Raw genomic sequence first — 144,179 nt, 5'->3', positions numbered from 1 at the left:
AGGCGTCCTTTTCGAATGAATCAAACGGATATTCACAACTACAACTTTTTATAATAAATTAATGCAATTACTGCAAATTCATTCTTAAAATATAGTTTAATATTAAAGATGAATATCTATTTGGTTATTATTATTAATTATAGCTCTTAATTAATTACAATTGAATTACTTAAAAAATAATATAATATTTTTATTACATAGTCCGTTATGACACATTACAGGTGGCGCTACAAGACGAATCCAAATTAAGTTTTACTTACATAATAAAATATAAACATTAAAATGATAATTGACAATATACTTATAATTATTATTTTATATTATTAATATTTTAAACCATTGCCGATAAATGGCGACTTGCGCCCATACGGCCATACTGACTCCAGCGCGTCCCCTGCGCTGTTACATGTTATGATATAATTTCATACAAGGCATCGACCATGCTGGGATCTAGCCAACACACAAGGCATCACCCATGCTGTGATCTAGCCAACACACAAGGCATCGACCATGCTGGGATCTAGCCAACACACAAGGCATCACCCATGCTGGGATCTAGCCAACACACAAGGCATCACCCATCCTGGGATCTAGCCAACACATAAGGCATCACCCATCCTGGGATCTAGCCAACACATAAGGCATCACCCATCCTGGGATCTAGCCAACACATAAGGCATCACCCATCCAGGGATCTAGCCAACAAGACCAGGTTTAAGGATACGCATGGTGGCCAACCAGCGTTTTAGGAAGGGATATAGGATAGGATAGGTTAGGAAAAATAAATTAACACATACACGCACATATTAATTATGTCATTAAATAAATCATATCAACAAAAAATGATGTTAATTACGCCATAAAATAAAACATATCAACAAAAAAAATATATATGTTAATTACAACATAAAATAAATCATATCAACAGAATGTATCATACAGTATCAACATTGACCGGAGCGGAAATAGAAGCACCGTCACGTTAATCAGTCTCATTTGATTCCTCCGCCCATACGGTAAATTCGTCCGAGTTGACAGAATCATTAAAAGGGTCTGATTGAGCTGTAGGGGCAGGCCGTAAGGCATTATGACTTACAATTTTTTCTGAACACCTACGAAGGTTAACATGTTTAAGTCTGTATCGATCTTTTGCCAATATATCTAAAATTTTCATCGGGCCTTCAAATTTAGGGCCTAATTTAGTGGTGTGTCGTTCATGGCGCTGCATCAAGACGAAATTACCGACTTTACTTCTACCAAAGCGCATTTTATCATTAAGGGACCGCTCGTCCATCCGTTTTTAAGCATTTGATCTAATGTCCTCTAAGTTGTCTGTCAATATGTCATCGTCAATTTGTAGCATTTTGATGGCAGGTGGGAAACATCTTTTACCTAATAATTATTCCATTGGATTTATTCCTGTACTTTTTATACTGTACAGTTAATAGCTAGTTGTAATTTTTGTAAAGCGGTGCGCCATGGCCTATTAGTCATATTATCTTTTAAGACTTTCATTAATCGTTCAACTCGCCCGTTAGCCCTACTAGCTCCCTTACCTATTACATAGTATTGAATCTCATATTGTTAGCAAAAATTTTTAAGCTCTGTAGATGTCATGCTTTTATCCTGATCGGCAATTAATAATAAATAAAAATTAAGTAATAAATTTTGAAAACATTTGATAGCAGTTTCGCTTGTACGATCATTGGTATAAAGCATATGGACATACTTAGTGAAACCATCAATAAATACAAAAGCATATTCAGGTTCGTTGCATTTCCCGTTCATTCATCCGGTTATATCAGCATGAACTGTATGGAAGGGCACAGCTATTTTATCAATTGGATGAAAAGTAACCTGTCTAGCGCCCGATATCTCCTTTCTTACTCTACACATAATACAGTTTTCTACAAACTTTCTAACTAATCTAGTCATATTAGGGAACTAATACTGCTCTCGCAATTTTTCAAGGATATTTTCTCAACTAAAGTGTTGAAGATTATCATGATAATAGGATATAAGATTTTCACCAGTAATTACGTGGAACTATAATTCATTTATGTGTTTTATTATTTATTTATCGACATAGCCCACCGGATTAGTAAGCTGAAGTGGCAGTGGGCTGGCCATATTTGTCGTAGAACCGATAACCGTTGGGGAAAACGTGTTCTAGAGTGGAGACCGCGTCTCGGCAAACGTAGTGTAGGACGTCCTCAGGCACGGTGGAGTGACGATTTGCGCAAGACGGCTGGCAGGAGCTGGATGCGAGTTGCCGAAGAAAGACCACAGTGGCGTGCATTTGGGGAGGCCTATGTCCAGCAGTGGACGAATGCGGGCTGATGTGTGTGTGTGTGTGTGTGTGTTTTATTATTTATCTGTACTTTACGTCTCAGTAATTTATCCTGAAGTATAACGTGAGTATCTGCTCTATTTTTGGGAATCGAATCACTATTCAATTGTTCTACAATATTAGCTAGGGTTGAATCGCGTTTTTGTTCGAGGAGTTACGTTCGTCACTTTTTCGCCGGAAACAATTTTTCTCTGAATGTCCCGTACGATGACAATAACTACACTCAATAATCTTAGCATTACTATAACTACCACTGGTACCGGGATTGTTATTTGATTGCAATAAAAGAGAGTTATGCTTAGAGAGATTTTTATCTCTACAATCTCCTGACAAATGACCAGGCTTATTGCAATTGAAACATATAATTTGATCCTTTGAAGGTCCTGTAAGACGTACTTTTTTAGAATCGTTATATTTACTCTCTCTATTTTCAATTTTACGTTTCCGAAATGTTTTTAAAATCGATACTAATTTGGGGAGCGATTCGGGTGTTTTTCTCAACAACTCCGACCGAATAAACTCAGGATAAATACCTGTGATCAGTGCATCTATCACCTCGGCCGCGGAAGCTTCTGGTCTAACTCTCTTGAAAAGCGTCCAGGCCGTCGTAGCATATTCAGCGTAGCTGCTCGCCTGGTCCGAAGTGTAGATGCGCCATTTTTGCACATCATCCGCGTACCGGAACTCTTCACCAAACGTATGGATCAGCTCCTGCTTCACTTGCTCCCACGTCGTTGAGTGCAACGACCAGGTGTCGGCCCATATCTTGGCTCGTCCTCTCAATTGCAGAATGGCCTTCATTCGAGCTTCGTGTGGCGAAATATTCAATTTTATAATGATTTGATCAACATTAGCGCACCAGTCCCTGATGTCATGTGATCTCTCATCAGGGTTGAACGGCGGAAGATAAAAGTCATGGTGTCGCCGCATAGTTACGATCTCCTCAGTTAATGTTGCTCTTGCAGCGCTTGTCGCAGCTGTCCTCGTAATAGATGTTAGAAGACCCATAACTTGTTCCATAGTGAATATTGACTCATCCGGAGGTCTTGAAGAGTCTCGGGGCTGTGATCCCACCGCTGCTGTCGGAGAAGTAGACGGGTTTACAGCTTCCATCGCAGTGAAACGCAAACAATATAAATAATCTTTATTAGTTCTGTTAACAATTTATTGTCTTTTTTAAAAATGTGTCAATGCAATATGGCGTTGCTATAACAATGCCCGTTTCTAAGGCGTCCTTTTCGAATGAATCAAACGGATATTCACAACTACAACTTTTTATAATAAATTAATGCAATTACTGCAAATTCATTCTTAAAATATAGTTTAATATTAAAGATGAATATCTATTTGGTTATTATTATTAATTATAGCTCTTAATTAATTACAATTGAATTACTTAAAAAATAATATAATATTTTTATTACATAGTCCGTTATGACACATTACAGGTGGCGCTACAAGACGAATCCAAATTAAGTTTTACTTACATAATAAAATATAAACATTAAAATGATAATTGACAATATACTTATAATTATTATTTTATATTATTAATATTTTAAACCATTGCCGATAAATGGCGACTTGCGCCCATATATACTACCTGAAAATCCTCAGCATGCATACGATCTCTTTATCGCTTGTTTGAATGATTCGGCTGATAAATTTATACCGATGTATAAAATTAATCAAAATCCTAATAATAAATTTACTCTTAAACGCTATTGGAGTGCGGATCTGTCAAAAGTAGTTGCTGAACGTCGTTTAGCTCTCTCGAAATTTCGAAAAAACCCCATTCCAGTTAATTTAGATTTATTACAGGACAAAATAAGGGAATCTCAGAGGTTAATGCGGAGGGCTGAATGTAGATCTTGGCATACTGACTGTGCATCGCTAAACGAAGTTTCAACCTCTAAAGAAATGTGGGATCGTATGCGTTGGTTCAAGGGCTATAAAAGTCAAAAATCACATGTAACTGTAGATTCTGCAAACAAATTTCTCAAAAGTTTTACCCCCGATTATGTTCCTATGCCGGCACCCATATTTGAAATAAATAACCCTCAATTGGAGTGTCCAATCTCAATACAAGAAATATTAAATGTGATGAAGTCTAAAAATACAGCTCCAGGGTGTGATGGCATATCTTATTCTATGATAAGAAATATGCCTAGGAAGGGTTTTCTAATTCTATTACAATTATATAATATGTTTTTATCGCTAAACGTTGTTCCTCATCAATGGCGCAACATAGCTATCGTCCCAATACCAAAACCAGGACGAAATTCGAATTTAAATTCATCCCTAAGACCGATTTCTTTAATATCATGTTTATGTAAAACATTTCACTCTATTTTAATAAAAGATTGGAATGGTATTTTGAACACAATAAATTAATTTCTGAGTCAACAATTGGATTTCGAAAGACTAGGTCATGCCACGATAATCTTTGTCAATTAGTTTCTAATGTACAAATTGCTTTTTCTAAAAACGAATCAACTATTGCCTGTTTTATAGACCTAACTAATGCGTATAATAATGTCGATATTTATAGTCTCTTAAAACTTCTTCATGATTTTGGTGTTGGAAGTAAAATTTGCAATTACTTGTGGAACTTTTTTAGTGAACGTCGGCTTAAAATTCAAACAAGTGATTGGGAGGTCTCTAGAACGACTTCTTTGGGTTTAGCACAGGGGGACCCTTTGTCACCCCTATTGTTTAATGTGGCAACAATCAATATTTGTCATCAAATTCAAAATGTGAGTATCTCTCAATTTGCTGATGATTTTGTCCTTTATTATTCAAATTCAAACTTAATTTTTGCTCAAAATTTATTACAAACAGCATTAGACTTATTTAAAGATATAGTTAATAGAATTGGTCTTGATATTTCCCCAACTAAAAGTAAAATTTGTTTATTTTCTAAAGGTAAAAGACATGATGTAATAGTTCTCAAAATAGATAATTATAATTTAGAAGTTGTCGAAAATATTAAATATCTCGGGATGTGGCTGAATCGCTCTTTACGATGGACTAAACATATAACGGAAACGACACAAAGGGTTTTACAGTTTCTTAATATATTTAAAGTATTAACAGGATCCAATTGGGGTGTTCATCCTAAACATCTGAGACGTCTGTATATAGCCTTGATTCGAAGCAGGTTAGACTATAGTAGCTTTTTGTATGATAATGCCGCAAAATGTCAACTTAAAAAACTTGATTTAATTCAAAATCGCTCAATGAGAATAATAGGGAACTTTATAAAAACTACTCCTATCCATGTTATGGAGAGTGAGTTATATCTACAACCATTATGCATACGTAGACGTTTCTTAGCAGGAAAATTTTGGCTTAAGTCGAAAGCTCTTAATAACAATTATAATATAAAATTATTAAATGAGTTGTCTCATCTTTGCGAAACTCAACGATATTGGGCAAATAAACGTAAACCGCTTTTAGTTTTGATTCATCAAGAATTAAATTCCTTTCCTATACATCGTAGTAATTTACTTGATATGTTCTCTCTGCAGACGTGGGTAAGTAATGTGAATGTTACCAAGTTTATTAAAAGCGGTATTTCGACAGTTCACGAGGCTAAAAAGAAATACAGCACACAGCAATTAAAATCTTTGGTCGAACATTTTATGAGAAACACCTATAATAATTGTTACGAAATTTTTACTGATGGCTCTAAGGAAAATAATGAGTCGGGAGCTGCATTTTATGATGCACAGAATAATTGTCATATGAAACTTAAAATAGATCAAAATATTTGCATAATGGTTGTAGAATTTGTGGCTATCTTAGAAGCTTTAGCATATATTGATTCTATCGACAGTAATGAATTTGTAGTATTCACCGATTCAAAAAGTGCCCTGCAACATTTGGCTCGTTGTACCTCGACTTATCGAGGCACACCGATAGCTTATAATATTTTAAACCAATTGTTAAAACTAAATTCAGGTGGAAAATCTGTGTATTTACAATGGATTCCATCACATGTTGGTGTTAGGGGCAATGAAACGGTTGATTACTTGGCTAAACAAGCTTGCTTCGAAGGTGAACACATATCTATAACGCCATTTTTTACGGATCTTATTTGGCATATAAAAGTTAAGTGTAATTCTAAGTGGACTGAGTATTTTGACAAGCGATCTAAGGAGAAGGGTATTTGGTACAAGACGATGCAGCCTCATCCACTAAAGATATGCTGGTTTGACAACCATAGACTTAGTCGCAGAGATGTAATAACGGCTCTAAGGCTTCGCGCCGGGCACATTCCAACTAATAAATTTGCCTTTCTTATAAAGAAATCGGAAACACAGAATTGCATCCCCTGCGGAGTAGTAGAGGATATTTACCACGTTTTGTTGGAATGTGTTCGGAACGAGGGTCTTAGGATGACTATAGCTACTCAATTTAATATTAATGATTTGAATATAATTGATTGCATGACTTTTTTGGCGTTTCCATTAAGTGCTGAAGCTAGAGCATTGTATAAGTTAGCTAACAAGTATTTTAGGTTAAGGAAATAAATATGTAATTTTAAATAACAGAGCGACATAGTCACACATGGTGACAAAGCTCTTTAAATAAAAAAAAAAAAAAAAAAAAAAAAAACTCTCTTGCTGAATTCACGAAATCAGTCCTTGTAACTTTTACCAAAAAATACCCAAGTACATATGTTTCACAATAAAATAGCCAATTTTGATATTATTTACATGTTTCACTTATGACTTACTTTAGCAAATAGACTTATAAATAAATATACCAAGTTAATATTTTCTTACTGAGCGCGCTTCCCATTTTTTATTTATAAATTGCACCCGTGAGAAGCCGGGACGGGTTGTTAGTGCTTTATAAAATCTAAATTGACAAAAGTTAGCTAGGTTATAAAATGGTTAGGTAAAGAATTGTGTAAGATTTTGAAGGGTAAAATAAAGCTGTATATACTCTTTTAGCAGCGACACGATTGTATATATATTTTTATGTATCATTAATAGTTGATTCTGATCAATTGAATTGAGATATGGTGTAAAATTCCAGTATATTCAATGATTTCGGTAATTAAGAGTTACTTATATCATTTTGTCAATATTATTATTATTTAAGGTATGATAGTTTACTAATAAAATTACAATAACATGGTTTAGGTGATGTATAGACTTCGTTCAAATAATAGCTTCTTAGTCTTTAGCGGTTTTACTTTTACTGATTAAGCAATACTAGCTGTAAACACTTTTGATCTCATACACAATTATTGCTTACTTCAAAGGGTTTTTACTATGATACTATTTTTTTTGGATTGGCAACACTTTGCATAATATGCTAATAGAACCATTTTTTAAATAAAAATAAAAACACGACTGGCTCGAATGAACGAATTAATTAATTTATAGCCAGTGTCACTCGGGATGACGTAAGGATTTTAACGATACCAAAAATCTGTTCTGGCATTTAAAAGTTATGGTCGAATAAAGAACTTCACATAAGTACATACATACATATGTACATGAACCCAAAAAAACATTATACTCCTTTTTTGGACAGTTGTGTAAAAGACTCGACTTAAGTATATTAGGTTCTGATGAATGTTAGTGGTGGTACTAATTATATATTTAACTTATAAATTATTTTTAATCGTGAATTTAATATTATTATTCGTGTTGAGATTAACTTAATGTTATAATTTTATATTTTACGTGTTTATTTATATATGAGTTATGATATATTTAAGTCCTGTTTGTACCGCAGTCATTCACACACTGATCGTTATGGTTAATTGTTTATATATTGCTACCAATTAATGAATCAACAGTAAAGAAGGATTATAAAAAATACTGATATTTACTTAATTACTACTGGTTACTGTTTCCGTACTTTTCGTATGTTATAAAATCTACTTTACTTTATGAATTCATCTTTGAATTTCAGAATAAAAACAAACAAGCATTTTTATTATCCAAGCCAGTGCAAAGGTTATCCGAACCGGTGGTAGCTTTACTTAATATAGTTTGTTAATTGACGATTCAAAAATGCTTCTTAAAATTGATATATGCATTATAATATTTAAAAACATAAAGAATTTTGAAATAAAACTAGTTTTTAACGGATTTAATCGCGTATATTAATTATTTTAACATCCCGACGTTTCGAGCACTTTGCAGTGTTCGTGGTCACGGGCAGACGTTAAAAACTAGCTTTATTTCAATGTGTAATAATCGCGAAAATCTAAGACAACGTTATATAAAGAATTTTCCTAAAATATTGTCAGCAGTCAGACCTTCTATAAATAAATTCAACCAATAAATTCTGCATATCTAATTTGATTTATAAATTCAAGCAAATCTTCAAATCTGATTGTTTTAAAATTCCATCACGAATTAAATAAAAAATCCGAATTCAATGTTTTCCGAATAAAGTATCCAAAAAATTTAAATAAAAAACAATCATTCCGAGTAATGCATGCTTACACGCGATGGCAATCACGAATCGCTGGAATGGTTTATCGAACGAAATGTCTCCGTTCGTTTAATTAAAATAATTGCGAATCTTTTAAATTAAGCGCAGTAACGTGAAAAAAACATATCGACGCTCCCGATAAAGTGCTCTTGGGTCTGACGAAGTATTTGCATTAATTGAATTAAAATTTGTTATACGTTATGGGGGAGCGTAAGATGTGATAGATTTTAATTTTGATTTGGATTTTGCGTGATTGCAAACTAACTCGCTGATAAAGTAATATCGTACTTTAAAAAAACATTTCTTTTTTCTTTCATTGCACTTGATAAATATAACGCTATTTCAAAATAATTCCTTTTAAGGTAATTAAGTACTGTAGAATTAAACAGGATTTACCTTTTGTTCTCTTTTTACTTTATTAATTTTTTAATTTATTAATTTTTGTTGAAGATTCTAAAGTGAGACCAAGGGTGATCTGTGTTGTGTGCTGTGATGTGCGATTTGCGAGTTTGCAATTATAGCTACAGCGTGGAATTGCTTGCTTGCTAGCTTGATGTTTGTATTAGTTTAATTAATGGTTTGAAAAATCTCTTAAAATCTTTTATTCTCTAGTTTACATTTCAGTATGACTGAGAATGATATCCTTTTTTAAAAATATTATTCTGTTCTACTCAAAAATTTACAAGCGCTTTAACAAAAATTCTTAAATATTTATACATCAAAACAATCTACAAGCTTAATACTCTCTACAAGTCATTCTATCAAAAATAAAAGATACAAATCAAAATAGTCGTAAATAAAAGTCAGTTTTACAAAAACCTTATGTCAGACGAACGAGTTCACAGTAAAAACGTTTCAGATCGCATCGCGTGCATTTTCTTCAACAAACTGAAATTCAATCATGCACCCGATGTTTGTAGCGCTAAAATTGTAACGGCGAATTTTGCCGTTTTCCATTTTTCGCGTTCGCACCACTCGCCTGATAATTGACACTGACACAATGCACCACTGAGGCGGCCGTGTTGTAATATCGGGCGCGACAATTGGTCGGCTTGCAATATTACTTGTTTTCGTCGCAACGTGAAATATTGGTCGTTTATTGCCACTTTCTTTTACTTCTTTTTATCACAAGTTTCATCCCACGACTATTAATCCTTTTTTTTTCATATTTCAAATGCGAAAAGTATGTATAAACTTAGTTTATAGTCAAGTTGATGAATGTTTCGTGGATTAATAATAATACTTCAGACTCGTCGTTTTTAACACGTTGTGTAAGAGAAGGTAGTAGAATTCAATAATAGGTGACAGTTCTTAAGAAATTTGATATAATATCAAACATAAGACGTTTTAATGACCTAGTACGATTTAAGTGCCTTACTAAACGCACCACAAACGCTATAAATCTCGTCTTAAGGAGCTCCGCACCTCACGTGCTTTATAAGCGCCGTAGTTCTCCGTTTATAAACCATTATTTTAGGTTCTCTTATTTAAGCATTCTTACACTTAATGTTACATGTTATTAACCGTCACAATAAGTGTAAGTATTCATACAATTCTAAATACAACAGTTATCAATTAAAGTATGATTTAGTGTAATTGAACCGCAAATAACTCTACAATTATACATAGCATAACAATGATGATTAAAGCATTTCTGTGTTCTTGAATCACAAATATAGATAGCCCACTAAAAGATAGTCCGCATGGTTATATCATCACCTGTGATATGACACATTGATCTTGATCAATATTATTAGGACAAATGCATTAAGATCAGGAAAAGAAGCAGATTCGTCTCTTAGTAGAAATTAGTCCATCAAATACTGACTTGATATGGTGTTGTTCTGGTTTGATTATGCCAGTGTAACTACAGGCACAATGGAAATAACATCTTAGTTCACAGGATTGGTGACGCATTGGCGATGTAAGGAATGGTTAATATTTGTTCTCACCTATATATATCAGAAATATTTATGAGAAATTTTTAATTTATATATAGGTACTACTTTTATTTTCATGCATTCTTATCCTGAGCAGTGCAGTACTTAGTTAAAAATTAATTTATCTCTTTCAGTCATCACTGATTTGACATTTGAAAGAAGGAAACACAGCATTTAACTAATTCGTAACAGTTTAGAAATGACACTACTGGCATAAAACGTCCTCAGCCTCGTCTTGAGGAGAAGGATTGGTTTTACTCAACCACGTTGATCCAAGGCACTGGATTTAAATAATGATATATTAATCAATAGGAAAATGTATATATGTCTAATGATAAAATAAAGTCATTCGAGTTATTCGACTTACTAGCAAGACATACCTGATTGGACTAAGATTTGGTTAAATTAGGTGGATTATTTTTTTTGTTTAATGCTAATTACTATTTTTTTTAAATTGAATTTATTAATAAATGATATTTTTTAAATAAAATTGAAAATTGCAATAAAGGAAATATTTAATTAAAAGCTTGAAAATTCTTAGCATGGAAAGCTCGTTATAGGTTTAACGGTTTGCTTGTCTGGCCGCAACCGCAAGCTCACTTAAGCAAAATGTTTAAACTCTTTTTGTAAAAGTCAGAATTTATAATTTTCTAAATATCTTTCAGAAATATTTATAACGATCTATAAATATCCGCGATATCTGAAATATATGATTATATCAGTATATATTCAGTTTCATTTGTTTTTATATCATCGCTGGCTCGGCGGTTAAGGAAGATATGCTTTAGAGCTGCATGAGCTCCAAACCTTTTCACGAGAAGAGAAGGCTTGTGCCCAGGAGTGGAAAATTAACTGAATGTTACTTACTTGTTTATTATATAACATTTTTATCACCATTACATTATTGACCCATTACATCGTTGGTACATTTATTTAATATTTATGGAGAAGGTTTTCATACCAGCCATCGTGCCACTAGATGGTGCAGCATTTTAACACGTATATATGAACAAGCAGGAAAACTACTAATCACAATTTATTGTTGTGTAATTTATTCATTGTTTCCTATTTGACTATTTGTATTTGATTACTTATATTTATTATAAAATTTTATTAATTGCTGGAATCTTAATCAAAAAATAAATAATCAGTAAAAAAGCTGATAATGTAGAAACACAAAATTTTGAATTAAAACTTTTTTTTTAATTAAGCAGACACGTAAATGGGCCATCTGATGATAAGTGGCTAGCACCGCTCATAAGCATTGACACTGTAAGATATATTAAATGTCCCTTATATCGTCAATACGCTACAGAACTTGAGTACTACGATACAAACTGGGAAATAACAATACTGAAGATTGTTGTTCGATGGTAGAATATGACGTGTTAGGTAAACACTAACACCATGTAAACAACTATTTTTTCACTCTAAAATTAATAAGAACTTTATATGAAATAATTTAGTTATTTTTATATATAAAATATTTCCGTTCGCTTTCTTGAATCCTGTGGAAATGATTTCGCGATAAAGGAAACAAGTGTAAGCAATGACAGGAAGCCGGAGACGCGCGCGATTTGATTGACCAATGAGCGCGCGCTGTTAGAGTTAGTCGTCAGATAGGACCAATCCGTGTTATGTTAATGTTGCTTGTTATCAAGGTGAAATATCAGATGATTCACATCATATGCGACTTTTTTTATTATATAGGTTGGCGGATGAGCAAATGGGCCAACTGATGATGTGTTCACCATCGCTCATAGACAATGGCCATCAACCTTGGGAACTGAGATGTTATATCCCTTGTGCCCGTAGTAACCTTTCAAACCGGAACATAACAATACTGAATACTGTTGTTTGGCGGTAGAATATTTGATGAGTGGATGGTACCTACCCAGACGGGCTTGCACAAAGCCCGACCATCGAGTAAAATTGTACTACTATAAGGCGCCGAACTTAAAAAATATTTTTGTCAGCATTTTGAACTAAATGGACACTGAACATTAAGAATACGAAAAAAGCATTATTATACCAGGCCGTGATTGTTTTATCATTTGAGTGAATCATTTAGTCTACCTTTCATCCGCCGCAATATACATGAGCACTAATTGGTTATGATTGTATGCCGATAATTAATCGCAACCAAATGAACATATTATACATTAGTATTTAATAAAAGAGGTAATACGATCTGTTGACACCTTCGTGCAAAGCTTGCAATGTATTCAACAACTCGAATTAAAGCAGCCTGATGGAACAGTCTCTAAGTCTTCTCAAGAGTAGTGGAGGAGTTTTAAGATCATGGTTATCATCAAAGTAATAAAATTAAGTGAATTAAAATATAAAAAAGTACTAATTAATAAACACTGCTCAATACAGTATATTTTAAAGGAGACTTAATTTATTTATTTATTTATCCTTTATTGCACCCAAACTTAAAACTAAAAATTACATTATTGCTACACAAAGTTGTATGAGGTGCAAAATTAATTTTTATTGATTCATACACACAAAAATGAAAACACTCGTTATTTTTTTATTAATAATATTTTTTATGCTATAGGTGGCCGACGAGCAGGAGGCCCACCTAATGGAAGACGACTACTTTCGTACTATGAAAAGCACGATTAGCATTGTGCACTAAATGCTAAATCTATCCCCAAACGCTTCAGTCAATTGTTATATTTCGCTAAAATACAAAACAAGTTTTGTTTATTCATTTGCGAATATAAAACAACTTGAATGTAACTAGTGACGTATGTACAGCGATTACAAAGGTTTAAGGTGTGGGATGGAACAGATTTATGTTACACCTGGGAGCGCTTAATGGGCCACTAAGTCAAGGTTGCTCACCGATTGACTTATTACTTCTACCATTTACGCGTTTCAATTTTCAGATCGTAATAGTACGCCGTTTGAATCTTCATTTTTTTATATTTATTACTAACTAGCTGAACCCTTACCCGCGCGAAATTTATAAAACTTTACCGTTAGCACACGAACCAATAACCCTCATTTTGCCCCTTCAAGGGGTGGATTAAAAAAAGTAGCCTACGTCCTTCCCCGGGACTCAAACTATCTCCACATCGAATTTCATCTGATTCGGTTTAGCGGTTTGAGCGTGAAAAGGTAACAGACAGAGTAAAATTACTTTTGCATTTATAATATTAGTTTAGATAAATGAAACAATAGAGGTTATACTTACGTCAAATGTCATGTCAAAAAGAAACAAATCGGTTTTTGAAAAGAAACAATTTCTAAAGAAACATTTTTTTTTTCCATTTTTTAAAGTCCCTGGTTACACTGGAGCTGCGCCACCAGGCAAATAGATCTAGTGATGATAGCAAAAGGGACGTTTTGTATCAGAAATATTTTTTTTTTTGATAAAAAATATTCCACTGATTTATACAAATTGATAAAGTGTCGCACAATTTACTATATTCGGATGAAAAATACTTTTATTTTACACGTCTTATATTAACATATAAACCGAGGCATACCGAATACGCAAAAAATCATTGTTACGCAGGCTTTCTATTACATTTGCTTACATAATGCGACATATATCATAAAGCATCGTTCGCGATACCCAAGGGATGTGAGTGAACGTTTTGTCAAAATTCAGATTTTTTATTCTAATTTACGATCTATTTTATTATAGGTATGAATAATAATTTATATTGAAAGTAAATAAATTTGTACTAGGAATTTAATATTTTTTATTATTTAACTGCACTTGCTTGTTTGGTAATGAACCATTGCTCATTGCCATTTTCATTGTATGAAATAATAGCTATTTTAAACACCTAAAAAAAAAAAACTCTGCCTACACGAAGATGGTAAGGTTAAATAAATTCTACTACAACATTATAAGATAAAATAAATCTTTCGTTTCAACATAAAATACAACAACGAAACAATTTTTAAAAATGTATCTTATTCATGAAAAAAACTTGCACAAGCTTGTCATAAAATAAATACTTATAGACAAAGTATTAGTATTTAATTTAGAATAATTATCTTCTGCTCAAAGGGATAGGAGGCCTAAGCCCAGCAGTGGGAAATTCACAGGCTGTTAATGTATGTAATGTATGTAAAAAATATTTGTTGCCATAGGCGATTTCAATATAAATTTATATATAGTTGGAATTAACCGTTTCAAATTTTAAATCAAAACACAGATACAAATAATGAAATTATTTAATCCCTCGGCGCTAATATTCATATTCAGTTTACATTAAAATATGATATAGGATGCAAATACATGTCAAACATATTTTTAATACAGGTACAATTTAAACCAGCAGTGAAAACTTTAAACCGACACACCGATGCATATTATGATATAAAAGCATAGTCATTCATTTATAAGCGTTAGCTTTAGCTACTGAATTATACAAAATAGTAATGACGACGACATCGTAAAGTTTTGTGTAACAAGTTCTTTATACGTTTTATCTAAGAAATAACTGTAAAAAGTTTATAAGTAAAAATTAATGTTGCAGGCTCAATAGCTGCCTGAAGTCAGTGCCCCCATTTTAGGTCATCATGAATTGTATAGTTATTATTATTTAATTTCATTCTGTTTAATATTAAAAATATTCACCAGATGGAAAGTGACTACCACTGCTCATGGCCATCTGCAACAACAGGAGGCTTGATGGTTGGTGGTTGTTGGTGCGTTGCTGGCCTTTAAGAAATGCTCTTTTCTTGAAGGTTCCCAATTCGTATCAGAATAGCCGAAATATACAGAGCGAAAACTATTTGCAGAGTCGTTTTGCGAGGCGAAAAATGCCTTAAAACTGCTACTGTTGTAGATTTTCGGACATCTAAAATTGATTTTAAAAGAAGATTTTGAATAATTCAATGTGTTTAGTAACAATTACAACAACTTTGTAACAATGGCGTGTTAAATACAAAGATAGATTGAAAATATTATCTTCCTCTCGGCACTTAACAAAAACAGATATTTAATTCAGATTCGTATATTATATATCCTGAGTCAATATGCAGTACTAAATGTATCCTCGCGGGTATTCAAAAAAATACTCTGTTACCGCATTCTAAAATCAATGGAAGCCATATCGCAGTCAAAAATCGGGCTTAAAAAATATGGAAAATATACAAGGTGTAGCGATAGTTTCGTTAAAAATTCAAAGCTTAACCCATTTTAATCCATCACGTTAAACATGTTAGCTAGATGGAAAGAGTTGTCTAATATTCATAGAACAAATTAAAATTCACGTAAAATTATTTGGATATATTTCAAATAAAATATACTGTCAATATCATAATTACAATGAGATAGTTTTATTTATTTTTCGAAATTTATAAAGGTATTACAATGTTCCGTACGTATTTTTGTGCGTAGTTTCGAAACAAAAAATTAAATAATTTAAAATATTAATGGATTATATACATATATATAAATATAAAGGAGAGTTCGTCTCTTGGCTAGCCAGGTTCGAAGAAGTTTTGTTTGGTTTATTTAAACTTTATATAGAAAATACACCAGACAGACTCAAGGCGCCTTGTGCACACAATGAAGGACTAAGATGATAGGATCACAGTATTAGCTTAGACGCTCCCTTAGTAGAGTTAAAACCAATACATACAAAATATACATATATCAATCAATAGTCAGCTTGAGACGTCTCGTTTACGGATGTGACGACCGCAGGCTCCACATAGAGGGCTTCTTCTTCTCCGACATCGTCCCAAGGCGAAGTGCGTTCTCTGAGGCTTAGGGTATTTGAGCCTAGTGTGATTTTCTCGGCTGATTCGTCCAACCGGTGAAGCTGTCAAGGAATCTTAGTAAAAATCATTTTTTATGGCAAATGAATCTCCTGACTGTAAGTTGTCACCACCGCCCATTAGACATTAACATAGACATTGACAGAGATTTTGGTTTTGTAAGAAATATTATCCATTCTTTAAATCGCCAATACAACACCAACCTTGGGAACTTAGATATTATGTCCCTTGTGCCTGTAGTTATACTGGCTGATTCGCCCTTCAAACCGGAACACAACAATACTGAGTACTGCTGTTTTGTGGTAGAATATCTGATGAGTGGGTGGAAACTATCCAGATGAGCTTGCACAAAGTCCTACCATCACCATTTTAATTTACTTATAGCTAGCTGGTAGCAGTATTTTATATAATCATGATTCTATGAAAATAACAATTAACTTAACCTGCTTAAGGTACATAGAGGAGTAACACGAAAATTGTCTTATTATTTGTATAGAATTAATATATGGATGATAAAAATTTGCAACTGAAGTTAATATGAAATAAATGTTTTATCCGCTATGATGAAAGTTACGATTGCGTTGTTAATTTAGTTCAGTTATTTGTTAGAGGTACATTCAAGCGTCGTTGATGGCTGATCGATCTTGGCGACTAAAGCCGCATGGTAATCAATAACAAGGATAGGTGTACTTTATGACATGTGATGTTCCAATCATTTTTCATTAGAGATCGTAGATAACATTTTGAATATTAGCCTTAATTGGAAGGCCGTACGCTTTGATAACTTTATTTATGTAAGGCTAAAGAATTCCTATTAAAATGAGACTTATGTAAAACTGTATAAAGTAACGTTAAAAGTAATATATTTTACTCAAAATGTTAGTAATTTTTGTGAGAAACTGTGTCAAATACGACATATATATTAAGATCAAAATGTTGTTATAGGTTACTCATATCGGGTAGATATAGTAACGACCTATTGGGCTTGGGTCTCCTTTAGCCTTCAGGAGAAGGTATAGAGTTTATTCAACTCACTGCACTAATGCGGACCATATCATGATTCGTTGGACCGTGTTTATAAACACAAATAAAGCACATTAAAATTCATTTTTGTTCGAGTTACAATCAGACTGACAGATAGATCGCAGACTTCACGTTAAAGCCATGAGTTTTAATTACTAGGCCATCTTCGAACAAATTGCATAAAACTAAATTAGTTTCCATTAAGTTTCGTTTGATTGTAAATGCTTCCTGCATTTACGTAATTAATTATTTAGGCGCAATGTCTTTCAAAACGATTTAAACAATTCTCAATCTCCATAACACACGTGTATTAGCGGTGGGAGTAAATCCGACATTCTACGTAAGTACGTAGTACAAGGCAAGGAAACACGCGTTGAGTTAATAAATCACTGGCAATTATTTTCATTTTTAAATTATATCTATACTGATATTATAAATGCGAAAGTAACTCTGTCTGTTAACCTTTCACGCTCTAACCCCTAAACCGATTTAGATAAAATTTGGTGTGGAAGTAGTTTTAATCCCGGGGAAGGACGACGAAGCACTTCTTAATTCACCTTCGAGGGGTTAAAATGGAGAGTAAATGTTTGTGCGACAAGTCAAGTTTTATAAATTTTGTGCTGGTAAAACCGCAGGTTCAGCAAGACATTAAAGTCCTAAAGTAAGTAAAAATTAAAAAACAAGTTCAAACGCTGCAAGAAAGGCGAATTATAGCAAAGAGAATTTTGGTTAGTTTCTTGTAAGCAGGAATATATGATATTTTTATATCCGGTGATAGGGTTTGCTTTGTTCAGATTTCAAGTATGATTGAGCTTGTATAAATATGAGGGAAATAACCTCTTAGATTCCTTGATTGGTGGCATATCGACTGTTTACTCTCTATGATAGTTTACAAGTGGCATTCTGCCTCTATGCTGTCACCTGCATGATGACATGATGCACGGATGATCGACTTCCCAAATAAGTTAACAGATAAAAACGCCATACATACCAGTTCGTCCGATAAATTATTTAGAGCATCAACTTGATTGTATTTTTCTTTGAATTACCAGTGTATTCAATGTCTGCTTTATAATAATAAAATATAATTATATATATACTATAAAATATAATATAATAATCTCTTTATGTGTTGGGTCTATCTATCTATTTCTACATTTTAACATTCCACCAATATATACACCAAAACGTATGCTAAAAATTTTTTGTTACCTTTAATTTTTATGTTTTTTTAAAGCAGAGAAATATATAGTTACTCATACTGATCCACGATATTTTTTATTTTAGGCTTTATTATTTAAACCCGTTCTATACAATTTTTTTGTAAACATTTAGCTAGTATACAAAAAGCGCCTGGTTCGAGAATATTCTCACGTATCTTATAAAATATACAAAGTCTTAAATATTTTACGTCAATCGGAGCGATACTTGCGGACATGTAAATACAGATGTTTTTCCTGAAGTACAAACATAGACTACAAAATAATATTAACAATGTGTACCTTGAAGTATTAAAGGTATTCTTCTATATATAAGGTAGTGTGCATTATGCTACTTTGCTTTTGTTTACTGTGAAACATCATTGTAAAACTACATAAATTAAGACAATATTTTATTGTAAATTACGTATTAAATACTCAACAATATACACATAAAAAAAATCAATAAAAACCTAAAATTTAAGCGAGTTTTGGAGTATAGTTAATATTATTAAATTTTTTTTTTTATAAATTCAAAAAAGTTTCCATAACATTGATAATTTTATTAAGTTCAATTTCGAATACCGTTTTTATGACATGAACAATTATGAGCTAATTTTTATTACAGCATTAATATAGAAAACAAAATGTAACGTATTGCAAATATAATATTCTGAAACAATATATCATACAAAATAAACACTAAATAAACAAATTTACAACTCGCTAACGCCTATTACTTGTTAACAATACCATAAGAAAATCGTACTAGTTTAGCGACGTGTCATTAAGATAATGATTAGTGGTGAATAAAGTATACGTGGAGTGTCTTAGTAAAAGTAAGTTACTTAACTAATCTCCGAGCAAATGTCGTTGACTTTATTTCTTATTAGGGATTCTTAATGCATATTTACGGGCCTCGAGAGACTCACCAGTTATACGGTATGATTACATTCTATACGTGTTCGTGTGATAGAATATTAAAAGAATCATTAACTAACTTGCCTACTTCGTTTTTGCTTTGATTAAGAGGAGCCTTTTGAATTTTGTCTTAACCAGCTGCCCGTTTATTGACCTGTCTTAAAATTTTATAGTTTTATTTTTTTATGCCTTTCAAATACCGTTTCTAATCATAAACATCAAATGGATGAAAAAGGGTTGACGTTCGCTGCTGGTTTATTAGACATCAAGTTGTTTTTTTAATTATAACTTGTAGGCGGACTGGCAAACGGGCCGCCCGGTGATATGTACATACATATATATTGGCGTTGTAAGGAGTATTAAAGTTTCCTATCATATAAATGCGCTACCAGTCTTGGAAAATAAGAGGACATGTACTTGTAAAATGGATTAATATTAAGTAATTCTGTTTAGTGGCTAAATAAGTGTTGAATTTGTGGTACCTACCCGGATGAGCTTGCACATAGCAGAGTGATTGAAATGTGAAGTTTACCTGTGTTTTATTTTTTGTTTTAAAAATATTTCCATCTTTTATTTGTGTTGGAATTTTACCATAATGACTTTTTTAATATCTACTGTACCAAACCAATAAGTGCGCTGGCGTTTCAACATTTATTTAAAATTAGTTATTTATTATAATAATTATTATTTTTATAAACGGATGCCATACTTTTTTATTTTGGATATATTTATTGGTAATAAAATTATAATTAATAGTGAAAATAATAAAATGAATTACAGTAATACCTAATTAATAAGAAATTGTATTTTCGCGACAAACTTAATCGGCCTCTGACTCCGCCTCAACTGTCACTTGTTCGACATTTTCGACGTTGAAACCCGGAAGTCGAAAGGCGAAATGTCGTCCAGCTCCACACAGTTTCCATAAAAACACAAGCCATGTGAAATTTCCATGATCTAAATATAAAATAATATAAATACAAAAAGAACAAGACAAGAAGTATTTATTTCATCCGTGCGCGTAGAACGCGCTTGAAGAAGATAATCTGATCGCGTAATTAAAAATACATACTTGGTAGAGCTTGATGACCATGCCAAGAACTTTAAGTTGATTACTAACCATGATGAAGTTAGAGTGGCCATCCATATCTCAGATGGTGAAACAAAAATAGGGGGTAAATAAATAACCTACATGACAATTGACATTGACAACTCGACCGAAAATGTTTTCATTCAAAAAATAATTTATCATAGTGAACTGTTATCATTAAAGAACTATATTCTGCTTCAAATAAAAAAAAAGTACTGCAATCGACATCAGGAGAGGCGAATTTTTTGGAGAATACATTTTAACTTAAAATTAAGATTTAAAAAAAAAACAATTATGCAAACAATTTAATTTTTTTTAGCATTAGCAGCCCGTAAATGTGTGGGACATGCTGGGATAAAGGCCTCCTCTCCCTTTGAGGAGAAGGTTTCGAGCATATTCCACCACGCTGCTCCAATGCGGGTTGGCGGAATACACATGTGGCAGAATTTCGTTGAAATTAGACACATGCAGGTTTTCTCACGATGTTTTCCTTCACCGCCTAGCACGAGATGAATTATAAACACAAATTAAGCACATGAAACTTCAGTGGTGCCTGCCTGGGTTTGAACCCGAAAAAATCGGTTGTTAACATTCACGAATCGCTCGATTATTCCAATCACATAGACATAGACGTTTTTTTTTTTTGTTAGATATATTTATGAAAGTTTTTTATATTATATGTGATTTAAACTTAATATCATATATTTCAATGTATGTGTGTTTGTGATGTTTGTGACTCTCACTGACTAATTAACCCCAAGACATACTCTCGGGGTTAATTAGTTAGGAACCGACAGACAAACAGTCTGATTAAGTTATTTATGCAATGATACGACGTGAGGCGAAAATTCAATATTACTTAATTTCATTGAATATTTAATATTCTTTTCTTTATAAAGAATTTATAAAGTGGAAATCAAGTGTTTAATATAAATTATGGAATTATCAACAACAAAAACAATAATTGTTTCTTCACACTTACACTAAAACCCCCTCTGGACCCATAGTCGTATTCTTGGCCTCCAAGAGGCCGAGGGCTGTCTCTAACTCCCGCTCCGTGATCAGTGGTGGAGTTACTATGTCTTCGATCACGTAGCGAGAGGCCATCTGCGGAAGGACATGTTTGCCTGAATGAGGTAAGAGTTTCCCAACCAGGCGTAGGAAGCATTCAGGCGGCAGCTTCTCCATCACGAGGGTGCCTTGGGTGCGGAACTTTCCACGCACACCACCGTAAGGGCGCCCACACTTGTCTCTGAGGTCCGCCAAAACTCCTCCCTAGCGTTCTCCTTGGCCTGTCTTGTCGCCAGCTGTAGATATTTTTTCAGCTGCTGATACGCAGTCAACAACTGTCCCTCCAGTTCCACGTCAAGACCGTTAATCTTTCGACAGCGGATGTTAGCTTTCCGCAACTGGTAGCACGTCGCCTGAATGTCGGCGATTTCGGGCAATCACCACTAGATCTGGGTCCGGAGCATGGCCGCATCATAGACCTCCTTTGGGGACCTGTGCATGTGACCCACCAGCTCTTTTGTGCTGACGCTCTCCCTCCCCCCGTGAAACTCCACCGCTGTACGATACCGGCCTCTTTGATCAGCTCCCGGTCCACCTGGCCAAGAAACAACCTCGAAAGTGTGGTCGAAACCCTCTGGAGTTCGGCCAGTTTGCAGGAGGTGGGCTCTATTCTCCAACCTGTGAATGGCTCTCGGAGCAGAATCCGTGACCACTGTCGGTTTCGACAACTGCCTGGCCATTGAATTCAGCCAACTTGCAGTTCGGGGAGAAGAACGTTGCGATGACCACGAATATTTATATAATTTTGACAGTTCATCTTTCCAATTTACATAAATGAGAACGTTATAACCATAAATACTATAGAGTAACACGATATTGACGACCTTATAACGACACTATGACAAGACTTAGGTTTTAATATCATTTTGACATGTACAGTTTTTCAGAGACAAAACGTTGTACTCGGAATATTTCTTAAAAAATATATCAAATGTGCATATATACTAAGCTATATCAATAAATAAGTATATTTTTAGTGGTCCATTGAATACATTGTGTGGTATACATATAGTAGTAGTAATAATTAGAAACAGGTAAAATTTTCTTGTTTTTATGTAGGGAAGAATCATGGGAAATAACGATCCAATCACTTTTTTTTTATAGTAGAAAGTTACATCTTTCCTGAATGCTATTGTGTATAAATAAAGAAAATTATATGTCATATAATTTTTTTAATAATAAGTTGCATTCGTACGATGCCGGCGTGAATCGCTAGTAGTAAATACATTTATTTGTTGTGTTTAAAATTCGGGTTTGTTCATGTATACTTGTTACATGTTTATTAATTTCACATTGATTACCTCTTGAACTAGTAGCTAGTTTATCTGATCCTAAAAGGTCAATAAAAAATATGTTTTATTTTTATTTTATATTTATTTTGGTAAAATCAGCGATAAATATTTTATAAACGCAGGAACTAATGTTAAGCTTATATTACACTGGCTAAGTCCCTCGATGTGTTGGGTACGTGACACGCAAAGATCAAAAGCTGAAAGCTATTTCCTGGGAATACTACAATCATGCTATAAGTAAACTGTCTTTGTACCTTGATGTTACGGTTATGTTGCTGTTATTATATTTGTTGTTTTAATAACGCTGCCACATATAAGTATTATATTCTTATTAACTATTATGAAAAATTTGAAACTGTGTTATAGAAATGATATTTTTTTTAATGTAATTTGTAGGTGGACTTACAAATGGACCATCTGTGTTAAGTGGTCACCACCGCCCCCAAGACATTGGCGCTGTGAGGAATATTAACCATTCTTAGTAACGCGCATTTGCGATATCCCACTAACCTTGGGAACTAAGATTTTATGTCCCTCGTGCCTGAATTACACTGGCTCATCCACCCTTCACGCGGGAACATAGCAATACTAGCTATTTTTATTTGATGGCAGAACAAATAATGAGTATGTGGCACCTAGCTTGCACAAAGCCCTTCCACTGAGTAACTTGTTATTTTGTCAATAGATATTTGCTTTGATATAGTTAATTATAAGCACATTTAATTCATTTATAGACGAAGATCAAACTTTTATGAGTTTTTCAATGTTAAATATTGTTATTTGTCAATAAATGAATACGGAAATATAAATAAAAAAATATGCAAAATGCAAATGAATTCTCGCAATAACACCAATCAATATCGATAACATACCTATTTGGGATTATAAAGTATTCATTAATATATTGACGTTGGCGAAATAATCTGTGCCCTATCGGTACAAATAAAAGCCAAATATATAATAATAATATATTAAAACAATAATTGTCTAATATGATATCTATATACACTATAAATAAGCAATATTTTCGTACTTTTGTAATATTATTTCTGCATTGAACTTTCGTGGTAAAATTTGATCTAAAAAATATTTTATTGCAAGCGTGTTCTAGGTTCTAATATCAACTTTTTCGTTATTTCTAGTTCGCTGTGGTTGTCCTACTTTTGTTTGTTTTTGTACATACATACGAAATATTCAGCTTAACGAGAATTTGAGAACCGAACAAAAGTACAGTTTAGAACAACAAAATGAAACGTGGCATTTGAATTATAATGTTTGGTTAAATTTTGAATGAAATTTTGTAAGCTTAAGGTTTAATTGGAGAATTAAATAAATAACATCGCCTTTTATCTTGCATTGTTACAAAATAAATGTTTATCTAATTTATGTTTTTCTAATTAAAGTATCTAAATTTCTAATTTGTTTTAAGCGTACGAGTTGATTTAGTATTCGTGTAAAATTTTCATTACAACAAATGAAGTTAAATTAAATAAAGTTTTAAAATATATACATAAAATAAACGAGTACTGTGACATCATGTAAAAATGGTCTTTTTTTATTTGTGCGTGTATTATATATTTTTAAACTAAATTCAAAACTACAAAATAATGCTGAAAACGTATACTTTTGCGTTTAATTCGCGTCAGAGTTGTTCTTACGGTTCTTTTAGAAGAACGCCAAGATAAGCATATATTAGGTCCATCTTATTATATGCGAGCACTTACAAGACATTTAATAGAAGGTACTATGTCTGTAATCTTCATCCAAACCCATCCTTCCTCCAACAAAAACTGTACAATGTTTACAAATGGAATGTACTTTTAGAATATGGAATGTGTTTATTATTTCAAAAGCACATTTATTTTGTAGATAAGATTTATTTATATCAATAGGAAGGGAATAGTTCGTAAGGTTTCCTCTGGTGCGTACCGACTGTGTCATACTACAAATGTACTACAAATGTAACAGTAGAAAAAAACTTGGCTTTTCTTAAAAGATATGTAACAAAAGTTGTTGCTTATGACATTAGTTATGTAGTCTGCGGAGTTATTAGTATTTTACGCATAACCCTTTATTATGATGTATGTATTCATTTATTTAAGCTTATTGGTATATTTTATTAAAATATCAAAACAGTCAGAATGTTTTATTATTATTAGTAGTTATATTTTTTTTATTCCAAAATTACTTATCAAGTTACGTATCTAAATTAAATAAAGCCATAGCAGTAACATGAGTTCACACCCATTTCTTGAAAGACAAGCAGAACTTGGATACCTGTCTGCAAACTTCCCACTAACAAGAAAACGAAGGCAATTATCAGACGTCAGCGTTTCAATCAATTTAAAACTCGGTAACTCTCCTCAAACACGATTATCAACTTTCCTATACATTTCTTTAAACTTTAGTAGAATTGGTCAAAAACTAATTTATGTGTCTTTGCGGAATTCTAAGTGATTATCAGTTAAGCGAATGAATTACAAACTATCGGCTGCGTAGAATTAGTTCGGATAAGTATCTAGGCTGCCTTAGGGAGTTAGAATTAGGAAGTACATTTTTCAAAATTTTTTCTCCATTTCTTGTCGTAAAAATCTGAAAAAAATACCTCACTCAGTTCTCACTATTATAATTATAATTCCACTTTTAACTTACTTATATCTCCCGTTTTTGTCTGTTTTTAAGCTATTTTTAAGTTTTTCGTTTATATCTTTTTTATTATTGTTTCGATCTTTTTTCCGTGTTCGGCGCGATTGTGGGGCCCTCTGCTCTGCATCCGTTGACATCTCAATCTCCCGGATCGGCCTATCCGTTCGAGAGTTATCGGTCGAAAACCGAAAAATTGTGCCCTCCCACCCGCTCTGTAATATATATATAGAACAGGGAGGGTAAAAATCAACAAAAAATTTTTTATCGGCTTATCCGATAGCCCGGGCTCTGAGGATCAATAATGATGCCTTAGAGCCACCCTGGCCCAAGTACTTCCTGCGGGACGCCGCTTTAATCTGCAGCCTCAGGCAATTTTATGGACTCCGATATGGAGACAGCGTCGGACGCCTCGGTCCGGTTCGTCGACCATGACGATTCCGACTCGGACTCCGACTCGGCGAGACTCACTGCCGACCGCCGCGGCAACTCAAAGAACGGGCTCAGCCAAGCTAGGGCTGAACTAAAAAAGAAAGAGGAGGAAGACAGGGAGCTCGCCTTCGAGCGTACCCTGCGCAGCCGAGCCTTTAAAAAGGCGCCGGCTGCGGCGCCGGTGGTCAACGAGCCGACCCCCGCAATAAACATCGCAGACCCAGCCGACTTAAGCGCCGAGGAGCTCCGCGCGGAGGCTGGCCGAAATGCGGCCCAGATACGAGAGGTCGCTCTTAAATCCTCCAACTTAAAAGGAGGATTTATTAAAAAGCTAAAAGACGCAGCGACCTCTCTGGAGGGTGTGGTCGAGGCCCTCGCCTCTCGGACGGAGGCCGAGGAGAGCAGGAGGCTCCGGGCGGACAACAACCGCCTGCACAGGGAGGTTGAAAACCTCAAGGCGGAGCTAAAGGCCCACCGCCGTGAGTACGCGGAGATGCGTACCACGGTGGCAGCGGCGACCGAGGCGGCCAACACCCCGCGAGGCGCTCCTTCGATGGAGGAGCTCAAGGACTTCATCGTCAGGTCGATCGGCGCGGCGATGAAGGACCAATTGGCGGGCCTGGAGGAGCGCCTCCCTGCGAGGATGCAGCGACCTCCCTCCGCGGCAGATAAACCGCAAGAGGTGATGCCGTCTCACGCGTCGGCGGCCCGTCAGCCGGCGATTCCGAATAAGGCCAGGAAAACGGCCCCACCAGTGGCACAATCGCCGACCGCAGGCCCTCCATGTGCGACGGTAAGCGCCCCGGTTGCACCGGCGACGTCCCAGACACCACCGAACAAGGAAACGTCCTGGTCCACGGTGGTGAAGAAGGGCAGGAAGGGGAGCAAGACCACCCCTTCCGCCGACGCTACGGCCGCAAAGGCGCCGCCGAAGACGCCTCAGGTGGCCAAGCCGAAGTTGGCCACTCCGCGCACGGCTGCCATCGTGCTCACGCTGCAGCCGGCGGCTGAGGAAAAGGGCGTCACTTACGCTCAGGTCCTTGAGAGGGCGGAGCAAGGAGTGAAGCTCCAAGACCTCGGCATTTGCGGCGGCCTGAAAGTGAGACGGACTGCGACAGGGGCCAGGGTACTCGAGATACCGAGGGCCCAAGCGGAGCAGGCAGGGAAGCTGGCTGAGAAGCTCCGCACCGTGCTCGACGGGGTCGCCAATGTCGCACAGCCAGTGAAGAAGGCCGACCTGAAGGTGACGGGGCTCGACGACTCCGTCACCTTGGAGAAACTGGCCGCGGCGATCGCGCGCGCCGGTGACTGCTCCTCCGAGGCGGTGAAGTGCGGAGTGATGCAGCGCGGACCCGGCTATATGGGGATGGTCCGCGTCACCTGCCCCCTCACGGCAGCGAAGAAGCTGGCCGCTGCCGGTCGCCTCCTCGTCGGGTGGAGCTCGGCCAAGGTGGCCGTCGTGGAGCAGCGCCCTATGCGCTGCTACAAGTGTATGGGCCTGGGCCATACACGGGCGCTCTGCCCGTCGAAGGCGGAGAGGGGAGGCCTGTGCTACCGCTGTGGCTCGGACGGCCACAAGTCGGCGGAATGCACGGCCAAGATACGCTGCGCGGTCTGCGCGGAGGCCGGCAAGCCTTCTGGGCACCTGATGGGGGCCAGGGATTGCAACCCCCCCATCACGAAGGGTAAAGCGGTCCAAGGAACCAGGACCGCCCCGCGCGAGGAAAGCCGCCAGGCTACGGAGGAAGCTCAGAAGAATCAAGTATGCCAGCACACCTGAGCTTCCTACAATCGAACGTGAACCACTCCGCCGGAGCGCAGGACCTTCTGCTGCAGTCCATGGCGGAGTGGCAGGTAGACCTGGCGGTGGCCTGCGAGCCCTACTTCGTCCCTCCCCTACCTCACTGGCTGGGGGACTCGGACGACACCGTGGCGGTTCTCACGAGGAGCGGAACGGGCCCCCCCCTCTCACTCATCGAGAGGGGCTCGGGATACGTAGTGGTGGGGTGGGGGGAGTACGTCGTCGTCGGTACGTACTTCTCCCCTAACCGCAGCCTGGCTGAGTTCGAGACTTATCTCGGCTTACTCAGAGCTGCGGTGGCCAGGCAGTCGCCGAAACCGATACTGGTTCTCGGCGACTTAAACGCAAAGTCGCGTGCCTGGGGCAACCCCGCCACGAATCCGCGAGGGAGGGCCGTCCAGGTGTGGGCCCTGCTCTCCGACCTGTCCCTTCTCAACAGGGGGCAGGTTCACACCTGCGTGCGACATCAGGGGGGTTCCGTGGTGGACATTTCGTTCGCCACCCCTGTCGTTGCACGCAGAGTGGTCGACTGGAGAGTGGAGGAGGAGGTGGAGACTCTATCGGATCACCGGTACATCCGATTCGAGATCTTCACCTCTCGCAGGCCGGCGGAACCCCAGAGGGTGCCGACTACGCTGCCGAGGTGGTCTCTCGGCCAGGTCGATCGAGAGCTGGTCAAGGAGGCCGCCATCGTGCAGCGGTGGGGTTCCGCGGGGAGGACGGAGGGCGCCAGCGCAGAGGAGATGGCGGGCCGCATGCGCAGTTCGCTCAAGGAGGTCTGCGATGCGGCCATGCCTCGGACCCGGCGCAGGGTTCCGCGCCGGCACGTCTATTGGTGGTCGCCCGAAATCGCCGACCTTCGGGCGACGTGCTGCCGGGCGCGGAGGGCCTACGTCCGCTGTCGAAGGCGCAACGGCCTCGACACGGACCTGGAGGGACAGATGCTGGACGCTTATCGCCAGTTGAAAAAAGATCTGCAGCTGGCGATAAGCAAGGCCAAGGAGAAGGCCAGGGAGGAGCTTCTGGCGGGTCTCAATCGAGACCCGTGGGGGCGCCCGTACCGCGGCGTACGCGGAAAGTTCCGCACCCAAGGCGCCCCCGTCACTGAGACGCTGCCGCCGGAACTCCTCCTGCGCCTGGTCGGGGAACTCTTTCCCCATCCAGGCGAGCATGTCCCTCCGCAGATGGCCCCCCGCTCCGTGATCGAAGACGCAGTGGCTCCACCACTGATCACGGAGCGGGAGATGGAGATGGCCCTCGGCCGCTTGAGGGCCAAGAACACGGCGCCGGGTCCGGACGGGGTTCCAGGGCGTGTTCTGTGCGACGCCCTGGAATTCCTGGGTGCAAGGCTTCGGGAGCTGTTCGACGAGTGCCTGTGCAGCGGGCAGTTTCCGAAGCCTTGGAAGGAAGGAAAGTTGGTCCTGTTGCCGAAGGAAGGTCGGCCGATGGATTCCCCTTCGGCATACAGGCCAATAGTGCTGCTGAACGAGACGGGCAAACTCTTCGAGAAGGTCCTCGCAGCCCGTCTCGTTCAGCACCTCGAGGAGGTCGGTCCGGGTCTCTCAGAGGCTCAGTACGGGTTCAGGGCGGGCCGGTCGACGGTCGACGCCCTGGACGCCCTGAAGACTCGGACGACGGAAGCGGTGGCCCGGGGGCAAGTCGTCCTGGCGGTGTCGCTCGACGTGGCGAACGCTTTCAACAGTCTCCCTTTCGAGACGATACGGGAGGCACTCCGATACCATGGGGTGCCGACCTATCTCAGGAGGCTGCTGGAGGCGTACCTCCAGGACAGGGAGGTCCTCTGGGCGGGGGTCGATGGGAGGCTGGTCCGGCGTCGGGTAGGCTGCGGCGTTCCACAGGGGTCGGTTCTCGGCCCAATCCTGTGGAACGTCGGTTTCGACTGGCTCCTGCGAGCTCCCGTCCTTCCCGGGATGGGGGTGTTGTGCTACGCTGACGACACCCTCGTCACGGCGACTGGGCGGGACTTTCGGGAGGCGGCACGCCTCGCCGAGGTCGGAACGGCTCTCACCGTGGACCGTATGGGAATGCTGGGCTTGAGGGTCTCCATATCCAAAACGGAGGCCCTCCTGTTCCACGGTCCACGGCAAGGACCCCCACGAGGGGCGAGTATCACCGTCCGGGGGACGGTGATCAAGGTGCAGGCCCAGATGAAGTATCTGGGCCTCATCCTGGACGGTCGATGGAGCTTCGGGCAGCATTTTGTCCATCTCGGCCCGAGGCTCATCAACGCCGCCGCCGCTCTCGGCCGCCTCCTTCCGAATGTGGGGGGGCCGGGATCGCTATGCCGGCGTCTATATTCCGGCGTAGTGAGGTCGATGGCGCTGTACGGTGCCCCGATCTGGGTCGACGCCCTCACCGCTGACAACCGGGCCCTGCTGCGTAAGCCGCAGAGGGTCATAGCGGTGAGAGGCATCAGAGGGTACCGTACGGTGTCGTGGGCTGCGGCGACACTTCTCGCGGGCGATCCGCCCTGGGAGCTCCAGGCGGAGGTGCTCGCGGAAGTGTACCGGTTCCGGGTCGAGGCGAGGAACCGCGGCGACCGTCCAGGGTCGGCGGAGGTCGGGCGGATCAGGGCTCTAGCCCAGCGAGCCCTGATCGCCCGATGGCAGGAGGATCTGGGGTCACCCACGGCGGGCCTGGCGACAGTGGAGGCGATCCGGCCCCACTTGAGTCGCTGGGTCGAGAGGAAGAAGGGCACACTCACCTTCAGGATGACGCAGGTACTTACCGGGCACGGATGCTTCGGTAAGTACCTGCACGGGATAGCGCGGCGGGAGGTGTCAACCTCCTGCCACGAGTGTGGTGCGCCAGTCGACACGGCGCACCACACCCTGAGTGAGTGTGCTGCGTGGGGGCCCCAGAGGCACACCCTTGCGGCGACTATGGGCGGAGACCTCTCGCTGCCGAGCATCGTCAACGAAATGCTCGGTAGTGAGACGTGTTGGTCGGAGATGCGCTCCTTCTGCGAAAACGTGATGTCGCAGAAGGAAGCCGCGGAGCGGGAGCGGGAAGAGGATGCCGCTGCAGACCCGCTCCGCAGAAGACGACCGGGGAGGAGGAAGAAGCGCTACGCGCACCTTCTCCCCCCGCCTCAATAGGCGTCGCAGGGACTAGGGGGGGTCTCAGTACCCCGAGAACCCCCTCTAGGTGTTGGAGGCCCGCATAGGCGGGCCGACCGTCAGGGCGTCACGGTAGCATGCGCAAGCGATCCCGTGGCGCCCGCCGAAAGACGGAGAGGGTACCGCTGGTTTTTTAGTGGGTAAACCCGGCGTACCTGGGCGCACTCGGCGTCCAGGGCTCCGGGGAGTCCCACACACCCCCCCACCTTCCATCACGTGGGGGAAGCGCGTAACGCGTTTTTCCAGCGAGAAAAAAAAAAAAAAAAAAAAAAAAGGGAGTTAGAATTAGCCAGGATAAACCTTGTGTATTTAAACTGCATTTCATGTATTCATTTGAAAAAGAGGATACGGACGTGTTAATCGTAACGGAAGATCGCGGGGTTAAATGCAGTCAAACCGCTAAGTTGTACGTGCTCAATTTGTGTTTTGTGCAGAGTATCGAAAAATTCTGACCGAACAAGATTGTATGTTGGTATCAGCTGTAAAATTTTGAATATATTATCGTTGTTCTGCATACGTTATACACGATGCCCAAGCTGATAGGTCCTGGCCAAAAAACAAGACTTTCCTTTATATACGTCTTCAATTTAAACATTCTACGTAGATCCTTACATTACACGAGCCAAGCCGGGGCTAGCTAATTGTATTATAACTTTATCGAACCTTTGGTGAATTTTTATAAAATTTTAGCGCTTATTCTGCATTTGCCGCAGATCTCCAGACCTTGGGTCCAAAAATCACGGCACGTCCGCAAAAATTTTAAGCAAAGGCTCTGCGTTTAGAAATTGAAATTGTGCATACTCCCGCGCTAAGTGCTCATACTTTTGCAATATAGTGCAAACTACGCAAATAAATGGCTGTGTTGACTGAAAATCGTAATCGTAATCGTGACATCATCATTACGCATTATATTTACTAAATTAAAACGGAGTACTATTTCCGTAAAGGCTTTTGTTGCTGTTGTGGCACATTTATTACTAACTTGTCCTGACAACTGATAAGTAATATCCCACCTTCGTTTGATTTTTAAAGTTCATAGAATTTTAAATATTATCACACAGATACAAACGATTTTTGTTGTAGTATAATTTTAATGGTTAATTTCATTGTAGTAAGAATCTTCAGTATTTATTTTTTCTTTCAGTATTTTTAAGTAAATGCGATCTATCTTTTTGGAAATAAAGCAATGCATATATTTACAAATCCAATACCTGACACGAACAAAATAATTAAAAGTGATATACGTTCAATACAGCAAAATTTCGAATGAATGATTTTCTCCGACGAAGTTGCTCTCGTCAGAAAAGAGTCACAATTGAAATCAAGTATCATTGTTACTGTTAATTTGGGCAACGATCGTTTCGCTTTTAGTCAAATTTAAAAGCTTCGAGCAACGAGCAAACTCCATTACAGCGCCATTAAATATTCGAAAACGATGTTCCGTCGAAACAGCTCCAGCGAGTTTAGGGGCAATCGTTGTCTAATAAAAAGTCATGGTTCTTTGTATCCAAACGTAAGTAAACAAATGTTTGAAAGAGCTTAAATATTTTCACAACAAAATTATATATATTAAAGACAATATCATTGTGATAATGACCACACACAAGTGTAATATTTCGCTATAGAAAATATTACAGTAATTTTAATATGACGATATATTTCCCCCATGTTTCTGTAAATATTTAATATAAACGAAGATTCTGAAAATTGGAAACAACTACACCAGTCTGTGTTTAAATAAAAATTATGATTCTTGTTTTTAAAATATATAATAATATTTGTAGTTGTGCCTAAGGTAAGGCCGACTAGTAGGGCCACAATAAGAAAAGTATATGTTTAATCTTTTAACGAAATTCTATATTTCTACTTATTATTATTATAACATAATTAATAATTGGTTTTCCTTAATTATAAATGCTTTCAGTGACCATTAATTTAGATATTTCAGATCTGCCGGGCATACCGTGAGATCTGCATTTTCTAAATCTACTTTGAATAAGAAAAGTTTACATCATATTTCAATAAAAAATACAATATCGGTTTCTGAGTCACGTGTCATAATATCTGGTAATTGATATCGGTGTACACTAAATAAATGCCTGTTTAATGAAACGAAAACAAAATAAACGCGAAACACTTTTTTCGCTCCTGTACTCGTTATAATAATTGTAATTATCAACATATCGACAACTATGTATATACTTTTTCAAATTAATAAGAGAACCTATCAAGTTTGAAAAAGAATAAAATAAAATGTTACATAATTTATTTCCTCACATAATTTTGTTACATTTAATTCAGTTAAATATTCTTAATACTAATATTATAAATGAGAAAGTAACTATGCATGTTTGTCATTCTATCACGAGCATACCTCTGAATTGAATTTGATGAAATTTGGTATTTTATGTCTAATACCAACCCAAAACGTGCGTAGCCGTAGACGAGAACTAGTATTCTATAATATTAATACGCTGTTGTCTTTGTCAACGTTTTATGTTAATATTGATTGATTTGCTTCGTATGTTCAATTGAAAGGTAAATATATTGTGATTTTAATATGTTCTGTTAAAGTTTTAAAATGGAATGATGAAGTTGCTAATAGTTGCTAATAGTTGTCATAATTGACTCGGTATGAACATTATGCTTGTAAATAAAATAAGAATACATATGTATATACTAACAATACATAGTATATTAAACGTAATAATATGGAAGACGAACATATACAGAAAAAGTTTCCATGTGATACATACATAAATAAGTATTCAAAAATATCTTAAAATATTTTTTTTTTTTTTATATTAAAACTGATGTTATGGTTAACTCAATTTTTAAACAATTAATTTTGGTTAGATGATAAATACATTTATTTTTATTCCCAACAAAATATTTGATGATACAAAATAGTCTCGATTATTATATTTTTCTGGTGATTTTCATTGTTCTTAGAATCAACACATCGCGATATAGACATCAAGTCTCTTCAAAACGGCTATACACGCTGCTGTCAGATCGACCTGTGATTGGGCTGTCAAGAAGAAAATCGCTGCCGAATCGATTACAACCCTCGACGGTTGAACGACGGAATTTCACTGTCTCCATTATACAACGATTTATTTTTAAAAGACGCTCTATATTAAAAATATTTTTTAAGTTTATGATATAGTTGTATGTTACACAGATAAAAGAGAATATACATATTATAATGATGATGAGTTTCCATCTGATTATTTTAACCGACTTTTTTGTTAGTAGTTCGTTTTAGGACCAACAAAGTAAAACATAATCAGGAAACCAGCTTGAGGATGAAATTCTTTGTATCAACCCGTTTATTGGGGGTGGAATAATCTCCCAATCTTTCTTCTTAAGACTCTTAAGTTTTCTAGTCTAGCACTGAAACATTTACAGGCGGATACTAATATTATAATGAATGAAAACGCATGTAATGCGTATTTAAGCCCTTATACATAACGTACGCAATTGAATAAGTTGAGCCAGCATAATATTCCAAAATTAACTTGTGACTCTAAATAACGTGCAAATTATTAAATTAAAAATATTTTTTATTCAAATGGTCTCTTAAAAGCAATAAGAAAACGGGGGTTGATCGTCAAAATCAACTATCTCCGGTTCGGAAAAAACACCTTAGACCGCTGAAGAACCAGCTAAACAAACTCAACAGGACTTTTTTTTCCCTGTCAAATTGTTGTTTACAATGATATATTTTTTAAAACGGCTGTGTGTGCTGTGTCTTTTTACAAAATAATGATTATAATTAAACTTTCATCATTAATGAGTCTTGTAAATATATCAGTTGTTAATGCTTATTTTCAATGAGCAAATATGAAATATTGTATATCTAATTTTTTTATTATTATTATATTATTAGTATCATTGTATAACTTTTATTATCATACGTTCAGACAGTTGTTAGAAAAATCCTAAACATATGTCCTTCTAAAATAGACTTAACCTTAATGTTCTGAGATCCTCATAGCTTTAGATTTGAAACGATAAGGACTATTCTGGGATACCAATATACAATGAGACTTAGTTTATTGCTCAATAGTAATAGGTAATCTTCGAGATGAGGAAGTTAATAAATTCCCTTTGGTAAACTAGAACTTAAGGTTATTAACCTGCTATAAATATTGCATTAAATTTTCTTAACTACAGATTTGCATACTACTCTCGTACGTTTAATCATATAGATATCCAACAGACGTACTCGCAGATTGCAAACCTACGTCGTACTAAGACTCAAAGGCTCTTAATAATAAAGCAAAATGGATCCAAGATAAGATAAGACGTGTAGTCACAAAGCGAATGTACAAGTTATTGTGTTTCGTCATCAAGCTTTGAATCGAGACGATGACGGCATCAAATATGCACTTTTTGTAAGATATGACGTTTATGTGACGTATGAATTAAAATAATTTGCTTCTAAATTGAATAATTAAAATCGTAATATGCATCAATGGAATTAAGTAACCGCTTAGAAAAAAATGGGCTAGCTTTTCTAAGAATTTTAACCCTGTTTTTGGTCATAATGTATTACGGACTACAATTTTATTTGTCTTTATAATTTTCTTATATATGTATGTATGTATTTTCTTATATGTGTATTTATATATTATTACACATATTTGCATAATTAAGAAAATTTAAGAAGAGAAACAATGTAATATATGTAACAATATAGTCAGTTAGTGATTTATTTTTTTTTTAAATATTATTATTTAATATTCTTACACTTTAAGGGCTTTTGTGCGTGTCATACTCATAATAATATATTATATACTATGAAATAATTCAAAGTGCAATTAGCCTCGTTCAACTGGCTTAATTAAATCGTCTCGAGGCATACAATGAGTTACTTATTCTCGTGTAATATGTAATATCACAGCTTCAAAGAACGTATACGTATCTTCTAAGAATCAAGAAAATTTTTATACGTATAGCTACTCAAAAAATAAATTTATTTTCAATTTAAACTCATACTTTCACTTTTCATATAAATATATATTATTTTTATTTTTTTTTAAATTGACGTCAGTGTTGACGACGAAAAATATTCCGTTCGACAAAAAAAACGGACAGTAAAAATGAGCTCTCTCCGTTACAAGTCGCGATGGATGAACGATGGAATTCGAGGGTGTCACGCGAGGGTTAGGAAACATGTTAGAACATCAATTTGCGGTGTTTTACTACATTAGTCGAGTTATTGCGTTTGAGATAGACAAATCATATTTCGACAGGCAATATAACTTGGATGTAACTGTGATGTTATTTGCGATTTTGTGCCTATCTTGATTGCCATGTAATAGGATTTTAAAGGGATTTTCTAAACAGCATTTAACTTGAATATCAATTGGTAGGCGATAAAGAAAAGCGATATATAAAAATAGAATAGAAAATGTATTGGTGATCATAGTTTTTATTTTGAATCAAACCAATATATTCTTCATTCAAATAGGCTTCTTAATTAAACGTAAAGCTGCTACCGGTTCGGAATTTAGAGTTTACCTAGAAAAGGCAGCAAGGAACTCAGTATAACGAATTTTTACAAATTTACAAAGTAAGTTGATGAAATACAATTAATTATTTTTATATTTTTAGAAAATGAAAATCAATGCACACTTTCTAACGTTTTTTTATAATTTATACAGTATATTAATAAGTAACAAAATCTTAGTTATCAATATTTAATTATCATAAAGGAAAATTTATTTATAAATCAAGTTAAAAATATCAGTGGAATCTTATCATAGAAACGGATACGGACGGATGTATTGACTTAGCGAAAGGGGAAACAAGGTGTTATAAGTTTAGTAAAGTACTTCTTATTATAACAACAATGATTGTTTATTTAATTTAAGGTATTAGTGTTACTTCCTTACAGTACGAGGACCGCATTTGTATACAAATTGGTCCCAGCAATATAATATACAACTGAAAAACAATAAAACTACTAATAAGTGGATGTGTTGGTAGTTTTTTTTTAGATTTATGCAAGAAGAGGATCTCTGTAGTTACTATAGTTATTCTAATAATAGATCACAAAAATGGATTTTTAGAATATTTGTCTCTTTGTCCGTTTATCTGTTCGTTTGTTACTGCTAATCTCGGAATCGGCTTAGCCAATTTGGATGCGATTTTCACTAATTTACTGTAGTAATCTTGGAGTAGCATTTAGGCTTTGTTTTATTAAAATCGGTTCACAAATAAAAATGTATGTCAATCTAAAAAAAAACACAACTAAATATTTATTGCAAAAATGTCGTCAAGTTCATTTGGATGAATCTTGTGTTAACTATAGTCTATAAAACCGAATTATTAACAAAAAGTAAAGATATGTAGATTTCTGAGATTTAGAAATTACAAAAATATTTCAATGTGAGTTGAGCTCTCTTTGATGTAGTCGGACATATTTAAATGGGGTTCAGCTTAGGCTGGTTTTATGCTGGTTCGTGGTTTGGCTACCTTATCTTCTATACGTAAGTATAATAAAAGCGTGACTGTTTGAAATCTGTATATGGAAGATATTTGAGAAAACTATTACTTATTACAGATCACATGAATATGATTTTAGACAAATACATCATAACTTTTTAATAGTAGATTAAATTATACATTTAAAAAGCACTCAAATATGGCATCTATATAAAAAAAAACATAATCTGCACAAAGAACGTTTGTAAACAGACGCAAAGATACACAAATATGTCAACCATATAATATCCCTACTTTTGAGGCTTGAAGTCACGCGAACGGAGACGCGAGCACAAGCTAGTAAAACATATTAACAACGCGTATGATCCACGCATTTTATATCGGTGTTATTCCAGCGACAGTTGAGAAAAACTGGAGTGGGTTTTTGTAATGTTACTCAAACGTCAAGGAAATGGGATGGTACGATTTGATTCTTGTCCGGGTATGAGGGCGTGCGAGGTATTAATAAATGGAAATAATATAAACATGAGCGATATTTGTAATACGAGAGGAAATTACATAGGAAATTTAAAAATAGCGTGAAGGTTGAATCGCTTTGGAAATTATTTATGCGGGTTTTCAAAATGGTAATACATTTCATGAGGGTGTGGCTTAATCGATGATATATGGAATGTGACGTATGCGAAAAAAGTTCATATAAACTAATGACATAAAATCTTTTCCAAATGAGAATAATCTTATTGAGGAGTTGAAAACAAAATGTAATCTACATAGTATTATTTTAATGCGAATATCTGATAGAAAGTACATAGAACTCTCTCACATCCGAAAAAAACGAGAAAATGTATAGGACTCTCTCACATCCAAAAAAAACCTTTTTTTTATTGTATATTTATTAGAGAAAACATTTTTTTTTATATTGTCCGGAGGGACATATGACTTCACTCCACCTGATGGTAAGTGGAAGTGGAGTCTAAACGCGAAGACGACTAGTACAGTCAGCTAGAATGAGCTGCTCTAGTCACCCTAGCCATGCCAGCCCGCAAGATGCCCCTTCACGCCTCGTTTGAAGGCACCCAGGTTATAAGGGGAGAGGAACACGTGTGCTGGTAAAGAGTTACATTTTTTGGAGGTGCGCGATGGAATCGATGTTACAGTTAGGTACAGTATTGAACAATACATACGTGTTGCAAACATTTTCATATAGCGAAAAAAGTTTGTAGTGTAGATTGTAATGAAGGTCCACCTTGTCTTAATATCTTGCATCTTAATATTTTTTTAACTAAATCGTAAAATATGTTCGATAATCGGGAAGTCCTTGAGCTGGCACAAAATCAATGAGAAGTCGAGATATAAACCGTAACCATACGTCGTTGTTAATTTTAAAATATAAAGATAATAAACATTAATATAATCGACAAAAAATTTTTTTGTTGAATTGCTTTTTTATTATAATTTATCGCATCATAATTAATAGAATTCCGTATATCAATTACATTTCGTTGCGTAAGTAACGCGAAAAGAAAAAATTGGATAAGCTTGTATCCGTACAAAAGAATGCACTAAAACTAGAAATAGGACGGATCAATCGCTTAAATAGATTTTTCAATAATAGCCACAGTGTGTCACTCGAAACGATCGACAAAGAAAACAGTCCCTTTGTTGTTAGGCTGGGTGACTGACGTACCTATAATCAACCACTTCATTTTTGTACGTACTTTTTACAAAAAAAATGATATTCGAAATATGTACCTACATTTATGTTAAACAAAGATCCTAACTTGAGAAAAGTTATGCACTAAAAATTTTTATTTTTATTGAGTTATACTCCTCATCTAAAAATCAACTACGTTATGTTTAAAATATTATGTTTTCTAGATAAACAATAACCTCCCAATGAAAAAAGGTTTTAATATAAATGGATTGTAAGTAAGTAGCTACAGATAATATATTTCAAAACACATTGAATGCTATTAAACTTCGAACAAACTCTTCAATACTTCCGTAATCCGAGAGTTCAAAACTTCGCTGAGTCACTACCATTGAAACTCGCAAACATTTGCCCCCGATTGTTTCGCCTCACGACATACATATTAATTTCAGCTTCATTTCAATATCAACAAGCGAAGCCGAACATCTGAATAGGTTTGCTTACAGAAGGTGTGAGCGCGTGACTTTAATACTTCGGTATAAGTTAAAAGCGTTTTCGTGTTTCATTAATTTAACGATTAAATAAATACTATTTCTTAATAATTACATAAGCGACCTCATTGGTCTCGTAGTCAGATAAAAGGCCGCAAATCCCGAGGTCCTGGGTTAACACCCCATGTCGGGCCGATAAAAAGTTATTGAGTTTTTTAAAATTTTATTTCAAGACTGATTGATGTGATTATGATATAATTCGCTATGATCTTTCATTTCAAAATGTCAACCACAGAGCCTTAAATAATTTGAATTGACGAAGCTTTACTATTATTGAAGTTAATTTAGCATTTTATAAAACAAAAATGAACAAACTCCTTTATCACTATTTGTTATGTTCAGTTAGTTATGTTATATTAGTGGTTCAAGGATAAATTTACTATAATATTTTATATCATACTATATCTAATTAATTACCAAAACCTGGTGCAGGCGAGCTATAGATATATATAATTGATAGTATAAATCTTTTATGAACCCTGGGTATACCCTGGTAACAATGCGGGACCAAATGTATCATCCTCAGCCCGACGAGCTACCCAAAAACTTGAGCCAATAGACCAATGAACTAATTAAAATCAGTTTAACGAACTTACTGGCTTAGGGGAAAATGTACCCTTCAAATGTTACGTAATTCTCGCTGTCGGTTTTGAATTAGACAGTATTCTCTTCGACAGGTTGTCGCATGTCTCACACAGGCGTCGATAATTTTATGCATGAAATTCGCACAAGAGATATATGTCGTAGTTTAAACATGGTATTCCTGTAACTTCGGAACACCTTGAACAAGTTAAATAACATGTTTCATATCATTTGTTTATTGTTAAGCCTCAAAATTAATTAAATTTTATTAGCTGCGATTGTTTTTTTTTTTATTAAATATAATTATATATAAAAGTAAATTGGTATATGCCGTTAAATTATAAACAGCAGCCGTTTAGACGATTATATTGTATTATAAGCGTTTTTATTCTGTACCTACAATAATTATCATATCAAAATATGTTTGAATCAAGTTAAGCTAAATACTTTTAAATCGTAATTTATAAATATTAAAATTAAATAATATCAATTTTACAAATACATTTATTTATTTTCTTACGAAAATCAACGAATATTATCAATTAAATGTATTAATCCGCTTAAAAATAAACCCTACCCTATTATATATTTCCTTCAATTTTTTTTTAATATGAATAAAGAATCTAATTACTAAACGTTATTATTCTCAATGTCAAAAAATATTCATAAAAAAATATCAATAAAAATGTTCATACACTGCGGCATCTTTAGTCGAATTACGCCTGATCTCTTGCCAGCGATCCGGCTAATGCGTGCTACATGCAAATACGATCCGCTCATTTGCATCGTCTCCTCTCAATGTTCCATAATATAGTTAGCCGACTTGTATTTGCAAAATAGTGTGTGGTAGTGTAAGTCTATTTAAACCGCTTTAAAATTATACTTATATCTGCATGCTTGCAAGAATTATGTTTGCGATAGTCAGAGGCTTAAAAAAAAAACCGAAATGATTTTTAAATTAACCTTCCTGAATGTCACGTCTTCATACGACTAAAATCCATTTAATCCGCCACCAATCCTCCAAAGGGGGAACCCTTAAAGTAGAAATATCCAAAAATGATTTCATAGTGAACGTCTACGTCGCAAAATGCTTCTGCATACGCCAATCGACCTATAATTTCGGAGTTTTCTTAATGATTGTATTGGTGGTATTTCAGTTTTATATATTGATAACTAAACGTCACGTTTACTCGATTTATCTGGTTTTGCTTAATTTCATGTAATTTGGATCAATGGTTTGGCCGCGAAAGCGTCCAGATAGACAGATGAACTATCCGATGTTCCTGAGAACATCGGATAGTATAGTCGAATGTAACTCTGAAGTTACATTTGCATTTGAGTAAAATATCATTATAGATAAGCATATAAAATTCACGCTTGACACGTAATGTCTTATTACATCTTCTGGGATAAAATTTACGCTTATTAATTTAGTTGTTTTTTCATCTATTAAAATATGTATAAATTTCAATAATTTAGCACATGCTAAAAACGTTTAGATAATTCATCTTATAATAGAAAAAATATTATAGTGTTTTATGTAAGAAATAAATTTAAAAAGTAATAAAACACAAGCAAAGTGTGTTCATTTGAGTTTAATCTAGATTTCTGCGAGTTAACAACTGTGGCTGTTGAATCAAAAGTTGAAAGTGGAAACTAGACGTAAAGTAAACCATTCATTCCATTGTAATATAACTTTTAATGTAGCTTTTTTTTTTTAAATAAATCTAGTACTAACCAAATTATTTAATAAATGAAAATAAAAATTTGAGACAATTAATTGAGAACTATTCCCAAACGCAGAACACGAAAAAAAAAGTTAGTTTTAAATAAATATTTTATGCAAGAGCAAGTTGAGAACAAATATTTTCAAATGTAGAATTACCAATTACTGCTGTCAGATTGTTTTTACATATATGTAAAATCACTTTATAATATATTTTTATAACAGGTTTATTTGTTCGACATTATACTGTCGTACTACACGTGTAAATTAAATTATATCTCAATCTCTTTATAATAATATTTATTTCATTATTATAGTAGGTAAGCAAGACGAGTGCATTATAAAGATCTAATATCTTTGAGGATGTTACAAAAGTAGTTTTGGGGGATGAATACGGCGATAAAAGAATTTGATATTATTTTTTCAGCAGTAGTTTTCACTACAGCAGTTGCGTCATCGCTGCTAGCAAGAATTGAGTACAAAGGACAACTTATTGACGACTTCCGTGGTCGATTTGTGTGTACAACGGTACACCACTCCAGGTCCCGGGTTCGATTCCCGGCCGTGTCAATGTAGAAAAAGTTCATTAGTTTTCTATGTTGTCTTGGGTCTGGGTGTATGTGGTACTGTGTTTACTTCTGATTTTCCATAACACAAGTACTTTAACTTACCTTGGTATCAGAGTAATGTATGTGATGTTGTCAAATATTAATTTAATTGATGATATCTTTATAAAATTAATTATTCCTGAAAGAATTATTGAACTATAAAATAATGTATTACTTACTGTAATGTAACGATCGAATAGTTTTTAAAAGGTTTAATTCCATTGATAATTTTAGATTATTGTGATATGGTCATTCATCCTCAAAACATAACACAGCACCATAACATACTATTACTGTTTGGCGGTGGAGTAATTAGTGAGTGAGCGATACCCGAGCTTTGAGCTTAAACAAAGCCCTGGAACCAGTGAATCATTACGAACAGCATATTTTAATATAACAAAAGAGGAATATTAAAAAATATAGTCTTAAATATTCCGATAGAATTGAAAAAACGTTTAGACGGTTTCATTACTTGGAAAAATAAAGATAATAATTAATTACAAAGCATTTGATTTTACCTTCAAAAACAGGATGCAATTATTTTTCTGTTTTTTTTTCATTGTTATCACCCTAAACTCTTGGAAAACTATTACAAAAACAATTGTTTTCGCAAAACATCGGCTGGATGTGTATTATGAGTATAAAAAATACTAATACAAACTAATGTTGCTTTACTCTGGCATATAAATTAGATGATTACACATACAGTATTTATTCGGCAGTCTACGAGACGTATGTTATGAAGTTCTACGCCGATGAATACTAATAACTGAGCCCGGCGCCGCACGTGTTCTCTATTAGGTTAGCGTGTGGTCCAATTACAAGCATCTTAAGAAGTTCATCCATTTATTTTTAAATATAGTGTTTATCTTTATGATTTTTAAAATAACAACAAATGTTAAAAAGTAAACTAAATGTGTGTTAATATCCCAATACTGGCCTCATTTCTTATCAAGGAAAAGGTTTTAAGGTGTTGCCGTAATTTATTTGACATAAACAGGCTTCCAGACGAAATTTCTTTGGCAGTCCAGTATGAGTCAACAAATTGAGTATACGAAAACTCGACAGAGAGGTAATTTAGGTTTTGAATCCGCAACCTATTAATTACATAAATAGTTAATGTAGTCAAGTCTAAACGTACTCTAAGTAATGACTTGCTACATTAATTTGAAGCGTCAATACAATGGTCGCCTAGAGAAGTAAAAAGTCGCAAGTGCTCTCCTGGCCCCTTGGGTTAGTGTCGTTTCCACTCCTAGCACAAGCTTAATTGGTGGATAAATAGGGATTTTTGTAAATCCCTAAAATGGGATACTGCTAATATAAATAAAAATAAGAAGATTTTTTGGATGAATTTCCTGTATGTACTAGAAATATCATCCAGCTTCTTGCTCTTAATTAATTAATTGTCGAACCGTTACTTAACTATGTCTAACTGCATGTATTGTATATGTAACGCAATATATTTTGATAAAAATCAAAATATATTGCGTTAGATTTACAAACAACTAAACTTCTTTTAGATTTTAAAAGAAGTTTAGTTGTTTGTATATCTTATTCAATGAAGATAATCTTTCATTATCTTTAAATGATAAAACATGTACTCGGACATTTAATGCTATTTATGTTTTTCAACAGTAATAATTTCCTTCCTAATCAATAAATAAAAGGATAAAATCATATACCTAACATATAAAATGATTCTTTATATAATAAATACTACCTAATTATTCCACGCCACGCACTTTGTGTCTCACCGCGAAAACCGAAAAGTGTAAAATGTTCGCACATTAATATTTATGTTTGACTTAAAATGAAACATTTTACAATGCGGTTTATTATTTTATGTTGTCAGTTTCGTAGTTTCAATGTTTCACAGATAAAAAAAAACTACTTACTACTTCGTTCGGAAATGAGAAGTATTGAAATTGGCAATATAAAAATATGTTCGTATTTAAATGTTTTCGAATTTATTTATAGGTTGATGAAAAAAATATCTTGACAAGTATTCCAATTTGCATTAGTGGTTTTCGAAGCGGTGTTCTTTAACATCATATATGTGTGTTGATGTATGTTTATTAACACCTTTTACTTTGAAATCTGGAGCTTGGAAGTGCATCATAAAACACGTACAGTCGTTAATGCTTCGCCTGAACTCTTTCCAGTCGTGTCAGATTTACCGTTCCATCGGATTATGATGCTGCGGGAACAGAGAGTTCATTAAATTTATGCGCATGCTTATGCATTAAAATATATACTACGTATTTGGGTTTCATCTTTGAGGATGACCGCTCTGTTGTATATTTTCAATTAAAACATCATCGTCTGTTCGGATGTGTTATGGAAAATTGACCAATGGAAATTGACAAAAGGACGGAGAGCGTCCTTGAATGACCCGAGTGTATATGATAATAATATTTATAAAATTAAATATTTCTTATTTTCAGTCTTGTAATAATGTGTTACGGAACGAAGGGTAAATAAACCATTGTGATTACAGGCACACAGGTTACATCTTATTTCCCTTTGATGGTGGAACAGCTATGATGTAAGAAATAGGCAATATTTATTACAGTTCCTAGGGTTATTGGCGGAGCTCGTCACTTACCATGAGATGGACGATTGCATTCATTCAAAAGAACTATTTTTATGATTAATAGGGAAAAAAGACAAGAACTAATGAGAAAGTTTAATTTAAATCTAAGTGCTGTTGGAATTTTTCAAAGCATACTGGACTCTCCTATGGCTGAAGCAGCCAGGATACTTTACAGTTTTAAATGCAGTAATTTTATTAAAATGTTACTCAACTCAGATTAGGGCACGATGGGACTGACATTTTCATCTGTGGAAAAAATCCCTAAATAAAAAAAAAAAATTGTATGATTTTAGCAAGATTTAAATCAGTTTATCAATATCATTGTCTTTTTTCGGAGTTGCATGTTATATGAAAAAAAAAACAGTTGTAGTTTTATAATCGTTAAAATTAGTACTAAATTTGTGACTAGCGTTCTGTTTTAATCCTTTGACTTGTACCGAAGACCAATAGTCATATTGTATTAGCATGATTGCGTCGGTTATTAGCATTTATTTAGGAAAGCCTCGTTAAGGCACATCGCCGTAGATGAATATTTTATTCATATTATCCACGAAGGTATGAATCTGGGATACAGAGACTGGTTTCACAATGAACTAAAATTATAATAATGTTGCGTGGTTGGCCCATTTTCAACGGAGAATAAACACTACATTAATGCTAAGGATTGTATGAAATTGGCATAGCATTAATATTAAATTTATGGTACTAAGCTATGTTGTATACATATACATATATTTATATATAGAATAGAAATGTTTTATTTATTTACATAGATTTCTACTTCAATAGAGTTCATAGTTGGGTCAACATTACAAACAATTAATTACATTATTATATTTTGTTTGGTAATAAATTTTGTTCATAACAAATATATACACATTATATATATATGTATATTGTAATATAGGTAGGCAGTAAATATCAGCTATTCCTTACATCGCCAAGGCGTCACCAATCCTGCGAACTAAGATGTTATGTCCCTTGTGCCTGTAGTTACACTGCCTCGCTCACCCTTTGAATCGCAGAGCAACAGTACAAAGCATCGCTGCTATCATCAAATGAATAATGGTAATCCTTAATGTACACTGATAAATGCCGCAAAATCCTATAAGTATATTTTATTTATATACTAGTTACCGCCACTGCTTCACTGAGAGTAGGTTACAGGTTAAAAACCTTATGATATTCAAGAATATAATCAATTTCTGCAATCAATTTCATTTAGATCCGTTCAGCAGCGATTGGGTAACAAACATCCAACCATTAAAACTTTCGATTCTATATTAGTAAGATTAACAGTCATGATTAAATACAAGATAATTTTTCCTATAAATAGATATCAGGACGTAGTTAGTTTTATTTAAATGAAACTTGACGTTTTTTTAGAATATTAAAGGTCAGTAAGGAATTATTTAAATTGTTAATAGGGATGATTCTCGGAAAAAGGTCGTATTCAGTTGATTCTATGGCCACATTTTATTTTAATAAGTATATTTTTTTTAAAGTAATAATAGAACATGAAATACGAATTCATCCTGAGAATACTTATCAAATAAGCACCAATTTTGGACTTTCTCTTTTAAATGTATTCAGTAAAGATAGATCAATTTACATTATTCGAGACAGGAATCGTTAAAAGACGACACAATGAAGTCAAAATAAAAATCACCTTAATTGTAATTAATGTGTTATTATGTAATAATAAATTGAGGAAGTTATTTTATATTTGTATGTCATACTTAAAGATGCATTAAATAAATAATAATTGCAACATTATAATTTAGGTACTTAGATTTTACAACTTATAATAGCTGTTTAATTTAAAAAAATAAATAAAATTAAATAAGTTTCGGTTGCAAGTCAAAGACTTATTTATTATTAATCAAGTCTAGTCTAGTCAAGGTAGGTAAGTCTACCTGATGATAAGTGGTTATAACTGCCCATAGATATCGATATTTGAGTAAGATGAATTTCAGGTTGGTTGTTCTAGACTAAATTTCTGTTAAGCTTATATTTTTCTGGGAATATATTTAAAGGTTAAGCTTTCCTAATCTGGTTTTTTCATTTGTACTACCGGAAAAAAAAACACACTTAACTAGTATACAGTACATGTTATAGACTACATCTGCCCACATAAATTTTATCTACAAAAAATAAATTGATACACGTAAAATTTTTGAGCTATGACGTTACATTTTAAATTTACATCGATATTATTTTCGATTTAAAATTTAATGATCAGAGTTTTGAATTTCCCTACATCCTTGAAATTTATCACTTCGATAGCGAGTTAAAAATAAAATTATTTAAAGATTTACGGATAATGCGGGAAATATTTCGCAACGGATAATGGACGTTCCGTGTTACGGTTGATGTGGTATAAATTGGTCGTAACAGTTTTTCTGGTGCCTGAAGGTGTACATGTAATTAGAAAAGTGATATAATTATTTGATATATCGACGAAGAATAACGTATCAATTGTTTAAAAAAATACATTTTAATGCCAAATGTACTAAATGATCATGCTCTTTCATTTGCACTTACCAGTATTTCAACATTCTATCTCCTTCAATATTATTTTAATTAGTGTATTAAATTTATCTACACCACATTTGTCTTAAATAAAATCAAGGTTTTTAGTTGACTATTTTCTGTTAAGAATAACCTCTGTGACCAGAATCGTAGGACACCCTGGAGCTAGTTGGGGCGATGATATTCCTAAAGCTGAAAGAGGAGCGCTAAAGTTCGAATTCAGTAGCGTGCCATAGTAGAGGCCAAAGTCCAGCATTGGACTGATGATGGTGTGCATATTTTGTTACTAGCCTTTACTCTGTGCTATTACGTATAATTCAGGATTATTGTTTACCTGTTAACATTGTCTTCCCACAGAACCGCCAAGGCAGGATTGTGGTACCGTTACAATTTACCTCCATAATTGTAAGCTTAAAATAATATGTATTGCTATTCAACAGCGTACTTTATTCTTGTTAATTAAAGTATGAAATTTCCTTCGACTCGTAGGGAGGTACAAAATTTAGCTTCGTTTCAACCGAGAAACTTAAGTCGATTGTCATCGCAAACTATACTATGATTAAATCACAAACTTTTCCATTCAAACGCTAAGAAAATTTCTGATTATCCCTGAAACTTATCTCGCTAGCTTTTAGTTATTAAAATGATTCTTGTTTAATATATTATAATAAAGATTTATAAAAGCTTAATTCTTCTTTAGATATTTTTTATATTTCTCCATAGACAAGCTGTTATTCTTGATTTTATTCGCATCCAATTTATTAATTTAGTCTTTAGAGTCCATGGTGAGGTACTAGGTTCAGTGGCTTTGATCGTGGCATTTATAATGTTAAGGTTTTTTTTAAGTTATGGATTATTGGAATTGATAGCATTGGAGGTAGAGCTTTGTGCAAGCTCATCTGGGTAGATATCACTCGCTCATCAAGTATGATATCCTCTAAGAAGAATACTTAGTATAGCGGCTTTAAAGGTAAGTAAGCCAGTGTAACTACAGGCACAACACAATACAATATTTCAAAAATCTTTGTGAAAGTAAATGACTAATGAGTAAGGCTATTATTTAAAATAGGTCTCATATAACTAAAAATACTCCAACACCGGCTCACTGAGTTTTGTAAGCTCTGGGCATACTAGCCGGGTACTGACGGATTGGTCTTGTACTAATTTTCTAAATTAAATTAAACTTGACTTTTGTATAAAGTTTACGATTTAGCAACCACCAGAATAATAGATGTTTACTGTAAAATATTAACATGATCTAAAATTTTAATGAAGCCTGCGGTTGTGGGATGTTGATTTTGTATTGTTTTCGGGTAAGAAATAATTAATTAGCAAAATTTCATTATAGAAGACAAATAAATTGAAAATGTTGCTGTGAGTCATAATTGTTTTTTGAAATTAAATGGAATAACATTTAAAAGTAATAACTTTGAATCCGAATATTTGTAAACTCCGTTATCTGCTTTGGTTTATGTTCAATGCCTTAGAAAATTTAACTACATTAAACGCTATACGATAGCTATTTATCAATATAGGTAGCTTTATATATATTTTGATGTCAAAATCAAGATAAACTTATAGCAATTTTGCAAGATTCGATATTTATTGAAATTAAAATTGGAATTACCGATTTGGAACGCACCCTTGGCCGAGAATAAATAATAGGATAATAACACCTTATTATGGGTCACCTTATCTACTTGAACTTGCTTGAACTACGATGCTTCTTAACCATATAAATGTCTTTGATATACATCATGTGATTGATTTTAATGACTTAGGTTTATAGGTTAATACAGTTTTAATTGATATGGTCCAATTGTTTGTACGCGTGCATCTTAACCGATGTTTGCGTATTGCGTTACCAACCCGTATAGGGCAGCGTAGCATATAATAAGCTCCAAACTTCTCCTCAAAGGAGGATGAGGTCTTCCTTCCTTCTAACTTGATGTTTAGATCGTTTGAGTCTGTATGCAATAGAAGCGTTAATTTTGATTATTGATTGATACAAATCTACCACCGGCTCCGAAAATTCACACACGAGAAAAACATTGACGAAAGCTCAACTTAGTGGTATTACTTTTTTATTCATTATATTTGGTTTAAAATGAAATGAATGTTATAGAGAAGATATATTTTTCGTATCAATTTGCAATTCATAGAATCCAGGTGGTTAATTATTATCCAAGCTCAGCAAAGCACTTCGGTCACTTGTGGTGAATTAATCACAGCTGACTCAACCAAAGGTTAATTGGTGTCCGTCCTTATTCCCTCGACAGTTCCCTACAAAGTGCTCAGACGTACTTTGAGATCGCCGAACTAGCTTAGGCAAGGATTACTTGCTTCTTTATATTTTAACATGACATTGACATTTCCTACGAGTTTAAAGTGGAAAGTTAGTTAGTTTGATAATTAAATTATTTTATTATAAAATTATTTATAGAGAGTTTTTTGAAGAAAAATATGTATCAAAATAAATATACCCTTTATTTGTATTTGAGAGATGAGAAATTTTAAACAGAAGTTAAATATAACATTTCTGTGGTCCGGATTTGACTCGCGATCTTCTTTTCTTTATAGAGACACGGTTCTTAAAAAATGAGCCTGTGATAATTGATATTTATAAAAAGATTTCCTACAAAAACTCGTTTTAGATTACGATCATAAGGATTTTGATTGATTTGTTTTCTTATTTTTTATTATCAAAGTATCTCGTTATTACTTACGTCAGCTTCGCTCTGATATTTGAGTCTGATTTTCAAAGCTATTAAGAGATCAAACGGGCAGCTTCAGCATCTTACAGCTTTAGATCCGTTTTAATTGATATTCAATATATTTAAATTGAGTAAATCCGTAATAATTTTGTTCCTTATTGTAAAATAAATAAGAATATATTCTTAATTTGAAAATATACATCGTTGACTTTTTTCGAATATAATATCAATCGATTTTTTTTAATTAAATATTTATATATTTAGCTATATTTGCAGATTCGTTAAATATAAATAGATAAATAAAAAAATCAAAGATAACAAAAAATACTTTTGTCACCAGTGTATTGGTGTACGTGACATAAATGTAGCATAATGTGAATAAATATTCATGTTAATTATTTATATATAATTAAGTGAAGTGCCAAGGCTTCTTTTCTTTCAACGCTAAGACTTGGAGCTTATTCCATCATGCCACTTTTGAGTTGTTATACATATGTCGAAATCCATTCAAAACATTAACGTACTTCTTAATTCGACCATGATCTTATACTAAAACCTTAATACACTTTCTCCCTTTTATATATATGAATGTTTATTATAGATCGATCTGTGACCTAAATTAAAAGACGTTAAAATCTCACTGTTTCTGAGTTTATAATTGTAGAAACGAATTTAATGTTAATCTTAAGTAGAACAGAATATTTATATGACTGAATCGAAACCTTTGAGACTGTTGATCTCAAAGCTCTGCGAAATTTCAAAAGATCTCTTATGATCTTGCCAAGCAAGTACGTACTTGTATTTGATTCCGAGGCGTCTTCTTTAAAATTAAAAACGTATTTAGAGTAAAACTTAAATTTACACTGAAGGCTTCTTTTGTATTCAGTGTCTACTAAGAACGAGTAATATCTATTAGAAAAATATATATTGTAATTCAGTGAAGGTGTATAATATGTTTACTCCGAGGCTTTGTTCGCGTGTGCGTGGAAAGAGAACTTAGGAATCAAATGTTTCCAAAGGAAAAGAAACATCTTTTTTTTGGAACCATGACAACATGTATGGCAATGTACAAATTTTCATTATGTCTGTGTGTGCAGTCAAGACGTAAAAGCTTAACACATAGACAAACATATCAGTTACTATGAGTGTTATTACTTTGAAAAAGTTGTATCAAACGCATTGCACTAAGTAACGTCTCAGTTCAACTCAGCGCTAGCTGTTGATACTGATATAACGAACGTAACCTAACCTAGCCTCTTGAACTTTTTTCCTAATCGTTTTACAGCAGACGCTCAATAGCTAAATATAGAAAATAAAAGCAAATTTATCATCTATTCCTTGTATTAAGCGTATCTAGTTTTTTAGAATTGACTGAGCGTCAAGTAAAATTAATATTATACTTATTTTCTTAAATTCGTACCTTTTTTTAAATCTCTGTTATTGTTATATTAATTAACATTTTTGGTATGTTTAACTATTATAGTATAAAGAATAATTAAGTTTTTATTTAGTATAAGATATATTAATAAAATAATGATTCATATTTTTGAAATAATTAAATATTCATAAATTAGAATCGAACTAAGGGATATATCATTTTATCGTAATATGGCAAATCCTTATAAATTTATAAAACGACAATGATTGCCTCATTTAAATAAGATATGCTTAATGTATGATTTAAATAATAGATGCATATAATTGAAAAATATATTTAATGACAGATAAGAATGAAAAGCGGCGGTATTCCTTTAAATCCGCAGAAGGGCCTTATTCTGAGCGATGAGAGCGTCAACTTATAAGAGTGCACCGTATTCCCATGGACACACACCGGCATATAGGCATATGCTGATTTCGGCTCTCTCATGTTGTATTAAATCGACCCAAGGTGAGAGGAGCGTAATGAGCTTCGGGCCTTCTTGGATGAATTGCCGCCCGGAGTTCCACCTCCTATCCAGAATCAGGCTCAGATGAGGATTTTTCCATCCGAGACCCCGACGTGATGTGAAAACTTTGATCATGAAATGAAAATTTAAACACCGTTTTTTTCGATTTCTTTCTTTCTAACTGACTTAACATTCGAAAGATGACCATTAAAAAAAAACTGTTATTTGTAGTTATGTTGGCACACTTAAATGATGTATGGAATAAAATAATAGTCTAAATTATCCTCTTAAATTTAGCCTCTTTTTTGTGATATGAAAATAATTGTTTGAAAAAGAGCAAAATACATAACACATAAGAACAATACAGACATGAGATTAATATTTAATCTTGACATAGACCGAGGTGACTTGATGTTATGCTGCTTGATAGCGAATAAATAAGAAAAAAATACGTTTCTTTTTTTTAATAATATCGTAAGACGGATGGGCAAATGGGTCACCTGAGGGTAAGTGGTCCCCACCGCCCATATAGATTGGATCTGTAATGTTAACCATTTGTTACATCACCAATATATCTCCAACCATGGGAACTAAAATGTTATGTCCCTGGTGCTTTTTTTATGTTATAGGGGGCAAACGAGCAGGAGGCTCACCTGATAGAAAGTAAATACCACCGCCCATGGACATCTGCAACACCAGGGTGGTTGCAGGTGCGATGTCGGCCTTTAAAATGCTTGTAGTATATACATAAAAAAAAAGTTACACTGGCTCATTCATCCAACCAGAACACAATAATATGACGTGATGAGTTTGATGAGTAGGTGGTACTACTGAGATCGTACTAAGCCCTATCGCCAAGGAAACATACTTAAAAAACATTTAGAGTTTTTTTTTTAAATAGTATGTATTTTATTGGACCGTAAGAAAGAAAAATATATAATTGCATTTCAAATATATTTTACACCCCTAAAATATGATAACTGGTGATTTTAATGTCGGCTGCTTCCATTTTGTGTAATGTACTCGAATATTAAATTATAAGAAAAATGACGTCTCACATATTTCAAAGGCCATGCCTTAAACGTTCGTCTAATTCCATTCTGTATTTGTTTTATTTTAAACATAATATTAAACATAATGATTATGTATGTTACATATTTTTTATATATATATACATATTTATGTTTTAAGGATGATGATGATTTATGAACGATATTCTTACTTGAATTGATGACCTCCGTGGTCGAGTAGTGTGTACACCGGTTTTCATGGGTACGCCACTCCAAGGTCCCGGGTTCGATTCCCGGCTGAGTCGATGTAGAAAAAGTTAGTTTTCTATGTTGTCTTGGGTACCGTCGTTACTTCTGATTTTCTATAACACAAGTGCTTTAGCTACTTAAATTGGGATCAGAGTAATGTATGTGATGTTGTCCAATATTTATTCTTCCATCACAGTAGGTACTAAAAAATGGCATGCTTGTCTTAATATAATTGTGAAAGAAAAGTAGCTTAATTTCGTTGAAAAATAGTTTCTTCAAACTATCGTTTAAACAAACATAAGATAGGGAAGGCTATGCCCTAAATGACACGATTTGACCCTTATCTCGGTTCAAGACCCTGGATCGTTGGAAGGGTCAATCCAGCATGCTCCAACCCATATTAACCTCGACCCGTTGAGAACGCCTTGATGTCTTTAAAAAATTCATGATTTCCTTGTGATCTAGTATCGCAAAAAAGTAATTTTTGACAACTACATGTACAACTTGGCTTACACTAATGTGTATATGATTAAACCGTACTAGTTTTCGACCGCAACGTTACCAGCGGGGGTGAGTTTTCAGGTGTTAGGTATGAAAAGTGGCCTATGGATCCTTGGGATTCAAGCTTGCTTTATAGCTTGGTTTAGCAGTGAAAGCGTAGCAGACAGACATACAGACTTACCCATTTATAATGTGTATGTATAACACTAATAAATAATTGTTATCGAATGAGGATACAAAGTCAATATTATATTCTAACAATCTTATTACGTTATCACGTTAAAAATGTATTGTCATGTTGCGTTTATATAAAGGATTTCAAAGTCCAACCGATTTATCTTAACTCGATGCCTAATTTAACCTTATGGGAGACAAACAACTTAACCTATAAGTGTAAAATGGGTTTAAAAGATAGAGCCTACTCTGGGGGCGTAGACACGTGAGGTGCGGGCTTCGCATTTCACAGGCGGACCGGGGGAGGACGGCAGCCGGGATGGCCTCGCGCTCCTGTACGGGCTAGTGTGGGGTGGCAAAATCACCTTCACCTGAGAAGAGCTCGACAGGGGCCGTGGATATGTTATACCAAAACGCTCCAACAGCGTCTCCGATCCGTGCCCAGGGCGGCCATCTCAGTGGTTTTAGAGGGTAGGAATTCTACATAACCCGGTTTCCCCAACAGGGGTCCGGGTACCCTTCTGATCGCTTCCATTGCGGAAAAAATCAAAAATAGTTACAACATATTAATTTTAACCGAAGATTACGATTTCAAACCCGGGCAAGCTTCACTGAATTTTCATTAAGTTAATTTGTTTACATCTTTTATTTATATCCATCCACCTTCTCTTCGAAGATCGATCTTCGTCAGTATCAGTAAGCTTTACTTAATTTACTTTACTAGCTTAAAACGTACATGTGCTGAATAATTTAAAAATGCATTTAAAATAGATAAATCATTTATCTTCTTAGAACGAAGTCGTAGATACATATAATAAATAATTAATGAAATAACCTCGTGGGTTGTTGCTCCTTTTTATTTTCTTTACAGAAGTATCTTTTAGATCACGTTACAAGGGTCAGATCCGTTCTCGCATTAGCCCGCCGAACCTCAAAGGAAATGGTCGAGATCTTCGTTAATGTTCCCATTGATTTTCTGAAATCGAACCGACGCCCATACAACCTCAACATTACGTAGCATATTACGGGAAGAAATGTATTGGTGGGTACAATATGTTTGATTCCATACGTTTTATTTTAGATAAATGATTCATGTTCTAAAGTAATTTGCTTTGATAAATTTAACATTTATTTCAATTGATTAAAGATACAAATAATATTAAATCCAATTAAATATAATACCTATTAAATAAAATACACTGTGACAACACTATACCGCAATGATTGTAAGATCGTTTAAATAATACAATAAAAATAATTGTGTTGTGTGATTAAAATTAAACCTACTTGGAACAACCTCCTTACTGTATTGACTGTCAATATATATTTGTAATAGGAAGGCAGACTGGCAAATGGGCCACCTGAAGTTAAGTGGTCACTATCGCCTATAGAAATGGGCGCTGTAAGAAATATTAACCATTCCTCACATCACCAATGCGGCATTAACCTTGGGAACTAAGATGCTATGTCTCTTTAGCCTGTCGTTACACTGATTTACTCACCCTTTAAAACGGAACGCAAAAATACCAAGTATAGGTGTTTGGCGGCAGAATATCTAAACCACCCACTCAGGGTGGTACTTACCTAGACGGGTTTGCACAAAGCCCTACCACCGAGTTAAATAATGCGTTGTCTCATACTTCCTAGTACCATACCACTGAGGGAAAAAGAGATAAATTTAAAATACGATATACAGCATTTGTAGTTATTATTTTTTTATAATACCGTAGGAGGAAACGGGCAACCTGATGGTAAGTGGTCACCAACTTCGAGAACTAAGATGTTATGTCCCTTGTGTCTGTAGTTTAACTGGCTTACTCACCCTTCAAACTGGAACACAACAATACTGAGTACGGCTGAGTAAATATAATTTAATAAATATCGTTAATATATATCAATAAATAGTGACAGGATAGATCACAGTAATTCGATCATTTCCATGTGATTGGCAGCCATATGCCTGTTAGTCTGTCGTTTATCAATCTACTACATGAGATGTGTCTGCGGAGTATGATGGATGTCTCAATTATGTATATTTATGATATGCATATTTACCCACATCTATATCGAGTGTATGATTCCACAATATTCGTATTATGAGTTTATATTGGTTCCTGCGGTTTCAACCGTGTTAGGTTTGTATAATAAAAATAAATAATAAAATAAAATAATAAAAAAGCCTTTTATTTCACCAAATCAATTATACATTATATATATTTAACAATTTAATGAAATAAATAAATTTTATTTTATTAATTTATATTAAAAATCAAAATCTTAAATGTACTTAAATTTTAATTCATATCGACTTCAATGAAGTCCAATCGAAACCTGAATACATACTTGGAGTATTCCTTATAATAATTTAGTTAATGGATTATTAATTTTTAGCTTTTTCGATGAAACAAAACTAATTTAGATAATTAAACGAATAATTTAATTTGAAAAGAGGCAGGCAAGCCCGCCTTTGTACTTAAATATATTAAATAAGTTAATAGTAGTTAACAGATAAGTTTTTTGCTTATTTACCAATATGCAAAAAACTTAACGTATCTATGTAAAGTAACGTATATAAATATCATCAACGTCAATATTATGTAAGTAATAAGTATGAAAAACATCATTACACATAACCAGAGATTATCCGGAACAAACAGAAAAATTGAAAAAAATGTTATTTTGGTATATGTACCGTGTAAAAACGGTTATTTTACCTACAAACAGACACTACAATTTTATTATATGTATAGATAAATACATATATGTACATAGAACACAAAGGCAAAGTGTTATTTACAATGGACAAAGGGGAAATAGTATTAAAACATATATTTAGAAAACATTCCATGTTTTATTTACCCCAACAACGTGCGATACATCATTTTAAAATTTATTTTAATTTAAAAAGATTACTCATTTGATTTATGCTCGATCTGTGACGTTCGAGGAAAGTTAATGTTTCTATTTTACGAGTATTAAATACGATGGTAAATGGTACTTTTTTAAATTCTTAAAAGAAATACGATTTTACTATAACCAGCATTATAATATTTAATATATATGTGGGAGATAATAATTTTCAATCAAGTTCCGATCTTATAATACGGTTGTGCTATTGACTCAAAAGGACTAGTTTACTATAAAAAGGCTAGACAGATGTCAACAGATCTCCCCACCGATTACGTTCTGAGCCGAGGTGCGATCTCATAGGAGACCCAAAAGGGTTCACTCTCAACCATGATACAAAAGTCAACAGATCAGAAGTGGTTCAGTGTTGAACACGGCACAATCGGTGCTCTGAACTGTTTTTTTTTTGGTGATTAACCCAGGTGAGCGTATCTTTGTACTTATTCTGTAATAATTAAACTTAATTATTCTATATATATCGAATTCATTGTAATTAGTGTTTAAGAATAAGTATAATTTATTGTTATTGTTTTAAATATACATTGTTTACTTATAAATTGGTTTTACTATTTATTTTGTCACCCGTTCTCCGACATATAAAGTGTTTGAATTAATGTTACATACATATAATAATAAACATAAAATAAGCAATAACAATCACTGTTTGATACAAGTTATTAGTAAAGTTCTAATCATCAATATTTAATCATTAACTCAATAACTACTATAAAAAAAAAATCTGGTATAAAACGTTTTTTTTTTCTCATAAGAATTTAGCTATTCAAACTAATATATGCATTCGAGTTCAGAATTTTGTTATGAAAATACCTCTTTAATAAAGGGATACTAAGCCATTAACAACTACATCAATAATAAAATGAACTGTAATAAATTTGTTTCATTGTATGACAAAAGTAATACTTTTTTAAAATGACTCATACTTTAATGCATAAATAGTAGCATAATTTGCTTAAATCAACTTCGTAAAAGTACAATGTAAGTTCAGAAATAGCATCGCGTATAGTATCTGTCGTACTGTTGCAAAATGAACTTTAAAATTCATAATTTAAAGTATATTACTCTTTTTAATAATGAGCTTCTATGGTGTTGTTGAAAAATGAACGCTGTACCATTAATAATAAAGACTTAATTAATTTATTTGGCTGGTCGATTTGACTTCTGCCTGGAATTCTTAATTTAAAATATAATGAAAGAAGAGTAAAAACTAATCGCTATAAAGTTCATTACGAAAATTTGCATTTTGTACAAATGTGTTATTGTTTAATATGTGTACACGCATAAGTATATACTGTACACACGCACACAAAAACTTTGATAAATGTATTTGTGATTGAGTGATTTTTGTAATTAAGATTAATTTGCCGCTGGTGTGACTGAGACTTAAATGTTGGATCATCGAGTGTTAAAAGGTCGAGATCGGCGATAAAAAAGAATAAGTTGAAATGAGAAAAGTTCTGTTCGTTTATGAAAATGTTGAGTTCACGCTTATCTTGAACTACTTTTGAGTTATGGCTCGTTCGCGTTTTAATGTGAAAGTAGATTTTTAAGCTGATTTAAAAAAAAAGACGTACTTAAACTTCCTACCTCAAGTTCAGGTTAAGGATTTTCCCTTCAGCTAGCTCTATATTAAAAATAACAACAAAAGATATATTGTTAGGAATCAATAATTAATATAATGAACAATGATTAATATATAGAAATCATCAACGATTTCATTTTTTCTCAAAATGAAGTACCACTATTATGTTAGAAATGGTCCGACATTCTTTTATTATGACACCAAAGTTATAAATCTGTAATTTTTCGACGAAATGAAATGATTCTTTCGAAGCCCATGTTTTGACATAATTTAGGTAATGATTTGCCAGATGTACATTTGACAAGAGTTATAGGGATCGCATTTATGGATGGTTCGTGAGAACTGTAATCCCGGCATATTGGAGCCAGGCAGTATTACGGTACATATCGTCCTAGATGACACATCTAGGACGATGACACACGTAGGACGATCAGAAAAATCTGATCATTGCAAAAATCCTAGGATGATTGCAGAGGGACATGGGATAATTATGGGAACCTACGGAAAGTTTTCACAATCGACCTCGCTATTTATAAGACGCTTTCTGATTACGAACAATCCAATAATGCCGTATACAGTGATTTATTGTACTTTTCGTCTTCTGCCAAAATCTGCCGAACGGTCTAGATAAGGTCTACTGTATTGTAGCCTGATAACTGGAACTCGTCATGTCGTCTAGCGTTTATGATATCTCTGGAAAACAGCTTACATGAGTATACATGACTCGGAAGGATAATATGTCTCTATTTATTTAAGAAAATTTCATCACCCTTCCTGAATAACAGTAGCACCTCACTACAGCATTTCTGATAGGTTGCATATTCAGTGAATATTCCTTAAAATATTATAATTATATATTTTCATTTAATTAAACAAATAACAAAAACAGCAAAATAAAAAATACAGATTTTTGAATTAGCCGGCACTTTCATTTTCGGGCCAAAATTTAGATGATGTCCTTTGTACATATATTAAAGATAATGAAACATAAAAGTATTCCTTTTACATTACAAATTTTTCATTGCTCAAATATTTGGACATAATATGATTATATCATTAAAATATAAAAAAAATAATCAATAAATCGCTCCGGATCATTAATACAACGTCAAAGGGAAACGATTTTTCACTGACATCTGATACCGGCCTTTATTTTGGAGTAATTACGGGATGAACAAAGTTTTTAATGAACGGCGGGCTCAATTATGACCTGAGTATTATTCGCTTTTATTAGGGATATAGTTACGAGATAAAATAGATTCTGGTTCTATTTTTTGGAGATGGAATATAAAATCATTATCTTATATTTTTACACTAAACTCTGCCTGTGTAAATTGTGTGTATAACTGTTGTTATCTATGGTTTTTTGGAAGAGATCGGTTAATTAGCAATTACACTATCATTGTACATCTTTCCAATCTTTTTTATAATAGTTTCAATATGTGGTATTGGACAAAGTTTAAAATTACATTTTAATATATATAAGATAAAAAGAACTTGGTATATTGCTCTCTCTCTCTCTCTCTCTCTCTGCAGAATTTAACGAATTTCGTGTTCAATCATAACGATTTTATTAAGATATTTTTCTCATTTGATATACGAAAAAAATATGTACAAAATTAAATATTTTTAATGCCTATAATTATAATTTGGCAAAATACATAATTTTTAGTATGCCGAATAATATTAGCATTAATTTATTTTTGTGACAAATCTGTACAAACATTTTTATGATAACAAGAAATTCGAAATCTTTTGCGTTTACGGTTCTCGTTCGTCATTATTTTATGATCCGTCGTAAGCTCTTAAAACCGGATACGAAAGTAATAAAAGTCTTTGTTTTTACAACTTAAATATTTTTGGGATTTTGAAATGAAAATGAGGTATATTTCAACTTTTAAAACCTTATTTTACTCCTAACTAATACTCGTCGTTGCTTTTATATGTAGTTGCTTTTAAATGTGAGTTTAACATTGCGTGATACCTTAAATTATATATTTTTACCCTTCGTTGCTGAAATTGATAAGCGCTATGCTCGATAATGAAAGGTACTAGATATAAGTCTCCTTATGTGATACTGTAATCATTGTATTAGGCTGAGGTACAGGAACGGGATGAAGATATGCATGTTGACCAATTCTGCAAAAGAAGATATGTAAATATCATTACGTCGAACTGATTTAGTTTGTTTAAGCAAATTACGTTAATTTGGAGCTCACGGATTTTTATCTACTATTTATACTATATAATGTTCATACAAAATTCTACTTACAAAAGGTAATGTACACTTTGGTGTATATCTTTTTATTGCACATCACGAATCACAAAACTCACGTCGAAGCTCCAATATAGAAAATAGTTAAGTATATAAAATATATTATATTTGTTTGTGAAATTATGTATTGTAATATTTAATAAAAGCCCTTTAAGGTTATTTCAAATACATTGTTTCTGTTTATTGGTACGTGAGATTAAACCGATAAAATGATTTTAACTTTTCGTCGCGTTTATAGTGATGCTGTTTTCGATTCAATATAAAACGAAGTGAAATAAATATTCAATAAAATTTCATAATGTCGTCTAGAATATTGAGTTGATAAAAAATTAGTCCAAATATATTTGTCTATGTTCGTGGTAAATTTATATAAGGAAGTCAAAGGTACCCAATAACAATTTCTTTGAAAAACGCTTATTCAAGGCGTGGTTATACGTAAAATGCTATAAACTTACCATACCCTACCATACCGTACCATCATATATAGCATTTCCTCTCCTCACACGATGTTTTGATGGTCATTTCTTCAGGCATCGTGACTATGGGGGAGAAAAAAAAATCTTATCAGCTAAGCTTATTCAAAGGCTTAGTCAGTTCTAACACCACCGATCACTAATATTTATACTATAAGTATTTATATATGAAATAGAAGTTGATATCGACTATTACCTAGATCCGAAGAGTTTGTTGGTGCTGAAGACAATCCAAATTTATTATTCAGACCGAATTTAATGTTCTTATAAGAGAGTAATTCGGCTGAAAGCAACAACGGTGTCACGTATTAGGTTCTTATACTAGCATTAGCATTTTTTGTAACACGAGTTATTTTTTACATTACAAAACGTTTTGGAAGGAAATGTAAAAACCAAAAAACAAACCTTGGGATGGAAAGGCGAGTGGATGCTCCAAGATTTATAAAAATAAACATTGAACATAATTATTAAGCTTTTGGACATACTGATGGTCTGTGATCAAGGGTACCCGAAATAGGTAATTATAAGTATTCAATGTCTATTTTTATATAATTTTTAATTTTGATTTAGATTATTTTGATATTGTTCTCTTCTTGTGGTTGTAGAAAGTTAATTATATTCATATAATTTATTTTATAAACAAATACTTTGTGACTATTGTGATAATCTAGAAATTTAAATCATAACTATATAAGAAAAGTATTTCAAATTGTATTCAGACAGCTCTTTCACTTTAAAACGCAGTTTAGTCTGAAATTAGAGTTTACGACACATTGCCTGCAACATGGCTTCAGAATATTACATGCATTCAGATTACCTCATTTTACGAAATTATTTCTTGGCTACTTGAATGTTAATCTTCATTTGAACAGTTATAAAGTTTTAAATTCTTCTTCTCTTAAAGCATATTTGATAGTTTAAAAACTATTTACGCCACTTGGCTTCACTCGCGGTAAACGGTACCGTTCTTTTCGTGGTTCGAAGTTTTATATTCCGTGATATATTTCTCGATAAATCTTGCATACCAAATGTGTCGTTTAAATTGGATTGGTTAATCCTGAGATTCAATTCAATTCTAGCGTGGTCAAAGAAAGTAAATCTCCAGCCTCATACCAGTTTTAATGTTAATAGGTCAAAGTCAAAAATCTTTATTTAATATGGAATTGATTACACTTGCATATTGATAGTCAACAATTTACCATCCGTTCAGAAATTAACACCTTGGACTTGAGATATAAAAATTTGATTTTCACAATATAGATTTCATCTTTTCTTGAACAATAGTAATAAACATATTTTCGTTATTTGAAACAGCCTGGAGGCGATCATCTTATTCCCAAGGTGTACAATTAACTCAAAAGTCATTAGTGTTGTAATATACTTTAGCACACAAACGCTCTTTAACGATTCTTTTAAATTTTACAATAGAATATTTTTAACGTTTTCTGGGATTCTGTTGTAAAGACGTATACATTGCTCCAAAAAAGAGTTACTAACCCTGTGTAATCGGGTACTTGGAGTAACAAGTTTATTCTTGTTCCTAGTATAAATAGAATGTACGTTGGAATTTATGGAAAAACTATTTATGATTTTGCGTACATACGCGACAGTCATTATTTTAATTTCTTTAAATTTAGAGTAATTTAAATTGGGAGTATTGAATTTAATTCATTTTGTCTTTTTACTATTTAACAGTAAATTATTAACACTAAATCAATGTACTATTTCAGGGAGAGTATTTTTTACATCGTAATAAAAAGAAATACGTCTTTTTATTTTAAAAATTAAGGAAGTATCGTCGGCAAACAATTCTGTCTCGAATTTATTACCTTAAAGATGTAGCAGGTCATTTATATAAACGAGGAAGAGAAATGGACCAAGAATTGACCCCCACAGTAACTGGAGCTCCGGGAGGTTTCATCTATTCTCCTCTGAATCCGATTGCTCAGCTACGAAATCAGAAGACTGAGTGCAATGTCTTTAATTCCATAATGACGTAGCTTCCTGACCAAAGTTTTGTGTTGCACACAATCAATCAATATGTTTATCCACTTTAGTAGCAAAACTTTCGACGGGGATACAAGAGCAAGGATACTGAGCGATATGTATGTAAATATAATATACTTCATAATATTAACCAACGTTTCAAATGACGAAACAAAACCAAACGGTAACATTTCACAAGAAATTCCTTTAACAAAACAGTTATAAGCACATTTAATATTGGCTACGGTGTCTATTAAAACAACAATGAGACAGAATCGGAGCGAACTCTAAAACAGGGCCCACTTCCCTTTCTCAGGGAATTTTGGGATTCGAATCCAGGAACATATGAAAAACATAAAAATTCGTAACACGAACAATGAGACAGATAATATACATGTTGCATACTGAGGTATTGTTATATTATAAAATTATCTATGTTATATGCATTATGTGTTGCTAAAAATATTCACAGCCAAATAATATGTACTCCTAATGCTACATCGTTATATTTATATTTAACAAAAGCTAAACAACGCCAGCTTTGAATAAAAAAACTGCAAATATGATTATATAAAAAGCTAACACCATCAAATATTTCACTATAAAAGTCAGTTTTGGCTTACGAAAACCAGAATTTTAAGCAAACATCGGCTTGGCTTCCTAGGGACGCGTATTATCTTTTATATCGCACTCGTTTTGAATACATATAGCGTTTAGCTTGGCTCTTACGAGATCAGAATCTTGCCATTGTTTCTATTAAACTACGATTCAAACTATTTAGAATATTTGCAAGATTAGCATATTAGAACGAACATATTGGATGTGAAATATTTATTTTTTTGAAGATTTTATTTCTGTTTTGTAAATTATTTAAGTCTTATGTAAACTTAATACAACTGCTGGTTAGAAGCCCTATTTAAGCTATAGGCTAGGAAATCATTGGATGAAGCTGATGATGATGATGTCGGCCGATTTCGGTTAAGGCGGCCAATCTAATGGGAGATTTTTTTTTTTATGGTATAGGGGGCAAACGAGCAGGAGGCTCACCTGATGGAAAGCGACTACCACCGCCCATGGACATCTGCAACACCAGGGGGGTTACAGGTGCGTTGCCGGCCTTTAAGAAATAAGTACGCTCTTTTCTTGAAGGTTCCCAAGTCGTATCGGTTCGGAAAAACCGCCGGCGAAAGCTGGTACCACAGAGTGGTTGTGCGAGGCAGAAAATGCCTTAAAAATCGCGCTGTTGTGGATTTACGGACATCTAAGTGGTGTGGGTGAAATTTAGAATTTTGTCGAGATGTCCGAAGATGGAATTCAGCTGCCGGGATTAATCCAAACAATTCCTCGGAACACTCCCCGTGGAAAATTCGGTAGAAGATGCAGAGTGATCCAACATCTCTACGTAACGCCAAAGGATCGAGCAGATCAGAAAGGGCTTGATCGTCGATAATTCGAGCTGCTCTACGTTGGATACGGTCAAATGGAAGGAGCTGGTACTGGGGAGCACCCGCCCAGAGGTGAGAGCAGTACTCCATGTGAGGCCGAATTTGCGCCTTGTATAGTCTTAGGCGATGGGCCGACGTGAAATACTGTCTTGCCTTGCTGAGCACACCAAGCTTTTTTGATGCCAATTTGGCTTTGCCTTCCAGTTGACCGCGGAACTGAACGAGGCTCGAAACATCAACGCCAAGTATTCCGATACTAGCTGTGGCGGCTAACGGAATGTTCTCGAATCGTGGAGATACGACGAATGGTGTTTTTTTAGCGGTTAACGCGCAAACTTGCGTCTTTTTGGGGTTGAAATGGACTAGGTTTAGCCGGCCCCAGTTCGAGACTTCGTTTAACGAAGACTCGATTTCAGACACAAGTTTGTTCCGGTTTTCTTCGACGTTTTCCCGAGAAATATTAGCACGGCCGGTGTATGAGGTGTCAACGGTACTGTCGTCTGCATAGCAGTGAATGTTCCTGATTTGCAACAAGTCATTGATATGCAGAAGAAACAGAGTGGGTGACAGAACGCAGCCTTGTGGAACACCAGCGTTGACGAATTTTTGGTCGGAGCATGCACCGTCGACAACGACCTTGATGCTCCGATCTGCCAAAAAGCTGGTAATCCAACTGCATAATTTCCCGGGAAGCCCATAGGAAGGAAGCTTCGAAAGAAGCGCTTTGTGCCATACGCGATCGAAGGCCTTCGCTATGTCCAGACTGGCTGCTAATGCCTCCCCCTTGCTCTCAACTGCTTCCGCCCATCAGCCAACTACGCAGGATATGCGTATATTATAGGGCACTAGTGTGTGAGTAAACAGATGCACGCTCTATTCCATCACTCGTTTTACTTCAGACAATTACTGAGAATTTTTCGACAGAAAACCCCCATATCTTTTATTGGACCGACCTGGAGTTTGAACCCAGAATCTCTGCATCTGTGGCATTCTATCAAACCATCAGAACAAGGATGAAGCTTAGTGAATATATATTTACGTCGATGTGACTTCACGATGCTTTTCTTTACCAACGTAATATATATGAATTGTAAACAAAGACTTAGCACGTGAATATCGGAACAAATTCTTAATTATAATACATATTTATGTATGTATTTATAAGGATAGGTCTACGTAGAACAAATTTCCAAATATCCTTACTTTAGTTCCATGTCTCATCGAATACACAGCTTTAATGTTTTATTTCTTTAGAGTGAACTGGCAAAAATCGTCACGTAAAGAAAGAGCGACTCTTTTTTTTCTCTCTGTCTCTTTCTATTGTATACGATTTAATGTAATATTATTTGATTTTTTGTTACTGTTTTAATTCAAATGGAATTCTTATTAATAATGTTGTCACTGTCATTGAATAATTCTCAAACGTTGATTGATTTCATTGTCTGTTCTTTAATCTGATTTATATAGCGAAAGCAACTTCGAACTAGGTGGCCTAAGACACGTCTCGGTTTTTTAATGTTTATATTATACTAGCTACCCGTTCAAGCTTCGCATGTAGAGAATCTACATGAAACGTTTATATTGGAGGACCAATAAACAGAGAAAAAGACCTTGTATTGTTTCTGCTAGGAACCTTCTCCGGCTTACGCAGAATAACTCACTAAAGTTTCAACATAATCGGATTTTTGGGTACGTATAGAGGACATTCATACGAACATAATGTATAACATTTGTATACTAAATATGACTTTAAGGTTTACTCTGTAAATACGCTGCTCAAATTAGACAAGCTTTCAGAGACAAGAGACGAAAATTTTCAACGCATTTTTAACTATTAAATTTTCCTTAAATTTTTCCTTAAATAGATAACTCGTTGTATATCAAAATAAATCAAAATATACTTTGGTAAATTACTTTTGAATCGTCATTCTACGGGATTAAATTAAATTTAAAGCTAGTACCGTTTCTTAACATTTTCTGATGACCAATTACATTGATTATTAAATACAAAATCTAAAGGGGTTTCAGAAATATAAAGAACATCCTTGTCAATGTGACGCTTACGGCGAGGGAAAAGGCTTTCTTCCTAGTTGTCTTCGGTGAAGTCAGCGGAGGCACTTTCCTTACACAATCACTTGAAGAAAAAGATCATCTCCTTCCAACACCTTTAACTTCTGAGTATAGTGTTCATCACGCTTGGCAGCGAGAGGTCTCCGTCGATAATGGACACCAAAGAAAATCGCTGGGGAACAAACACTTTGCCTAAAGAAGAATGAATTCACTTTGCGGAGACAGAATGTGGTGATACAAATTTTCTTTACTTGTCATGTTTATAGAATGGATATTATATTATAATATTATTCAATAAAAACCATAATGAGAGGTTCTCAATCATTAAAGATGTAGTACACATAAAAGAATTAAGACGAATTGATAACAAGGTAATTTTTAGGTCATTGTTGCTGATAAAGATGCCCAAATATAAAAGTCGTAAACCACTAAAAGACCATACAGTTTAATGCCAGCAACAACTAACAATATATATTTTTTAAATATAAAGTTTTAATTATATGATAATACGAATACAATACTATTTATGTATTTAATAAAACGTAATGTTAAGCCTCCGAGTTCCTTACAATCCCGGGCTCAGTTAACAACAAATTATTGGTTTTTTCCGTCAATAAATTCTAAATAGCAAGCCAGATTAAGCAAGTTACACTTCTATCCGGAATGCATGCGAAGCTGTTCTATCTTTGTCTAATTGAGTTCCTAAGCTTATGCGAGTGAGGAAATAGGGTATATATTTAATCATCCTGACAAGACGTTAATGTTGGCCACCGCCGATAAAATTAGCTTAAGAGAACATGATGACGTCGCATTAGCCAATATTTAAATATATTTTAAAAGTTAATAAAAACTGAATTGACAATAAATTTATTGGGATCTGAACTTACGCCAATATTCGCAATCAATGAGACAAGTATGATGCTCTTGAGAAATTATTAGTCACGCATTTTGGAGCAATTCAAATGTTTATTAGGAGATCAAATATTATAATTATATATGTTAAGTATTTTTTTTTTAAATTAAATATATTCTACGACTTGAATATGTGAAAACATTTTCTAAATATTGTAACAAAATTTTATAGTTATTACGCTATTTCTTTCCTTTTTTTTAATCTCTGTGAGTGTTTTAACCGCTCTCCTGAAAGAGGATGAAAAAAATAACGAAATATAAATATTCAAATCTATGTACTTCTTAAATAAAACATAAGTTGTTCATGTTTTTCATTCCAATCTTATTAAACATTCACAACTTTAAAATTTCGCCGAATTTGCAAAACTCTTACACTTTTAATTTGTTTGCATTATACAATGGCAATATTACGTATGTTAGTGATTCTTATGTTCTGAAGAATAAGGTTGAAATTGCAAAAAACCTTGTCGGACTCTGTTTCATTGCCGAGTTTTTGTTTAAAAAGACTTGTGGAAGTTCATGTCGCAGAATGTTTATGCTTTTTACTGTTTCAATGTGTTTTATGTTTTGAGTCATAGTCCTTATGTTCATAGATATAAAGGTTACATTTTCGCTAGTACGTCCCGTAAAACATTGAATTTTTAACGGTACGATGCAGTATCTTCTTCGGGTGAAAATTTTTAAAACCGCGTCCGTTTGTGTACGTGACTCTATCAAAATGAGGTTGCGTTCATAGTACCCTGCAATATTTATGAGGTACTTGGTTTGAGAATTTTGTCATTAAATGTGTATTATTAATTACATCGTTTTATTAAACTCGATGATTTTAAAGTAAGATCAATATAAAAAACATAATGTTAGTCATATTCAATTTTTATGTTAAACGTACAAATTTTGAACATTACATAAGTACGTTACATTGTAGATAATATGACATTAATTGTTTAGCAGCACTAAAACTTTGTATGAAATTTCATCTCAATTGTTTGTAGTGATATCAAATTTAATTTCACCAAACATATAAAAATTTAAGAAAAGTTTGTGTAACATCACACACACTGATTGGGCAATATGTATCACAGCTTAAAAAAAAATCCTTCAGACTTAAAGACCCGTCGCAGAAATTCAACGTGAATATTTATTTTTCAATTACTTTTGTATATAACTTAATTCTATCTTTATTTTATATTATAAAATCTGTAGGGTCAATTATGGAAACTAAGTACTTAGTTTTCATCTTCATTTCATTAATTTGACGTAGTTAGCAAAAAATCTTATTTATATATAAAATTAATCCTATCATAAATTGAGTAACACTGTATTTAGTAAAATAAACAGTTGTTTATTTCAACTTCCTTGTTTTGGTGCATTGTGAAAACTCCTTAACCCTCGTTTTCCTAAGCCGTCGTCGTGACGACGCGACGTGAAACGACCGAAATTCTTGCAAATTGTAAGCTACAATCAGAACCCATTCATACAACTAGGATAAAGATTTCAATGCCATGATTTTCACTAAAACATGCTGATATTTAATAAACTATATTATGAAAACAAATAATTAAATTATTTGTTTTAAGCGACCTCGAGTTTTTAAACTTAGCGACATATATTTATCGTATGATTTAATTTGAGGGCTCTTAAATTTAATTTATAATAAAATCAGTATAGATTCTAGTAACATATATTAATTTTTCCATTACAAATTATTTATTTTTTCTTAAGGACTCTTGTCCTTTAACAAATTTAAAAATATTAAATGGTTTTAAATTATTTGACTTGAAAGGTCGAATAATTTGAGTAACCATCGTACATATGACAAGACTATATCATATATCTGCATGAATTTTGTGAAGGGTCCGACGTCGATTCAAAAAACCCGGATAGACTCAGTACGGGGAATATTCCTAACTCTATTAGAAGAATATATATATTTTAAACAACTGCACTAATTTAATATAAGATTTAATTCTTGAAGTGTTTTATTAATGGCTTATAATAATGCATAAAACTGTTTTTATTAAAATGAATACATAAATAAAACGTTTTTTTTTTTGTTTTAATTCTAATACATATTTAAGTCTAAAGGGACTCGACTAGGTATAGACTAGTCGCACTGAAGTATAAAGTAATAGTAGTTTTGCAAATAGTAAAATAATTCGTTTTACTTTTAATAATTTTCAGAACAATCTTTGTTTAACGACTACGGTTAAATAGTGACCAATTCGTATTGTAATTGCTATTTTAAAATGGTTCCTACCATTTTAAACGTGACAAAGAGTTAATGCAACAATTTTGAATATTTCGTTTATACTCCCAGGGTCGCTAGTTTCACAAACACAAACGAAATCGTGTTCATTTATTCCACGTAAAATCATTCGATGTGCTAACGGTTCAGAAAAGTTATACCATGTTTAAAGATTTTTATAATTTTTCGAACTAAAAATGTGACAATATTTTATGTTTACGTATAACTATAAATTATTTATACATGTTAATGGAATAAGTCTTTAATTGATAAGAATTTTTCTTTTACCGGATTTATGTAATACCTGAGTCGCTACATAAGGTTTGTGTGAAAATAATACATATTATAGGGAAGAGATATTCGCTAAGAGTTTGATTTGAAAAAATATTGCAATTGTTTACTAGCAAAATGCTTTAATTTTTAAATCGTATTTATAATGTTTAAGTGAGTTCAGACTATATTATATGTCAATAATATTGAAAATAAGAAAGTTTTCTCGAATGTAAGTCTTGAGTTTTGTATGATAAAAAAATTAAAAGGGGTCTGTGGTTAGAACAAAGATGCTTTCTGTATATATTATGTATAAGATAAGAGACATAATGGAATAAATTATCAACATTTGAGGAGAAATAAAATTATTAAATCCGTAAATCGAAAAATTGAATAAGAAAGAAGGAGAAATGTCGCCTGGAGGGATGGAGTGCTTTCGAGAAGAGATAAAGAAAGTCTCACTATATATATATCCACATTTCATATCATATCATTTTACTAGACTAAAATTAATCTGACAAATTATTGTCAGGCCAGAAATAACAAACAAGTTGATATATCGAACCTGGAACTATTCAATCCAGTCGAATTTCCAACTTGCTTCATTACTTTTAATGGTATTGACGTACTTGTAACTGAAATATTACGTGTATCGTGTGGGTACAAAATGTTTTCCTTTTGTAATATTTTGCTTAAGCCTTCATTATGACGTGTTTAATGGGATGCGTTATTTTCTGACGACGTACGAGTAGGTATCATGTTTTTATGTGGTATTGATTTTGACTACTTTTACTATTTCGTTCACGTATTTCTTCACTTTTTACTATTTATATGTTGTGTATTTATTTTCTCTCTCTCTTTCTTTCGTTTTGTCCTATCTACCTATCACCTTGGGGGAAAGAGCTGATACAATATTTCTCTATTGTTCTTTATCACTGGCCACAAGCTTGTCTTTATACTTTTTCGCGTCGCTGATTACTTTGAATTCTATATTTTATGTGATTCTTTGATTAAGATATTTACACGGAAAACATATTCAGGCACACAGATTTAACATTTCAACTATAAACAGAAAAAAAGTCGTAGATTTTATCTCTGAGATTTTTTTTTAACAAACATCAAAAATTGATTGATATAATGTTTATCTTTATAAGTTGATTCAATAAAATAATAATTAGCGTTTAAATATTTATCTTATAAAAAATACACCATGTATACGAATAATATACCACAATCTACATACATAATAATACAATTGATTAATGAAATGAAATAAATAACTATGAGAAATAATAACGGTATAAGACAAAGCAAGTATATTGTAGTAGTATTTAAATAATATAGTTAGGTATCCTTTTCATACTATCGACTTAACAATTGAACTTTGCTTTCGTAAGATAATCTGTACTGGAAGTTTGGTCTTCAAAGTTGGAGAGGAGAGTTCATCTTCCGAGACTTGTGATGTAAATGATATAGTTTCATGGGTTAAACGTTAAAACAAACACAAGCAACGTAATCTCTGTCTATAAATTGTATAGTAACATTTGTTGCTCTACACAGCTTCGTTCTCATTTCGAAAACGTAGTACAGATATAGTACTTAGACGATTTTAAGGATTACTGATAAATGTTTATGCATTTGCGTATTTTGAATACTAATAATAAACAAATTAAATAATAAACTAGATTCTTTAGTTCTTAAATAATGTATTAAGCTGCTTCACCATAAAAGGAAAATGGCCTCTTTTGGGTATTTAATACGCATTAGTGAAAAGTTTTTTTTTGTGTTCGAAAACAGTTGCAACAATAAAAACAACTAATTTAAATTATTGACAGGTCAAACGTAAATAAAAAACAAATTGAACTGACTTCCAAATTCAAAAGTGAAATAAAACTGAATTGTATTTGTAATTAAAAAGTTTTATATCTTGGTACTAGAAAACTGTCTGAAGTTGGAAGTTTTTTTGGAAAAGTTCAATATAGATCCTGTACCTCGAATTTGCTCGATAAGCACGGAGAAGAATTTTGTGACTATGGCGATGCTTTAGTTTAGTTTACTCATGGACATTGTACAGTAAATATTTTAAAAAAATCTATTAGTCACAAACAATTATCGTTTGAAATTCACATGTTCTAATCACTAGGCAACATGGGGTGGGAAAATACCTTTCTATAGAGAAGGTGTCTAGTTTGCTTGACGGCTAGTGAAGTCAAATGTGGAAAAATTATGCAAATTTGCAGGACATGATAATTTCTTCACCACCGAGCCTCGTGCTCGGTGGTGAAGAAATTAAACAGAAAAATATTATACGTTAAGCTCAAATAAGTTATAAACTTGGCTAACCGACACTAATTATAATTATGTTTTTAAGAAGTTTAATTTAGTTATATTTGTTAAACTAAGTCTGTTATTAAAAAATATCCCAGCCAGACTCAGCGCGAGTCACTTGGGATTAAAGTTCGTTAGAAATATTAATGGACGTTAAGTCATAATTTATATTATTGGAAAACAATATTTTGGCGCTCCTGTTGATACTATAATTAACAATATAGAATTAGACACAGTTCGCTAGTCCGATATCCAAGGAATAAGTTTGTGCGTTATATTATAAGCTCTATTTTATTAAGTTAATAAAACAAAAAGATAATATAACAGCAAATATCCAGTAATACAAGGTACACTCCAACGATTAAAGAGACTGAAATGGCATATTTTTAGTAGAACTAGCTGGATTCTGTATACATTCTAACGGGACCCTGCAGCTATCGCCTAACATTATATAGTTAAACTATGCGGTTGAAAAACCTCCTGCAATACGAAATATACAGGTTCAATAATAATCCAAATAACCAAAATATAAACCTTCATGGATCATCGTTATAATTACTTGAGGTTTAACATCCTGCTTACAATAAAAAAAATGTAGTTATTGAGATGTCAACCCCGGACAATCATTCCATTTCAAAAATTGATCACTGCAAGCCACAAAATAAAACCTTAATTTTTTTGTACCAAACTTAATTATTCCATTTTTATTTTGTTTTCGAAATATCAACATTTGTTATTAAAGCATGGAAACTCTCCATTCACGAATTAACAAATTCAATTATTGAGAAAATTCAACGATACATTCAATATTAGCATTAGCATTAGCAGCCTGTAAATTTTCCCACTGCTGGGCTAAAGGCCTCCTCTCCCTTTGAGGAGAAGGTTTGGAGCATATTCCACCACGCTGCTCCAATGCGGGTTGGCGGAATACGCAGAATTTCGTTGAAATTAGACACATGTAGGTTTTCCTCACGATGTTTTCCTTTACCGCCGAGTACGAGATGAATTATAAGCACAAATTAAGGACATGAAAATTCAGTGGTGCCTGCCTGGGTTTGAACCCGAAATCATCGGTTAAGATGCACGCGTTCTAACCACTGGGCCATCTCGGCTCACATTCAATATATCGAATATTAAATTTGAATTAGAAATTCAAAAGGAACATGTACGAAAGTGCTTGAAACTTTGAAAGGCTTCCCGAGCGCGACCAGTTTTACCTTAATTTAAATAGGAGTTGAATCCATATTTATACCGAAGGAACAAATGTATAATAATTATTTAATAAAATGTAAACAACAGAAATCCAACATAATAAACATTATGTCCAACACGGGCGCTGCGCGTTGGTGGGCGACTCGAACACCATTGAAATATTTTTGGAGTTATATCGCCAGAATATTAGATGCATACATGCATATTAGGGCGATAATTGTGCTTAAAATGGGCCTTCTTTCTTTACAATGTATTTAAGAATAACACTTCACAACTGTGTTTTTAAATTATACAATAAATTACATTTTATTTTAAGTGTCTCATTCTCGAAAAGAACAAGATTCATTTATATGAAATAAATATAATTTAGTTAAACCCATATTCATTTGTAGTGACTTTAAATTTATATTAGGTAAGTGGTTAACATTGATATACAAAAAAGGACTGAATCAAAGTGATCTTTACCATATTAAAATATTTATTCTTGAATTTCAATATTTTATATTACTTAATATAAATAATCTATTATATACATATTAAAAATTCATAGTACATCAAATAACTCCAAACTCATTTCATTATTATAAAGGCACATAATAAAAGAGAATGAAAGCAGTGAGTTTATAGCCGTGTTTTCGAGAAAGTTCAATAAATGCCATAAAAATATATAGAACTGAAGAAAAAAGAACTCGGAATCAATAAACGGATTAAGTTTCTACTTCGGTACTTATTCAGGGATTTTTTTCTATTTCGAAGGCATATAATGGTTTTCGTAGCTAGATGAATACTCGATACGACTTTGTTTATTAAAAGAAAAAAGCAAGTGAACTCTCAGCTTACAAGAAGTTGTATGAAGTAGGAGTAAGCGAATATTATATTTCTAAAGCGTTGTTTGTATTACATACAGAATGTTTTTTTATGAAAAATATATTTTTTTGTTATCCTGTTTTATGAAATAATTTATCAAATTCTGAGTCACCTTGTCTAGACTTATTTTATTCGTGTACCTATTAGATATTAAAATATCGTAGTATTTTGATAATTCTATGGAAACTAAATTTAAATTTTGTATCGTAGATGGACAAGAGGGAATCTAGGACTTTAAGGTTGAAATCACTTTTCACATTATCATAATCTTCTAAAATCTGTAAATAGCATGAAACGTCCTTACCTCAGTCTATATTTCCGCTTACTCCTTCTCAACTACTTAAAGGATTTTGGTGTGGCTTTTACTTATAGAGAGAGTAATAAACGAAGAATATCTGAATATATAATTTCTAAATAAATTGCCTAAAGAAACCGTTTACGTAAGTTGACATGGCTAACCTTGCCTATATGTCAGAAGAAAAGTCATCATAATAATATATTAGGATCCTTTATTAATCTAAATCTATCTAAATTATTAATGATTACAGAAACTTTAAATTTTTGATTACGATTACGATTCAGCTGAAATTTTGAATACACGTTTAGTTTGAATACACGATACGCTGTATGACGTGTCATTCTAAATCCAATATGGCGTACCATCCAAGATGGCAGAATATTTATTTTTAATGCATTGCTACAATACGGGTATCAAATAAAAGGGCTTGTTGAGCTTAACTCGAAAAATAATGTGACGTCATTCTAAATCAATTATGGCGGACCCTTTGAAGTTTTTTAGTATTATGAAATTAACCGGCAAACGATCTTGCAACAATGATGCGTTGAATGAGATAAACAGACTCTGAAACCTCTATTTTTCGATAGTTCGAATACACTGTAAGTACCTTATAGTTTTGTTAGCAATGAATGAGGGTCGAATTTTGAAGAACGAGCGACCACTAATAACAATCACTATAAGTAAGCCTTTTAATACGATGCTTACATAAAAAAGGATAAACTTTCACCCTATTAGTCAAAATAAAAATAGAAAATTAAGTTAATTGTGCCAATAACAATAGTCTCTTTTAAGCAATAATTCAATTCATTTTTAAACAAACGAAACAAAAGTGCTAAAAACTAACTTTAATAGAGGTTTTCGTTTTCGAATGTATTCTTATCGATTGAGCCGTTAAGTTTAAACCTTTCAACTGTTAAACTGAATGAGCCGGTAACAATGGTTTCAAGTCGATTAGCTTCAGTGAGGAACTCGAACAATCGTATCTCGGAAATCGATAACACCACTTAATAGTAAATGCATTCTCGATGCAACAATCGAGAGATCACAAAGAAAAGGTTGTATAATATACAATGATTTAATTTTGTAAGTCATTTTTATTCAAAACAACATTTTATTTATCTATATATCAAAACAGTGTAACTAATTGTATTTCCTTAAGATGTATCGAAAAAAAAAATGTTTTGGTTTGATTGTGTCTGTACGCTGTATTTTGTTGATGAAATTTCATATCGCTACGTATAAAATCCCGTAGAATTACTCTAGTTAGGCGGCTCTTCACTGATTGCAGGTTTTTTTTATGTACTTTCGACATGTTTATTTATATTTGTAAGCCCTTTTATCGAATAAATTAATATTTGCGCTTGTATTTTTAAAAATAAGTTTTTCGGTGTATTCATTAATTCGTCGTTGCTTTTGGTCGGTGATGAGTTCCCCCCTCGTTTAGAGCTTATTCTGGATGAAGAATTAGACCAAGTTATCTATAAAAATACATCGTTATCGGAACTGAACCATCATGTAAAGTTTCAACTTTAAGATATGCAAGCTAAAACATACCTTGGAAAAATTATTTTGACGGAAATCTAAAGTATTGGATTTTGTTCAGGAAAGTGAAATTGTGAAGTCATTGGGAAACAAAATCATAATGTTTTTAATCACAGTAACCCCAGTAATAAGTTCATATACACATTTGCATGCAAAATCAATTAAACATTAACCGTTACAGTATATTAATAGGGTTAATTAATTTTCATAACAAAAAAAAAAACTACGGCTCAAAATAATAAATAACGTGTTCGAAATTATTCAGCCACGTGATGAGTTTTATCATAAAAAGGTTTCAATCATAAATTTTACACCCCTTTACTGAAAAGTTACTTCACTCTTCGTTTATAGCAATCATAAGCCTAGGAAGCGCTCGTAAATCTTTTATTTAAGTAAATCTGAAAAACAGATCGTAAAACTCTTTAAAAGTACGTCGTTACAGATTTATGGTGATATCATTACAGAAAATCATTGTATTGTTCTATGACATATAATATAATATATAATACGTCGAACTTCGAAAGGGCACCACTTTTTAAAACAAAAAAAACATGTAGTGCTATCTGTATCTGTACGCAACTGCTGTTGCTTTCCTGCGTAATAAAGGAGGAAGGTACTGTTATTTAATTAATTTCTTACTATAGATAACATATCATACAGAATAAGCACCCTAGTCACTGTTAAATTAAAAGTACAAGGGAACGTTATTTGCTAAGGACTGCTTTTCTTTTTGAACAGAAGGTTTGAAGTACTCATACTTACTCTACGACGCTACTCAAATGCGGGTCGACGATTCCATTGTAAGTTGATGGGTTACACTAAAATAGCCAGTGTTAAATTACACAAAAAAACATAAAATCAGTCAACCACAGGTGCCAATGAAAAGGTTTTATACTATAAAAAGAGTAAATGAGCGAAAAACAAACTACCAACGCTGTGCTGGAAAAGTAAGAGCTTTTATTCAGGTTGCTTTTCATTCATAGATAGTTCAATTATAGTTGGTATGCTTATACAAATGCTCATATAAAAATATTAGGGTTCGCAATTACTATGCAGTCTACCCATCGTATAAAATCAAACACAGATTGACATTTATAAAGCAAAAATCCCAAAAAGAGGACAATTTCTTATTTCTCTTCAATGAAGCGCGTTGTATCATTTTATATTTTTCTCTCGTGATTTTTAAAATGAACCGCAGAGTTCGGCGGATTAATCAACTTTTTCATCTCCTGAATGCTTATAACGTAATGGAAACATCGAAAAATTTTAAATTGCAAGTTTCCTTTGTAGCTCAGCTGCGGCGGGAAAATTAGATTCATCATTTCACGAACTAATCCTCTTCCATCACATTTTTTTTTTTGTTTTCACTGAATTTATTATTCTTGCACGGCGATGCTTAAGTATGACAAAACGAAAGTTAAAAGCCAAGCTTACAAAAGTGAATATAAGTTGAGTGTGGAATGATGATATGTCGTCCTTACCGGTTTCGTCAACATGTGCCTCCTTTCCCTTTGAGGAGAAGGTTAGGAGCATACCACCACGCTACTCCAATGCGGGTTCATGGATTCACATTGTGGCACAATTTCGTTAAAATTAGACACATGTAGGTTTTCTCACGATTCCTTGACCGCCGAGCACGAGATAAATTATAAACAAAAATGAAGCACGTAAAAATTCAGTGGTGCTTGCTTGGGTTTGAACCCGCAATCATCGGTTGAAATATACGTGATCTAACCAATAGGCCATCTCGATTTCGTCAATGGCGGCCAATCTCAAGGGAAACTAGCCAAATACGCTGGACATATTATAGTGCACAAGTACGTGCACAAACACAAGTGCTCTCTCTATTCTCACACTCTCATAACTCGAAGGGATGGCACATACAATATGACCGGGAAGGATTAAGGCACAAGACCAGCAGCTTTACATTATTTCTGGAATTCGTACCCAGGACTTTGGGATCTTCGGCCAAAGTTGCTAGAACTAGACCTACGATTTTATTATTCGATTAACGGCAGTTAAGTCATATATATATATTATCTATAAAGAGCCTTATTTATGCATCGAGTTTTCAGTAATATTTATTAAGATACAGGAAATATCTACTCAACAGTCATTCAAATTCATATAAGAATCGGGCTCTAAGCTTGATTATACTTTTATTGCGAAATTACAAAGTAGCATATAAATCGTATCAGTTCATATGCCTATATATGCCTATATAGTCAAATGTTATTGAGTTTTCTGTCAAAATGGCAGTTTTAATGGTTTGATTAGACGAAGCTTATTATTAGTTATGTCCTTTGTGTCTGAAATAAAGTTGGCTCACTCATCACCTTACACACAACAATGGTAAGTATTGCTGTTTGACGGTAGAATGTGATAAGTGAGTAGCATATGTTCAGAGTTTTTCTAATTATATATAATTAAACTATATTTATTTGCCTTGGAGTGCAGAAAATAATAAAACATCGATCGTGCAAAGTTAAGAATCAGAAGATGCAAGTTGTGTCTACTTTAAAAAAAATTAAGATCCTTCATAAAATTTTAAATGTTAATGTAACATAGCTGAGGGTGTGCGTAAATTGTCACAAAAAAAGTTTCGAATAATTACAATCGTTCGAATCGTAACCTCTATTATCAAAACACTGTTTATTGACTCTGAGACGATCAAATATTTGTTTACGCCACACTTATATACTTTGGTACCGTTCGATATCGACCATTAGAATAGTTCAGGCAATCTTGTCATTAGTATCAGGAACAAAGACATGTCACTAGTTTTTAAGTTTAGCGACGATTTACTAATATACAATTGCATTGCTTGGCTTGTATGCAACAAACGAAGTGCTCAATGTTCTGAGCAAGTAATGGATAGTTTCATCTACAACTATCTGTAATGTTTCCTTAAAGATAGAGTTACGTAATCAAGGCACGGGCATGAAGTCATCAAGGCTGGCAAACGCTTGGTACGTGACTTGGGCGCCGATTCTTTCATTCACTAACATTTCTTATACGTCGCTTCGGAAAAAGTGCAAAAGGGAATAATATAAACATCTTAGTTAATTTCTATGGAAGTAGCTTTTTCTGCTCCGCGTATAATTTGAGTTATATGTTGTTTTATTTGAAGTGTTACTTTATATTTAAAAAAAAACTTGTGAGGATGGGATGAGAGATTTCTTGAAATTTCAAAGATTTGCGTACAAAGTTATATACTTATGTAACGTGATTTATTATTAGTGATTAAAGGTCACAACATAAAATCAATTTACTATTACTATAATTGTGACGTTTTTTGTTATTAGATATATGGTACAAATCTAATTTCAGTCACTAAAATATCAACCAACCATATACGCAATAGTGTCGTGTAAAGTGTCAAAACTCTTTCTACATAGAGTATAGCTATAAGCCTTTTTTTTTTCAAGAAATGTATCGTTTATTATGAACACATACAATTAATATGATTCGTTTAAACATTTTAACGGTTTTTTTACTCATCGTATTTTCTTTTATTATAATGTACAATACAAATAATTACAAGAAATATTACTGTTTGTAGTAACAAGTAGAAAATAACAAGTAGAAAATAATTTTCAATAGAAAATAACTGAAACCAAAAGAACATTTTGGACGCAGATAATTACTTAGCTTATGTTTTAATATACTAACCAAAAAAATAATAATAATAGCATTCCCGCAATACAAGTTTAAAGAAAGTATTTTCTCAAGTAATATTATGAAAGTAATAAAAGATCTTGGTGAGACCGTCTTTTATAATAATCGTATAACCGGTATAAAACCGATGGTACGGTGTTTATTGCAAACTAGTATGCTGTTCGGTGTAAAACTTAGTTTTGCTGGTTATATTTGTAGAGCGATTTTATTTGTTTTCTTATTAAAGTTGACTTTATTTTACGTAACTAGAAAAGGATTTAACGTCTTGTTACGAGTATAGGTATATCAGTCGGCACTCGCGGCTGTGAATGTATTTTTGTATGGTTTTAATTTTCTCTGCCCGTGCTTCTTGCTTTGTAAGGTAAGATTTGCGGTGATATTTAGCATGGGTCGTAAGGAAGAATAAAACTACATATGTTATTTAGCAAATTATATCACTGTACATATTTGCAGTTAGTATATCTGTTAGGCAGACACAAATAGGTAGTACCAGTTATATATTTTTTGTATTTTATCTTTTATATTTCTAGGCGTTATTTTTATTTAAGTTTTTTATTAAACACATAGATAGTTTAAGAATTTAAAGTAAATAATTTGGTGCCTATTCCAATAATCTATTAATTTGTTTTGTATTTAGTTATAATGTGATAATGATTTTTAAAACCATAACCTTTTTTGAGTAACTTCGTCTTATGAACAAATAAAGAGAAATATCTCTTTAAATTTTTAAAGCCAATGTGTTATTTACTGAAAATAAGTGGGTCGTAATGTTAAATTTTGTGGTCTTAAAATTACAAAAGTATACAACGTCACAAATTCCTATTTACAAAACGGGAGTAAGTGCGCAAAAGTGGTTAATCCACAATAAATTCCGTTCAAAAATAAAATAAGGCCTAGTCACATGAATAAGGTTTACCTCAAACCCGAGCTGAAATACAGCGGGCACACATTATCGCGATCTCCTCGCCACCTGCGCCGGCCTAACTTGATATTTAATTAACATTGACTTTATATTTTGTTTCTCTGGAAGTGGCTGTTTCTAAAATATAATTATAAAGTGAAAATTTATTGAAGTTAATTGAAGATCTTCCGGAAATCGCTAAAACACGTAAATCTTTACAATTAATGGCTTAGAATAAGATTCGATTTTCTGTAATTAATTAGAATTTGAAATAATTTTGGTGGTATTTGTCGAGACGTCAAAGATCGTTAGCAAAGTTTTATTTAGAACAAATCTGAGCCAAAAAGTGGTTAGAAGGCTTTGTCCACCAATCTCAGAGACCGTAGAGTGGTAAATTATGTTTGAAATTTGTTTATTTCTCTGCAGACTTTTATAGGCTTCCGTGTCATTTTGAGATTATTTATCGTAAATTGTTTATGTTTTTTTTGTAATAAAATTACTTTCAACTAGTTTTATATTATTTTTTAATATAAGTTTTGTATTTCAGCGGTGGATACCGTGCCAATGATTAACTAAAAAAGGTCGAATTATAAGTTTGATTTCGGCTTACCCTTATACAACACATTATCACTTTGTCCATTTTCTATTTTGTAGCAGTCCAGTCTAGTCGATGAAGATGTCATTTTGTACCAGAATATATATTTTGACTCGCTTATATAATTAAAAAATGTTTCCTCTTGTCGCAATACAATATGCGTGCGGACATTCAATTTCTTAAGTAGTAAATAAAGCGATAAAAACTTTAAGAAACCATTTTCGTTGTACATTTTATTTTTTCATATTTGTAAGTACCGTACTTCTTTAATTTGTCTTTTTTTCCTCCTTAGGTGTGCGCGAATAAATATCTTTAAATGTGCTTTATACACGTTGATAGTTCTTTTTTGATTATTTTGTCGGTTTTTTTTATGTGTAATTAATATAATAAAATGTTGAATAAATTTATCTCGTATGTTTTCATAGACTATTCCAGTAAAATTATATCATTGAATGGCGCACGGGGTACTCGCAATCTTAGCTCCGCTCCCTTAATTGTATTTAGTCAATTAGCATACGAAATTTCATTTACAAGGCTGGTAATTACACATACAGTTAGTACGTTATGAGTATGACCTTTGATCATTTTAATAAATTTTGTTTATAACCACTTTGTATCTTCCCTTTGCAATAAACTTGTAATGAAAAATATGAAAAACGTACTTCTATATTAATTTATTGCGTGAATTGTTTTGTATCATGTTTGGTATTATTTAAAGTGATATATAATATACTTATATAATTAACTTTTATACTCATATAGATGAAAATTTGACAGAAACTTGGAACCATCTAAGATTTTTTTTTAATTTTATTTCTTATACAATAAAATGTACACTTTGTTTGTATTATTAACAAATTTTTTTTTCGAATGGAAAATTTCGATGTTTATTCTGCATTTTATATACGAAATTGTAAATGAATAATGTAAGGAATACTCGCATATAATAATATTAAATACACACTGTGTTTATGAGTTTTAAAATAGCAAATATAATCGGCTTCTGGGTAATAATAATATAATTCTCTTTTCCTGTTACTCTTTAGGATTATTATTTGAACAAAACTGTGTATTGGACTTATAATAATATAGGTACTCAAATACTTTTTTTTATGCCTTGAGGAAAGACGAATGGTATGACTACAAACGGTTATGCTACCCTGTTTGCCTTCTTGCTTTTTTCCGCCATTGAAATATATATACAATATACTGTGTTGTTATATAATATAATAAAAATAAGAGAAATGAATTTATTTTTTAAATGATATTCTATGTTCTTTTTTTAAATTTTATATTAATATTTTCATAGACATTGATCTATGCTTATATTTACCGAACAAATCTTGAAAGATATTTTTTAATGATAAGATTATTCAATTCTATAAACAGCATACATCGTCTATTATGAGAACAATTTTTATAACTTGACAGCGTGGCTTTTCTAAAGCATTGTGAGGTTTTCGCAAAGAAATTTGTGTTGTTGACAGGTCCTTATCGGTACCCCAGTTTTTATTGTTCCCTCTTGAACCCAATACAGCTTTGAAAACGTGCACATCGTATTGTCTGTCTAGTTATTTTTGGATTATCCCTCTCGATCTGCCTGCTAGGTATTTAAATATGATTTCAGCGCAAGTATGTTTAAACATGCCATCTTCAGTCGTACTGTTTGTTGGGATTTAATAAAATCTGCATCTGGATTTGAATTTTTTTGTAGTTATAGAGTGATTACGATAAAGATTGCTTAGAAATTTATTTGAAGATAAACTGCGATAATAGCTGTTATTATTAGAACTAAGTATTTATTTATTTTGACAACGGTATTATATATTATTACATTGAATAAATAGGAAACAATAATAAAACTTAAACAAAAATATTTTCCGATATTACATTGATAACTAATTATAAAGTATACTATATGGGATTATATATAAGTATGGGATTAATGTTTATCTGTGTGCGCTGATTACTATTTATAAACGGATTTATTTCAATATTTATTTTTTCTGTGCTTAGTATATTTTTGTACATTTTCGTAATCTATTTTATGTTTAACTCTCGGCCTCATTTGGAAGTTTTTAAATTAATTGTAAAATATTTATACCAAAAAATATAAAAAGCGTTTTATTTATTTATTCTCTAAATAATATTTATATAAAAAACGCCGGATGTAAATGGTACAAATAAAAAGTTGAATAAATCAAATATATTCTATAAATAAACTCTGAAAACAATTCCAGTGAAAATTCAAAGACATAAAATTTTAATAATCTAATTCCTTATTGAAATTTTCAAAACACAGTCTAGTTAAATTATTTTTGTACTAGGTTTATAATATTGATTTTCATTCTTAAAACACATAGGTCATTTTATCTTTGTTCACGAGCTGTAGCGCTGCTCGATCCTGCAATAGCTACAGTAGATAGTAGATATGTGCACGTTGCACGTTTGTGGAGCGTACTATGTTACACGGTTTGGGGTAAACGTTTGACGTGTTGGCGGTTTCTGTGCAAACTTAACGCAGAGTCCAGTGTATGCATAGACGCGAATAAAACAACACGTTTAGTGGTATGTTTCATGTATCGCGATAATAGTTGAAATGTTTCCTAAATTGCGTTGTTGTTTTCCCTTTTAAAAAGCCAGTGCTATTATCTATGCCTGGCTTACCAAGTTACATAACATCCGATACTGGAGATGAGCAATCGTATCTAATCTTAAAGAAAACGCTTGAAGCCCACGCTGCCCAAAGCGGGTCAGTAGATAGACATACATATGTTTGATTTTTTGTGAAATATCGAGACATCCAAGTATCCTCACGATGTTTTCTTCCACTGCCAATCACAAGTTTTAAACACAAATTAAGCAACTGTAAGCTCAGTGTTGCTGATCTAGGTTCGAGCACGCAGTCATCGGATCCGGTGCGTTCTACTGGGTTATCTCGTTTAATTTTTAATGATCTTCTTTTTTAACTTAATTATGTATATTTGGATCGAAATAAATATGTTTTTGAATTTAACATCTAGATGTAATCCTTTGTCAAACTTTGTTCGTTACGATAATCATGAAATGTTATGATTGAACAAATGTTTTATATAATTTTCGAACACAAAATACCCAAAAACTTTAAAACAAATGTGGTTCGTTTTAATTATGTATAAATAGAGGTTTTGCTTATAATTACTAACAAACTTTATAATTAAATCATTAAAATGTAGGTACTGATTGTATAATTTCGTTTAATGATTATGTTATAATATCCTTTGTATTAACTTGTTTTAATTATTTGTATCTTGCACTTGAAGTTTTTATTTTATTTTTATTATAGGAAGGTTGGCGGGTAAATAGGCCACCTGATGGTAAGTGGTCACCGACGCCATAGCCAATGGACCAACAACTTTGGGAACCATGACATTTAATCGAAGTTTTGGTTTATCAAAGCCGCTTAATTTCATGTGCTTGATTTGTGTTTTTTATTGGTTCCGTACGTCTATTTCTAAAGAAATAGATGTACGGATCAGCTTATGAGATCACTTCGTTGTCCGCCTGTCTCTTTGTCTGTCTGCCTGTCTGTTTTTCAATACCCTTTTCCTCAGGAAAGCGTAATAGTATGAAGTTAAAACAAATACCGAATACTGAGGTCTGCGGTCTTGTTTTATCTGGCTATTGTTTGGTGTAGACGAGCTTGCTAATAATGTATTGCGGTTTTGGTTTATCTTCTTATTTTACGTCACCTTTATGCCTTGGGTTGTTGTGGGTGGGTGACACGTGGAATTTTGGCTTGCTTGGATGGTCTGGATGGTAGATGCTGATGATGGAGTTATATCAATGATAAAGATTCTTGTCAGCTTGATTTGTGATTATTATTTATTTCGTATTCGACGGTGAAGGAAGAAGTCTTAAGGCACTTATGTCGGAATAAATTTAGCCATATGACTATGAATCAACAAAAACGCTTGCTGTTGTTCCAATGTGTGGTAGAGGAATAAGCTCAAAACTTTCTCTACAGATGATCGAAGAGCTTTTGCCTGGCAGTGGATAATGTAACAACTCGTAAATATTTTAAAGGAATCATTGACTAAGACTCAAATTTACGGAATTTAAAGGTTTTATTACAAATATAAAGTTTTTTATTTTTTAGTAAATTAACTTATCTATTAAATGATTGTGAATCCTTAATCGTAATTGGCAATTGACGATCGAACACACATTCGATGATAGAATGAATCTCAAATGCATAGAATAGTTTAGGCGAGTTGCCTCAGGGTTAGGCCTTTATTGGCGAGGGCTGTTTGCGATTGCGTTGGTATTGCATTATTGCTTAATAAACTATAAACCCGCCAGGGATAAGAGTTGCAATGTTATTAGGTTATTGAAAAGAATTTTTAATGTACCCTTTATTGCTCAGGGGAAATGTATGTGACCCAAGTCTTAATAATAATGTTTACTTTACAAATTGTTACATTTCGAAAGCATGCATTTCGAAATTGATATTACTTAAATATATACTTACCAATTTATAGAACTGAAGATTTTGTTTGTATTCTTGATTGATTTCGATTGATGATGACTCAAGTTATATTAGAAATAATATCCCTTATTTTTTGCGCTGAATAGCTCATTTATTTAATTATTTATGAACTATATGACATTATCTTTCCTAACGTAATCGTGATACATTTCATTAGTTTATTGACAAAAATGCATTTAAATGTGTAAGCTTCTTATCTTGAAATTGACTAATATTCTGGACTAAAATTTTGCAATAGCTTTTCATAATAGAGAATAATATAGAATCTTATCATGGGATGGCTGGCTTAGGTACCATCAACCCAGCTTAGGAATCCACAAATTAAGGTGTATTTTAAAACGAAGTTGTTTATTTGATTCTGTAATCCTTTTAGTAGAAATCGTAACCCAAGGTGATAGTGCAATAAACCTGGTCGCCGCGCCTCTCTGATAATGGTCAAGTCTGAGATCAACAGTAAGATGTCCAAGAAGGTTTCTGAAATAGTTTTTTACATGAAGGTGAAATTGCTATAAGGTAGCTGGTACCTGTTGGCAATTGTTTTGATTAATAAACATCCACTAGTATATACTAAATTGACTCGAAATCACTCGTGAAATTATTAACAAAATTAAATAAAAAAAATCGAGCAATAATGGCTGGCTGGAGAACCAGTTCCATCCGGTTTTATGGGTTATTTGAGCTACTTTGCATTTTATGATTATAATAAAATTGGAAATAAGGAAAATATCAAGGAATTGTAGGCTGGTAATATATTGTCATGGATTGGGCCTTGCCAATTCATCGATAGGATAAATAGTCCGTCTGTAGGACTTAGTTTCGTTTTGATTGATGTGGTATTTATCCTTTGTTATGGAATATGTGTGAATAGTGCATTTGCGTCTAAAATTCATATCAACTAATACAATAAAACAAAAATAACTAAAACAATAATAGTTTCCAAATGCATAGCTGGACACTGTAAGTTACTTTATGTCTGGTTGAATTTTATACAATAAATATTTTTTTTTATGGCATTGGTTGGCGGACGAGCATATGGGCCACCTTTTGGTAAGTGGTCACCACCGCCCATAGACAAAGGTGCCGTAAGAAATATTAACCATTCCTTACATCACCTATGCGCCACCAGCCTTGGGACCTAAGATGTAATGTCCCTTGTGCCTGTGATTACACTGGCTCACTCACCCTTCCAACCGGAACACAACAATACAGAGTACTGTTATTTGGCGGTAGAATATCTGATGAGTGGGTGGTACCTACCCAGACGTGCTTGCACAAAGCCCTACCACCAAGTAAATTAAGTATCTCGAAGTAAATTAAATTCAAGTATCTCGATGTTTTCCTTCATAAGTGAGCATTTAGGATAACATATAAACACTACTTAAGAAAATGAATCCTCAATAGTACAACTTTGAATTTAAATTTAATATCATCAATGAATATACCATTATATTTACTATCATCAAATAATATATTTTGACGATCTCCGTGGTTGAGTAGTGTGTACACCGGTTTTCATGGGTACGCCACTCCGAGGTCCCGGGTTCGATTCCCGGCCGAGTCGATGTAGAAAATGTTCGTTAGTTTTCTATTTTGTCTTGGGTCTGTGGTGTTTGTTCGTTACTTCTGATTTTCCATAACATAGTGCTTTAGCTACTTACATTGGGATCAGAGTAATATACGTGATGTTGTCAAATATTTATTTATTTATATACACATTCTTGTAAGCTACCTCTATTCTGACGAGTAACACAATAAAAGCAATTTCACTAATACATGATTAACTATTTTATAATAGAATTAAATGTAAAATAAAAGCGAAACAATAATATATGTAAGGCTTTTAAGGCAGAAACTATTTATGATGGTTAAGACCGCATTACAAAGTAAATAAACGGGCAACATGAGTTTGCGACCATTGGTCACGCTCACGACCCCGTATATTTTACTAGCGGAGAACCAATTAGAGTTATTTAGGGTTGGTCGGGTCTTACTATTTATCGCTAATTGTTAATCGATACGATAAGACAGGATTTAGGATTCAAGAACGAACGAGAAGACATATTTTTATGAGAACAATTTGTGTAACAGTTACGTATTTCTATTGTTTATTTTATAAATTGCTTTGTTAGATTATCTTTAAATAAACCAATAAAATCTGGTCCATCTTATTTTCCACTTAATTTACCTAGTAGTGTATATCTTTATATGATATAATACACTACTAGGTATATTATTGTAATTATTGAAAGAAATAAATGATATACTATATCCGATATATAATATCACAAGGAAGGAATTTTGGAAATTCTACCCATAAGGAGTTGAAATATGGGTTGCAAATTTGTATGGTAGTCCGTAATTTTTTAAGTTAGAAAGAATGAACTTTATTTTTGGAATACTGATTTACATTAAGAAGATACGTACTAAAGTGTTTTTGGATATTCCACCTTTAGAGATGTAATAGGGGTTGACATTTCGTATATATATATAATAGTCTGCAAGTCCGTCATTTTTGAAGTTAGAAGCATGAAAATTAATTTTTGGGCTACTGATAAAAATTGAGTAGATACGTATTTAAGCGTTACTAGATATTCTACCCTAAGGGGTGAATACACACCAATATGGCATACAAATAGGTCTTAAATTAACGTAATATTTTAAGTTAATCTATAAATATTTTCAACATCAGACAACAGCTAGTTTTTTTTATATATGCGTATACCATACCACATATAGGCAAGTGTATACAGGGATTACAAGTTCGGTATTATTTATTAACAGTATGTATACCAGCTTTATGGTTTTTTTTTTGTATATTGTTCCGTATAAACCATAACATTATATATTATTATCATAAATCTCACACAAGTCTATGAAAAATACTAAAATACAGCAGCACTTATGTCTGTATGTGTGTGTTATGTAGCAAGTTCCCGTACCCTTTCCTGTAATAAAGCGATCTAAGGGATATATTGTTCTAATTAACTATTAAAATCACTTTTAACATCGTCAATGCGCTGCTAAAATGATTACTTAGATGTTCGTTTAATAATTACGATAGCAAGGTTATGTTAACGACCTTCGTAATAAATATGTTTCGTTTGAAATAACTTACTATACGATAAGTATTTGTTAGTGTGTACTAATAATAATTTGTATCTTTGGCGATAATAAAATAATTATAAAAATCTACCTTCAATCTAATACTGTGGATGGTAAGTGGTGACAGGAAAGGAGATGCCCTGATTTCCCTGATACAAGAAAACTACGTTCAATAGATAAATTTGAATTCAGTAACCAATCCTTGGTATTTATACTCCATTTAGTTTTATAATCATACCATCCAATTAAACATATATATCATAAGTTACTTAATACACAAATGTATTCACATTGAAATGATATACAAAGACAAAAAGATGCAAATTCCTTCAGTATAAGCATAGCAAATCACACTTGGGTCTGGTTAAATCACGCACGGCTACACGACACATCCCGCATGCCTTACGAATAATCCAGAATATTCCTCTCGAAGATTTTCTTCAAAATTCCACACGAGAATTGTCTCGCAAATGGCACATTGCGAATTAGGGGATTTAGCGAACACAACCGAAGGTATTATTAGGTGTATGTATTCAAATACGTAATGCTGGAAGCCTACGAATACGCACCAGGTGATTTTGTAGCTGATCCATGATCGTGGTAGAGGAATTTATGATGTAATTTATTTGGGATACGGTTCTTTATCGGTTGTATTATGTTATTGTTGAAACAGTTGGATTTCATTTGAAATGTAGTTGGATATTGTAAGTTGGTTGCATTGCAAAATAACAGTAGCGCGTAATCTTATTGCATCGATATCACGATACTACACGCGGTCAAATTTGTGATCTGATATACTTCTCAATGTCCCAGATTTTCATGTTTATTATATTCCTTAAAAGCATTGAAATCTTTATTAATATTAATTTAAAAATAACTGTATGCAATATACTTTATAAATATTTTTAAAACGCTATAAAAATTTTATTTTTATTTTTTTATTTTGTTTAGATGTCTGAATTTGTAATATAATTTTTTTTTTTTTTTGCCGAGATGGCCCAGTGGCTAGAACGAATGCATCTTAACCGATGATTTCGGGTTCAAACCCAGGCAGGCACCACTGAAATTTCATGTGCTTAATTTGTGTTTATAATTCATCTCGTGCTCGGCGGTGAAGGAAAACATCGTGAGGAAACCTGCATGTGTCTAATTTCAAACGAAATTCTGCCACATGTGTATTCCGCCAACCCGCATTGGAGCAGCGTGGTGGAATATGCTCCAAACCTTCTCCTCAAAGGGAGAGGAGGCCTTTATCCCAGCAGTGGGACATTTACGGGCTGCTAATAATATAAAAATAGATTCTTTAATTTACTGCAGCAAATAAGTGTTACGGTTATATATTAACTATGGGTAGGCATTTTCAAAAGCATTGCTTAAAATTAAAAGTCATTGTTTCGTGAAACACTTGAAGAATCTTTTAGGTTTTTTGTATGGTGTATATACATATATATACAGGATTATTGGTAAATCGACGTATTCGCGTTAGGAGGCGATGGGGGTGATTATTTGCGGTAATTTTAACCCCCATATGCATACTTCAAAAGTGAACCATTTTTGAGTTATCAAGTTTTTTAGCTATTTTCAAAAAAAGTCAAAAATGCAACTTGAAAAATTTATTTAAAAAAAAGTATCAATTAAAGTCATTTTTTTTCTTCTGCTTTATAAAAACGAATAAATACTGATTATTTGTCAATATAATTATTGTTAATTATTGTTTTACAATAATTATCGGTCCAAATTTAAAAATGCGAGATGGAAAAAGGTATTATTTAAATTTTTTTTTGAATTTTTTTCCACAAAAATGCCTTAAAAACAACAAGATACATATATATTATGACACTTGTCCTGCAGATTATTTTAAAAACATAACCGTTTTATCAGCTTTCCAAAAATGTATAACAACTAAGATCTTATTTCAAAACAACCATTTCGGTTGTTTTGAAATAAAATGACCACAAAGGACGGTGGTGGAAATTCGTATTCGAACATGAACGAAATCGGACTAAAGTCCGCTCTTTAAAATTCACACAAAATTAATGTAAAACAATACCCAAAGTAAATAAAACTAAAATACAAATTTAAAATAAAATTTAGAACTCAACTACCGAATTAGTCAAATTATTCCGCATCCGTAATACAATCACGCATAATATTCTTCAATTCATGTATTAAATATTTTTTCGTATTAAATAGTATTTTTTCAAGCTTAATTAATTTTTAGAACTAACACTAACATGTAACTTCTTTAATTCTTGAACAAAATACTATAATTTTTATTGTTAAAAATTATTCTATTTCCGAATCTGCAGATTCTAAAAAAAAGTTTAAATGAAACAAATCATTTAAATTAAACAAATTATAAGACCTTTCATCTCGACTAATGGCAACTTGAACTAACCTCGAAGGGAACAAACTAAAATATGTCGTTCAAGAAACATTATAGTAATAACTGAAGATCTACTATTTTAATACTGTTCAAGAAAAATATTTAGCTCAAGTTTTAGAATGCAATAAGGAATACATAAAGAAATATACTTATTTACTTAATAAACTAACTTTAACTGAATACACTCGTCTGAACTGAAAAGCATTGTCAGATGATAGCAACGCGCATATTATTTAATAAAGCACTTTAATTTAAATTAAACAATTTCCTGCGAAAAATAATAGAGTATAGGTTTATTATATTACTTAAAGATAAAGAAACATACAGTTTGATTGGCTATTTCAATTGGTTAGATTTGTAGTTCTCATTTCCACAAAATTAAAACTTTTGTTAATAGAAAATCAGATTATAGTTACTTCATGGCTATTTGTAGTATGTCTGGACCGCTCCAGACCTGATGGAATTAATAATTCAAACCGTCTCGCTTCGAGGACTGGTCACTGTGGAGGTTTTACTTTGCATCACATTTGTGATATTATAATAATAGCAATCACCCACGTAGCACATTTTCATAAGCCTAAAATGAACTTTTGATATAATTTTCCTTTTAATTGAAAGACATAAAAAATCCTATTCTATAATATGACCACTTATGCCTTCGAGATAATGGAATTTTATTAAAATAAATATAGGATATCTAAGGGCCTATTTTACAGAAAATTGCAAATAAGCTTAAAGAGCTTAACATAATAAATATATATATATATATATATATATATATATATATATATATATATATATATATATATATATATTATAGCATTAGTATTAGCAGCCCGTAAATGTCCCACTGCTGGGATAATGGCCTCCTCTCCCTTTGAGGAGAAGGTTTTGGAGAATATTCCACCACGCTGCTCCAATGCGGGTTGGCGGAATACACATGTGGCAGAATTTCGTTGAAATTAGACACATGCAGGTTTCCTCACGATGTTTTCCTTCACCGCCGAGCACGAGATGAATTTTAAACACAAATTAAGCACATATATTATAGAAGATATTATAAATATATATGTATGTATTTAGCTGTCGTGCAATACGGATTTTAAATATATATGTTTGTATATGTTATACGATACAGTAAAATCGTAAAAGCTCAATAACAACCATGAATATTTTCATTGTTTTAGTTACGGTTATTACAACACAATATAACAGGAACATTCGTTTTTTTTTTTTTAGAAAAAGCGAGTGAGTACAGCAAGCAAACGTTTATAGAAATAGTGGTTTGTTTTTCCTGAGCTTAGTTGGATATTCATGAACTGGACTATACTTGCAATATTATCGCTGTTTCTTTGGGACACATCTTATCTTACCTGACTCGAAGCAAACTAAGAGTTTATCGTAATATTCTTTTCACGTAATAAATTTAAAAAAATATATATATTAACGTCTTATAAATGAACAAATAAACACATATTTTATAAGTATCCAAATTGTAAGTATTAATATTCAAATGAATAATAAAACAAAATAATAAGTTCGGCCATGTATTTCCTAAAATATTAAATGTATCCCTTAATAATAAAATCTATACTTTAGACCACTGAACCAATTTAAATGAAATCCGTCGGAGAAGAACATCATTATAAACATCATCAATAATATTTAATTTAATTAAGATATTTGTTTCTGCTGCTATTAAATAACAAGTTCCATTCTTCTAAAATGTTCATAGTAAATTCATAAAATCTTATATAAAATATATTAGACTTTAATATAAATTGGCACAGGGCACAATACAAAGCCAAATATCATACTTTGTTAGTTTACTGAAATGTTTCGAAATATGTAAAAATTTTCAATTCTTTGTGTATCTAAACAGGCTGATGGGTGAATCTCGTAAACAAAAGATACGAAACATGAATCGCGCTTGATGCGATGTTTGCAGCTCAAAAGACTCCATCTAGGCACATTGCATCTGTGTATTGGAATAAAGCAAATAGCGGCGAGGCTCTCTATATGCATGTAAATCTGCCCGAGGCCGCGATACTCAATACGGATTGAAACGAACGGGAGCTTAACATTTTTATTGGATACAATGCTCTTACACCGGCATCGCTCGGTAGAGGATTAACGAAGAAATATGATAGCGCTAACAGCAATCGGCGTAGTTTTTACTCTTTTTCATGATAACTGCCTTGTTGGTTTTTGAGATTTGACGCGGTGGCTGAAATTCGTTTAAAAGTCCTTATTAGTATACGTAAGGATCGAGAGTAAAATGTATGTAAGTAAAACATCCATATTCATTCTTAGTACGATTATGTATGGCTTCAAAGCTATAGGAAGACTGATATAAAGATGAACTGGATGAGATATTTTGATACGTGCAATAAATATAGGTAGGTAAGGATAGTATTATGAAAATATATTGATATTAGTTTAAGGAATATCCTACGTTAGATTTGTTAATTGTTAGTATTTTATAAGAAAAAATGTATTCAATCGATTAAACAGAAAGTTGTTTTATTCTTTAGTTGTACTTTTATTTACATTTATATGTATATTTATGTTATACTAAGTTAATACAGATTGTAATAAAGATATAATATTCCGTAAGACGTTGTTTGGTTGCAACGAAGTTGCTTTCCCTATATATGACGTAATAAATAACAGATGCAATGAAAAAAATACCAATGTCTGAGAATAATTAAATGATAACAAATAAAATTTAAAAAAAAAAAAACAAAAATTATATTCGTTCGTAAAACTACCAAAAAAATAATTAATTAAATAAAGTTATATTGTACTCTAAGAGAAATTATTTTCAAAAAAAATTGTTTTGTTTTCTTTTTTTTTGTGTTGAGGCATCGATTACCATAATTACAAAATTAAACGCGTGAGCATGACATTATTTAATATGCAAAAGCCACATATTTTTTGGAACGTAGATATAGGACTAACTTTGAAATATGTATTTTGATTGTTCTCCCATAAACCTGGAACAAATAATATGATACAATAATACACAATATTTAGCCATAATTAAAGAATAATTCTTGATATGACACACGATACATTGATTATCCAGAGGATCAGAATTTAGATTAAACGGGGAAATGCCATGATTTGTACAGTATCAGTATAAATTATTCATTAATAATATAGAATAAACTAATTTCGGTTCGTATTCCACGTATCTGTAAAAACACCATTCGCTTTTGTAAGTGAAGGCTAAAAATATCTTCATATGCTAATTTATGACTCGAACGCGATTCAAACGATCTATGCATATCTATGAATGTGAAAGTAAGAAGACGATTAGCTCGGGAATATAAATGTATTCAATAAAATCTGAATCGAATTGAATCAGCCACTTGAATTCCAATTCGATGTTTTGTATGCAAGAAAAAGATATTGGACTTTGAAAATCACTTGATATAACTTATTTCCTGAATATTCAAATAAGTTAATACAGTTTAATATAGCGGACGAAATTTTAAAGTTAAATTTTTGTATTTATTATTTTATCAATCTTTACTATTGGGATATATACGACTTATATGATAATTATGATCTGACTTCATTGCTGGAAAATAACGTAAACAAAAAATATTTTTTATTTTTCACAAAATAAACCACTTTATGATAAATAATCAGTTACGAGCAATTGCATAGTAGGAAGTTTATATAACCAATCCTTTAAGTATTTTAACAAACACCTGTGGGAATAGTGTATTTAGCTGTTGGTACTGTTCTGTGCAAGTTCATATGATTGTTCTGCTAAAAATATAATTTTCTTATTGCTGTGTTCCGTTTCAAAAGTAAGCCTCACACCAATGCGCTTTCAACTGTGAGATTAACCCTATATTCCTCTTGTATGTAATAACATTAATCCGTTATATTAATTCGTGATATAAGAACAATCTCAAGATAATATATTCATGTAATAAAATTTTGTAGAGGAAATATTTGCAAATAAAATAATATTACAAGGCCCGTATGCTGATGGGGCGTTCTCCACTTCCAGATTACATCTAGCATGTTCGTGGAGGCTAGTGTATTATGTTTTTAGGTAACAATGCGGATGTTAGTTGAGACTCTTCAGCGATGCATACCTGCCTGCCCTATTATTAAAATCATCCTGACGATAATAGCTGGCAGACTAAACTGTCTGTATACAGACACCTTTTTATTTCGCTGGAAAAAGGGAATTACGTGTTTCTTCTACATAAAGTAGGGAGTTGTGCATCTGGAACTTACTTTATCAGTTGTACCCACTTTTCGGGGGACGTCATACGATTGCTTGCGCATACTATCCGGCTATATACTATTGGCTTGCGTTTCTAGAGTGGTTTCCGGGGTCCAGAGAACCTTCTGTCCTGGCGACGCTTCCGTTAGAAAGAGAACGTGCGAAATAGGGCTGGTGGCTATGAGTTACATTTACCTGTAATTAATTTATAGCTAGTTTTAAATATTTAGAATGCACTGTACTAACTTACGAAATTAACTTATTGTATAATATAATTTCTTTTGATAACATATCAAAGCGCGTATTCAATAATTTAGGTACTAAATCATTCATAATTTGGACAGACGATTTTCTATTCAACTTCTTAACCAACTCGTGTCTTACACATGGAAGTAGATTAAACATAATATTATTCTGCCAAACATCTAAGTAAAATTATGAAATGCTATTTAAACATATATTTTCATTATTGATGTTTAGTTTAAACTGAAATATGTGCAAAATACATTAAAACTTTCCGAGTTATTGCTCTATCAACATTATTTTGGTCCATTAGTCGACTTTGTTTAATAATTAATTTCAATTTATTGTTTATGGAACTAAAGCTTCCTGAAAAGGGGTTGAAACTAATTCTTGGCTATAATATTGAATATTTAATTAAAGTGACTGTAGTTGTAGTGATTTTGGATTTTTTTATTATTTTAGCATAAGAATAGTTGCTATAATATCTAATAATGTTAATTATAACAATTTCTCAATATTAAATGTAATTATAGATATAATAAAGGCGTAATACATATATTCATACAATTATTTAAGATTTTAAAAATCAGTGGCCGTAAAATATGTAGTTTGAAATACAAATGTTCATATTTAATAACGCCGAAGAAAATTTTGTAAGAACAATTGCGACGTATATAATTATTTATTGGTTTTTAAATACTTACTTTGATATCTAGTTAGTTACTAATGTTGGGTCAGCTTTCATACCTTAATAGGTTTTCCTGTTCTTGCGTTGACTGAATTTAACTTAATAATTGACTTTTAATAATTACCAAATAAAAGTCATCTTCTGTACTTATAAAATAACATAATTATAAAAATATAAATTAACGCCATAATTAATAAAAATAAAATGTGAAAAAAGGCACGGGCAACTGTGAGCCCGTGGATGTTGTAAAGTAAATAAAAAAAAAGTCCTGACTGACTGATTTATCATCGCCGAGCGTAAACTATTAAAGTTAGGACTATGAAATTTGGGGAGTAGGATCGTTTTATTGAGTAGACACCCACTAGGAAGAAATTTTGGAAATTGTACCCCTAAGAGAGTTAAATAGGGGTTGGAAGTTTGTATCGAGGTACGTTATTTTTTAAGATAGAATCATGAAACTTTATTTTGGGGATACTGGTTATAATGAATAGATACGGATTTAAGCGTTTCTGGATATTTTACCCTAAGTGGTGAAATACACACCAATGTGGTATTCAAAGAGTGGTATAAATAAATTCAACTACCACGCTAGCAAAACCGCAGGCAATGAATGAATAATATTCAAAAATAATGAGTGAGTGATATGACCTCTACATTAATATACAATTTTTACAATATATCTGTATTATGTGTTATGGACAATTCAACAACAAGGTGTTTAATATAAATCTATATGTTAATTGTAATATATTTATATATTTTAACAAGACAGTCGTTTCAAATATAAGTGATGCTTGTACTCCTACACGTATTTAATTAGCAATCATCCCACGCGAAGATATTGCCTCTCTTTTAGATGTTTCAGACATATTTAATATATTTTGTAGAACAATTACGAAACTGACAAATTCATTTATTCATTAAAAATAATGATATATAATAATTACTTTAAAAAAGAAAAAAAAGACTGTAACTAAGCATCATTCATTTCGGTTATAGAGCCTTTTTGTGTGTCATTTCTAGTGGATTATTTATTCATAGATCTATGAATAGTTTTCTAACTTAGTTGAGTTTAGAGTCGTATATTTCAATTCGTTTTATTCGGATCTGCGTTAGACTACTGGGTAGTTGGCAGGATGCCATTATTATAGCAAAAAAATGTTGTATAGTTAAATTCAATTCTATTTGCTTTTTAATAAAATAAAAAGTAATTAAGTTTTGTTTTATAAATGTAAAAATGACACAGTACGCATATTTTTAATTTGAGTTTTTTGTAAATAATTTGTATATACAAAATAATCTTCGAAAATGTAGACGCATTGTTGATAGGAAGTAAATATGTACTTACATAAAATAATTATTACAATTTCAAAATGTTTTTATTTGTTTATGAATGTATATTTATTAATATCATTTGAAAAGCAGATCACATTTTTTTAATAATATTTTTAAACAAATTTAAAAGTACTTAAACAAAACAAACTAAATACGTTTTACAAACTTTATATTAAAAAACTGTGGCATAATTAAATGTCATATAAAATAATACAAAGTTTTAAATATTTTAAGGTTTTAATCTTACTTTCAGACACTTAGATAACTAATATAATAAGATAGCTTAAAGTTTCATTATTCAAAATAAATCAAGTTAAATACAATATTTGTACAACACTATTGAACATAACGTGCAATTATACCTTTGTACTAAAATAATTATTTTATACTGTAGATTAAGACTACTTAGTAACATTTGACTTGAATCATGATAATATACTAAAATAATAAGCGATATAAACGTAAAACTAAGCTTAAAATATATGCATTTTAATAACAAAATAATACAATGACTATAATTTTGTTATTCAATATAATTGCATGATGATGACGCTTAAACGTTTTAGTAAAGATAATTTGATTACAGTCGAACTGACAATAATAAACTTATAAATACTGCTTAAAAATGAAGACTTATGATACGAAGCATTCTGTCAATCAATCATAGACTTGCTTCTTTGATTTTTTTTTCTATAATAATGTTAAATTATATTTTCATATAATCGGTCGTGTAATAAGTAAAAATCCAATTTAATCGGTGTGTGTTATGAAAATATGGAAAACTCTTGTTTCCATATTTCAGATCATATGGCATCTTGGCTGTCCCAAACGATGTAAAATACGCGCCTCATGGGAAATTTATTCGCGGTAGACGACCGTAAGCCTCTATAATGTGCCTTCGATGTCCTATTTCTACCACGGAATTAGTATGAAAATATATTTTTCTAAACCGAGCTCTAGGGATGAGATTGCTTTGCAATTATTTCCTTTGATATCGGTAGGTATACCCGTGATGTCATTGGACTGAATTCAAAGGGAAGTTATGTTGCGAACTGATGTCTTGGGTAAGGATATAGCGGGGTTTTTGGGTATGCTGTCTTAACACACTCGAAGAACCCGAGATGACAAAACTCACTACTGATGTTGAGTTTGAGTATTTGTGGGCTAAAAGGAGGATATTTTTTTTTCCTCTATATAAACTAACTTTCAATACACGCTTCCATATAGCAAAAGAAATGCACCCCAAGTATTAAAAAGCCATTTTCCATAAAATGTAAAAAAATCTAGTAGAAAAAATATTTTTAGTATTTTTTTAATGTAAACTTTTCTTTGAAAGCAATTATATTGATGTTAGCTGGAAAATGTTATGGAACTGTTGCAAAAAAAAATGTATACGTTACTTTGACTTTGTATAAAATAAAACATCGCGAGTCTTGATTTGATTACTTTAGTAATAAATCTCAATATGCGTTTTCAAAATTGAACTGCATCTATTGGCGAGCGAGCAGGTGCGGTCTAGTTCCCAATTCTCACGTGTGTGTCGGGGCCGAAAGGATTGGATTGGATGTTGTTTGAAAAAATAGCACTCTTTGTGATACGCGGCAACTAACAGTGCGGACGTGGTATCCAATGCCATGATTTCAATCGATGCTAATAAAATATTTATATAACGAGTAGTATGAACATTATATATATTGTTTTGATATTTTGACGACCTCCGTGGTCGAGTAGTGTGTACACCGGTTTTCATGGGTGCGCCACACCGAGGTCCCGGGTTCGATTCCCGGCCGAGTCGATGTAGAAAAAGTTCATTAGTTTTCTATGTTGTCTCGGGTCTGGGTGTTTGTGGTACCGTCGTTAATACTGATTTCGATAACACAAGTGCTTTAGCTACTTACATTGGGATCAGAGTAATGTATGTGATTTGTATAATATTTATTCATTTATATTTATTTTAGGAAACCAGTTCTATTACCTGGTTTACAGTACAGTGAAGTGGCAGAAATCGTCACATTAGGAAAAAGTGTTATCCCTCCTCCAGTCGACCTCTCTTTTCATCTTTATACGACGTTATTTAAGTTTACTTTTTGTTACAGTTTTAATTCACGATTTTAATAATATTTTTGTAATTTTCATTTTCTTTATTTAATACATTATATATTTTAGTGAAATCTTTGTTCTAACCGGGTCACCACAAATTTAGTTTTTTTTAGAGATAAACTTTTCTACACCAATCCTGTGACGGTACAAAATGATTCAATTTAAAAATAAATAAGTCATAACTAGATCATTCTACTTTGAGGACAAAAATGTTATTATACTCTCCATAGAAAGCTATAAAAAACATGTCCTTAAAATTCAAAACACTGAAGGGCTTGTCGGAGTCATGTTAGTTATTATGTATATTAAATTTTAATAAAGTGGTAGTAACGCTTATATAATATTAATAAAAAATAAAACAAATAAAATTCAGTCAAAAAAAAATTGCTTTAGACTTTTTTTTTATGGATTTTCTCTTACAAAGTATCAGTCTTAACACAAATACATACAATTCATATAACATTTGGTTCGAAAGTTTTATTTATATAATTAAATTTGATAAAATATAACATTTAATTATTAATAACAATCATTAAATACATTATTCATACCGCAGTACTCCCCAAGAAATAAATAAGGAGAATAAAATTAATATTAACGCCGGTGTTATTCTTCGTTGATCTGAAAAAAAAAAAATAACAAATATAGAATAGGTTATTTTTTAATAAAAATAGGATTTTTAGGAGGAGAATAGCATTTTTGGGTCCGTTTCACGCTTTTCCTCATTAAATAGCAATTTGAATTTCAGGGAAATTTCCAGTTTGTAATTAATTTACTTACAGATTAAATAATTAAAATTAAAATATTGTAAAATTATTCATACCGTTATTAATCTCAAAGTTTTGATTGTATGGGTTTGGATCTGTGAACAAAAATATATATTTTTAGTAATGTTAGATTTCAGTATGAGAATGCGCATATTTTTATATGTACATTTGCTTTTAAACCAATTTGTCTACAGAGCGATATAGAAGTGGCTGACGATATGTTAATTATAAATATGTCATGTAATCCCAGAGAGAGGAAACGAAACACACAAAAAGAGTTGTCTACGGATTCGCTTGCGTGTTAGGAGTTAGTTATCAGTTGTTAGGCAAAAGTAGCCTTTTTCCTTCCATGGAACTCAAGCTTGGTTCATACTAATTTTACTAACGAGCTTTTGCATTTATCAAAATATATATACATTACTGATATGGATATGATGAGCAAATAAATATTAACAATTTTTCATCACCAATATGCCATCAACCTTGGGAGCTAAGGTGTTATTGCCCTTGGGCTGAAGTTCTACTGGCACACTCACCCTTCAAACCGGAATACAACAATACTCAGTATGGATGTTTATCAGCAGTATATCTGATGAGTGGTGGATTTCTACCAAGTCGAGCGTGCACAGAGCTAATATAATAAGATTTCTTTTCTTATTATATTATTTTAATATATACAACACAGTATATTATTCTTACTGATAGTTATTTTCGATATATTTGATTTCATCCTAAAATAATATGTTCTAAAACTAATTTTATATATATATATATATATATTATATATAGCGTTCCGGTGGTTTCCACAATAAATCCAGACGAATTACTGTACAGACAAACGACTACGATATCTTTATGTTATTTGATTCGTTTGTCTACCGATTGTCAGTGCTACGTAGAAATCGTTAAAGATAGCGAACTTAGAAATTGCTACGACAAAATGCATTTCGTCGATCGTCGAAGTCCGATGGTCTGACATCGTTTGCCGAATGTCTTCAACGATAAAGTACAGACGACAACGTACGAAAAAATATGGATACTTAAACTTCTTCCAGCAAGACAGATATTCGTAGAAGTTCAACCGGTTTTATATATTTTTTTTTTAAATTGTATATTTTTACATCTTACCCGTATAAATAACAGTGATGTTGGTATAGACATCACGATATATTTTTAAAAATTAATTTATAAAATTTGCCTTTAACTTTACTTTGCTTCGAGGGAATTAATAATAACTTGTGTTACACCGGGACTCAAACGATCTCCGTACCAAATTCCATCAAAATCAGTTCAGTGATTTAAGCTTGAAGAGGTAACAGACAAACTTACTTTCATTTATAATATTAGTATAAATTGAGTTATTGCGTAAAGTGTGATTTATTGAAATGGACCAGTATGGAAAACCTTGAACTCAGAATGGATTTTTTTTTGTTATTAAATATCTATCTATCTATCTATAATATGATTTTTAGAGAAATTAAAGAAATTTATAGTGAAATATAAAATCGATGATATGATGACTATTCTATCCTTTTGATGAATTTAAATTTTAAAACCCGAACGTCTAACATAGATAAAAGTATCTTTTTTATAGCGAAATTTGAGTTCAACGAAAATGTATTTGACGTTGCTTTTGAGGCTGTTGTGAAAAGTTTTGTAGAGACCAACAATGATAGTTTTGTCCGCGGAATAATATCGCTACGTGCATCCAAAACTACTGCCACCAAAAACTCATTTATACTTGTATTTTCAGAACACTTAGTTCAACATAGTTGTAATATACAATATTCTGGCGTTTCGTTTTGTATATACATACAAGGTTTGATTGAAATATCAAGTCCAAAGACTTGATTCAATCAATTCAATGCAACATTGTAATTGGCATTGTAACGCATGCAAGTCTAATTACAAAATTAAAATACATTAGCTAATTGTTTATAAAATAAATCGAGGATAAATAAGTGTAAAAAGATCGCCGATCAGTTTACAGTTTCGCGTGCGTGAAAAAACAGAAATAATTCAACAACAAAAATATTCCTAAATATGGTGCCAAGCAAACGCCTGGCCTTAAAAGTCACAGCATATTAAAAAAGACTTAGATGTAAAATCTAAATGTAACGTATCCCTTTGGGTAAGATTCTATACTATTAATATATACATATTTATAAAGTTGTAAAGTTTGTGTGTTTGAACGCGTTAATCAGATATTCTACTAGTCGGATTTGTAAAAAGATAATTATTTTAAATAACCTATTCGCTGAAAAAATATAGACTATAAAACATCCATGATGTAATCCAAAAGGTAGGCTAAATGTAGATGAAATCGCAAACCTGGTAATGTTAAACATAAAATGAAGAAGAGATTTAAAAAAAAAATTCTAACCTCTGTAAAATATTTCCCTTTGTATGTGAACATAGTTTGCTTCAGGAATTTCCATGCGACCAATTATTTCAACCGTTGTATCAAGTGTGTTTGTTTTTATCAAAGCCGATGCTACGCCTTTATAAAGACTGTCATCCATTTTGGTAATTTTTGACGTTGAATTTAATAGTCTGAAACAAAAATGTATATCTATATAGGTTCAATAAAGTCCGTCACCACATTTGTTTGTTTGTATACAAAGTGAAAAAAAAAACATAATCACGTTGCCTCAGAATGCACGATATCATCAAATAAAAATTGGTATTACTGCTATGGGTGTTTTGATTTTGGTGGCCCTATAAGCTGACGCTTAATAGTAGCTTAATAATGAATAATAATATTATGTTAAATATTTTCGGCCCATTTAGAAATAAAATGGTCAAAAATTACAAATATAGGTTATATTTATATTGTTCATGAACATTTTACAAAGTATTAGGATGATATTTGTCGATTATATAAAAAACAAACAAGCTTTTTGGTACTATTTCAATAACTGCTTAAATGGTTTAATTTAAGTGATCTAATTTCGAATTTTTACTCTTAATCGAATATATAAAACTGCGTCGGTAATTGATTATTATATAATAGTCCCACGCAAAGTCAAGGCGGTCGCTTGTTTGGCGCGATTTAATTAAGTTTTATCAAGTAAATATTTTTTTTATTTTTTATTTGAATTGTGGAAGATAATTATAAAATTAGCTATTATTGATACATATTGGTAAAAAAACCTTCGGGCTATATATTTTTTCTAAAAATTATAATAACTTAATTTTATTAATAATGTATGTTATAATAAATATTTTTCTTTAAATATCTTCTAACAATATTGAGGTAAGTATCCAAATACCTACGGGACAAACTAAATCTGGTAATGTAAATGCATTCATGTGCATATGGCTGGGTTGTTAGCAAACTCGCGAGAAACATCCGAATTATTTAGTTCGAAACTCCAAAGTATTGGAAATACACGGACCAATACTCCATTCGACTCGTCGCCGCAATTAAACGCCACAGGAAAATCCCTAATTAGCCACTTATTCCCAATCGAGATACGATCGATAGAATCGTTTTTTATTCCAGGTTAAATATTTCTTCTTTCACTTCAAATAAAGTGTTCCATTTTACGATAAAATTTCCGAAATTGACTCAAATAAAATTTTCTAACGCCAACTGTATTTAAGTCCATTTCGGAAAATTGAAAATGAAAGAGTATATTTTACGTTGCTTTTATAGTACTAATAATTTGTCGTATGTTTTTAGATTAAGGAACATTCAAGTGAACATCCAGTATTATTCGAGGACCGATTTGGGACGCCTGTGAAGTTTTCCGAAGTCTACTAGCAGATTGTTAGAATCGATGAATACAAAACGAGGTAGAACAGGACTAGCAAACGTGCTAGTGTTTGTAATTTGTTTTTATAGTAATATAACGTCTGATTTTTGTTATCATCATGATTACCTCCTCAGCTCAGGTTAAGTTAGTTTGTTTATGAGATATAAGGATAATACTTTTTTAATGTATCAAAAGATTATTCAATTGCTTAATCAATAGATTGGGCCCAAGATGGTCCCAGTGGTTATAAGTCTTGTATCTTAATTAATGATTGCGTCTTCAATCTCAGGTAAGCGCCACTTAATTTTTACGTGCATGATTTCTGTTTATAAATCTAGTAAAGGAAACATCGCGAGGAAACCTACATGTGTCTAATTTCAACGAAATTCGGCCACATGGCCAAACCACATTTCACCTCCTCCTCTAAGCCCAGCAGTGGGACATTTACAAGATGTTATTTTATTTTTCATAGTTTTTAAACTAATTATTGAACAGCTGAGTTACAAATAAATAGAGCGAAACAATAATAAGTTATAATAATAACTGCTACGATTTTTTGTGAACATGTACCACATACCATATACTTTTGTATTGAGTGTTTTGTAAATATCCCGAAAAATTTTAATTCCTCGATAAAAGCCTCATCTTTTCTTAATGTAAAGTTTTGGAACTTATATTGCAGTTGATTCTTCCTATTCTTACTAAGACGAACTGTCTATTTAAATGAAAGACGGTGACCAGACGTGCGTTTTCACACACACGCTGGCAGGCTCCGATCAGATGCATTCGGTCTTCGTACACGTTAGACGACGATGATATCTAAGCACTGGTGGTATTTAAGACGAAGAAGAACACATGAAATAAAACATTGCTTTCTATTATACGAGAAAGATTTTCATAAGAAACATTTGAGATATAAATAAAGAGATTATGACACTTTTTTATGATATAGGTAGGAGGTGCAATTAGGACATCTAAAGGGGTTACCACCACCTATAAACAATGGTGCTTTTATTATTAACCATTCCTTACATCGCCAATGCACCACCAATCTTGGGAACTTAGATATTATGTCCTTTATGTCTGCAACTGCACTGGCTCACTAACCCTTCAAACTAAAACACAACAATACTGTGTGCTGCTGTTTGGCGGTTGAATATCTGATGAGTGGGTGGTACCAAAATAAACGGCTTGCACAAAGTCCTACCACCAAGCTAATATTTTTTAAAATTCTTTCTACTTATGTCCGTTTTTTCTGAGACTGAGGTTTTAGGCATATTGGTGCCATCGCGTCTGCAAATTCATCCATAATGCATCTGATCTGAGCGTTAAGATCAACGCTCTTCGGAGTAGCAAAACGTCCGTCAAAAAATCCTGATCCGTTCTTTTTCTCGGATCTGTCTAAATAAGAACAGTGATATATACATCGTAATGCCACTGTCACATCCTTCTCTTTAGACACCTTCCTGGTGAGATCGGGAGACACAATAAAGAGAATATCATTCGACACATGCATTTAAGCTTTAGCTTAGATAAGATTTATTTATTTTTAAATACACAGTATATATTAATTTGTATAACGTTTACGTTGGTGTCGATGTTGATTAAAAACAAACAGATAAATAAAATTCACCTCTTCATAATTAGTGAACATTACACAAATAAATTGGTCATACGGTCTCTTGGGTGTAATAGTTTAATCGGTGTCTGCGGAGCAATTATTTTTGAATTATGGTAAAATTCAAAACGGTAACAATATCTATTTTAAATCATGTTTATTTTTTGTTTGTATACGTTTCTATACAATTAATGTAATTGCAATGAAAAGCTTTAGTGTGCTGACATCTAAGGATTGTATATTTAAATATTTTAAACAACAAACGGAGAACGAAATCGCGACCAGTGACTTGTAATTAAATAAATAAACATCTCTATTTTCAATTAATTAAAAAAGAAAATTACTTTTGACATTATTTTATTTTTGCTGCGAATTAAAATCCTAGTTTTTAAATAATGTTTTATTATTCTTATACCTTGAAATTTATATTACGACGATTGAGATTATAACGATGGATGGATTGTGTGAAAGACGATATGGTTAGAAATAATGTTACATGTGAGATGACGTTCGACAGAGAAGTATGGAAGAAGAAGACATGCTGCGCCAACCCCAAGTAAAACTGGGATAAGAGCAGGAGGATGATGACCTTGAAATTGATATTTGATAGCATACTTGTTGAATATACAATTAAATCACAACTATAATTACAAAAAACTATTGGATTATAAATAGATATTTCTCAGATCTCACTGATCTTTATAACTTCTGTAGAACTTATTAACTAGAACTATATTCTGTATTTTTATTACTTCTGTAGAACTTATTAACTAGAACTATATTCTGTATTTTTATTAATGATTTTCTTTTATTTTCTATGTCCAGCGAATAATAATTTAAGCTTAATATATAAACATTAATCAAAGTATATTAGAATTAATATATAATAAAATATATAAGATAAATAATTGGAACAGGACGCTGACTATGGATATATAATATGTTAATATGACAAAGCCATACCTGCTCTCCACATTACCGTTAAATATCTCGACACCGAATACTGATACTCGCCATATTGTATGTTAATTACGTGGGTGGATTTTAATTACGGCACGAAACAATTAATTAAATTTACTCACGGGTTATTATTTTTTTGACGTTAACCTACGTTACTTATATATTTAGCAGGTATAATTCGGTTTGATAGGATTTCTGTCAGACAATGTTCGTGGTGTAATTTGTAAAATCTCGAAATTAATTTACAATAGTACACTTGGTTATTATTACCTAACGGTTTTATGCTGCTGATTAATTTTATACACAATTACGTAAGTATTAAAATATTTTTTCAACCAGTATAATTTGTTTTAGTTTTATTTATTTACGATCCTTCTTGGTTAATATTCGTTAAAACATTTCAAACAAATTTTAATCTGTATCTGATTTGTGATACGATATTTATTCTCTTGTATGTATATTCTTTCGAAGATTTTACCATAATTATAAAGTGTCCAATGATGATTGCCGTAGCGATCTCGTTTTGCTTTAAATAGGAAGACATTTAAAATACTGATGCAGATATTTCATAAGACTTAGAAGTTTTAGTAACTTTATATAAATAGAACTAGTCTATATATCTATAAAGAATTTGCATGATATTTTTAATTAACATAAATTAGTAGCCAGAAACATGCAATATTGAATTGATACTTTTATTATAAAGAACATTTTGTTATAATATCATCAGGATCAACTTTAAAATTTCTTTTACTGTTTTTCATATAATTCCTGAGGGCAATAGGGTTGGTATAAATGATATCTTTTTATTTAATAGCACCCGTGCGAAGTCGAAGCGGGTCTAGTAGCATGTACTATATAATAATAAGATTCATCAATAAATTAACGGAATGTCAGGTGAGAATGAGACTGCGTATATTGCTGTCTCTATTCTTTTCTAATATATTTAATTCGTCTTGTATTCTTACCTATTTGCAGCAAATAGTTCCAATTTCGGATACGGGTACACTCCTTCTATTTTATATATTATGTTGACTATTGTGTTGTTTTTTAGACGATCGAGTATTAAATTGGATTTTTTTTCAGTTTCTGAAATGAGAAAATATTTTCGTTTTAGAAATTACAGTAGGTTCATTAATATGTTTAAACTTAAATACTATTTCAATTAATTTAGTTTATTTTTTATTAAACAAAGTCATTAAACATGGTGGTGGGCCGCCAAACAGCAGTGATTCTGGTTCTGGTTTGAAGAGTGAGTAAGCCAGTGTAACTACAGGCACAAGGGACATAACTTAGTATTTATATCGCATTGCTGATATATGGAATGGTTAATATTTCTAACAGCGCCATTCTCTATGGCCGGTGGTGATCACTTACCATCAGGTGACCCATTTTCTCGTCCGTCTACCTAAATTATTAAATATAACTATTTGTCTGTGATAATGAACATTTAAAATTGTTGCTTCACAATGTTTCTATAGCGAACAAATCTTAGTTTTATTTATTAATGTAAGACACTTAGATTTACTGTAAAATGCAATTAAGTAATATTAGCAGAGAAAGCTTAGTAATAAGGCTTATAGTGATGTTGGTTATAAGAAAAATAGACGCGTCGATTTAAAATGTTTAAATACCAGGGGAAATAGCTATGTTAATTCTTTCCAAGAATGAAAATATTTTAGGGAGTATATTATGGAAAAAATACCAATATGAAATATTATCAAAGATTTCCTTGCCCTAATTCCAAGAAGATTTATATTAAATCTGAATATATTTTGTTAAAATGAACCAAAGCTCTTAATAATTTAAGTTAATTTTTCATTTACTTTTTATATAAAGTTGGGCTTGTTATTCCTTTAAACGAAAGTTGAGTTGGCTTTTTTTCGTTATTTGTTACAATATTGGTTTAATGCGTACTCACTATAGACTCAGAAAACTCAATTCAATGGAATTCGAAGTCCTAGAATAGTTCCTCCATGCATGTCCAGTTGTGATTCAATTTTGTTTAATAGCCTTATGATAAATTGAATTACAGTTTTGTCATCCGACACAAACAACTATTCAAATGTGTAATAATATTTAAAATTAGTGGTGAAAAAGTATGCACACTAAACGTATCGATAGCGCATCACATCCGTGCTTAACGGTTGCAGTGATCGCGTATTATATCCGTATGGTTTCTGTTCTCTTGATGATACCGGCAAACATTAAATAATAATAAATAAACATTGGACAACATCACATACATTACTCTGATCCTAATTTAATTAGCTAAAGCATTTGTGTCATGGACAATCAGAAGTAACGACGGTACCACATACACCCAGATCCAAGACAAGATAGAAAACTAATGAACTTTTTCTACATCGACTCTGCCGGAAATCGAACCCGGGACCTCGGAGTGGCGTACCCATGAAAACCGGTGTACACACTACTCGACCACGGAGGTCGTCGTTTTGAATGATTTCGCCAACTTTTGAATGACACCTTCAAAAGAACTTCCCAGTAAGGTTACGGTGTAAACAATACACAAATATTATATTATGTAAAGTATACTTTTATTCATTTATCAAAAACAAATATTTTTTAACATTAAACATTCGAACAATATTGACTACATTGAATGTTTTAAACGCTAGGATAAATTATATGGTAATCAATGAGCCGATTAATTATTCATGCACTGCTAGGTAATCAGGAAGCTAACCAAAAGCTGGAAAATTTTATTTGCCCCGCAAATAAACCCAGGCGTTATACGGAGGTATTTATAAAGCATTGAGATTAGTGGCACATTACATGATATTTGTTAAATTCAACACCATGTATCTGGTGATATTCATTACGTCGCATCGGTAACTATTATTTAATTAAAATACTGAACTAGCTGAATAGCCACTACATAAATACTGATTGACTAATCAAACTGAGCTATTTTTCTGACATTATGATTAAGTGTGTTTAATTAAGTGAATTCTATAGGATATTTTAAAAGAACTAGATATCTTAGTTATATTTAGTTGTTCTAAATTTTCAAATAAAGAAATTGACATAAACATTGCGAAATCATTTAATTGCAGAATAATTACATTTTTGTCGTGTGTTAAAAAACTACATTCGAATTTTAAAAATTGTCTTATTCTTCAATTGATATGAAATTTAAAACACGTCGATCGAGTTTGCTCGTTAACATGTTGCAATCAAATGCTGTTTGTAGTACGGGCAAACTTGGACAAAGTAATTTCCGTTTCGTCTCAGTTCACAAAGCATGTTGCTGTAATGTTCAGTACACGAGTACTTAATATTACGTGAAATTTTAGCTGAATACCATTATTTATCAGTATTCGAGAATATTTTACGAGAACGGAGGTGTATCTCCATATACTTTAAGACTTTATTTCTGATTCTGATACTGTTAAATCAATAAGATTAGCTAAACTTGATGGTAGGGTATTGTATAAGCCAGTCTGGGTACTACCCACTAATCATATTTTTTACCACCAAGCAGCAATGCTTTGTATTGTTGTTTTCCGGTTGGAATAGTAAGTAAGCCAGAGTAATGACAGGCACAAGAGACATAACATTTTAGCCAAGGTTGGCGGTGCATTGGCGATGTAAGGAATGGTTTATATTTCTTATGTCTATGAGCGGCGGTGACCACTTAGCATCAGGTAGCCCAATTGTCTAAATATTTACCTCCAGCACTATTATCTAGTTTATTTCTAGTTTATCTGTTGGGGTAAAGGCAAGAAATGGTCACCTGTCCAGGTGGGACATCACACTTAAGCCTAAATTTTAAGACCTATTTTTAATCAATTGAATCTGAGTAGATAATATGCTTGGTAATATTTTCAAATATATTTATTAAAATTGATTTCTTCTCAAACATTAAATACGTTATATTTAGCAGATATTTATATAGATCTGCATTTTTTGTCCAAATGAAGAACGCTCTTTGCAATTTTAAAACATTTGTAAATAATGTCCTTACCATATATGGTCATAGAGTGTGTCATCCTATCTTCAGAAAAGCGGTTGGTCACAGCGCAGATGTATTTTCCAGACATAAATGGAGTCGGATTTTTGATGTGTAGAGCTCGATATTGCGAGGACGGATTATTCGAAGCTACGTGTGAGAGGTCAAACTGTAAATGATTTTTCTTTCTTTATTGCTAACAAAATTGGATAAACGAATTAAACGCAGATGAGGCACTCGATAGTGAAAATTATGTCTATAGACATAAACACTGTAAATCCGTATCTACGCCATTTATCTTAAGTACAGTTTCTGGTAGCTAATTTATTTGTTTGTTTTACCTTACCTTACTTTACCTATTCCCTAAATAAGAACCTATCGATACTAACTACTACTTACAGCCAGCAGAATGACTAAAGTGCCTAATTTTAATTTATTTCTTTAATAATGTAAAGAAAAGTATTATAAAATTTTCTCTTGCGTACCAGATTTTGCAAATTTAGTTATGCTTGGTTGCCATCGTTTGTTATCTTCAATTCTAGAAACATGTTTGTTCAAAAAACCGGAGTACGCTTATGTACAATCAACCTATAGCTTCACATTATCTTTTTCATAATAGAATGTGATCACACACATAAATATGACTAAAATTATTTAATATTTTGAACATACCTGTTTCTTAAACATCCCAAAAGCTTGTGGTTTATTAGGCGGTTTCCATCGGTACACGAGGTGGGACGTGTCATTAAAATACCACTTTACAGTTAGATCAGTTGTTTCGTTTGTATGAAATTGACAGTCGAGGGTAACAGCTTCTTTGCTGCCGTATAGTAATATTTCAGGTCCTACAATTTTATATATTTTTGGCGAATTCATCACAAAGCCTAAAACAAACAATTTAGGATTTAGTTACATACGTATATATACATATAATTTTATACACACACCAAATTAAAATTAAAATCAAGGAAAAATATATTCACGAGGCAGCCGGCTTAATGGCACTGTGACGCATCGCTCGCGACTGACTCGTCTATATCGTATATATTTTTGTTAATGCTTTGCTTTCACAATATGCCAGGCTATGAAATATTCGGAAAATACAAATTTAATTATGGAACACACTCTATAATAATAAAACCTCTGTTTATCACAGTGACAACAAACCACAAGCCTACAAGGTAGACTGGCAAAATTGGCCACCTGGATAGCTTAAATGGTCAACGCCCATATACATTGGCGTTGTAAAAAATATTTTCTTGGATCTGTGATAAGACTATCTCACTTACCATTCAAATCAAAATACAACAAAACCACGTTGTACTGTTTGACGTTAGAATAAGTGATAAGTGGGCGGTACCTTCCCTTGGTTTGCACAAAGTCCTAACTCCAGGTTAAGAAATGAAAATTAAATGTTAAAGGAACATGGTTCGGAAATTTTACATGCTTTTGTCCTCATATTTACTACAAATGAACGCACCATTTTAACAGTGAATGTACCTCGATTTACCCCATCAATTTCACAGGGCAATATGAAGTCTGAGTGTTCCAGGCAAATGGCCTTTGCAACAAACGATATAACACAGATGCATGTTTTCAATTGTGTCAATGCCTCGTGCTTTACAATATTAGGTAATATCATGTTTGAACGATCTAAGCCTGATTCAATCCATGTAGATATCGATTTTAAGCCTTCTGTTCACGAGGCTATCGATATTATTGTTCGGACTGTTTCTACTCTAAGCTTAAAATACTTTACACAGACGAGTTACGTTGCTACCGATCACAGGAATTGGTGTTAAGGATTTTACAAAAAAATGCTTACACTACGATAATCATCTCAAATTTGTCTTGTTATATCGAGGAAATTGGGCGTATTGGAAATATATTATTTATATATTATTTATATTTATTTATATCTGTAGATTGATCATATTGCATTGTATTTAGATATGACATTAAGAAGTTGATTTGTCCATAACTAGTCTTATATTAATATAAATAGATTAGAAACTTTTCATCATTTTCAGAGAAGATTTTAAGTTAAATATTATCATAAAATATAATTCGACGTGTAACATAGGCACAGCAACGCCTGGCCGGTTCTGTTAGTTTTAAATAATTGTAATTAGTCCCTTCATTGAACGTCGTGACATTCAATGCGATTGATTTAGTTCAAAATCATTAAGTATTCCTCGACTTGCACTAATATTGAATATTATAACAATAATTTACAATCATTTGATTTTAATTATTAACTTATATATTTACTCTTCAGTGTTTCTTCTTTCACATTTCATCGTTTACTAAGCCTATCTAAGTTATTTCTTACTTTTTTTTCTCGCTTTACGCCCTGTGTGTTCAGGATTAATGTTACCCTCCGGGGTTAATATCATATTGAATTGAATTAATTATTAATTATTAAGTTTCCTTACCCCGATGGAACATGAATATAAATGAGATTAACGAAGAACGGTGAAATAAACACGACACTATTCAAGAACTCAATACAACGTATTTTTGAGGTATTATATATTTTATTAAAATAATAAATCGTCACTAGTATAAAATATATATGAATGTGTGTTTGTTCGTTTGTCATTCTTTCACGTAGTGACTTGATTTTTTGCATTTTGATAGTTTTATAGGCCAGAGTGACATTAATTTATCCCGAGGCTTTTTATCCCTGAAAAAAGCACGGAAGCGACACTTCGCTTAAATATATATATATAATATACTCTTTAATTATTGGTAGTAATATATATTAAACAATACGGTTGAATGCCGAAATCCATTAAAACAATTGAAGTTTGGATGATTCAATTAAGAATAATTTAACAGATTTTAATTTTATACAAAACACTATAAAGATCGAATTTATTATCTGTTAATTTTTTTTTTTATGATATCGGTAGGCGGACGAGAAAATGGGCCACCTGATGGTAAGAAGGTAAGACCACCGCCCATAGACAAAGGCGTTGTAAGAAATATTAACCATTCCTTATATCACCAATGCGCCACCAACCCTGGGAACTAAGATGTTACGTCCCTTGTGCCTGTAGTTACACTGGCTCACTCACCCTTCAAACCGGAACACAACAATACTGAGTACTGATGTTTTGCGGTAGAATATCTGATGAGTGGGTCGTACCTACCCAGGCGGGCTTGCACAAAGCCCTACCACCAAGTAAACGTTAATGTTTTAAATGATTATTTTAAAATGAAGCAAGTTAGAAAAACTTAGAATACAGTGATAAATGATAATCAACTATATTAACAGTATTTCTTTCGCCGTACAGTTTCTCCTACAGAATTGTTTAACAATTGTTTTTAAGTAGGTAAGACTGGTATTTGGACTGGACTGATGATAAGAGGTCGCCACCTCACAATTGGCATTGTAAGAAAAATTGTCCATCTCTTTCATTGCCAATCTTGGGTACTAACATATTATGACCCTTGTTTTTAAAAATTTCTGTTGCACAATGCAAGTTCAAAGAACCAAAACATTATAGCTAGCTTTTTTTCAGTGGAGAATATGTAGATACTGACTTCCCAGTTGCACCAGCAATAAATTTAGATTACCTACTGACGTGACAATTTAATGTAATTATTATATATGTCATCTTGCTTGATGAAATAAGGCTTAAATTGTTCAAATCTGTCCACCAATTTCAAAGTAAACGAGAGCGCGATAAACACGCACATTTTTTAAGTTGGTTACAATAGTCATGTTGGATGGCACAGTAATGCGTGGCAGTCAATCCATCAAGCCAATCAAAAATATTAAAAGTGATAAAAAATATAGAATTGTTTTAAAATGAAAAGATATAATATACGATACAATAGCCCTCAGGCATGGTAGATATTATAATTTAAATTTCCTCTTAAGCCGCAGAATAATTATTCCCGTTATTTGACTTGAAGTGAAATTACACCGAACGAAATTCTCAATGGATCAAAATTGAGTAAAGAAATGGGAATAAAAAAATAATAAGAAAATTGCGACAGATCAACAATGAAATAGATTATTCTTACTTCCAGTATTTACCTAGCATTGAAGGTTGATTTCAATAAAATGTCAGCGAATTTTTCATTACAATGCTCAGAAATATTAACATAGAAACACTTGGGGAATTAAATTCTTGATCAAATTTATGGTGTTTTGCTTGAAAGCGACAACGGAAAATGTTATAAGCGTAAGTGTTTTATTGAATATCAAGTTTTATTATTACTTAATCTACATAATTATTATAACATTATAGGTTTTTAAAAAGAACGATTTCAGTAATTGTGTACATCATGATATTATTATTTTTGGTTGAAATCATTGGACTTCGACAGTCAGTTTTAAATGTCAAATTTTAGAGATAGCCGAAGGGTTAACTGTAAAATTTCATATTTATTATTGGACAAGTCCATCAACATAACTTTTCTTTAATAATATGAATATAGCTTAAATTTAACTTCCCGAAATGGCTACTAATGTCACAGTCTTTGAATGACTCACTGTTAGGCTATGATCTCCTCTACCATTGAGCAGAAGGTTTGGAGGCAATCCCACCAAGTTGTTCAAATGTGGGTGGACAGCCATGTGGCATGATTTCGTTGAATTATAAATATCCAGAGAAAGAGAAGAAATGCAGTGATGCTTGCTTGGATTTGAAGCCGTAATCATCGTTTAAGATGCACGAGTTCTTACCCCAGGGCCATCACAACTTTTACTTTATAATGTTTTTTGTTCGTGTTAGTTGTTAGTGGGATATATCCAATTTTTAACGTAAAATTCAAAGCCGTATTGGACCCATATTGGACCTGCATGAGTTAAAAGTTAAAAATAGTAGTTTTTATTACGTAGAAAAAGTTTTCTAAGGACAATATTTACTTATTACTTAATGTTCCCATTTTCAAATAATCATGCTAAATAGCTCTATATGACATATTTATTTTCAGAATCATTATCATTAAATCCTTAACTATATACAAAAAATAATTAAAAATAGTTCCTATATAAAACAAAACCGCGTGTAATGGTGGCAAGAATGCTAGCAGCATTTCCCGGTTGAATAGCAATTCTGATTCTCTGATCAAAAAATTAACCAGTACTCCGGTCACCAAGGGAGGCAATAAGGCGAGGTGTTATATTAAGTTTGACTATTAAATATTCAGCATAGGTAAGCTCTAACACGCTGCCTAAATGAGATATCATTCTTTACAAGAATTTAATCCGAGTAATATATATACAGGACAATATATATATACTCGTATATATAGAGGAAGTATTACATGTATTTTGCAAACCTCTGCATTTTAATTAAATGACCTAAGAATATTTCCAAACTATTTTAATGGATGTGTATTGCACATAAAGGTCTGCTAAGCACGTGGAGCGTTGCGCACGCGTCGTTCCGGTCTACGATTTTGTTAACTTGTCTTGAGATTCTGCCTCGCTTACTCATGTGTTGTTTTGTATGTTTTGTCATTCTTTAGCATTTAAGTTATAAAGTGAAAAGCAGCACCATTTTATGTACTATATCGTTTTTTTGTTGAGTTCTTGTGTTGAACTTCAATTAATATTGAATAAATTATACAAATACAAAATATAATTTATTCAAATATTATATGAATATTTGGTATGTAATATATTTCAATTTATCCAGTAAACTCATATAATTTTATTATTAGTAATTCTTTGTGAAATCAATTGTAATGGTTTAATTGAATGTGGCATTTAAATCGGACGTTTTAATTCTACACAGTACAGAAATATTTAATTAACAATTCGGTTGAGCATAGCTTAACAACAATTGATTATCTGCCCATTGTTAATAATTTAGATTTTATGATGATTTAAAAAGCGATATTGGAATAAAACAGATAATTTATAGTTTTTTATTTTATAAACATTAATATACAAAAGGATGAACAGGTAACTTTTTTTTAGTAACAAGGTCTAAAGCCAGTGTAAAATGCGTTTATCGCACTTACAAACCATGACTAGAGGTGACCGGCGAAGCGTAGCACAGACGGTGCAATACCTCGTGATATTACCATATGGTATCGCAAACAATGCAAGAAGGGTTCGTCTCTTGTACATGAAATTTAGATCCATACATTTATTTCATATTTTTACTATACAACGGTGGCATATTGTGATTACTTAAGTAATTATAAATTTGACAATTAAATTTTGTTTTATACATAGTAAATCAAGTTAAAAAAACCCTTAGTAAAGTTAAGCGCAAATTTAACTTACGTGGCCTAACAGGTGGGGCGAGGAAAAAGCTTCTCATTGCTTTTTGTTATAGTTTACTAGAGCGATAGACAGGCCACCCGATAGTACTACTTGCTTATATTCTATACCTGAAGCGTTAATGACAGAAATAATAATCATACGTTACATCTCCAATGCCATTCGGCAATATATTTGGAAACTTAGTAGTTATGTCACATGTGCCTATTCCTGGCTTACTGAACCTTCAAATCAAAACACAACAATATGACGCTAAAATATATGATGTATGTGTGTGTGATACCTATCTAGACCATAGACAGTTTAGTATTAGCGCCAGGTGATTTTGTGCAAGCGTTACTACCAAATAGCTTAGCTTAATTTTCATTCCCGAACTGTGGAACATATATTAAACTTGTCAACTTTTTTGACTCATTACATGAATACGATTATTTTTTTATGAGGCACTGCTTACATTATCACCACAAATAAGAATAAGCCTACTCGTACAGTTCTATAATGATTTATTCATAATTGTATCGATTCAAGATAAAAGAGTTTTGGAAGTTACTAAGAACTCGTATTCGAATAAGTATATGCAGAATCTAGATAATTATCGTTATCGTTCGACTCTGTCATTTGAGATCGATGCAATATTTAACGTTAGGGAAAAGGTGACTAGGCAATTTGACATTAACTCTCAATGGGTATGCTCTTGCTATTGGGTTATTATCCCACCAAATAAAAATGGTTAAGGTTTTAGTGCTGATTTATAAATTAGCTTGCCATAAATTTAGCTTCTATTGAGCTATGCGCGTCAACTAGTCGCGATACGATTAAGATTACTCATCATGTAGCAAGAGTTATATTATAGTGAAGCAAAAAAAGCGAATATAAATTCCCACTAATGTGAAACAAATTCGTTTTCTGTATGCGCCAAAAATGCTGTCACTTTTAATTTAGTCCGTTCAAATTTTTTGCACACACTTCTGGGAATATGAACTTCCTTTCGATTTTATTTTCGCTTTTGTTGCTTCACTATAATTTTCAGTACTCCATCTGCCTTTTGCTTAATAATCTGTGGATTACTCTATTTTACTCAGCCTGAAACCACACGCCATACAAAATGGTTGCTATAATTTGTGTAAAATACCTACTAAAAATAATAACATAAGAAGCGAAAATTTGCAAAACGTCTTACTTTTGGATTTCTTGGTCCTGTTTTTGTAACAAGTTGTTCAGTATGAGTAAATTATAAATATCTATTTCGTGGAACTTTAATAGAAGTTAAACACATATCAAAAACTTCAAACACAAGCAAACTCAAAGGTCTTCTAAGTAAAATCAAATCAAATTATTCTTCATTCAAGAAAGCTCATAAAAGCACTTTTGATCTGTCATCTTACATCATTGAATAAAATGTAAGCTAAAAACTGGAAAATGGTACTTTTCATACACTGATATTAATAATAATAATAATATATGTACTAATAACACGCAATATGTTATTATATTTGTAAGTAACAGTAAAGAGATAATAAAGCTACATATTTTGTAACTATGAAAAAAAAAGTGAGAGAAATCAAATCATATGAAAACATTAAAAAAACTTAATCGCTTTAATTGTTATAAGTTAAATATGCATATAAAATAATTTAACTGTTAGTTTAATAAAAAGTACACCAGTAAAATTAATATTAGAATAAAAGTTTATAAAAAAAAAATACTTACATTGCGAAATGTTAAGAATAATAAAAACAATTGTACTGAGCCGCCACATCTTAGTGCGAGTCTGTTACAAACACTAGACAAATGCACTCGCTTAGGTTTTGAGCTACAAGCTTAAACAAGTCTTCGTACACGATGTCGCTTCGTAGGGCGATTGTGAAAAAGTCCCGCAATAATACGTGTATATAAAGTTACGGCACGGTGGCCAAACTCACAACGCTACGTTTGTTCATCACCCGCGCTTAACACTGAGTGCACGCTTGAGCGGCGCGTGCGCAATCCCCACCTGCTTTTTTCTTCACTCTTGTTTAAATTTATTTTAAAAATATAGACATATTATTTATTTTTAATTTTCTTTAATATTATCACCGTCCTCACTAATAAACTAAAATCTTTTGCGTTTTGAGTTGAAGTTCAATACTTAATAATAAATACGTTTTAGGTTAACTGGTCCTGCAAAGAATTTTAATAGTATTGATATTGAACTTCTCTATTTAAGTCTAGATTACCCTAAGGTATAATTTGACTCCACTTTTAACACGCAAGTGAACGATATCGTCACCAAATATAATTCTAATTTTAACTTGATAAATGTTTTTGAATAGCAAAGACAAAACAACTGAAATATAAATTACAGTAAATACTTTAAAATAAAAAGTAAAAACTTTTTACAATAACAGACGTCGACGACGAATGGATTAAACATTTTCAAACGGAAGTTATGAGAAAGTATTTAAAATGACATAAATATTCAAACAGATCATGGCCGCCTAAAGAAAAGTTTCGGATCAACGTAGCCACTTAAAAAATTCAAGAGCTGAGGACATTGGAGTGCCGACTTATTAACTCAAGTCACTTTCATGGCGCAGTTCCTCAACATTGCCGTATTTGAAAATTTAATATAACATTAGACATTGTAAAATATTTATTTCTTCTTTGATGACGTCACTATACATGAATATAATTAAAATCATTTGTTCCAATACGAGACTAACTACCTTACATAAGATACTAAATATGGAACTATTTGGCTCTATATGGCATATTTCTTTATTTACGTAATGACATTACTAAAATACTATTTAATAATGAATTATTGTCCTAACGAATACACTTACATTTGCGTTTTTAATGAATGAATTAAAAGTTGGAACCCTCGTTTTTAATAAGCTTCTCAAACATCTCAGGTTCAGTTTTTAAAGGTTATTTTTACGTTTGGCCTTTCCGGGGCTTATATCATCGTAAATTCATTTTTTACTGTTTACTATTTTGTAACAAGACAACAATTGCGTTAAAATAAATCCGTTGGTCCTTCGCCTGATCTCGCTCCGTTTATATTGTATTGTTATACCATAGAATTATGAGATTAAGGCATAATAGATTGTACATGTATGCTTACCTTTGCAATGTATTTTCAGCAGATAGATTTTAACACAATAGATAAATAGCAATGGACACACAACATTTTAGAATAATCTCGATAAGATGGCATTAATGTATAAAAAGAGCTTGCAATATTGAAAATAAGAAGCCATCTCTATATATATGTCGGAGGAGCAGGATGCCGAGCAGTTAGGTTCGGGGATTGATTCGACATTTGGAAGACAATGTGGGCGTGCATGGAGATATTCACAAAATAAAACGTATTTAATTTCGTCTAATCACTGTATTAATTAATTCAATAATCGTACACGACAATAATATCAAAGGATTACAATAATTCATCTCGATTAAGAGCAAATGGGTTTGCAAGCAACCATCGCATTCGAGTCGCTTGTCAAAACATAACGACTCGCGTTGCCATGACACTTACAACTCCATTCGGGATGACCCGCTCTTAAAAGTAAGTCAGCCATCAAACATTATTGCCAACTACTCCTACTACTAACCAAAGTAACCGCGCCCCGTTATATACAGATATATGTTGTACTGACGGGTTCTACAGCCAATTATTAATTAAATTTTCTAAAACGATCATCATATACATGAGCACCTTTTTAAATGCTCATACACACACGAATATACAATTTTATTAAAATTTGCATTTATTCTATATAATATAACCAAATTTTCAAAGCGCCACACGATTTTCATCTATAGGATTAATTTATAAATTCATATAAGTAACGATTACGAACATATGTATATAATTGTGTTCATATGTTACTTATTCTTCCTTCCAAACGTGAAGTTGACAAACACATTTCACATTAATAACACCGCGCCCATTTGTAAATGTCGTTCATTTTTTTTTTATTTCACACTCGTTTCATTATTACAGGCATTGCTTTGCCTTTTTAAAGGCTTCTATTTACACTGAAGGCGCATTGAAAAGGAATTGGGACGCGGCATACATTTTTAACGAAGGGAATTCAATTCCGATAAGGCCGGCATCGCACTCGCAAACAATATCATCGATACATTCAACTACTTTCGAGTTTATAAGAAAAAAAAAGGTTACTCTACATATAAATTATATGTTAAATTGTTGTCTTGGTATAATGTATGTTTTTGGGATTTTGGCTTTTGATCGGTGGTTATCAAAGTTGACCAAGGTTGTTTTTTTTTTCATGAAAGAGGTTTATCCACTAGATGTGATTGTATTAAAATTATTATACTTTATATATAATCAGAATAAAGTCTGCCGCGTTTTTCTATAACTATATTATAAAATAAAATGTCCTCTATAAATTAAAAAAAAAATATGGAGGGCATACGTTACTAGTATTAACGGAAAGTAAACAAAAGAATAACAACTATTTCTTCTAAGCAAAAATAAAATAAGCCGATAAATAGGGTTAATATGAATGTATGTATGTATATAATAGACGCAAAAACAAGCTATTATAAAACGCTATCTTCCGTCGAGACTCTTGTATGTGACGCTCTGAAAGCTTATTTCAGATATTTTCGTAATAGATGATTATCTCTTTGTACTTCTACAAAGTAACATGAATAGTGTTGACAGTACCTCGATGGTATCATTGAGACTTGATTACTAATGAGAACCCCTAATTAAAATACGCACATAGTAAAGTCTGATGACATTCTATTGAATGTTTTTTTGGCGTAAAGCGAAACGTACAGAAGCAATAATGAAGTATTTGAAGTTTTGTTAGGAGGATTTGTTCTTTAAATTTCAAAGATGTTTTGTGTATATACGTATAATGGAAGGTATGTGTGGCTGTAATTTTTTTTATGGCATAGATTCACAGACGAGCATATGGGTCACCCGATGGTGAAAGGTCACCACCGCCAATAGACAATGGCGCACTAAAAAATATTAAACATTCCTTACATCGCCAATGCGTCACCAACCTTGGGGAGATGTTATGATGTTGTTTGGCGGTAGAATATCTGATGAGTGGGTGGTACCCACCCAGACGGACTTGCACAAGGTCCTACCACCAACTAAAGCTTACCTTAAGGATAAATTACTTCCAACTAACATTCTAATTGCGAAAGTAAGTTTTTTTATTTATTACACTTTCACATCTTAAGAACGTCAAAGTACAGGAAACGACATATAATGTATCTAAGAAGGTATCACCACTGCGTTAGCCAACTTCTGCGTTGGCCGACTTCTGGTTGCGGGATCATGTCGATATAACACGTGGCTCAGTGGAGCTTTCCTCAGGGAAATATCTAACTCTTGCCATTACCTATCATGATTAACAACCTCTGAGTTAGATGTTTTCGTATTGGTCATAATACTATTATTGATTATATAATGAATAATAACGTTTTGTAGTTGTTTTTTTTTCGGCCTTTGAGTAGAAGTGTCTACCTGTGCTGCCACAGGCACCATGCACGGATATATTTTGTGCAGTTTCTTATTCCTTGACATTGCTGGCATATACGGTCACATATTCTGAAACGACGCGCTCAAATCCTATGTCGGATAAATAAAAAATATTAATTTTGCCTGAAACAAATACTTAGTCACGAAGAGATGGCTAATTAGCCATTAAGCTGATTTGTATTTAGTCCTAAGATTTCTATATTTCATGTTTGTGGTGTACAATAAAGTGTATTAACATTAACATTAACTTAGTATAAGTATGTTTAGCTAGAGTTATGTTACTGTCTTATTACACTTGTCCTCCGAGAGCACGTTACGCCGTTTCATAATTTCACTTAAATTATTAGCTCAATGTTCGTACTATTTTATACACAATTGCTTAAATATTTTAAATGCTCAATTTATAGACGAATTATTTTGTATCTGTATTTAAAAATAAAAAATAGCTTCGAATGTCTGTGCAATAAAACGTCGAGTATCACTTTAAACAGTAATGCCGTATCAAGTCAATTAAGGTTCGCTTGCTTACTTACATATTGATTTTATCGTCCAGTTAATGGAGCGAAGTGACCCCATTCTCGGATATTCGGCCGATTTAAATAGATTTTTTTGAATTTCAGACTTTGCCGATATTGATTTTATTTGAATTACATTTAAAAATAGCCAAAGCGTGAATTCAAATGGTGATTATAATTTTATCCAGATATATTATTTATACTTTTTAATTTAAATAAAATAAAACAGTTTATACAAGTAAACTTATTCTGTACGTGCATTTCACGTAGAAGAGAAATTCAGCGAGACAGTTATTCGTTTTTGGTTATTGGGTATATATATATATATAAATATATATATATATATATTTCTGTTAAATTCTGGGTGTCAGTATTAGTTTGGATTCAGAGTTTTGGTAGTGTTTAGACTCCGTGCCTCGATAAGCGCATAAATTTGTTTGTTTGTACAACTGAACTCTCTTCGGTCTCGTCATTGGATTAAACCCTGGGTACCCACCCACGGTTGGACTGGGGGGGGGGGTCTGGAGTGTTACCACAATGGAGATAATTAGAAATAATTTCAACGAGTATTTACAAAATAATAGATTTTTAATGTCGACGAAACTGTTATCGGAACTTTGGAAATATAACTAGGTACATTAGATATAACAAAGTAGTTCAGTGATAGTGTTGTATTGTAAATAATTATATTTATATTAATCCAGAACTGTTAGCAGTGCGCAATAAAGCCGCGCTACGAGTATTAGCAAATCACATACATAGAATATGTTTATTCTTTCTTTGATTGGAATGAGCTGTGAGCTAGCGCGGCTGAGACGATTTTAATAATATTTAATTAAATATATACATTTATCAAAGTCTTATATCCGATAGTCTTAACTATCTGCTTACCAGAAATATATAATCTTCAAATCAAATGACCATTGTATTGCCTATTAATATACGTGCATAATTATATTTAATTATCGAAATTTATAGGTACTATGCTTGAAATTATTTTACTTGTTTAACGCACGAAAACTTAATCAAAATTATATATCATAAGGGACATGCTAACATTTCTATAATTCTATACTTTTCTGTTCCCTATTACCGGGCAGGTAAGTCGGTACGGGCGGAGACCTCTCGCTGCCGAGCGTCATCAACGCAATGCTCGGTAGCAAGGCGTACTGGTCAGAAATGCGCTCCTGCGAAAACGTTATGTCGCAGAAGGAGGCAGCGGAACGGGAGCGGAAGGTGGACGCTGCTGCAGACTCGATCCGCCGAAGAAGACCGGGGAGGAGGAAACAACGCTACGCGCACCTTCTCCCCCCGCCTCAATAGGCGCCACAGGGGTTAGGAGGGTTCTCAGTACCCCGGGAATCCCCCCTAGGAATTGGAGGCCTGCATAGGTGGGCTGACCGTCAGGGCGTCACGGAAGCATGCGAAAGCGACCCCGTGGCGCCCACCGATGAGACGGAGAGAGTACTGCTGGTTTTATAGTGGGTATTCCGGTGTGCCGCTAACATCTTGGGTACCGGCGTATCCCACATACCCACCCCCCCCACTTCTACGTGGGTAAGTCGGTACAATTATTTGCACTGATCTGCTTTCTGATATAAATATATAACGTATATATTAAAATAAATTCTTATAAGCATAATATGTATTATTTATTACTTCTGAGATACGTTAGTAAATTAAACGTCTTTCGCTTAAGGAGACCGTAAGTTTATAAAACAATAGTTCATCCACGCGTACGATTTCAAAAAATAACACTAAACTTGTTTCTGTATTTACATCTTTATTTTTATATGTGGTGATTTATTTAATCTTTTCTTTTTTGTGTTATTTTAACTGGAATGTAGATATGCCAGGCTAGTATTCCGCCTGGCGGCGTTGCAGTTCGATATGTTATAATTATGTAGGTATTATAAGTATAATGGATCGCATCAAGTGTATTGAAGGGCGATTGCGTTAATTGACTTAATTGATTGGGTGTTCTGTCATCTGTGCGTTCATAGCTCATTAATGGATGAAGTGACAATAAATATTTAATTATATTATGTTAGATTTTTATCAGTAGTAGTACTTGCATGCAATATTTTAGCATCAACACTGGCATTTATATACCGAGAACAAAAGGTTGTTTATAAAAAATGTATGCGTTCAGAAATTTTACGGGTAAAGCTGTATGAAATTTTACTTAGATGATTTGATATTAGATGCAGACTTTTGAATTAAAATCGTCCCCGTTAAAGCATGTCTCGTTACACTCGAGTACTTTGTGTATGATTTAAATTATCAAAAACCACAGATTCAGACTCATCATTAGGGTTTCTTTAAGAGAGTAAAAGAGAAAGACTGGAAAAGAGATATATGCGTAGAGTATAAGTTGAGAAGAAGTAACGTAAATAAGTGCTCTTTGCATAATGTTTTGCATTAAACGCTAGTCAAAGAGATTCTGATTGCAGACGGATTTTCAAATTACAATAGAATATTGCGAGGCTCGAGTTCAAAGGCATCTTTATATTGAAATAAGACAAAACTTATTAAAACTATTTTTGCCTCTTTTATATTTTACTTTTATTCTTTAATTAAATAAAGTAAGAACAGCTATAGACATACTTCTGTCAAACATATCTTATTTAAGGGAATCTGGAGTTTAAGGTAACTAAATTATATTTCTTGTGGGTTTTCTTAAAATTTCCATCGAATTAATTTGCATTAAATATGATATACCTACTTAATGATATTATTTCTAATGAAATGCAAACATATTATCATGTATTTTTTTTTGGTATTCTAAACCTCGGAACTATCTCGGAAAAAGGATACAGGGCATAGACAAAATATGTATCTATACTACGAACTTTTAGCCGAGACAAAGTAAGTATTACCTAGTGTATTTGTATGAGCAATGCACGTAATATTCTACAGTCAATAAATAATTTACTTAGCGAGCCTTACATCAGACGCATTAAATATGTGTAACATCCGACATGTCACTTTGGTAATAAGAAACATTAACATTATATTGGAAGATGTTTTGGTAACATCTGACGGCCAACACTAGCACCGCGCGCATTGGTCAAAATCAAATAGCGCGTAGGTACTAACCTAGCTTCCTGTTACATGCTTCCATCCCTTTTCACGAAATCAGTCCCACAGGTTCCAGGAAAGGGAGAGGACAGATCACATCAAACATATATATACACATATATTATGTGGATTGAATGTGATCGAGCAGGTTGGTCGTGATGAAGATATTTTATTTTAATAATACATTATACTACGAATAGAGGATTTAATGTATTCTTAGATAATTAGCAAGGATATATGACACAGCCAGCATTTCCTACTCTCTAATTATTTGTCAAGGCTTGACAGTGTCGGGTAGACGAAAGAAGCTCAGTCAGAGGGATCACGACATCGTCAGACTCACTTTTGCGCGGGCCTTTGCGAGGTGCGGTCGTTAGACAGTTGCTTTTGTCATATTCATGGTCTTTTTTATTTTATCATTCAATTTAATTATAATAGTTTCGTAATTGGTAACAATTATTCTAATTAATTAAACGGTTGTGTTGGTTTCTGAACTATAAGAGATAGATTAATTGCGTGTTGATTTTTTATTTATCCCACTTTTGGTTTTTAAATATATAAAAGGAGTTTCTATGATAATGAATGATCAATAAAAAAAGCTACGATACGATAAGCTAAAAACTAAGCAATGAGATGACATTCTTGTAAACTACCTTTTCGCTACACTATTAATCAACTGAAAACAAGAAGACTCTTTATTGATAATAGTGTAAATTAAAAATGTTACATCGATGTTTTCGAAACAAGAACGAGCGAAAACGTGCTATTTCCATTTGATGATTCATTGTAAATATTAGTCATATATCATATCCATTGTACGAGTATAAATTTCAATAATGCTTAATGTTGTGAAAATAGAAACACTATTTGCTGTTAATATATGAAGCTATCTATTATTTGCGTAACCCATGTATTATTTACATTTATATCATGCTATGTTACCGATTTCGCAAAAAAAAGAAATATGTTATCTTAAAAAAATAGACAAGGCGTTTACGCTAATTTATATACACGATAAACAGCGTGAAGTTGATATTCGTTGATTTTTCATTTCATATGATAAATATAGTTACGAAGTACTGTAAAATAAAGATTCTAAAGACTTATACGAGCTTGGTTAGAGACGGAATATATTGATTTATAAATCGTCGATAACGGCTGTTCTGGCTCAGTGGTTACAATATGTGAATCCCGGTACAAGCACCACTGAATGCATGTTGTTAATTTGTATTTATTACATTCTTGTTCTCATGAGGAAAAATATCATGAGGAAATCTGCACATGACAATAATTTTCCAAGTATATATGTCACTGTAAGCTCCAACTACGGTAAATCTGATGTTGTTAATATCCCGCTGCAAAGATGGACCTTTCCCCTTTTAAATAAAATTCCAGTAAAACCAACATGAGTTGGTATTACTGGAAAATCTTAAGATTTACCTTAGTTCGAGCTTTTACGGTAACATATACACCAGTTAGCTCCAAAACTTCTCCTTAAAAGGGGAAAGGTCCATCTTTGCAGCAGGATATTAACAAACAGTTTTGTTTCGTAAATTATATAAAAATGTTTATTTTACTCTCGTCGCTTATTACCGTACTTACTTATGGAGATAAGTAAAGAAGGTATGTCGAGATAAGGATTGTTGAGAGCAATATAACAGCCTTACAGCCTTTGTGCTCTTGCGCCAGTTTTCGCTGTATTTTTGTAAAGAATTTTCTTTTTAATTTGTTGTAAGGTGAATTTGTCTTAGAAAATCGCGATCGCGTCCGTCTTAATTGCCTTTTAAAAATAGTTCAAATGCTTTATGACACAAAAATATTAACTGGGATTCTTAAAGTTGATTTAATATTTTTTCGAAACATTTGTTTGTAATTTTTTGAAAAGAGCAAATTTTTACAAAAGTAATTAGATTTTCAGACTTTCACAATATTACAATTAGTTTTTCATTGCTTTAGGATAAAAATATTTTTTAAGGAAATATGCACGATATTTATTAAATCAAGTGTTTGAGGTATTAGTTTTACTTGTTTACAAAAAAAAAACTTTTAATACGCACTCAAAATGAAATATTCCAGAGATCTCGTACACCGGTCGTTGGCTCTCTTGACGACGATAATATCATGAATGATGTATATATAAAAAATAATTTAAAATAGTAACCACCAAAATAACTTACATCCTTTGTTAATAAGTACGAATATGAGCAAAAAAGAGACAGCATGAGGGTAAGTATATTATGAATACACATAATATACATCAGTATTAGAACATCACTGTTCCAACGCCCTAAGTGCGAAGAAGTCGGCTGCATTCATAATGCCATTTAGTTGGATCCAGGGCTCATCTCAAAGGACACTCAACACTAATTGCTATTTGTAAATAGTCTTTTATTTCCACTGATGATATTCTTAGCTTTGCCAGGAAACTACTTTAACGAATTTCCATTCCGAGCGCTTTCTCTTATTTTATAGTTTTGCTTTATTTCCTCCTGGCTGTGTTAAGACGGTCTATACTCTTTTGATGGAAGTTAAGCAATTAGAATATTTTTAATAAGTCTGGACGACGAATTTCCGTTTGTAATTAAATATGAGAAATTGCTATCCCTTTAATAATAAGGGAGAAACATTTTTAGACCGTTTTTTTTTTTTTTTAAAAAGATATCTAATTATTTCTGTACAATTGTTTTTATCATGACAATTTTAACGGTAAATAGCCTTACTTATGATTAAATTAAGTGTGATTGAAAACAGATAATGGAATTGGAATAACTATTTCCGGGAAAGGTTTTATAATAAAAAGCAATGTACTTAATTTTAATTTTTATTATATATTCTTGTGATCTGTTAGATATCACTCTGATTAGCATCGATAATTACTCAAAGCAGTCCATTATTCGACATAGCCTCTTTCTCCAGATACATCAAAGCTTCGAAGCTCCTGGTTCTGTGCTTTCTTCATCCAATTGGATCGCGCCAGCTTGGTAAGGTCAATGTCCACCTGTCTACGAGGAAACGTACATTGCTTGCGTTGCGTTCTTGCTTTGTTATAACAGTTCACTTAGCGAAAAATGATAAAATGCTTAGATATATAATTATATTGATATATGTGTTTGAAATATTAATTATAGAATATTCCAAATTTTCATTATTGGTATATTATGTTTGAGACTTTGCTGTCCAAAAGTATATTTCAATACTGAGGCACGATGTTGTCTGTAAGTTTATCCATTAATTTGAAAGTTGGAATTGCAGATGTAATGTTTAATTAAATTCATGCAAAGTGGCTTTGCTAATGTCACGTTAGGTGAAGAAAACACGAAATTTATTAAACAGTGCGGTCGATATAAAATAATCATACAAAAATTATTAACATGGTCTGGGTTAAATAAATAAAAACTTTAAATATGTCTCTCCGTAAATTGTTCTTTAAGGTGGTTACCATCTATTCCAAAAGATTTTTTGTCTTAGACACTAAGTACGATGACGAGGATTATCCAGCATGACAGCTTTCAAACACATCTGATAGTTAGACAGAAGTTGTTCATAGATATGGCACTGACCCTTCAGTTCCTTAGCATCTTACTCAGAAATATCACTTAATCACCAAACACCAATAATTTGTTTTGACGTATTGTTCTAGTTTGATGAGTGATCGAGTGCATTGCAGTGCAAGGTTTGTACCTAGCAATGCACTCGAAAGTGACACCACATTTTCCTTGTGGAAAGTATCTCAGGGTTGCTGGTGCGTTGACATTGTAAGAACTGGCCTGCGTACCTTGTACTCGTATTGATGCTTGTGTATATTAAGGAGGTTTTATTTATCGTAAGTTGGTCCGAATGCTCATCTGTCTAGCCTAACCTAAAATATTGTCTAGACAAATTGAGATTGACGGCTAATGGTTGTGGAAGCGAACCGACTAATAACTCTAAGCTCATTTAAGCTGCCAGCCATTACTGCTAATAAATATAATTATCTTATTAACTCGGCGTTGAGAGTAATTTTATTTAGCCACGATATTGATGCATGAAATGCTAGGATTTACTGAACAACTGATTTTCACACCTTATTTGAAAAGGAAAAGGCAAAAATAATTATATTTCGTATCAGTATCGTATATAGTTTATTTAGAAATTTTACATTGTTATATAAACTCCCATCATCATCCTCCTACCCTTATCTCAATTTTATTTGGGGTAGGGGCAGCATGTCTTCTTCTTCCACACTTCTCTGTCTGATATCATCTAAAATTCTTTCCATCCATCTTTCACACAGGCCATCCATCGCCTTTGGTCGTCCCCTTCCTCTATATCCATTTTTATATAAATTAAAATAAATAAATAATTAGTTAGTTTGTAAACTCTATAGAGTGTGACGAGTAACGGAAGTATCCCATATGAATCTTCACACTAAAAATTGTCTACCGAAATGTATGAAATATGCGTTTGATAAATTTTCAGAATGTTTATTGATTGGGATTTATAAATTTGATATTCACAATAATTTGAAAATATCACTTTATGATGGCTATATTTTTGTCTCTAAGCTAATTTTACTTCACCGAGTATTAGCGCCATCGATATATATGTACTGCGCACTAGATATGGCATTCCAAATATCCTTTTGTTTATTTGAATATAGCTGCAGCAGAATAGAATAGAATATATAGCAGACTGTTCACCTGTCATTTGTGTGACTTTGACATTGATTAGACGGGGGCGCATACGGAGTTGTGATAGTAATTCAAAAATTCGAATCAAAGTATGAACTTCGACTTTAATAAAAAATCAGTAATCTTAAACTATTAATTAGTATAACTATTTGTAGTTCTAATGATTAAATACCTAGCTTATATTAGTGTAATACTAAAATAGAAAAAAATGTATATTCAAAGACCACACCAACTTACAATTTGTCAAATCTATAGGGATGACATAATCATTGTTACACTACGTTGAATGAAAAGCGTAAGCGCCATGAAATTCGCGGCGTTAACAACGTTTTAGCTATTATTTCTTATAAGCAATTATAATGGCATTTTATAGTTACAGTTTTAGTTCCAACTCTTTACAGCATTTGAACAAATTTTTAATATGAACGTACATATCTATCGTTGAATATATAATATGTCAGTGACTAACGCGTTTCTATAATTTACGCCCCCTAAACACCACGAATACTAAATAAATTTATTAAATTTTAAGGGACCCTGTTTATACACGAAGATACTTCTCTTTAACTCTAGATTCTATTTATAAAATTTGACAAGAACAGAAGCCATTTGTGTTAGACGGTTTTCAAATTATATACAGAACGTTCCAATCAATTTGACTTTGAACCTTTTTTGACATTTTTCTCAATTAATATTTAAAAAAAAAATGTAAATTAAATATGAGAAATTTAAACACCAAACAGCGACCCAAATACTTCAGTTAGCTAGTGTATAATAATTAACGAATATTCAGTTCACTGGTCTAATTTCACCGTTTAGCCGCACTAAATACCCGCGCTTAGGTTCAGTCGATTGGTCGCACAGGGTAAATATTTGATCCGATTTGGGCTTTGTATCTTTGTTCATAGTGATGTTGTCAGGTCTAACAAAGGAAATACTAGTACACGGGCATTTGTAATACCTATATCTCATTGTATAATCTCTAAGTAAAAACAGAGTGCATTTTGGTTCTGAGCAACGGTATTAATTAATCTGTGTATGGTTTAAGACATTTGTAATAGGGATTGAGTAACTAACTTAATAGAAAAATTATGTATGCTATTTACTGATAAATATTAATGATGAATAATGATAGAAAAGTGACTGACTCGTACGTCTCAATGTGTCAAATTAAAGCTGCATTTCACACTAGAATACTTTTTTTTTTCACGGGGCCGCTCCATATTTAGGTACACGAAAGTTTTTACAAAGTACCCAACTATGGATTTGGATTAGGCTAGTGTGTGCATGTTTATTTTTTAGAATGAAAGTCGAGCGTATCGGCAATTCCATAAATTCTTTCTACCTAGATGACGTTACGCTAGCCTTACTTGATTATAATAATAAATTATTTTTTTATTATATACAGCCATTTGAGCAACAAAATTACAATGTGATTTTGGCAAAATCGTTAATTATACAAAATAAAATTAATAATACACATGACAAAATAAAAATTACTTGGGAAATTATTAAATGTGAAACTGGTAGAGTTGGCAGTCGAAGTTCCGAATTGACCTTGAATTATAATAATAAGCTCGTAAATAGTAAACGGGATGTTGCCATAGGCTATGAAAGTTTGTTTCTCCAACGGTTGCTGAGTTATTGATTAAAGAAAATATAAGAGAATTCAGACCAAGCTTCTATTTAACCACAGAAGACATCAATTACATAATACGTACTTTTAAGTCATTAGATATTCGAAATCTGATCTAGTCTAGCGGTGTAATTCAAAGGCTCGAACTAAATCATCAACATCAATAATTCACGCTTGATAGATATAAACTTTATTTAGTGTAAACAAATAACAAAGGTCTTTATTCGAGCTGCATTCACAATGTTGGACAGATTCGCGGAGAGCAATAATGTGACTTTGGTGTCGAGTGTGCACTATAAATTATTTCCAGTTGGAAAGCTGATGTCATGCGTATATTTTGTTATATTGTGTAAGGCATATGAGGGTAAAATGAATGTACAGAAAACAATGTTACCATATATAAATTAAAAAAAAAAAATTTTTTAAAACAAGTTTTTATTTAAATGCGCTGAAAAGAAAAAAAAAATCTTTTACACTAAAAAATGTACTGTTAACTCATAAAATAATTTCACATGTTTTTATTATATTCTAAATCGTCAAGGAAAATTATTATTATATTACTTTTCTTGAGTAATAATGGAATAGCAAATTGGTTACGTCAACCTTCCTGTTAGAAATAAAAGAGTATTTTTCCTGGTAGTCAATCCTTTTAAAGATTTAATTATGTCAACAGCCACACACGTTTATGCCGTGGTTTTAATAAGGACAGGATCAAATATCGTTTAACCGATGATTCTTTAAGGTTTCCGATTTAATCAGGGACTCTTGTGAGCACGTGCCTATAAGGGGGCTTGTATAATGGCTTAGTAATTTTTTATACAAGTGTTTTTTTTTAATAAGTTGCTATCTGCTTAAACTTTATGACTAATTTTTTTTTTAATCATAGTCTTCTAACAATTTCATTGTCAAAATAAATCATCGTATAGTAATTTTATGTTTTACTTCAGTCAATTAACATTTAAAATATAAAATGCCTTTTAAGGTTATCGGTCAGGGAATCAATCTATCAATAATTGCAAGAATGAGTTGATTTTAATTTAAGATTTTTGAACTTATTTGAATTTTTTTTCTATTGTACATATAGTATCATTATTTTTCTTGGTATTATTATCAAGATAATATGGTAGCATCGATAAAAAGATAATTGAGATAAATGTTTATTAATTACACGTTTGATTTATGTTTTTCATTTGCAGCGACTTAAAATATACATAAAATTTAAAAATATACATGATATTATTATTTTGTCTTGTAATAATATTCCATTAACTTATTTATCACTCTAAGGTATACTGCTATTTATGCTGTTAGTCTATTTTTTAATCTCAGTTAATCTTTATCTGTAAACGAGAAGGAAAAAACCGTTGCCGTATTTTATTGAAAACAGCGATTCAGACGATATTTAAAAAAGTGGGTATTATTAGTCGAAAATGACCCATGGGGATCATCGTTTCAGATAATATTTTCGCTACCCATGGTTACCTTTTGTTATGTATAACATAGATGAATTTTTTACAAGAACATAACTGTACTCGTAAACGTCCGAAATTTTCTCATAATATTTCCTTAATGTACGGTAAAAAAAAATATGTTTAGTTATGAAGCATTTAGAAACGAGATTACGAACTTACTTCTAGAAAGAATGAGAAGTAAGTTTTATAGAAATGAATTGAATAGAATTAAATAATGAAAATAGAGCCGAGATGGCCCAGTGGCTAGAACGCGTGCATCTTAACCGATGATTTCGGGTTCAAACCCAGGCAGGCACCACTGAAATTTCATGTGCTTAATTTGTGTTTATAATTTATCTCGTGCTCGGCGGTGAAGGAAAACATCGTGAAGAAACCTGCATGTGTCTAATTTCAACGAAATTCTGCCACATGTGTATTCCGCCAACACGCATTGGAGCAGCGTGGTGGAATATGCTCCAAACCTCAAAGGGAGAGGAGGCCTTTATCCCAGCAGTGGGACATTTACGGGCTATTTATTTGCTAATGCTAAAAATGCTAAATAATGAAAATAATTCGAATCGAAATCGAAATAAATACACTACAGAATGTCTTACAAAGTTCACAGTTTTTCAGTCGTTAGACAATATAAACCGCTTTGTCCCTGCGTTTTAAATCTGTAATATCTTCGAAAATATTAATTTGAATTACATACTGTAAAGCGCCATATTGGTCTATATTAAATGCACAATGTATTTAAGGAACTTAATAAGATAAGGATTAATGCTGTATTGCTTAAAATCGCTTCGAAAATAAGTAATTATTTCTCGTTAAATGTAAATGATAATTTTTTTTTATTGTGGGTTATCCCTAAGGGATAGACGAATACCATCGGACTTTTTTAAAGACCTTTTAAGTTGTACAATATTGTAGTACATTATTTTGATCTATCTCGTAAGGTTGAGCCCAGCATTTGCAATGTAAGCGCGAAAAATGTGTTTAATACGTAATTACTTTGGAAATCTCTAAAATTATTGGTGTTTCTCTACTATATTGTGCATGTATTATACATATAAACATACTTCTTGAATAAGTCTATCTATTTAAAAAACAGCATCTAAATCCGTTGTGTAATTTTAAAGATCTAAGCATACACAGGGATAGACAGCGACTTTGTTTTATACCATGTAACGATTATTTATTCACATGACGTGTCAGAATTTATCATAAAAAATAAATCATGATTCCTGATGATGATATTTTATACCACTGAGTAAAATAAATATGATTAAAATCATTATTGTGATCACGTGTGTTATCAAGGTTCTATTTACGCAATCGAGACTTATATAAAATGCTTTGTAGAATATATTAAATCAATATTAAAACAATCAACCGTTGAACAATAAATCAATTATATTAAGGCAAAATCACGAGTTCGCTTCAACAAGATATAATCACTTGAACAAACTAACGGAACTATTATTTGACTTTAGACTTAAGGGTGAGGGAGTACAGTCAGCTATATATTATGTATATATTCAATGTATATGACATTAAATTTACTTTGTATATTAATCGTACTTTTATAAAGTAATTATTGTATGAGCTGACGTTATTTAGGCTATTTCTTGGTGGTAGGGCTTTCTGCAAGCCCGTCTGTGTAGGTACCACCCACTCATCAGATATTCTACCGCCAAATAACAGTACACTGTATTGTTGTGTTCCAGTTAGAAGGGTGAGTGAGCCAGTGTAATCACAGGCACAAGGGACTTAACATCTTAGTTCCCAAGGTTGGTGGCGCATAGGTGATGTAAGGAATGGTTAATATTTCTTACAGCGCCTTTGGTCACCACCGCCCTAGGGCTAGGGCGGTGGTGACCACTTACCATCAGGTGGCCCATAGCGGACTAGCACGCTAACCAATGCCATAAAAAAAATAATCTCAAAATGAAGATCGATGAATTGTTATGGACAGTATGGCTGACAGCCATCCAGATTAGACTTAAGATCCGGTATCCGATGAAGATCGATAGGAAAAAGGGACAACATTATAAAAAGTAGTAATATTAGGTGGTAAAACTACTGACGTATGGGTGGTACGCACCAAAGCAGGCCTGCAAGAAGCCCTACCGTTAATAAAATATTATTTATCTCTTTGTGTTTGAATGTACGTCGTTATTGAATGAATTATGAAACAATTTTGTCGTAAAAAGAGTATTTACAAAACTCACAATCAAAAACTTTTTATTGCCGTCAGAGGAGAAATGCCCAAGATTTTTATTGGACTTGGAGAAGTTTTTTTTACGGTTATAGGCTCAATATAGGAATGTTTAATATTGTGATTTTTCAACTTCAGATTATTGCGCTTGTCTGAAATTTTCGTAAAATATAATATGGTTTTACTTGAACATTGTAGTTGAATTAAGTATATGATTTGACCATTAATGTTATTTGCTTGAGCTCTACTTTGTAGTTTGCAAGTTACTTATTATATTTTGAAAAGTGAGTTGTTATTATTCTACTAAATCTTAGTACCTTCATCTTAGAGTCCCATTTTTTGATTTCAAACCATCCTAGTGGATGAAACTTACAATGATACGCCAACCATTGGAATCTGAAAATGGTGATGATAAAAGATATTATTTATAATAATGATATAACAATCAATTAATAGTAAATCCTTATAGCGTGAAAATAAATGAAGTTACGTGAATAAGGCACATAATTTATAAATATTAAATCACAACTCCTGACCCTGCGTTTGTCTGTCCTACAAATTTTATATTTTAGTCTACGTTGCACATAACATTCTGATCTGCTTATATCACGCTCATATTCTGCGGTTAGTTTGATGAGATATGTTATCTACTTAATATACAATAATAAATAATCAGTAAATTCATGTATTATTTTTAATTGAGAAAAATATGAATTTATTTTGATGTGGTAAGCATTGTATTTATCTGTGAATGTTTGAATACGTGTTTGTGTGTGAATATGTGTGTACGATTGAATTTATGATGAGTGTGTAAGAGAGAATTATTATGATTAAACGATTAATTAAAATATTACCATTCTATGTAATGATTTGTTTCGTATTTTGTGTCATCTAATGTTTATCTAAATAGTGATTAACTATTAAGATGCTTTTTGTGTAAGGTTTAGTTTTTTTATATAAAGGCTCATAATATAGTTCCTTGGCGAGTGTGCCTTTGTGTGTGTGTGTAGTGGAATATGAAGATCTGGCGAACCGATATAATCTTTCAAACAGATGGTCCTGAAAAAAAAATGCTTTGAAATCTTAATCTGGTGTCAAATGAATAGTTCTAATTCACAAATGAATTGTTAATGTGTGATTAACAATTTCTCAGTCGGATTTTATTTTTAATTTATAATGATTATACGTCCCTCTTATTAAGTTGCAAAACCAAGTATTTGTTTATTACTACTCTACACCACATTATGATTTTAACATATTTAATGAAAGACAAACTGAAATATTTATCCAACAAACAATGATTTGTTCCGAATATTATATTCAACGAAGCACAGATTTGTCTGATCTGATCTATACAAATAGTTGTTTCAATATATATACTAGTAATTTTTTTTTATCAATTGCAATTGTAATAGGATTTTAGCCCTTTTATAGGATATGTAAGGCAATCTAAAAAAATATAAACCATTCTTCACACTGCCAACCTTGGGAACTACGATTCTCTTGTGCCTGTATTGACATGGATGCCATCACCCTTTAAACTGGAACACAATAGTACTGAGTGTTGATGTTTGGCGATAGAATATGTGATGAATGGTAGGTATGTGGACCTAGATGGTCTTGCACAAAACCAAGGCTTGACTAGCTAACTCTTTACGTGTTTATTTACCTTTTTAAGAAATATTAGGGAAATCTTTATTGAAACATTAAATACATATCTAAAGATTTAATTCCATATCTTATCATGTATAACGTGGATATTTTATGTAATTACTATCCTACGTCAAAAGTTTGATATGTCGGCTGTAAATCAAAAATATTATTAAAATTGGACATTCATCTGACCGCGAGTGTTTTTCAATAACTCGTAGGTGTCGTAAATGTTAAGTTTAATTTTAAAGGCAAATGGAAAACCTAAACCTGGTTACATTTACACAAAAATGTTGGCGCTTTATATATTACTTGTACTGCCATCGATTTTTAGCTTTCTCATTTACGATTACGTCATTAAGATGGTATTTAACTAAGTAATACCAAATACTGATGTTTGGCGGTAGAATAACTTAAAAGTTTTTCTTTTTATATTATAGCCGGAGACAGCTCTCAAAAGTGTCTCCGGCTTCGTTTCAAGCTGTCCTTGTGGAAAGACTAATAACGTGAAAAAGATTATAATAGTATCAGTCTAAAATTGCTTTTAGATATTTTTTTTTTTTGTTGGATTATTCTTTCCATGTATTTGGAATTGTAATTAAATGGACTAACGATTCTAGCATTCTTGTAACTATTACGTATATTCGTGTTCTTTATTAGGATTGATTGTAGACGGATGATAAAAAAATCATAATTGGAAGCTTAAAATGGAATTGATAATATTTATCTTTTATTACATTTCTTCGTCTTACTTTCTGAACTCGATTTTACAAGCAATTAATAAAAACTTCAGCATAGTTCTAGAACTCATTATACGAACGATAGTTATAGCCTCTCTTACAGCTGGCGATTTTCATCAAAATTATTGATACTCTAGTCTCACAAATTTAGTTTCTTCGATGACCGAACCGTTAAATATACGAACGTCAATAAAACCGTTCATGAATGTTACATTGACCCAAGTGCATATCGACCATTTTTTAATATAAAATGTACACGAATAATGCCTACAAGGATAATTTATCCCATCAATCTCGTCATAAATATGTAATGTAAACTCCCCTTTATCCAGTATATTGCGATTTTAAACACATGTCGCGGATATGACGCCCCCGTGACAGATTTCCGATATGTCTTTATAATCGACCCGATTACTATGAAGCCGTACCCTACCGACTGTTCGGTAAGACATGTATAGACTTAGAACAAGGATTTTAGTAGCAGTAACATCAATCTGTTAATTCTAGAATGTTTTATATTAGAGTATTTATATATTATATCTATAACTAATTTGTAATTTTTTTTTTGATTGACGTCCGGTTTACACTTTAAATTTTATATTATATTACTTATGTTTAAGTAAGTATTTTGTGCTATAATTTAAGGTTGGATATTTTTTAATATATTATTTGCAAATTTTATTGCTTCATTAGTCTACTGGCGAGCTCATAATGAATTAAGCTCTAAAGGTTTAGGCATGGCTTGGTCCGGTAAAAATGGTTGGATTTTTCTAAAGTAAGTTTTTAAAACGCCTAGTTTTACATAACAAGAATCTTTAAACAAGGAATCATTTAAATCAATTTCATTCGAACATTGGACTCGAATATTATAACACCAGCCTTCGGGCACATAACGATTATGATTTGTACTATATTTTAACATTATTTTTAAGAAGGAAAATATACCAATGAAGAAACAAACACAATGAGCAGAAGACACTGCTTATTCTAAATTAATGCTTAAAATAAATTGTATTTTTTTAGAAATAATAAATATGATTGATGTTGTTTTAATATAGTCTTTATTCGGATAAAATATGTTTGAATCTCGCCAAGTTTAATATTCAACTTTATTGTATTATATATAAGAGTTGTTTTTCGACACTGCCGTTCACAAATCGTTGTCACGAACAGATATTGAGCACATAAGTCATTTTAAGAAATGTAATTATTATAGAACAGTCATGAAACACTTTATTTATGATGATGTACCTAAATATCATATTATATTATCATTTTTATAAATCAGGAAATTTTGATTTTATATTACAGAACTTTATTTATTAAAATTTTAATTATACTTAAATTGGTTGTTAGTTAGAAGTCATGCTATTTGTTATTGGGTTCATAATGAACCGTTACCGTTAAGGTAAACAAAAGTAGTGAATCTAAAATATATCGAATCGTATCAAAGTACTCTTTATTTAAGTAGCTTATATAAGAACTTTTGAATTATCACCTTACAAAAGATACCGACGGAAAGTAAATACTACGGAGAAGAATTCACAAGAAACTCAGGATATAATTTCTGCTTATCTCAGAAATCTAAACAATTAGTCTTGATTACACATAAATAGACAATGTAAATATATTTATAATTACGTGTCGGATGTACGTCAGCTACATCCACCACGCGCAATGGAGTAAGCGTGGTGGAATGAGCTCTAAAACCCATTTTTTTTGGCAAGTAGAGGTGGGCTTAACCCAGTATTGGGACATTAAAAGATTATCGGATTACTTTTATAAGGAAATAATATCCTCTCATAATATATTAATATAATAGTATATAAATTTTCAATAATAAAAAGTCAATCAAATGGAAATAGAATTTGATTTCTATAAATACATATTTTTGAAGGGTAAACGTCACTACTGTTGATATAACTACGCGAAAGGCCAACGCCTCACTAAATTGTATGGCTAGCTGACGTGCCACTTTAATAGCAGCTTTGGCCTCTGTCGAAATTTGGTCCGAGAATGTTAAACTTTCAAGTGTTTAGAGTCCACTATTGGGAAATTTACCTTCGTGTTCAGTTCACTTCGAACAGAAATTACAGCGTAAGTTGTTTGATTGAGAAAACACGGGAATACATTATTTATTTATTTGGGAAAAGTACTCAATTCTTTACAACATGTAGATTTTACCTAAAAACAATACTATAACATTACGCCATATCATTAGAACAGGAATAAAAGATAATTTAGAAATACTTTTATAAAAGGATCGTTTTTACAATTCACAATGCGATAGCTTTCTAATCTTGAGAGGAATAAAAATAATATAATACAAGGACGTCCGTATATCACTGAACTAATGCGTACAGTATCTACGATATTGTCGGAGCATGTGAAAATCATAATAATTTTTATAGAGCAATTTAAATTAGCTACTTTTTATCGAATTTCATCGAAACTTTATAACTAGTGAGATATCGCGCATAAAATATCTCGCATAATTACGTATTACAATAACATTTAGACTAGATAAGAATATAATTTAATATGAAAATAAAATTGATAATAATTTGAATTTGGAACTGTTGTGTACCAATTTCTGTAATACGTAACATTGTCAGAATATTTATTAAATCTTTAATCTATACTTACAAAATATCATGCCCTGTCTGACTGATTCATCATCGCCTAGCGTATACTATTAAAGTTAGGGCCATGAAATTTGGTAAGTAGGATCGTTTTATTGAGTAGACATCCACTTAGGAAGAAATTTTGGAAATACTGCCCCTAAGTGGGTGAAATAGGGTTTGAAAGTTTGTATGGAAGTCCAACATTTTTTAATTTATAAACATAAAACCTTAATTTTCGGATACTGATAAAAATGACTCCATACATATTAAAGCGTTTCTGGATATTTTACCCCTGAGGGGGTGAAATAAGGGTTGACTTTTCGTATATTGGTTAGTCTGGAAATCCGTCACTTTTGAAGTTAGAAGCAAGGAACTTTATTTTTGGGCTACTGATTAAAAATGATCACTGGAATAAGGGGTGAAAAACACACCAATGTGGTATACAAAGAGGTCTTAAATTAACGTAATATTTTAAGTTAATCTGTAATTATATTAAAAAAAAAGCCGCGGACAACAGTTAGTACAGTCATATTAACCAACTACTAGCGGGATATGGTCGAATAAAAACTGTTTTATTGCAAAATAATTATATTGTAATAATAAGATACATAAATCCGAGTACGTAACAATAAAAATATTTGAAATTTCTATTTCAAATCAATAATCAGTAGGTGTGTGAGTGAGTTATTTATAACGATACGACACAACTTACATAAAATCAAATATAATATCACAATTGACATCCTTTGTCAATCAAATATTGTATATATATATGTAATAAGACCTTTGTTATTAAACCATGACTAGGTACATCTAAGTCCATCAGAGTAATAGGGATTAAGTAATCTAACTAAATACTAATCCTAATCGAAACGACACGTTGTATTAATACCCATCACAATATAGATGAGATTTAACATGACAGAGGTATCACATAGTTGCTTGATATCATATACAGCATAAGTGGTTTCTAGTATTACGTTATGTAGTATTTTTACATAACATACATTACATTAGCAGCCTGTAAATTTCCCACTGCTGGGCTAAGGCCTCCTCTCCCTTTGAGGAGAAGGTTAGAGCATATTCCACCAGGCTGCTTCAATGCGGGCTGGTGGAATACACATGTGGCAAAATTTCTTTGAAATTAGACACATGCAGGTTTCCTCACAATGTTTTTCTTCACCGCCGAACACGAGATGAATTATAAACAAAAATTTTGAACAGGGTTTGAACCCGAAATCATTGGTTAAGATGCACGTGTTCTAACCACTTGGCCATTTCGGCACTAAGTAGTATTTTTAAATGTAATATATTATATAATATATATATATATATATACAGCTGTCAATATAAAAAATAGCGATAAGGATAATACTAACGGTACTAACGATTGTGTTACGAATATCGTATGATGGAGGAGACGTGAATAGAATTGGTTTCCAGATATATGTAACTCTTATTTCAATGTATAAGCTAGTGGATCTATATTATTATGTAAAAGGTAATTTTATATAATATCACATAGAACAGAAAGGTCACACCGTTTATACTATACTGCATAGAGACTTAAACTTTGAAGAATAACGTACCGGAATAATTTATATGAATTGGTTTTTAAATGCGTTTTGTTTATATTGTCTCTTGACTTTGTGCTGTTTGGGTAATAAGCACCCACTCAGTACTCTACCGCCAGTACCAGTATCGTTGTGTTCCGTTTTGAAGGGTGAGTGAGCCAATGTAACTACCACTTCCCAAGGTTGGTGGCGCATTAGCGGTGTATGGAAGGATTAATGTTTCTTACAGCGGCAATGTCTATATTCGGTGGTGACCACTTACCATCACATCATTATTATACATTTGCTCGTCCGCCCAGCTATATATTAAAAAAAAATATGTATTAAGTATATTGGATTGGCCCATTTGTTTGATATTTTCGAATAAATGAAGCATACTTGACTTTTTGAACTTAGATACTTTATAGAAAAATCGTTTCATGGATGATCCGAACCTTTGTTGTTGAGTCCATTTTAATATTTCAAGATAAAAATAGTTTCAGAAAGCGAGAAGTAACTCGCTTGCGGCTAACAGTAAACAACTTCCTTAATAGCCATTTAAAGTTACGAACTACCCACATTTGAAGATTTTTTGTCAACCGCTTGGCGTATAAATTACT

At 32.8% G+C, this 144,179-nt stretch overlaps 2 protein-coding genes across 2 annotated transcripts; one reads left to right on the top strand and one right to left on the bottom strand.

Annotated features, from left to right (window-relative positions):
• The first annotated feature begins 26,136 nt into the window (after positions 1-26,136).
• On the top strand, positions 26,137-96,369 carry LOC125077963 (translation initiation factor IF-2-like). Its single transcript, XM_047690097.1, has 2 exons — positions 26,137-27,627; positions 96,319-96,369. Exons 1-2 carry the CDS (start codon positions 26,137-26,139, stop codon positions 96,367-96,369), a joined length of 1,542 nt encoding a protein of 513 aa, XP_047546053.1.
• A 4,758-nt stretch (positions 96,370-101,127) lies between these two features.
• LOC125077961 lies at positions 101,128-119,766 on the bottom strand. The gene is made up of 7 exons (XM_047690096.1): positions 119,623-119,766; positions 112,335-112,546; positions 111,678-111,831; positions 108,658-108,778; positions 103,737-103,906; positions 101,410-101,448; positions 101,128-101,207 (listed from the first exon to the last, which is right to left on the bottom strand). The coding sequence occupies exons 1-7, from the start codon at positions 119,669-119,671 to the stop codon at positions 101,128-101,130; spliced, it is 825 nt and encodes a 274-aa protein (XP_047546052.1). The 5' UTR covers positions 119,672-119,766.
• Between the last annotated feature and the right edge of the window lie 24,413 nt (positions 119,767-144,179).

The sequence above is a fragment of the Vanessa atalanta genome, chromosome 4 (genome assembly GCF_905147765.1).
Source record: "Vanessa atalanta chromosome 4, ilVanAtal1.2, whole genome shotgun sequence".
NCBI classification, from domain to species: Eukaryota; Metazoa; Arthropoda; class Insecta; order Lepidoptera; family Nymphalidae; genus Vanessa; species Vanessa atalanta.
The sequence above is the reverse complement of the archived record's forward strand: the minus strand, read 5'-3'. Positions and strand labels throughout refer to the sequence as shown.

Bases quoted from the DNA above. Each gene is read 5' to 3' on its own strand.
- LOC125077963 (XM_047690097.1), top strand. From the start codon at position 26,137: ATGGAGACAGCGTCGGACGCCTCGGTCCGGTTCGTCGACCATGACGAT. The intron at 27,628-96,318 runs GTGGCCGTCGTG...TTGCGTTTCTAG, and splicing joins TCGGGTGGAGCTCGGCCAAG to AGTGGTTTCCGGGGTCCAGA.
- LOC125077961 (XM_047690096.1), bottom strand. From the start codon at position 119,671: ATGTGGCGGCTCAGTACAATTGTTTTTATTATTCTTAACATTTCGCAA. The intron at 108,779-111,677 runs GTAAGGACATTA...TTCTCATTTCAG, and splicing joins ACACTCTATGACCATATATG to AAACTGAAAAAAAATCCAAT. The intron at 103,907-108,657 runs GTAAGAATACAA...TTTTTGTTTCAG, and splicing joins GAACTATTTGCTGCAAATAG to ACTATTAAATTCAACGTCAA.